The sequence below is a fragment of the Selaginella moellendorffii genome, unplaced genomic scaffold, assembly GCF_000143415.4.
Source record: "Selaginella moellendorffii unplaced genomic scaffold, v1.0 SELMOscaffold_3, whole genome shotgun sequence".
Lineage (NCBI taxonomy): Eukaryota > Viridiplantae > Streptophyta > Lycopodiopsida > Selaginellales > Selaginellaceae > Selaginella > Selaginella moellendorffii.
In genome coordinates this window covers 1,339,093-1,471,681 of record NW_003314264.1, presented here as the reverse complement: position 1 = coordinate 1,471,681, position 132,589 = coordinate 1,339,093, and the positions used below count along the sequence as shown (strand labels likewise).

Sequence of the window (132,589 nt, the reverse complement as noted above, 5' to 3'; positions counted from 1 at the left end):
CTCTAAGTTGGAGAGACTACGCTCCTTAAAGGATGGACAAGGCATGGTGAGCCTTTGATGTCAAACCATAGACAAAGATTGGCTAGGTGCCAAGGATGGAAATGGTAACACGTGTGGGTGTTACTTTATGAAAGGGTTTACCGTTCGATGAGGACATCGAACTTCGTCTATGGGTGGTGGAGTTGTGAGACACAAAATCCCTAGGCCCCAAAGTGGAGCCGGAAGGGTGCCACATGGTAGTGGCCGAAGCGAGAGCCAAACGAGCGTAACACATTTGGACCAAAAGCTCCGACTTGAAAAGTCAAGAGCGGGAGTGGAACTCCCAACGAAGTGCTCGAGGAACGAGCACGAAGCGAGCAAAAGGCGAGGCTCCAAAAAGGGACCCAAAAGGACCAACACATGACACGTGGGAGTGTCCGAGATGGAGTCCAAAGTGGAGTCCGAGGTGGACCCGAGTTGGAGTCCGAGATGGAGTCCGAGATGGAGTCCGAGATGGAGTCCGAGATGGACCCGAGATGGACCCGAAATGGAGTCCGAGATGGAGTCCGAGATGGACCCGAAATGGAGTCCGAGATGGAGTCCGAGATGGACCCGAGATGGAGTCCGAGATGGAGTCCGAGATGGACCCGAGATGGACCCGAGATGGAGTCCGAGATGGAGTCCGAGATGGAGTCCGAAGTCGAGACCGAGACCGGGACCGAGACCGAGACCGAGACCGAGACCGAGATCGGGACCGAGACCGAGACCGAGGCCGAGGCCGAGACCGAGCCCGAGCCCGAGTCCGAGTCCGAATCCGAATCCGAGTCCGAGTCCGAGTCCGAGTCCGAGTCCGGAGCCTGAGAGGGTGAAAGCCCAAAGCGTTCGTCTCCCAGACCCTGGGGGGTTTGGTGAGCTCCAAAAGTATAGTAGGGGGAGGACTGCAGTGGAGCCAGTTTGGCCAGGAAAGGCCAGTTTGGCCCAGGAAGGCCGGACCCAGTGTTGGGTGATGAGATGCCCACTGGGAAGTCCAAGACTAGAGTGAACACGGACCGACAAGCGGGGTAGCTTGGTGAAGTGTTCAAGAGCCGGCTCTAGTTCCCCCGGGAGATCGACTGGCCGATGCTCCCAGTCCAAGTGTGGGTGGCACTACCTACTTGGATACCAGGTGTGGCTCAACGGAACCTCGCTCTAAGCCCATGGCTAGAGCACCTAAAGGCGAAAGGCGGGGAGAGTACCCAGGTGGCTCGCGTAAGGCCACGGTGTTCCGAAATGTTGTCCCAAAAAGCTCTATTTCGTTAAAGTGGGAATTGTTATTATCCCACTTGTAAAATAAGGTTTCCAAACCTTTATATAGTATATAAATATAACAAAATTCAACTGCATTGAGGCACATGCCATTTTATTTTAAACAAGGAAATGTCTACTCAATCACTTCTCCTCCCCCTGCCACTGCTTCACCTCTCTCTTCTCCTTGTCATCGTCGTCCAATTTCTTTCCATCCTTTTAATATTGGCTCAGTTGCTCCGAGTCTAGGTGGAGCCCAAGTCCCCATTCAATCTTTACTTTCCCATTATTAATAAAACAACTTCGTAGACTTCCAATAACATGCTGTAACACTTTTAGTATAATGCAAATCCTCTCAAAGAATTGTCTTTTAATATTAATACAATTGCATGGAACACCATGCCATAATAAGTTACATTTTTAAATAAATACATGCCATCTCAGACTGTTATTTTTTGCCTCCAACGCCTATACAATAATCTTGGAATTTCATCACTCTCCACACTATCAGGATTTAAACCCAATAGTAATGCCATCTCTTCTCTAATACGTCCACGCTCATGTTCAGTGGTCGAAGAACCCATCCGGTTGAGCAGATTATGGAGATGCGGATAGTGCTTGGCTAGACAATATACATGCCATAAATGATGACTGGTGTCTGTCCGATCAAATGGCTTCTGATATACCGTTCCATCTGCCATTTGGTTGATTTCTGCAGCCACCTCCTGGACTGGCCGGTTCTCTATCACCATCGCTCCAAGCCGTTTTGCAAGGTCGCCCAGAACATACGGTTTCTTCTCCCTAGTTTCCATACTGCAAGAGATGGGGTGCACTGCATATGTGTGCGTGTTCGCTGCAGTTTTAATCGGCGAGTCATCGATGATAAGGATTTCACTTGAGCTAGCAGTCCGGTTCATCACTACAGCCTCTGGCTTGACGAAGATGGGCTTGCTACCCCTCACATGGACCATAGTCAAGCAATCCTCCTGCGTTAGGAGAAAGTCAAATGGTAATATTACTCGCGTCTGATCGTGCATCATCTGTAGCAACGTTAATGCATTGTGGCGCATCATGGATGTCCAAACTCCCAATTGCAAATTGAACCCGGCCCTCTGTTTTAAGTGTCGCATGGTCATTATTAGATCCCGCAGTTTCTCCCGTGTGATTAATGTGAATCTGTCTCTTTTGACCAACTTGCGACCGCAAGCTTTGGAGGGTGCAATGACATTCGAGGACGAGCCACGCTCATGGGAGAAAAGGACACCGTTCAGATCAAAAACGATACAGTACCTTCGCCGTGACTCTGAAATGAAATGCGTCAGCATAAAAAATGGTACAAGTCAATTTTACCATCTACAATATTAGCGAATGTTGCTCCCGATGGTCGTTGAGAGGGTTTTGGTCGAGGAAACGTGAAGGGCGGAAATACTCTCCTCTGCAATGTGGGGTCAATCGCATCCGATGGCGTGTGGGCACATGCCATTTCAGCTGTAGACTCTGGTACAACTGGCTCAACAGTGGCATGGGGTGGTTCCGATGGCGTGTGATCACACGCCATTTCAGCTGGTGCCTCCGTTGGCAAAGTGGACATGACCGAACAAGCAGCAGGGGCGGTGTAGGGAGGTTCCAACGGCGCGTAGTCAGACGATTGGGCACACGTTGAGTCCATTGGAAATGAGGATACGACCGGCTCGGCGGCTGGGGCGGCCTCATGTGGGTCCAATGGCGCCTGGTCACCGTCAGTTGGATACGTGGACAAGATTGACTCAGTGGTATGGGCAGCATCAAGTGGAGCGTGGTCAGCTTGCTTGGCGTTGATATGGATAGTAGCCTCCACCAGCTCTGATGACTCTTGCAGCCAAGTAGAGTCCACTGGCGGATCCATATGCATGTCCAAATATCTCCCTTCGATTGAGATGGTATCCTCCCGTGCTACTAAAAACAAAATCATTAGCACATTGAATCGACTATACTGTATTTACCATCAACTGCTATTGAGGAACTAGGACCGATATCACTTGAGCGCACTGCTGATTCTGAAGGATTGGACATACGTTTCGACCCTTGCTTGGCACTATCCTTCCTCGACACTAAAGGCTAGAGTTTGTAAATTCAACTGAATAATCTCTACTTACCATTTGCTCTGCGACCTACATGGACAATGTTAGAAATGGTAAAAGGTTAGGAATGGATGTATTATTATTTACCTGATGGTTTGTCTTGTATGACCTTCCTCCGCCGCTCTTTGGCCACCTCAGGCTGGCCATCGTCGTCATCATCGTCGTCGTCGTTATTGTTATCGTCACCATTGTGAGGACCATCCAAGTCCTCTTCGTCCTCCTCTTCTTTGTCCTCCTCTTCTTTGTCCTCCTCTTCGTCCTTCTGCTCTTCTTGCTCATTATCTTTCTCTGGCTCCTCATCCCCCTCCTGCATTTCTTCCATAGGCTGCTCAGGCTGGATGGCTTGTTCTTCCAGGACCATCTTGGGAAAATCATCTGGCCGAGTCTCCATCTCAAAATACAAGACATCCATAGCTTGTTTTAGTGCGTGACCTAGGACCGTATCCTCACCCGACTGTCTTAACATGGTTTCTGCACGTTCTTGCACCCTTCGAAGACGACGAGATGAGAAAAACGTGGCCCTGCCTTGAAAAGCTTCCCTCATCCATTGTACCTCTCCATTGAGATTGGGGAAGGGGAGTCCGCCATAGGAATCTGAGTCATGAGGTGGTGACTGCCTGCTTTCACTCAGCCCTTGATCTGCAATGAATGGCATGAGCACACACGCCATAACCGCGAGGCATTACCTATCATCTTTTCGTTGCCCTTCTTCCTTTTCGAATCAAACGCCTCTGATCTCGACGACTGTCCAACGTGCTTTCGCTTTTTATGACCACTGTCAGTTTGAGCTTGGCTGGTGCTTGCCTGTTTTGCCTTTGAAGAAGTTTCTCCTGCAAGGAATGGCATGAGACCACACGCCATTGCAAATATAATTTGTACCTCCTTTTTTCCTATTGCTTTTCTGTTTGTCCTTCTTCGATGCGCCACCAGTGCGCTTTTCAGTCCTCGTGTCTAAATATTCACAACGATCTATAATCAAAATGGCGTGAGGCCTCACGTGACCTTACCTTGTGCAGGTTGTGAGCTCGGCCCAACATGGGTATCTTCAAAAGTAGCTGTTAACGCCGTTTCAGCATCTGGGGGTGGCCACGCTCCTGCATACAGAGCTTGTGAGATAACATTTAAACTTAAAGTGTGTACTCACCAGGTTCGCAGAGAAGATACTGTTTTTCTTTGGCAACTGTAATTATATGCTCCATTGAAGTCATCTCTTCAATGGAGTTTGTCACCGCAACACAAGGGACACCCTTGAGTAGTGCGGCTCGAAAGAATAGTCCGCCGCAGTTGTACTCGACAACGCATTTGCCCTTGGAGTCGGAAGCAGATGACCCACCCGCTATTGCGTTGAAGACCCAGCTGAGCATTTCCCATGCTGCACCTGGAGCTTTCTTTGGATTCGAAAGCTCCATAGCCGTCTTCAGTTCCTCAGGCACGGGTAAATTGACCTCCCTCAGATCAATTCGATTGGCCTTGTCGAACGAAGCTGGGAAGTCACTCCAGTCCCACTCTGCTGCAGGACCAATAACAAGGGCGAGTGTGAAGATGCGGACATTCGTCGGTATCTTCTTCTTAGCCATTATCCCATGGATCTCCCGCATCTCCTTGCCTTTCAACCGAGCCTTCACCGCGTTCAAGGCCTTCCAGAACTTGTGATAGGATTCGGAGTCGTAGATCATATAGTGGACTGAAGATTCCACCTCTGCAAGTCCCACCATTAAGTCAATGATGGAGCTGACTTCGTCTGCATGAGTGATCTCCTCGTTTGTGAAGTCCATCACACAAAAGATGTTCTTGACCTGCTCATCTCCGCGGGAAACGATGCTCCTCCACCTTTGATCCTCATCCGAATTCAAGTATACCCAGTAAGGTTCTCAATAGGCCTCTGCTGCGGGGTTGAGCTGTTTCTGAAGCCGGCGGTCGACATCAATCTTAATGAAATTTGGATACTGATCCAACTTCTCAGCTTTACTTTTCGTGGCATCCCGCAGCAGATCGATGAACTTGGGGGCCCCCTTCACGTACTCGTCGATGTCTTCATTTGACAACTCCAGCGCTTCCATCATCTCTTGCGTGGTGTCGATGCTCACCCTCTCCACGGCCACTTGCTCGAAGATCCAATCCTTCAATAGCGCACGAGCTCTCAGAGTCGTGCACAAGTCCTCGTATGTCACAATATGGCCGGGAGTCATTTTGGTCTTGTTGAAGACAACCTCACCACGTAGAAGAGCATTAGCCACTGTCAGAAGGTCGTCGTCGTCTAGAGACCGCGAGAAACGCAAGGCGTTGAGCTTCAAATCATTGGGCTTCCGGCCGTCCTCCACACCCATTGAGTTTGGCAACTCCCCGTCATGGTACCTCCTCAGCACATCTACCCATTTGTCAAAAACAACTTTTGTCGCGAGTAGAATGTTATGGATGCTGAGTGTGTCATTGACCCCCAGTGTTTTCGAGAGAAGACTCGAGAATTCCTGCAATGGAAATGGCGTGAGGCCACATGCTATGCCACATGCAACGAGGCTTACCTGCCAGGCGCTAGTTGCTAGTGCACGTCCTTGTCCTGGTTTTTGTGGCTTCTTCAGTTGAACCCAGAGCTTCCGTGTTCGTGCCAATGTCTCGTGCAGACCCGATTTGTAGCACGTTTCTTGCTTGACATTCTGCGCGTGGGAGATGTATATGATAGATCGGAGGGGCGAGTTGCCTTTTATCAGGCGGACAACTCTTGTCTTGAAGACTTTCTTCACCTCCTCGCCCACCATAATATCCACAACTATCTCTTGCATCGCCAAGCTAGAATGCTGCCCGGAGACGGCATAGAACCGGATGTTCTGATCGTCCAACACCTTCCTATTGATCAAGTCTGGAAACCTCGTCTCGCCCTTCATTGTTCGGTAGTAGGGGATCACGTCTGCGATGTCGGGTGTTACTGGACTTGCCAGCATCTTCTGCTTCAGTTTCTCCACCCACTCATCAGATACTAGCCTGTGGTTGTATTTGCTTTGGATGTCGATACGGCTCACGTCGATTGTATATACATTGTTGGAATAGTAACAAGTACTATTATCTGCGACGATTTTTGCTGCCTCTTCTTGCTCTTTCTGCTCTTTGCGGCTCTTCTTTTTGGTGGGTGTAGTGTTCGAACCCGAGGCAATGGCATCACTGAGTAGCTTCTTTTTTGGAGCAGGAGAGTCGGACGTCGGCTTGAGCTTGACCACCCTTTTCTGCTTTGAGGTAGTTTCCAGATCGACCCCCTTCCCCTTTGCTTCGCGAACTGGAGTCACTCTCAACGGCTCAATGTTGGAATATAGTTTTTGAACATCGCCGTAGGTGAGGTCCGTGGATTCCATGTGATCTTCATAGACCCGCAGCGTCTTTGAAATTGTGGGCCTCCTGGACAACCTCTCCCTAGCTCCCTCTAGGAATTCCTCATAGCCGCTGCCCCCCTCCGGGAAGCCGCTAGGATGTGCAAGGTGGATCTTGAAGGCAGACGCTGTCTCTACCACAAGTGCCAGTCCATATTCTTGCATGGAACTGCATGGAGTGTCTGTCACTTGGATGAGGATCCCCATGCATTCTTTTCTCCCACCATCTGTGTTGTACAGCCTCAGATCCTCGCCTTCTATCCCGAAAGTCCAACTGGTGAGCTCCTCCCCCTTCTCTGCATCCACATTGACAGTGGCTGGAAGAAGAACGCAATTCCTCGCCTGTTCAGAAATGCACAACAATTAGAGCTGACAGATGAAAAGCTAGTAGCTGGAAATAACGTGAGGCCACACGCCATTCACCACTGCATCAGATGTCTTGAGGCTGCATCCTAAGATGGCGTGAGGCTACACGCCATCTGTAACCGGACTGCACTCGAGAGCCCAATCGGTGCATGCCAATGTTGCTACTGAATGGCATGTGGCCTCATGCCATTTTCTACTTGGCCTAAAAGACTTACCATTTGAAGCCGAATGGAGGCGTGACAACCGGACTCGCTGGCGAATGTGCACTGTGTGTGCAGCGGATTGTAGCAGCAAGGCTACTCTGCCACTTACAGTTGGAGAGTGGCGCTGAAATCTCCCGGGACGCCAAGTGGGCTGCGTGTGGGTGGCGGAGTGGTCGGCGGAGTTGGCGGCGAAGTTACAAACTGGGTGTGTCTTGAAGTGGACGCCGATGCACACGAGCGCGATGCGAGCGCGAGTGGACGCCGATGCACACGAGAAACCTGTAGAGAAGTGGGAGCGCGAGTGGGAGCGCGATGCGAGCGCGAGTGGGAGCGCGATGCGAGCGCGAGTGGGAGCGCGATGCGAGCGCGAGTGGGAGCGCGAGTGCGCGCGAGGTATGCGAGCGCGAGTATGAAGCAAAATGCAAAACCTAACCTCACACGCGCGAAATGTCACGACGGTTGGTAATCCCGCCACGTCATCATTTCTCGGACTTGGGCGCCACCATTAATTTCTGGATCGGCGCGCGCATGCGTGAAATCCAAAAGAAATCCGCAACGTCATCATTCCTCGGACTGCATGCACGCGAAATCCAAAAGAAAGATCATGATTGGGATATCATTTAATACCCTCGCTATATTTATACCATGCATGATTGGATATTCCAAAGCATCTTGTATTTCCAAAAATGCCAGATGTTCAGCTAAATAAATTGTCAGAGGATTTGATGTGACGTTCAAGCATGTGGGCTCATGCAATTTTGATCCCAAAAAATGCACCAAAAAATGCTCGGCGTCATCTGGCGTTATCTCTTGAATGGCGTGGGGCCGCATGCCATTTTCAGGAGCACATAGGAGTATATTCCTAGAATATTCTGACACGCGCGAGATTGTTTTGAGTTTCCTGGAGATCCAACCGTTAGATCGCAACTAGATTTTACAGAATGGTATACAATGTCCTTCTTGATGACCCTGCAAAGAAGCATCTCGATCGGACACCACATGAGACCACACGAGCCTTACAATGTTTCAGGGGCATTTGCCATAGATCCGACCGTTATTTTGCTCCAAGATTCTACAGTTTGGTGTGCATTGACCTTTCCATCGACACTACAAAGGGACATCACAATCAGATGCGGGATCACAAGAAACCAACTTCACTAACTCTGGTTTCACCAAGATCTACGTAAGGAGTTATGAAATGAAAGGACCCTCTCTATTGAAATGTGTTTATGGTCCTAAGGGCATTGTGACATATCCAAGGATTTTGCATCAAGTTCTGTATTTGCATGTTTATCAAGCTACTGAATTGCTAAACCCTAAACCCTAAACCCTAAACATGTGGCAAATGCTGCGTGAAGAAAGATGCCCTTTCTGGGCAAATGCTGTAAGAGGCAGATGCCGAGCAGATGTATCTCAGGCTAGTGAAGGGGACAAACGAAAGCTAGCAACCAAAGGAATGTAAGCAACCAAAGGAATGTAAGTAGGGCATGTGTTTGTAAGTTTAAAAATGCCTCAACCACTTAAATTCCCAAGTAAATAAAGCTGTTTCTATTTTTGGTACAGGTAAACTTTATAGCGTGTGGGCTCATGCAATTTTGAACCAAAAAATGCACCAAAAAATGCTCGACTAGCATTATTCTTTGAATGGCGTGTGGCCTTATATTGCCATAAATGACACAGCATAATTATTCCTTTACACGGCGAATAATCTTGGAGCACATAGGAGTATATTTCTAGAATATTCTGACACGCGCGAGATTGTTTTGAGTTTCCTGGAGATCCAACCGTTAGATCGCAACTAGATTTTACAGAATGGTATACAATGTCCTTCTTGATGACCCTGCAAAGAAGCATCTCGATCGGACACCACATGAGACCACACGAGCCTTACAATGTTTCAGGGGCATTTGCCATAGATCCGACCGTTATTTTGCTCCAAGATTCTACAGTTTGGTGTGCATTGACCTTTCCATCGACACTGCAAAGGGACATCACAATCAGATGCGGGATCACAAGAAACCAACTTCACTAACTCTGGTTTCACCAAGATCTACATAAGGAGTTATGAAATGAAAGGACCCTCTCTATTGAAATGTGTTTATGGTCCTAAGGGCATTGTGACATATCCAAGGATTTTTCATCAAGTTCTGTATTTGCATGTTTATCAAGCTACTGAATTGCTAAACCCTAAACCCTAAACCCTAACCCTAAACATGTGGCAAATGCTGCGTGAAGAAAGATGCCCTTTCTGGGCAAATGCTGTAAGAGGCAGATGCCGAGCAGATGTATCTCAGGCTAGCGAAGGGGACAAACGAAAGCTAGCTATAAACATGACGGGATGCAAATAGATTACTAGGCTGGTCCTGCGAAAATCAAAAACCATAATTGAAAACATTGAAAATGCAAAAAGAAAGGTTTATAATATTTTTGAATTTTAAGCAACCAAAGGAATGTAAGTAGGGCATGTGTTTGTAAGTTTAAAAATGCCTCAGCCATATAAATTCCCAAGTAAATAAAGCTGTTTCTATTTTTGGTACAGGTAAACTTTATAGCGTGTGGGCTCATGCAATTTTGAACCCAAAAATGCACCAAAAGATGCTCGACTAGCATTATTCTTTGAATGGCGTGTGGCCTTATATTGCCATAAATGGACGTACACACACAGCATAATTATTCCTTTACACGGCAAATAATCTTGGCGCGGATCGCTGACATGGCATGGCAAAGTTCGAATCACTGACATGGCACAGCTGGATCGAGGCAAGGACATGATGTGACAAAGTTCAACCTCCGACAGCAAAGTCTAGAAGCTACTCAGTTTGAAATTTGTCAGAGGAATCATAAGATCTGGTTTGTCAGAGGATTTGATGTGACGTTCAAGCGTGTGTTATTTTTGAATTCTCGAACTCATTCCTAGGTCTATCATTTTTGTGCGCCGTGTTCTTGGTTCCGCTGAGCGCAGTGAGCGCTGCTTGTGTAAGCGGCGTTGTGAGCTGTGGTTTATGCGTCTACAAGCGGTTGCGGCATTGCGAGCGCCATTGCGAGCGGCAGTTTATGCGAGTGGCAGTTTGTGCGAGCGGCGCTACGAGCAGTTGCGGTGTTGCGAGCGGCGCTACGAGTAGTTGCGGTGTTGCGAGCGGCACTGTCTTTGGTGTGGCTACCGCTTCCTCTTGATATTCGGCACTTGTGCTTCCTGGTATGTTCACCATGGAATGGTTTAGGACCACATTTAGAAATGGCATGAGGCCACATGCCATCTTAGGCCCTTGCAATTTCATGGCTAGCGTATTGTCATGTATGTTTTTACTTGCCTGCAGCTGTGTGTATATCAAGATGGCATGAGGCCTCATGCCAATTTTGTGAATGCGAAATTTCATGTGGGTGTCAATAGCATGTTTGAATAATGGCATGTGGCCTCATGCTATTGAGGTTGTTTGGTATGTTATGATTTAGGCCATTCTCCAATCATTTTTTGTATGGTCTTAACTTCTTTTCTGCACTTTCAGAATGGCCTTCAGGGTTGGGGAAAAGGTTTACATTTTGAATGGTGGGAAGAGAGTTGCAAAAGGGACCCTTGTGTCTATGGATCGGAACTTTGTTATACACTGTCAAAGGCTTGGGGAAGGCAATGCTGCTGTATCAGTAGAGACTGTCTTCGATGGGAATGTGGTCGCTATTGAACGAGGAGAGATGGTCGTCGGGGTAAATGTTGTTGTTGCCTTGAAAAATCTTCAGAAGAAAGCAGATGTTGGGGACAGCGCAAGTGCGACGCATGTTCCCTCCGTGGATCTTAAGAACCGTGCTACATGGATTCAGGCAAAGGTGTTTCTAAACAACCCCGAGGGGGAGGTGGTAGCTGAGGGCTTAGCCACAGTTGTCGATCCAAGAGATGCGGTTGCTAATCAAGAATTGGGCTGGGATGATATTGGAGTTGCAATTTTAGAGGTTGTTGACACAGAAGAAAACAGTCTGACTATTGGAAGCATTGTGCGGTGGAAATTGAGGCATTTAGTGTTTGAGAATGTGAAGGATTCACAATCAAACACCACTACAACTGATGACAGAACATCTCTTCATGGGAAAAGAAAGTACACCTTCCTACAGCGCAGCCAAAGGGATCTGAGCAACGAACCGAAAAGGCAGAAAATGGCGATGGAGGTTCGAATGGTCTCGACAGTTGCTTGTTGCAAGAGGAGGTGCTGTCAACATGCTGATTGGGATGCTATTGAAGAGGAGAGAGCAAGATACAAGACATTGTCCTGGAAGGCAGCTCGCAATTTTGTGTATGAGGCATTACGGTCATCTGTTGATGCTTCAGAACATCAGGTGGGGGGCATGGTCTTCCAGAGGGGTTTGGTCTGCATGAAGGCATGGAGAATCATTTATGGAGTCCCTCGAACCACATTCTACAGAATCAAAACTGAGTTCGAGGAACAAAGGGTTCAACAGGCAGTCCATGGGAACGACGGTACGCACAAAACCAGGGGTCATGTTGTATATGGAGAGGCAATCTTCAAGAGGTTTGTCGAGACATGTAGCGAGCAGCAACCACATAAAACCTGCCTCTTGGAAGATGGAACACGAGACACCCAACGAGTTCTCCCTTCCATGTATACCAAGGGGGCCATATTGGAAGATGTGAATCAGGAACTCCAGAGTAATGGCTACAGGAAGCTGAGCCAATCTAGATTTAGTAGATTGTGGAGCAACAGGTTCAGGGATGTGAGTATAGGAAAGTACTCCAGCTTTTCAAAGTGTGACGAGTGCACTGCTATCAAAATGGCTTTGTCGAAGAATTCTTGCAGCGCTCAAGAGCGAGAGACGTTGGTTAGAAGGCGGCTCGACCACAACATCGAGCAGAGAAGCTGCAGGACTGCATATTATCATAACAGGATTCTCTCCATGGAGAGACCTGACTCTTACCTCTGCATCATCCACGACAAAATGGATCAGAAAAAGACGTGCTTACCTCGACTCAATCCTGCCCCCAAGGCAATCTCTTCATCCATGCAGCTGCCTGTGTCTCTGTTTGGCATAATCGCTCATGGGCATGGTGCCCAGAACTATGGGAACTTCTTTGTGCCTCTATGGGGTGGCGGGGGTGCAAACATGATGATTGCGTCCTTAGCAAAACACTTAAGGTCTCTGCAAAGTGCGCAGACTGAGCTGAACGGCCAACCCTTGCATAAGGCCCTTGTCGATCGAACCCCATACAGGGTTCAGCTGGAGGAGGAGCAAAGGCTTGCAGTATCGCGTGGGGCCCCATGCCATCCTAGTGAATATGTTGGCCGTCAGATTGTAGGGTTATCACGTGAGGCCTCATGCCATTACGACGAGGCTGGTCGCCCGGTGAATGCACAGCCTCATCCAAACGAAGCAGAATCTCAAGGAAGTTCTTGCGGCCGATGTGGCCTTCCACCCCATCTTCTGCTCCAAACAGACAATGCTGGCAGTGAGAACAAAAACATGTACGTCTTCGCGTACTTGGCGATGCTTGTTGCCAAAGGCATATTTGAAACGGTTACACTTGGCTTTCTCATGGTTGGGCACACTCATGAAGACGTCGATGCCATGTTCAGTCACCTGGCAGAGTCCCTCCGGCGATCCAATGTCCTCACCCTCCCACAACTCTACGATGAATTCCAAAATTGCATCAAAGGCACTGTTGAAGCTGCACTTGTGACAGAGGTTCCAGACTTTAAGGGGTTTGTAAGAGGCTACATCAGGGACGGATCCGAAACGCTGATTGGCCACTCCAAGCCTCTTCAGTTTCATTTCAGCATGCGTGACGGTGCTCCAGTGATGAGGTACAAGATGAGAGAATGGGACACAGTGTGGCTGCCAGTGGATGGCATTGAACTCTTCAAGAGAGATCCCATAATTGGGGAACCTATGATTCCTCAGGGTTCCCCACGGCCGATGCACCCGGATGGACTCAAAGACCAGGAAAGTATAGTGGCCGGGATTAGACAGCATATTGCCTTCTGGAAGAGGGGGTTGGTGTTTGGTGGAGAATCCTATTTTAAGAGGTGCAAGCCTTTGCTCGAATACTGGGAGAAGATTATATCTGCTATCCAAAATGGGCCGGTTGTATATGAAGAATTGGAAGAGTCCTTTTGGCCAGAACCCAGAGCACCAGATAGTAGCGGAACAATGTCCTCTGGAAATGCAGTGACAGATAACGATGTTGAGGATCACTATTGTGGGCCGAGGAACAAGAAGCCGGATTCATCATTCAATCCAGTACAGGTCTGCAAAGGAATGGTCGTGCTTGTCAGACCCAGTAATAAAAAACAAATGATATGGGTGGGGCGCTGCATCACTGATGCAGAGGAGGATGCGGAAACTAACTCCTTCAATGTAACTGTGGAGTGGTTCAAGTCAAGTTCCGGATATACGAAGGATTGCCTAGAAAAGAGATGGGTGCTGAATCCAAGGGATCCCAGCATGAGCATATCGGTGGATAATGTTGTGCATGGTTGGATGCGGAAGCAGAGTGCCACCATCACCTTGCCAGACCATGCAAGAGATGCAGCAAGAGCATTCATAACCCGGGTTCAAGGTGAGATTCATTAATATTCCTTTACTAAGTTTCTAATGTATTTTATTTCAAGGTGAACAATCCGAATCTGAATCAGAGGAGGCGTGATGGCATGTGGCCCTTTGCACTAGTATATCTTAATACCGGTCTGAGAAATAGAATGGCATGTGCCCTCAGGCCTTTTACTAAATCACCTTTGAAAGAAATGCAAGCCTCTATGTCGTAAAAAAAAGGTACTAGAGAAATTCCTTAATAATATGAATGTTATTTAGTTTCATGAAAATACACTAAGGGTCAAATGAGTTAAATGACTTTTCCAGACTAGCAATGCCTCTTGCTACACCTTCACAATTAGATTCGTTAGAAAAAGATAACATTGAATAATATCTAAATGTTCTCACCATTAAGTTATATGTCTGGCTAATAGGAATGATGTTCATCTTGGAAAGCTCACCACACGCTCAATGAACAAACAAATAGTGTGTGCGCGCATGCCATCGCTCTTCTTTAGCTTCAGATTCGGCTTGTTCACCTTGACAATGAGATTTTTTATACAACCAGATGGACTCAGTCTGGACACAAAGTCACCGCGCTAGTCACCATGCCCCAGATATGTCTAGCCCCTGGACAAAAAACATATAATTTCACGTCATTTTCAAATACTTGAAAATTTGTACCTAGTCCCATTTTACTGAATAAATCCCACTTTAACGAAATAGAGCTTCAAAGGCCTAGACTGTGGAAAGGAAGAGGAGCATGTAAGCCACAAATTTTTCCTTTCCAATTTGCCAGCTTACCTCGTCTATCCGTCCAACACTGCCTTGGCTTTTGCTAAGTCCCCTCGCCAAGGTTCTCGCCTATGGTACCAGCTCCTACTTGGTTTCAGCTACTCACTGCACGAGCAACGGGGTGTTAGCCATCCTTCCACGGATTCCCAAATCACTCCCAATCCCCCTCCCCGGGTTAGACTGGACTTAAGGTTCGGCTACACTCCCCGCAAGCACAAGCAGCCAAGCACACCAAGCTTCCAGGTTCCTAACATCCCTTGGTACCACAAGACTTGATCATGGGACCCTCTAAATCCCAAGTCTTGAGTGCAACACTTGCTTCGGGATGCCGGGGCGAAACACCGTGGCCTAGCGGCCCGGTATGGGTACCTCTCGCCCCCCACTTCAAGCCCCTAGGAAGGGCGAGGACCAATGAGCCGCATGGTACTCAAGTGGGGCACCACTCCACATGAGCCGGGAGCACCGCAATCGGTTTCCCTTTCGGGAGTGGGAGCTGCTCTTGAGCACTTCCTTGGATGGCCCCTCCGGCACCAGCCAAGTCCATGCTCACTCCCACCCAAGGCCCCTCAGTCCCAGTCTCAACCTCAAGTCGGTTTGGAAGCCCAACTGGAGAGTCCCTTCAAAACTGGTTCCTGGACCTCACTATCCCTACTATACTTTTGGAACCCCCTGCAGCCCCCCCCCCCCCTGGGAGACGCACGCTTTGGGCTTTCACCCCTTGACCCGTATTAGTATTTGGACTTAGTCTCTGGCTCGATCTCGGACCCGATTTCGGATCTGACTTCGGATTCGGGTTCGGACTCGATCACGGACTCGATCTCGGACCCGATCTCGGACCCGACCTCGGACTCGACCTCGGACTCGGTCTCGGACCCGATTTCGGATCCAGACTCCGTCTCGAACTCAGTCTCGAACTCGGACTCGAACTCGGTCCCCGAGTCGGTCTCGGACTCGATTCCGGACTCTATCTCGAACTCGGTCCTAGAGTCGGTCTTGGACTCGATCCTCGACTTGGTCCCATCCGATGAACTCTTTGTCATTTCGGTCAAGCTTTTGGGGATCCTTTAGCCTACGACATCTCGGGGAGTCGGTTCCTTACAACTCCACCACCCATAGAAGAAGTTCGATGCCCACATCGAATGTCTCGTTTTATCCTACGACTTGTTGTCCATGTCTCCGGGGGCATCCCCCCACTTAGTGGTGTGCCTAAGTTAGCCTCCCCGGCCAAGAGCCCATGACAACGGAATATAGGTGTCCCTATACTCCTCACTTCACCACGCCCTAGTATAGGGTCGGGACTTGAACCCAGCCTTGCTTTACTAGGGGGTTGGGACTCGAACCCAACCTCTGTAGAATACGTCTACGGATTCGACATCCCCGCGGGGAGTCGGGCGTAGTGCCCTACGCCTGGTCGACCTATCCAACCCATGGTAATTAGCTTACCTTTGGCGCGCCTTCGGGTCCCAACATATGCCACTTGCTCAACTTTGCAAATTGATATTTTTAATTGAATTTTGCATAAGTACATAGAGTTCTGCCTTGCAGAAATTCCTCCACTAGATCTCGCGCGTTCGCTAGGTTCTCCTCCGGTTCCCATGTTGCTTCGCAGTGTGGAAATCCTTTCCACTTCACATGGAACTCTCTCACCTCGCGTCCTTGTCGCTTGCTCTTGCGCGCATTGAGGATGGCTTCGACTTCGTATTCCTCTTCCCCTTGGATAACCTCAGGTAAAGGTCTCACTTGGTCCTTGCGAAGCGGATCCTCAAAGTACGGCTTGAGTAAGTTCACGTGGAACACTGGGTGTATCTTCCCCATCTCTCGAGGAAGTCGGAGTCGGTAAGCCACTTTACCGATTCGTGCCTCAATCTCGTAAGGCCCCGCGAACCTGCTTAAGGAACTCAAGATCAATTCATTTACAGGAATACATGCATCTTTACCTTTGGGTCAACTTTCGGCTGATCCCACTTGGTAGTCTGAGGTTCTTGGTGTTCAGCCACACCTTCTCCCCAGCTTGGAACTCTACATCCCGACGCTTCTGGTTCGGGTATTTGGTTTGCCTTTGTTGAGCCCGTTCCAAGGAATCCCTCACTAGATTCCAAATGCTGAGTCTTTCTGCCATGAATGCCTCCACTGCGGGTAACTCTCCATGATACTCGGCCACACCGAGTTCCACAGGACCTTCAATAGCCCGCCCATTGATGACTTCCCATGGACTCACCCCGATACTCGAATGTGGTGAGTTGTTATAACACATTTCCGCAAGTCCCAAATGACTTACCCAATCGGTCTGGTCTCCCGAGACATAGCATCGCAAATAATCCTCCAGCTGCCTATTCACCCTTTCCGTTTGTCCGTCTGTCAAGAAGTGTTAGGGCCAACAACTTGACTCAATACCCCATACCTGTCTGTGGGTGATAGGCTGTGTTGAATTTCAACTTGGTGCGATACTGTTCCAGGAGAGTCCTCCAGAACCTACTGGTGAAGATCTTATCTCGATCTGAGATGATCTCTTCCGGTCTTCCCCGCACTCGAACCACTTGTTCGAAGAACAGCTTTGCCACACCTTCCGCATCCACGTCTGTTGTGGTGGGTATGAAGTGTGCCATTTTCGAAAATCGGTCCACCACCACGAATATCGCATCAAACCCCTCACTTGGGGGGAGTCCCGTGATGAAGTCCATTGTAAGACATTTCCACGGGTGATCTGGAATTGGGATGCTTTGCAACAAGCCCCCACTAGCCTTGGTCACGGCTTTTACCTGCTGACATGTTGGACATGTCTTTACATAGTCTTGGACGTCCTTAGCCATATCTGGCCAATGGTACTTCCTTTTGAGTAGGCCCATCGTCTTGGGCACTCCACCGTGTCCCGCAAGAGGTCCGTCATGACACTCTTCTAAGGCCACCTTCCTTAGTTCCCCTTCTGGAACATACACCCTCGTTTGCTTGTAATAAATGAGTCCGTTGCGTTCTGCATAGCCCGTTTTCTCTTCCGTTGGCAACTCACCTCTCTGGTGAGCTTCCCGCGCCTCTAGATTCCTCAGCAACACTTCCTGTGCTAGACCATCGTTCTCATATGCTGTCCGCACATCGTCCCAGAAGGTTGCTGTTGCGCTGGATATTGCCAACTTCAAGCTCGCTTTTCGACTTAGCGCATCCGCCACGATGTTGCTCTTCCCAGGCTTGTACAGAATTTCGCAATCAAACTCGGCCAAGGCATTGGCCCACCGACCTTGTTTCCCTCTTAGGTCGGGCTGTGACAAGAAGTGTTTCGTTGCCACATTGTCCGTGTAAACCTTGAAGTGTCTCCCAAGGTAGTGTCGCCACTCCTTGAGTGCCTTGACCACCGCAAACAATTCCTTCTCGTGGGCAGGCCACTTCCGTTGAGCCTTGTCCAGCTTCTTCGAGAAGAACGCTACCGGATGGTTGTCTTGCTTCAGAACTGCGCCCAACGCAAAGTCCGAAGCATCCGTTTCTACCTCAAAGTCCTTACCAAAGTCTGGCAATGCCAATACGGGAGCCTTCCTCAACTTCCCTTTGAGGTGGACGAATGCCGTCTCGCATTCTGCTGTCCATACCATCTTCCCTTTTCCTGTTTGGTCCGTTAAGGGCAGGGCTACTCTCGAATAGTGTCTGATAAACTTTCGATAGTAGTTGCATAGCCCCAGGAATGCCCTCAACTCATGTACATTCGATGGTCGCTCCCAATCCTGGATCGCTTGGACCTTCTCCGGGTCCACCTTGAGCCCGTCCTGGCCCACCACATGCCCTAGAAACTTTACCTCTTGTTGAGCAAAGTCACATTTGCTCTCTTTAGCATACAGTTTGTGTTCCCTTAGTTTCTCAAACACCTTCGCTAAGTGTTCGGCATGCTCCTCTAGCGTCTCGCTATAGATCAGGATGTCGTCAATATAGACGACCACGAAGTGATCCAGGTAGGGTACAAAGATGTGGTTCATCAACGCCGAAAACGTTGCCGGCGCATTGCACAGCCCAAAGGGCATCACCAGAAACTCAAAGCTCCCATACCTCGTTCGACAGGTTGTCTTCTCGACATCTTCCTCAGCTACCCTGATCTGGTAGTATCCTGACCTTAGGTCAATCCTCGAGAAGTATTTTGCCTTTCCCAACCTATCGAACAGGTCCTCGATCCTTGGCAAAGGGTACTTGTTCTTCTTGGTATACTTGTTGAGCAACCGGTAGTCTATGCACATGCGCATAGATCCATCTTTCTTTTTCACAAATAGCACCGGCACCCCATACGGCGACTTGCTCAACCTAACATACCCTTTGTCCACCAACTCCTCTAGTTGGCTCTTGAGCTCCTTGAGTTCTTTTTTGTTCAATCGATAGGGTGGACGAACCACCGCCTCAGCACCCTCGACTAGCTCAATCTTATGTTCTATCGGTCGTGCAGGGGGCAACCCCGCCGGTAGCTCCTCCGGCATCGTATCCTGGAATTGGTCCAGCACCTGCTGGATCACTAAAGGTACTTCTTCCGTTCTTGTCTTTTTGTCACTCTTCACCGAGAGTAAGCACAAAAAGGCTGCCTTAGTTCCTTTAGTGAGTTGTCCTCTCGTGGACACCAGGTTTAAGCATGACTCTTTGGCCTTGCTTTGCCCTACCTTTAGATCCTGGGCCTCCACCCTAGATCTTCTTCCTTGGGCATTCGCCAATACCACAAGGTTCCTACCTTGTCCATGCAGGGCTACCACGAACCGATTAAACCAATCCATTCCGAAGATCACGTCAAATCCCGCCATGTCCAAGACGGTGAAATCCATGTCCACTTTCCATGTCCCCACTTCGACTCTCGCTTGTCGAAGTACCTCATCGGTGCTTTGGCTACCTTGAACAAACTCTATAGTCCTTGGTTCGCCTAGCCGCTGCACCGTTAGTCCGGCTTGCCGGACTATGTCTGCAACCACAAAATTATCCGAAGCACCCGTGTCAATAAGGATCTTAACAAAGCTACCTCCGAGCTTCCCTCGGAGGGCTAGTAGATGTCGCGAACGACTCTCTACCAAAGTTGCTCGTGTAATGAGTAACTTTGAGTTAGGGACTGGATCACATACCTCATTTTGGACTTCACCCGACTTGATGGCCATATTGGCTCTGGCCTTCTTCGGGTAGGGACATTCCCTCGAAAAGTGTCCCGCTTCACCGCAGTTGTAGCATACGTTGTTTCCCACGCTGCTATATGACTTGACCTTCTTATCCGTGGGTTTGTCTCTTTTCGCTTGACTCCCCCACGTACTTGCTCGCTGGCCACCGGATTTGCCTTTCCGGAATCCCGAGGACTCATTCTTAGAGAAACTCTTCTTGAATTTCCCCCTGCTATATGTTCCCCTCGGTTTGGCCCCTTTGTGAAACGTGGATCCCGACCCCGTCGTGTTCCCCTTTCGCAGGTTATCGTTGAAATGCACCTTGATGGCCGCATCCAACGCTTCCTTGTAGTTGGTCGGGTTCCAGCGCATCACCTCACCGCGAGCCCAGGTTTGCAAACCTGATATAAAGGCATGGAACGCATCCATATCCCCCATGTCCGTGACAAGTATCCTCTTTGCCATGAACCCATTCACATATTCCTGGATGGTTCCAGTCTGCTTCAGCCTACTCAGCTCATCTCTCAGATGCAGAGTGGCATTTGGAGGAACGTATGTCGCGCGGATCCTCGCCTTCATCATGTCCCAGGTGGCCACCGGTCCTTCGTTGGCCTCCGTTGTTCTCCACCAAGACTTGGCATTATCTGCCAAGTATGGTTTTGCACATGGGACCTTCTCCGAGCTCGGTAACCGTAACGCTCGGAAGTAGTCCTCCATATCGTAAAACCAATCCTCCACAACCTTATAGTCGTTCACTCCCTTGAACACCGGTGGGGGCTTTGGTTTGTACTTGGGAACTGCCTGAGGGACTGATTCCACTTCGGTCTGTTCGACCTTGTCTGGTTTTGCCTCAGTCCCTGCCGAAGGGTCCGCACCTTCTGCGCTGCCTTCATCCGCAGTCTTTCGCTTTTTCTTCCGCTTCTCGTCACGCTTTAACTTGCGTACGAGAGTCTCCAGCAGGGCATTGGTCTGTGCCAACTGTCCTTCTAGCACGTCCAATCGAGCCTTGGACGACCGAACCTTGCCACCGGACTCCTGTTTGGAAGTTTCCTCACTAGAGTCCTCCTCATGCAAGGATTCCTCATCCATAGCCTCCTGTTCAACCGGAGGCTCCAGCTCCGGCGGAGGTTCCGTCTCCGTCTGGGTTCGCTTACGCCCTGCCCTTGCCATCTCCCAGCAATCCGCCTCTATCCTTCGCTAGAACTGAGATAAAGGCTCCGATACCAAATTGTAAGCCACAAATTTTTCCTTTCCAATTTGCCAGCTTACCTCGTCTATCCGTCCAACACTGCCTTGGCTTTTGCTAAGTCCCCTCGCCAAGGTTCTCGCCTATGGTACCAGCTCCTACTTGGTTTCAGCTACTCACTGCACGAGCAACGGGGTGTTAGCCATCCTTCCACGGATTCCCAAATCACTCCCAATCCCCCTCCCCGGGTTAGACTGGACTTAAGGTTCGACTACACTCCCCGCAAGCACAAGCAGCCAAGCACACCAAGCTTCCAGGTTCCTAACATCCCTTGGTACCACAAGACTTGATCATGGGACCCTCTAAATCCCAAGTCTTGAGTGCAACACTTGCTTCGGGATGCCGGGGCGAAACACCGTGGCCTAGCGGCCCGGTATGGGTACCTCTCGCCCCCCACTTCCATCCCGAAGGAAGGCCCAAGCCCCTAGGAAGGGCGAGGACCAATGAGCCGCATGGTACTCAAGTGGGGCACCACTCCACATGAGCCGGAAGCACCGCAATCAGTTTCCCTTTCGGGAGTGGGAGCTGCTCTTGAGCACTTCCTTGGATGGCCCCTCCGGCACCAGCCAAGTCCATGCTCACTCCCACCCAAGGCCCCTCGGTCCCAGTCTCAACCTCAAGTCGGTTTGGAAGCCCAACTGGAGAGTCCCTTCAAAACTGGTTCCTGGACCTCACTATCCCTACTATACTTTTGGAACCCCCTGCAGCCCCCCCCCCCCCCCTGGGAGACGCACGCTTTGGGCTTTCACCCCTTGACCCGTATTAGTATTTGGACTTAGTCTCTGGCTCGATCTCGGACCCGATTTCGGATCCGACTTCGGATTCGGGTTCGGACTCGATCACGGACTCGATCTCGGACCCGATCTCGGACCCGACCTCGGACTCGACCTCGGACTCGGTCTCGGACCCAATTTCAGATCCGGACTCCGTCTCGAACTCGGTCTCGAACTCGGACTCGAACTCGGTCCCCGAGTCGGTCTCGGACTCGATTCCGGACTCTATCTCGAACTCGGTCCTAGAGTCGGTCTTGGACTCGATCCTCGACTTGGTCCCATCCGATGAACTCTTTGTCATTTCGGTCAAGCTTTTGGGGATCCTTTAGCCTACGACATCTCGGGGAGTCGGTTCCTTACAGAGCAGTCCTCTGGGGTAGTGACCAAGGACACAGTCGTGTGGTGAGGAAGTCCCAGAGGACCATGGGACTTAGTGGTCGGGCCTGTGGGCCTCGATCCAGTGGCAATGTTGGCAAACACGGCCAGGGGCAAAAAGGGACTTGGTAGGAATTGACAAAGGGACTTTGGGGAAGGCGATTCCCCAGGTCTGTGGGCATCCTAAGGATGCTAAGGAGTGGATCTAGGATGACCACTCGTGGACCGATAGCCCAGTCTTGGAGAGACGGGATGGTGATGCAAGTGGTATTGGACCACTAGTGCAGCAAAGGTGAATGGGCATGGCCTTAGCGTAACGGGCCGAGATGTCAGTGGTACCTTTGGGTGTCGGTCTTGGGACCGGACACGTGGAGCACTTGGACCAGGTGCAAGTGTTGAGTGGCATGGATGCCATTCTTGGGGCTAGCAAGTCCCAAGTCCTGAATTGGACTTAAGGAGGTTGTGAGTGAGACTCCTCCAAGTGGTCGAAGGTGTGGTTAAGTGACTAAAGTAGAATGGAAAAATTAGTCGCTTACATAAACAAGCTGCAAGCCAGAAGAGCTGAGGAAACAATACATGTGATAGTGGAAGGAGCAGTCTCGGCAGGATTTGTAGTGTCAGATTGGGTGTGCGTAGCACTGGCGTATCACGACATGTTGGTCACGGTCTTAGCAGAAGATGTGAAGGACCTGGGGGAAAAATGCTATAATGTGGTCATCAAGGACGAGAGAGCTCGGCACAAGCTGCTGCGAGTGGATGCGTATGCACAGTTAGACTTTCAGCTCTTCTTCAGAGCATACCACAACACCTTCACGCCCCAGAAAAAAAGGATGCTACTCCCACCGTCTGTGATCGTGAACTTTGAGCTACAGGGCATGGACGTGGCACTGGCAAAAGACAAGATTCTGGCGGCAATTCTGAGGCAGTTCGCTACGTTTACAAGGATGGAAGGAATGCTAGTGGGAGACAGAGTCACGGTCAAAGTCAGGATTCCGAAAGAAGTACACATCCCCTTCGAGATAGAACTCAAGCCAGGGAAGGGGCAAGGGCCAAGAAGGATTCGGGTTATGCTGTTACCAAACCCGAGCATATGCATTATTTGCCGGCGCACGGGACATATTGGGAAACACTGTTTGGCCAGAGGAGCAAGCATGGGGGGAATGCAGGAAACAGGAGAGGACCGACAGAAAACAAACAGTGGCTCGGAAGGCAAAAAACGAGGAGCCAGAGGGGAAAGGGAAATAATAGAGAAAGCGGCCTCCAGCGGAGAAAGCAAGAAGCCTCGAACCAAAGGACAGAAGGAGGAGGGACAAGGGGAGCAATCAACAGCAGCCAAGCCGGAAAAAGGACAGTCGGGGGCTTCGCGAGGGAAAGAATGGAGGCTGATAGGAAGACTCTTTGAAGGACAAGCCATGGGGGAGGCAAAGGGACTTGACACAGACGTAGAGATTGTCCAGGATAAAGGAGAACTACCACCACAGTAGGCTACACAAAGGGGGCCAAGGCCAGTAGAACAACAATAGTCGCGCTCAAGATCAGGAAGAACGGAAGGCTTTGCAAGAGGAAACTGTCCTCTAGGATTCACTCCCCCAAGAAGAGCAGTTTGTGAAATAGAGCTCTATGTCAGTGGAACGAACCCTCCCAAGTTTCTGGGGGAATGGATCGACAACAGAATTGGATACGCCCCACCGGTGATTTTGATCTTGCCTGGACAAGACATAGGCCGGACTCTAGAGGATATTCTAGCCTACAACTTCAACTGGAACCCACAGAGGTTTTCGATTCGAGAAGACAATTTCGTGGAGGAAGCGCCGAACTCGTTCAGGTTCCGAGGAACGGTGAAAATCCCGTTTGCATGGCCACTCCGCCCAATGGGACCATACCATTGGGTGGAGAGATAGCATCTTGGCAGCGCCCGAGGATTCAGAAATGGTTAACGTCAACGTGAGAACGTGGAACATGGGAGGCCTGAAGAAGGAGAGATCAGCGCTGAATAACAAAAAGACGAAGTTTAGATAGTACCTTAGCCAAGTAGAAGGTGTGACTCAATGTTTTGATTTCCTGTGTGTGCAAGAGCATAGGCTCTCAAGTATGGACCTGGTTTATAAGTTTACGAAAGGGAAATATTTCTGGAATCCGGTAGTATCATGCAGTGGAGGCACATTAATAGTGGTAAAAGGCCCGTGGGAATCCCTGGTCGAAGATCATGCAATACTGGTACCAGGTAGAGCACAGTGTGTCCAGGTTAAGATAGGAGATATGCTAGTGGGCCTCCTAAATGTGTATGCACCAGCAGGAAGCTCCTCTGAAAGAGCAGATTTCTGGAATAAATTGGTACACTGAATACCTACACAACCCTCAACATGGATGGTCACGGGAGACTTCAACTTTGTGGAAGAGGAGCTAGACAAAGATGGGGGAGAAATGAGAAACAAAAGGACAAGCAGGGAAAGAGCAATGTGGGCACAACTAGTGCTAGCGCTGGGACTAGAAGATACGTACAACATCCCAGGTTTTGTACAACACCAACCAAGATTCACATGGCAAGAGCACCAGCAATGGGGAATTCAACAAAGACTAGACCGTTTTTATGTATCACCCGAACTGGGTGGGAATAGTGGAAAATTAGATATAGCAACAGGATACAGAGACTTCTCGGATCATAACTTGGTGTCATTGACGCTTCCCATCTTAAAGAGGTGGGGAACAAGGAGGCCTGCACCGGTGTCTTGGAAAAACTTCGAGGACAGGAAACTGAATGACTACATAAAAGAAAAGTGGAATCAGCAAGAAGGAGGAGATCTGCACGAGTTCACAACCAAGATAGCCAATGAGATCCGGAAAAAGACACAGAACAAACAAAGAAAAGTCTATACAAAAGTGCAAGCAATAAGAAGAAATATTGAAGCTATTAAGAGATTTATCAGGTTGGACCCGCTGGATACGTCACTCAGAACTCAATTAGCAAGAACCAAAGCTCAACTTTTCACCCTGGAGGCGGAAAAAAATGGAGGCATTTATAAGGTTGGGACACCTCAAGTGGCATATTAGCGAGAATGCGCTGAACAAAGAGTTTTATGAGTCTATAAAAGCAAGAGTCATGTCCCCGCCAATGTTCAGGCTCAAGGATGACCAAGGGGTGATACACACAAGCTTACAGGAAATTCACAAGATGGCTGAGGCATACTACCAAGGACTGTTTAGGGTGGAACCATGGACAGAAGAAAGGAAAACAGCTATGAACGAGGTGTTCCAGGCTGTACCCCGGAAAGTAGATGAATCCTTAGCACGAGCATTGTGTAGAAACTTCACACTGGAAGAACTAGAGGAGGCAGTTAGAGACTTGAACGACGACAAGATGCCCGGGGAAGATGGGATGCCACCAGCGTACTATAAAGTGAACTAGGAATGGATTGGGCCAGTAGTGTTGAACACGTGGAGGGAGGTGATGAGAATGGGACAATGGCCTCCAGGAGCCATAGATGGAATAATTGCACTCATTCCGAAAAAAGGGGGAGATGCATCTCTAATCAAAAATTGGAGACCGGTCTCGATGCTGAACACCCTATACAAGATAGTAGCCAAGGCGCTAGCCAAGAGATTAAGGCCGATACTGCCAGAGACAATACACGACACCCAAAATGGATTTGTGGAAGGCAGACAACTGGTAGACAACATCTTGACAGTGCTGCTCACGCAAGAACAAGTCAAGGACCAAGGACTAGAGATGGCAATAATACTCCTAGATTACGAGAAGGTGTATGACAAAGTGGACTGGGAGTTCCTGCAAATGACAATGAGGAAGATTGGCATTCCAGAAGAGTTCATAGGATGGACGGCCACCTTGTACCAAGGTGCATCAAGCAAAGTCACAATAAATGGGACAGTGGGGAACATGATCAAGCTACAACGGTCAGTAAGACAAGGGTGTCTACTAGCCCCTTTTTTATTCCTGTTCGTGGCCGATGCTTTAGTGCACTATTTAGCAAGGGAGGATGGGCCAGAGGGGCTGGTATTGCCCGGGTGTAGAGACTCGCTACAAGATCTGGCAGGGACAGCTGAACGGCAGTTGAAATCCAGCGCATTCGCGGATGACACGGGAATCATCACATCAGGATCACCGGAAAACATGAGCAAGGTTAAGGAGGATTTAGACTTCTTCAACCTGGCAACTGAGTCAAGAATAAATTGGGGAAAATCGGTGGGGATATGGCTGCCAAGCTCTGACCTGCCAAACTGGGGGAGTGAGTGGGAGTTTAAGTGGCTGAAGCCAGGGGAAACCACAAGATATTTGGGGTTCCAAGTAGGCAAGGCTTACGACCCCCTCCCACAGAACCAAAAAGCGGTCGAAAAGCTTAGAGATCAACTGAAATTTTGGGCATCACGAAAGCTATCCTTCTCGGCGAGGTGTGTAGTGGCAAACAATATTGTGCTAGGGGAAATTTGGTTCTTGGCAGCGTCATGGAACTTAGACAAGAAAACATTAAAAGACATGAACAAGCTCATCAGGACATATGTATGGAAGGGACAGGCAACAGTATCAAGAGGAGGGGCAAAGGTTGGATGGAGCTCAGTCACGAGAGCAAAACACAATGGGGGGATAAATATAATAGATATAGAGGAACAATGCAAGGCGCTGCTTTTCAAGATCTTTCACCGAATGAACATGCCTGGAAACCAACCATGGAAACTCCTACTACGCTACCAATTGCTCAAAGTCATTCCTGATAGACTAGAACACACAAGACAAAATTGGGAAAAAGATGAAAGGTGGCTGTTCAATGAAGGAGCTCTAAAAATGCCAAAACCAAATACGTTCTCTGGAAAATTATTCAGGCTATGGAAAGAACTCAAGAGCAAGATGGAAAAAAGAAAACCGGCAAACAGTTACAAGGTGGACCAACAACCAATATTCCTTAATAAGCTGTTTCAGTATAAAGGGAAAAGTCTGGGGGAAACAGGGAACAGAGAAATAGACAAGGTATGCCGGGATCTCCACAGGGTTGGGATGAGAACATTTGCAGAAGCCAACTCGATAATAAAAGTGGGGGAAACAGAAATGAACAGAGATAGACTAAAAGCTTTCTACGGGCTGGAAATTTCAGCACACCGCTTGAAAAAGTTCGAAACAGCCTTTGAAGGAGCACGAAGGAACTGCAAACAGAGCATTAGGGAAGTCAGAGAAACGACACCAGCATGGTGGATAGCCGAGGAAAAGGTGATATATACGGCAACTCAAGACCAGGCAAAGTGTGTTGTCTTCGAAGTCAGGGTGGCAGGTCGACTATTACCATACAAGGTGCCCGAGGAAAGTCCACGACCAGACATGTCAAGAGCAGAGCCGATACGAGTTATAAAAATGGATAAGAAAACAGCAACAATGGACCCGAAGATATCGGAAGGCCTAGTAGCTAGGATGTACTGGTTTAGGCAACAAAAATTAAGTGAGCTGACCTGGGATCCAATGGAATGGAATTGGCAAGGGTGAAAAAAAGAAGAGTTCTTTGCATACGAAACAAGATTGGGAAGAAGGCTTATTTGCCCGCGCAGTGACTCGCTGCTGATATCAAGGATGAAACGAGCTAACATACAAGACAGGATGCAACAAGAGACTTTAAAAGGACTACGGAATGGACAGTGGGCAGCAAAAACAAGATATTTTATGTGGTTGACAATGCAAGACCGACTACCATCTAAGCGGAATATACATCTCTTGGACCAAACATGTGATAAATGCGGAGCGAGGGAGACACAAAGGCACATACTATGGGAATGTGAAAGCACACAAGACGTGTGGAGAAGCACGTGCTGGTTGCTGCAACAACACTCCCAAAGACAAGTGTGCCTCACGTATGAAGCAGCAGTGTGGGGCGAAGCTGCTACAGGAATGAGAAATGGAACAGACTCTTGGAAATGGTCCTCAAAAGAAGAAGAGGCACCGTGGTTCGATCAGCTCAACACAACGAGAACAGACACAGAGGGAATTCCATCAGAGATAGTAGATCTATTGCGAGGAATTACAATGTGGGAAGTGTGGAAAGCCTGGTGTAACAGGATTTTCAATGACAAGGAAGAAGGACCAAGGGTGGTGGCATCACGGGTGTGGACTAGAATGATAACTGCAGCAGCAGCCCGTGTCCTACAGCTGGAAAAGAGAGGATGGAGAAATGGTCCAGAAAAAGCAAAAAAAGAGGCACAGATCTAGCATTTTTTGTGGAAGCAAGGGGAGGCAGGTACTCGGGAATGGATGTGGACACCGCCGGATGAATGGTTCCAAGTGTCACATCTAGGAAGACCTTCGGGCACCAGCTCGCGAGCAACCCCCCTTTCCGTAGGTACTTCCATTGTAGGCTCCTCTAGGTAAAGGCTCTTTAGCTGGATTTGTACCCAACAAAACCATGCCCAGTCTTTTTGGTTTTTTACTGGAAAATAAAATACCCTATTTAACAAAGTCGGACTAGAGTCAAGCTCAACAGGGTCTTCTTTCCCCGCTGATTCTTCCAAGCCCGTTCCCTTGGATGTGGTTTCGCTAGATAGTAGATAGGGATAGTGGGAATCTCATTAATCCATTCATGCGCATCACTAATTAGATGACGAGGCATTTGGCTACCTTAAGAGAGTCATAGTTACTCCCGCCGTTTACCCGCGCTTGGTTGAATTTCTTCACTTTGACATTCAGAGCACTAGGCAGAAATCACATTGCGTCAACATCCGCAGAGACCATCGCAATGCTTTGTTTTAATTAAACAGTCGGATTCCCCTTGTCTGTTCCAGTTCTAAGTCGGTTGTTCGATGCCTAGGGAATGCCCCCCACGGGGAGGGGCGTTCTGCGTCCCTCACCAGGTCGGCACGCCGGGGCCCGCCCTCGCCGCGCAAGCAGCTCGGGCAGACCACCAGCAGCCTACAGGGTCAAGCCGCAGACCCCTAAGCCCAACCCTCAGAGCCAATCCTTTTCCCGAAGTTATGGATCCATTTTGCCGACTTCCCTTACCTACATTGTTCCATCGACTAGAGGCTGCTCACCTTGGAGACCTGATGCGGTTATGAGTATGACTGGGCAAGCTCAACACTCGCTCCTCCAGATTTTCAAGGACCGCCAGGGGCGCACCAGACACCGCAAGACGTGCGGTGCTCTGCCGGCCGTGAGACCCTATCTCTGGTTGAACTGATTTTAGGGTCGGCAGGCTGTTAAAAAGAAAAGATAACTCTTCCCGGGGCCCCCGCCAGTGTCTCTAGATTCGTCGGCGTTACCGCCCACTGCCTGGGAATATTAACCCGCTTCCCTTTCGATGGGCGGAGCGCATTGCGCCCTTCACACAGGATTTCCCCATCTCTTAGGATTGACTAACCCATGTCCAATTGCTATTCACATGGAACCTTTCTCCACTTCAGTCTTCAAAGTTCTCATTTGAATACTTGCTACTACCACCAAGATCTGCACTAGGGGCCATTTCACTTAGGCTCGTGCCCAGAGCTGTACCACAACCCCCACGCCCTCCTAATCATCGGGGCCTCGCAATCGCCGCGATGGCCGGGCATAGGCCACGCGCTTAAGCGCCATCCATTTTCGGGGCTAGTTGATTCGGCAGGTGAGTTGTTACACACTCCTTAGTGGATTTCGACTTCCATGACCACCGTCCTGCTGTCTTAATCAATCAACACCCTTTGTGGGATCTGGGTTAGCGCGCACTTTGGCACCGTAGCCCGGCTTTCGGTTCATCCTGCATCGCCAGTTCTGCTTCATAGGCACGGATGGCTCGCTTGTGAATCTGTCCGCTCACTTCTTGAGCCTTCAGATCCAGATCATACGGGTTGATGGTACTTTCTTAACCACAAAATATGACAAGCACCGATCACTTTCATTCAAAGTCTCGCTGTACATTCATCGAGATTCAAACCGGCCCGTTGCAAACTCATCCAAAGTAATCCTGGGGCAAGTCTTTGCACTTTTCTATCTGATTAATACCACCGGTGGTATCGTCCTTGAGATTGATAATCTCGTTGAATGCTTCGTGGAAAAAGGATTCCATCGCTATGCATTGAGACGACTCATCCTTAGTGGTCTGGATCGTATCATTCTCACCAGCCCCCTGACACCGGTGCAAGCAGTCTTGGAAATTCTCTTTGACATCTGGAGAGAACCGGCCAATAGGCCACCACAGCTCGACGACTCAGCAAACTCAAGCTGAGCACCAGGAACTCTGTCTTCTAGACAAGACTATCCATCACTTTAGCATCATATCGAAACATAATAGATTTGATATTTATGCCTTTTTGGACTGTGAAAAACAAAAGAATTAGTTCCCCCAAACTTACCATGCAGTCCTTGGTTATGCGTTGAACTAAAATATGTAAGCACACCTTTGACTACAACTGTGTTTTGATTGGTAAATTTTAAAAAAACAACACAAGTTGCTGTTCTCTCATTGTGAGACATATCCCACGCCTTAATCACAGGAAGGTCTTCCTTAAAAATAATTTTTAAGGAAACCTTACTTACAGAAAACTCTGGTTTTCCCCATGAATAAACTAATGGGATACATGAGTAGACGTGGTATGGTAAAAAACAAAACCTTGGATTCCTCACAGAATCTCGCGCAAAGAAACATGCTATACAGATAGGCAAACCTAATTACAAGCTATAGCTATTCGACTTCATGGCTGTGGGTGCTGGATTTTCTCACACCGAAAGGTATGAAGCAACGGGAAAAACCCTAATGTTAGGGTTTCTCGCTTGCATCCGCCGCCGCCGCATTCTCCAGGAGCGCATCCACAAGCAGAGCAAGCTTGGGCCATTGCAAGGCTGTGCGCTAGCACAACCACACACAATTCTCGCCCACTCCAGGATCAACAGCCACTTCGTTGCACACCGCAAGAATGAGCAGTGCCAACGAAGTGTTTGTTTGGGGATAGCTCAAAACGAGCTTACACCCACCACTAAGGTCGCGAGGAATCTCACTACTGCATTCCTGGCCATGCAAAAACGGGTACAAATGATTCGTTTTTCTGCAGTTTTTTACCCTTGGCCTGTAGGAATCTCTCTCGGCCAGAGCGCTGGAACTAAACACCACAACGACACAAGCGGCTCTCACTAACTCTGCCCAGGTAGTGCTTGTACTCTCGACTGTTCCAGCTTCTAATCATCTGCTTAGAAAAAAGACGGGATGACAGCGACTGGTCCAGATGGCGAGATCCATGAGTCAACGGATAGTGATCAGGTTGAGCATGTTCCTTAGTTCTAATCTTTGGAAGTCACTTCTGATGTGCGGCCCAGGCATGTACGTGAGTACATTGGCTCGCGAGCATCAGTCGTGCAAATCTCAGTTCAGTTTTGAAACTTAGCTTCGTACTTTCACAAAATGAGAGATAGAGCTAGTAGAGATTGCATTACTAATCCTCGTCTTCCATGATACAGGTACCCCCCGAACACCCAAACCATAGGAGGTGACATAGGAATTGCTTAGGGAAGTCGTTTTGGTCGTGGTCGGTACCGGGTTATCGGGCAAATGATCCTACACCTCGGACGAATGTACTGAAAACAGCCTAGTCGATTTTCTTAACCAAAAATGGCCCACTTGGAGCTTGCATTCACGGCCGGGGCTCAACAGAGCAACCCCGGCTGCTTTACCTATTTAAAGTTTGAGAATAGGTCGAGGGTGTTTCACCCCCGATGCCTCTAATCATTCGCTTTACCCGATAAAACTCAGCAAGAGCTCTAGCTATCCTGAGGGAAACTTTGGAGGGTACCAGCTACTAGATGGTTTGATTAGTCTTTCGCCCCTATACCCAAGTCTGACGAACGATTTGCACGTCAGTATCGCTACGAGCCTCCACCAGAGTTTCCTCTGGCTTCGCCCTGCTCAGGCATAGTTCACCATCTTTCGGGTCCCAGCAGGTATGCTAACACTCAAACCCTTCTCAAAAGATCAAGATCGGTCCGTGGTGCACCCCAGAAGGGGATCCCATGAATTAGTTTCCTTTCGCTTGTATGGGTTTAACACCCACAGACTCGCATACATGTTAGACTCCTTGGTCCGTGTTTCAAGACAGGTCGGATGGAACGCCCAAGTTCCAGCATCTGGTGGGGCACCAGAGCACTCTGCCATTTTTAGAGGCGGCAGTGGCATTGGCAAGCCAGAGGCTCACAAGCCGTTATCCCGCCGCGTCCTCCCATGCTGGACAGCCCCTTGCATTTCTTGGCAGACCAGCTCTCGCCGTTCCACACACAACCAAGGGGCGCACAAGGCATCCATTCGCTTCCCTCCTAGCAATTTCAAGCACTTTTTAACTCTCTTTTCAAAGTCTTTTTCATCTTTCCCTCGCGGTACTTGTGCACTATCGGTCTCTCACCAGCATTTAGCCTTGGATGGAATTTACCACCCACTTAAGGCTGCATTCCCAAACAGCCCGACTCGCCAAAAGAGATTCGTGATGCAGCAGGGTCCTTTAAACCTCCCGGGAAGTCCAAACTCAGGAGCTTACAATGAACTTGCATCAAGATCATAGAATTCTTGGAGATTTAGCAATGCCTTTCTTCTAGAGATAACTCAATATGTTATAGGGAGAAAATCTAGAAACCTCTATTTAGCAATCCCACTGGAGAATGCTCATAGGCAAGTTGTTTCTCAAGAGATCACACAAGTCGAATGGCCTGATTGTCCTTTTTAAGGTACTCAAGTTTGGTGAGAGCTCCCTCAAGCCATGCTACTATATAGTAACTTCTTGGGCTTTGATTGGCAATAATAACAATAACAGTAACACATTTCCAGAAAAAAGTTTATGCATATTGGCTATAATTAAATTCCTAACATTTCAGAAGCTTAATATTCCTTTGCTATTCTTTCAAAAACATCTAATGGAACTACTTTGCCAACATTCATAAGAAATGTGGCATATGTAGAATAAGAAAGCGACAAAGAAGGAAATATAAAAGAACACAATGTTGAACACATGACTAGTAATGCTAATGCTCATGAAGCAAAGGAAAATGATAATAGTGTTTTTTAGTGTGTAGAGCTAGACATGGAATCACAAATCTAACAAAGTTCTTTGAATTTATTGGTGCCACATTTTCAAATTAGTTTTCCTTTTTGTACTCACCAATTTTGGTTGTAGGTTTGAATGATTGCATGACAAGTAGACAATTGCTTCTAATGAAGACACAAAGGAGGCTGAAAGGCATTGGGGGACAGCAAGAACTTCCAATTGCTTTTGGTAGAGGAGGTTGGCACAATTTAACAAGCAATTGGAGCGATGAAAATAACTACAGCAAAAATGAGAACATGAGACCTATGGTGAATTGGCTAAAAACCACAAGAAAGAAAAACAAAAAAGATGTTTGTCAATAAAACAATAGATGTTAGCATAAAGGATTAGAAGTCATTCAAAGAATCCTATTTGCTAATGCTTACAAATAAAACTCTAGGCTATAGATCTAAATCTAAATTTAGCTTTTTCTAACTTTAGTCTTTTAATCTATACTTAAGATTAATTTAAATAAATTTACCAGAAATTTTAACCATACAACCCAAACCATGTTAAAACATATCATCTAACCATTGACCCTGGTGGAATATACTAGAGAATCTAGTACTGCTTCTATAGACATATAAATGCCTATTTTACAAATAGCATTCAGTAATTTCACATTTCTCTTGTAAGAAAGAGTTTTATTTGTATAACCAGTACCAAAAGAAATTACTTGTCATATTAAACCTTTTTCATTGTAAACTTCAGTTTTTATTTACTCTAAAGCTCAAATCCAGAAGATTATTATTTTCTTTCAAATCACAGCCTCCAAGTTTGAGCCTTTGCGAGGACTATGATGAAGTACATCTATGCGAGTCAACAGCATGTATCAAAGTAGATCAATCCACTGATTTTTCTTGACTCCAGTTTAAGACTCCATGGCTGAAAACACTCAATATGGATCATTTGTAGGTTGTGATCATCAATCACCAAAGAAACATTTAATTATGGCTTTTTCAAATCACACTTTTGTCAAAGCAAACAACTAACAACTCTGTTCAGTACTAAGAATTTTCTGTTTTTATGTGTTCATGGTTTCTCAGTCCCATGTTTCTGTCCATATCTAATCAAGCAAGAAAATGTATTATATTCTCCACGGTTTTTCTTTTTCTATTAAAAATTAACATTCTCATTTCGGTGCTAGTGGTTTCCACAACCTTTGTCCGAAAGAAGCTGAAATGTACGTGTGACAAATGCCACATTTGAGGCCCTTCATTTATGTTTCCTTTTGTCTGAAGAACAAAGTGTGAAATGTAACCATCACAAAAACCACACCATATTAATGAAGACATTGTTATAAACCAGAGGATGTGCATTCTTTTAAGCTTACTAAGTATTCATCCTGAACTTTGCTGCTATGTGATCATGATTTTGGGATAAAAAGAAATACCAGAAAGAGAAACAAAGACCTGACATGTTTTGTGCTGACCTTAATGGGGAGTGGCTTGCTGCTCACAATATTGTGTCGTGGACAACTATGCTGAAAACTTACACAGATGTCTGTAACCTTAACGAGGCAAAGCGACTGTTTGCGATTATGCCAGAGTGATGGAGCGTGATTCTTCAAGCATTTGCGGAGATGGCGAGAGTTTGTTTCAGATCATGCAAGAAATCATACTCAATGATCCCAGCTGCTTCCAACATGATTGTTTTAGACGCGGATCACTCCAAGATCGACAAAGCTTGAGCAATGTTTGATGCTTTGGCGTGCCTGGACATGTTCGCTTGCTACACACCGGACGTCCACCACTGCAAAGATTTCCTTGAGAAAATGCCCGGCCACAACCTGGTGTCTTACAACACTCTCTGACTGGTCAGCTGCAAATTATCCGGGGAAGCAGTGAAAATCTTCGTCGAAATGCCAGAGATAAACGCTGTGACATCCACTGTGATGATGCAAGCTTATGCACAGGAAGGCCAGCTTGTGAGTGCCAGGGACATCTACGAGAAAATGCCGGATCTCAACTCATCACCGTGATCTTGGCGCTCACACAGCGAGTATCGATTCAAAAAGGTCGAGGGCGATTCTCGAAGTGGGCGGCGTCCTTGATGGCGATCCCCACTTTCATGGCGGCTGGAGCGTGGATCGATCGCCCACAGCGGCACAGCCTAGCGGCGCCGCCGCGAGCGAGCACGTATATCCAACATGGTCGTCTCGGGGCACGGTGGCATCCTTCACGGCGATCATCTCTCGCTGCGACGCCAAGAAGGCGCTGGATCCCTTCGTGCCGCATCCGCCTCCGTGACCAGCTGCTAGATCTCTTGTTTTTCAAAAGCTCCGATCGAAGAGCAACGCTAATTTAAGAAGAGGTGACAGTCCGATGTGCAAAGAGGCCGAGCTATGGCGTGGAAGGCGGTGGCCATTGGGTATAGAATTCCACGACTGTCGCTTGCTCCGCCCATTCCAGCGTCTAGAGCCGTGAAGTTTGGAGATGGAAGAAGGCCGGCGTGGGAGAGGCGTGTTACTGGAGCGGCTATTGCTGCCATAGCCGTGGTTCTTGCATCGTCGAGGCTTCCATTCGGGAGAATGTCGGCTCTGGATTGGAAGAGGCATGGAATGGAGCTCTTCTCGCAGGTATATGTTCTTCGTAGCCATCTTTACTCGTTTTATCCTCTGAGCTTCCTTGGTTTCTTTCTTCTGTGGTGGAAAGGGAGATGTGTCTGGATCTTTGGAGCAATTCAACAAGGTGTTGGATGCTTTCCCGGAAGAACTCCCTTGTGAGTGAATCAATTTTTAAAGATCCAAACACACACCAGAAAAACTGAAGTTGTGAACACAGATCTGTGGCAGAGGGGACTTTCACTGTTCTATCTCGACAGGTTAGTAGTGGATTCTTCTCCCTTTTGAGAGCTTGAGCAAAACTTTGCAAAAGATTTGAAGAAGGTGCTGCTCAGTTTCGAGAGGATACAAAACTGGGGAACAACGACTCCGAGGAGGTAATTTTTCTTTCTATAAACGTACATCGGATTTCTCTCCTCTCTCTCAGGCTTTATGGTGCTTCCTTTGTGAGGCCCGATCTTATAGTTTAGAGGAGGCTCGTCAAAGAATCCCAGACGTATGGTTTTTATTTCTTATCAATTTCTCAACTATTAGTTTTCATTTTTTCCAGACAGGTAAAGATAGCAGGGCTTATATGAACCAAATTTACAAGCTTTACAAACAAGGTGGCGATCCTCAACAGGTATCTCTCTACAATATCAACACAAAGTTCTATCTATTTTCTTAGCAGATGCTGGCTAGTTTTCTAAAGGAAGATAGAGGTCAAGCATCCTTCTATGCTTCCTTGTATGCTGGGCTTTACTACGAAGCTTCGGTACGAATTGTTTGTGACGTTTTTCGAAACCTTTTGCTGCGTTTTTTGTTGAGATTAGGGAGAATTTGAACCAGCAAAGTCTGCTATTATGTCTGCGTGTGGAAGTAGCTACGGATCAACGTAAGAAATATAACCAAAAAACAAAAAAGAAACACTCACCAGAGTCGTTCTAACAGGTCCCAAGATTATATGGTGTCCGTAGCTAAAGTACATTGCAAAACACGCAAATGGTGCTAGTTACACCCTCATCTGTGGAGGTAACAGACATCGACTCAGATGCATTAAGAACGTATGTTCACAACCACGAGGCCGAACTAGCACGTGTGCAAAGTTGACGAGTCGACTGGATAAGACTCCCTCTTTTGCGACCTAAGAGCAACTTCTAGCGTTCCTGATAAGAGGAGAGAAACGAGAAAAAGAAAAGAAGACGGCAAGGTCACTCACGTGATTGCATTCTCTTAAAGTCATACTTAATCAAGATTAGTAATCAAGCGTTCACACCAACTCATTCAAGAGCTTATGAAGGTTCTCGATCTTGCTCCAGTCTTGGGTTTGGCTTCTGGAGTTTGTGTCTTCTTCATCGCTGCTAATCACCTCTTCATCGCCAGACAAGTAGCTAATTAGCATTAATCACCTCTCTCTCTCTGGATCAAACTACTGTCAATCCAACTTGCATTGTCTTCATAGTATCTCAGGATTATATTGGTGGTAGCCCATAACTGCTAGAGAACCATGAGCTTAACTAGACATTTCATTTTCTCATTGCCCAGCAACTAAATGAACTTGCATCAAGATCATTAGACCAATGCCTTTTTTCTACAGATAACTTAATATACTATTGGGAGAGAATCCAAAAAGCTTTATTTAGCAATCCCACTAGAGAATGTTCTTATTTGTCAAGAGTCGAATGGCTTGGTTGTCCTCTTTAAGGAACTCAGTTGTCCTTTTTAAGGTACTGAAGTTTGGTGAGAGCTCCCTCAAGCCATGTTACTATATAGCATCAACTTCTTTGGCTTTGATTGGCAATAATAGCAATAACACTAATGTGCAATTCACTGGAACATGTTGGCTAAGAAAAAGAGATTTTAATTGTAATTAGAAGCTTAATATTCCTTTACTATTCTTTCAAAAGCATCTACTAGTAATGGAACTACTTTGCCAACATTTATAAAGAATGTGGCATATGTGGAATAAGAGAGCCATGAAGAAGGAGATATAATGTACCCGCATCTACACACTGGAACACAATGTTGAACCCATCTAATGCTGATGAAGCAAAGGAAAATGACAATAGGGTTTTCCAGTGTGTAGAGCCAGACATGGAATCAATGATCACCAAGTCTAACAAAGTTCTTTGAATTTGGTGATGCCAAATTAGTTTCCCTTTTGGCACTCACCATTTTTGGTTGTAGGTTTGAATGATTGCATAACAAGTAGAGCATTGGGGGACAACAAGAACTTCCAATTGCTTTTGGTAGAGGAGGTTGGCACAATTTAACAAGCAATTAAAGCCATGGAAATAATTACAGCAAAAATGAGAATTGGCTATGGTGAATTGGTACAAGAAAGAAAAAAAAAACAAAAAAGATGTTTGCCAATAAAATGATAGATGTTAGCATAAAGGATTGTGAAAAGATATTAATTCTAATCTTAATTTATACTATTTACCTTTATTTTTACCATAAGCTTCATGGATTATTTATTGTATCATCCATGCTATTCCCTGTTAGCCCCATCCATGCTATTGTTCTTGTAGAAGACATCCCTCATCAAACCTCTCTAGCTTGGAGACCCTTCGTCACAATCGCTAACACCTGCCCGACTTGCAAAGAAGTGTAACGTTTGGAGCACAATCCTCTATCCTTTCTCGGGCCCTGGGTACCAAGCGCTATCCAGTAGGTCACAGTGGGGTTGACCATACCGACTTAGCACTACTGGGTCACCGACAAACAAGGGGGGCCAAGTGGTCAAGGGTCAGCGACCCCATTTACTAAGCAACCCGAGGGATGCAAGCGCCCTTTCAGGCTCTCCCGGATTGACCCTTCTTGCAACTCCATTTCTTTTATACCGCTGTTCCTCTACTGCGCCTTGGCTGGTGGGATAGGTTTTCAGCTTACATGGCACAACACCCGCATCCCCGGGATGACTAGGATTGTCGGTTCTCAACCTGGCATTATCCCGAGTTTGCAAGTACCATTGGATTTTCCAGCCGACATTTCGACAACCTTTTCAATTCGATGGATTTTCTACCCAGAAGAATCATCCACAAGCCCGGATTGCTTGGATTGCTCCAGCTGACTCGCCCTGGGAGAGATCCCAAAGTCTGCGATCATGGACAAAAATCTCGGCAACACTGCTCGAGCTGGCTCGCCGCCGCTGCTAGGATTGTTGTGAAGATGGTCTCGTCTGGCTTGAAAGCCAGAAAGATGCATCTCTCTAAAGAGATCCAGTGCCTCGCTCACGCGTCCGTTCTGGACATAGGCCGCGATGATCGAGCTCCAGGCCTCCTGCTTCTTTTCAAATCGCTCAAAGGCTGTTCTCAAGGATTGGGCTGTGATGAGAGCCACTGAGCTGCGATCCGGCATTGTCTCGTAGATGTCCCTGGCACTGGCAAGCTGGCCTTCCCGCGCATAAGCTTGCATCATCACAGTGGACGTCACGGTGTTTATCTCTGGCATTTCGACGAAGATTTTCACTGCTTCCCCGGATAATCTGCAGCTGACCAGTGAGGACAAGAGAGTGTTGTAAGACACCAGGTTGGGGCCGGGCATTTTCTCAAAGAAATCTTTGCAGTGGTGGACGTCGGGTGCGTAGCAAGTGTTCCAGGAGACCATGTCCAGGCACGCCAAAGCATCAAACACTGCTCGAGCTTTGTCGATCTTGGAGTGATCGGCGCAACTGGGATCGTCGAGTGTGGTTTCTCGCATGATCTGAAAAAAACTCTCGCCATCTTGTACATGCCCAAACCATGCAAATGCTACGCTCCAGGTGATTGAGCTTTGCTCTGGCATAATCGCAAACAGTCGCTTCGGCCCGTTAAGGTTACATGCATCCACGTATGTTTTCAGCATAGTTTCCACGACACAATATTGGGAGCAGGCATTGCGTCAAAGGGATCTTTCGCCATGGAGAAATCCCCAGCCTGGGTAAATGCCGAGATTATAGCGTTCTATTCTTGCGCCGACGCTCTGGAACACAGCCATAGCCTTGCCCGTGTTGCCACTGAGAGCGTAGCGAGGAATCATAGGCGTCCACGTGTACTCGTCGTGTCTTTTTTTTTCTTTTACAGATATCAGTCGATCGACATTGGCTATCCTGCGAGGGAAATCTTCTACTTGCTGCTCGTTGCGCAAGAAGGAAGAGAGGAGGAATGGATCATCCATCCAAACTCGCCAATTCCGCTCCTCTGTTCTATGGTTTGGAGCTGTTCTTCCCCGGGATTGTTCTCCAGCGGTGAGATCAAGGTTCTCAGGCAGGATCCATGCCCAAATGTAAAGAAATGCTTGCGGCTTACAAACACCGCGTCTCGGTGCTGTGCCCGGGCATCGATTTGCGTAGCCCAGAGCGTCCATATCTTTGGATAATCAGCTTTTCTCTCTTGTTATGAGGAACTTGGTTTCTTCCATTTCCACCGAAGAGCTTCTTCTCTGGACGAATTCGTCTTCCACCTTCGAGTCTGCCAGGCCGTAGCGGAGCTCCTGGGATCAAACAGAGTCGATCGATAAGCTTTTCGTTTTCCTTCTTCTAAGATAAGAACTTCGTCTCTGAATTCGTAGGTTCGCTTGTACCAGGATTGTCTCTTCATCAAGCTCCCAGGATTCAATGTCACCAACTGGCACTCTGATCTCAACAAAATCCTTCCTCGCGTTTTGGATTTCACGTCACAAACAGACTCCACGCTCCACTTTCTGTGCGTTTCTCACACGGACTTTGCTCTGCCGTATTGGTAATCGAACCGAGGGATGGACAACTTGGAGCGAAGGGATACTCGATCGAAACTTACAGAGAACTCGCAGCTGGAGACGCGTAAGTAGTTCTTTCCTCTCGACTTCCATGAGTTTGTATTGTTGTGAATCCAGGACTGTCCACCATGGCTGAGCCTTGCACTTTGCGCCCGAGCAACCGGCTAGTAGCTCGTCCTCTCGTCTTGCATGGACAGTGAGCTACTTTGGCGATGGAGCGCGCTTGCTGAGCACAAAACACGCAAGGTCTTTGGTTTTTGTTTGCGGTGAAGATCACGCTCATGCAGGAGGGAAGTCCAGGATGAAGACTTGGTAAGCTTTGGAGGCTGGTTCGAGGACGTAAAAGAAGAACAAGTTGTTCGCCACAAGCTTCTTCCTCTAGTTTACAACAATGGCTTCGTTTGATACGGTATGGTTTCTTCGATAATTGTTTCCCATTCTCCTTGCAGGCCAAAACGAGCGAACAAAACATAGTTTTCAAACTTTGGCTCTTGTCACAGCCTACATTCCAGCTTCCTTGGAGAATACCTCTCAGAGACGAACGACCAGAGGCACAGGGACTCTCAGTAAGTACCGAGAAGAGGTGCCATTTGACAGAAATGTGCCTGAAAACAGTAAACGAAAGTTTTTGTTTCTACCGCTTGATGTTAATTTTATGGCACAAACAATGAAGATGCAGATATTAAGATACAACATGGAACGAAGTAACAGTGAAGAAGATGCAAATGAGAGCATATATGCTTTTCGGGTTTAAGGCGCTGTTTCTTACAGACATCAAAATAGTATGGATCAAGAACGAAAAATAACCTCAGACCAAAATGGCTCCAGGATGATCCTCGTGCAAAATTGACTGCTGGTGCTAGTTGGGGGGCGTGCAGCTCAACGATGGCAAGCAGCTCATTGTGAAGGTTTGTGGAAAATAAAGTTGCCGTTACTGGAGGAAGAGCAGTAAGGTGTGGAAGATCACTTCAAACTTTTACAAAAAGATATTTGGGCCTCCTTTGGGTACCAAGCGCTATCATGGTGGGGTTGACCATACTGACTGGTCACCGGGGGGGCAAGTGATCAAGGGTCAGCGACCCATTTACTAAGCAACCCGAGTAACCATACTTCCTACTCCATTTCTTTTACCTCTCCTGCACCCGCATTTTTGGGATGACACCAACGTAAAATCAAATGGCATGGATTGAGTTCTATGAGTTTGCATTTTTCGTGTATTCCATGGCTGGACCTTGCATTTTGCGGCGGAGCAACGGGCTATTAGCTCGTCCTCTCGTCTTGCATGGACAGTGAGCTACTTTGGCAAAGGAGTGCTGAGTTTCTCTTTTATCTCAAGATCTAGGATGAAAGTTTGGGATGAAGACTTATGGTTTCTGTGAAAGCTTCTTCCCATCCTCTTTTCTCTTTGTAAACTAGCATAGTTCTGTTTGAAAGGCCAATGCACCCCTGACTTGGCTGGCTCCACAGTCTAGGCTAGGTTATGGCAACGCGCGGATGCTGATGGGAGAGGTGCATTTCTCATCCAAGTGTGGCTCTCATTGCAGTGTAATGGTTTCCGGTTTCATAGCTGCAATCTCTCAGGCTATGGAGCTTAATTCCTAGCCGGACCTGGATACAATTGTCTGCCCCTTTGCATTCAGGATGGAAGAATGCAACTCGGCACACGCAGCACTTGTGGACTTCAGCAAAGTCCAGTGCTCGAAAAACCAAAGTTTATTACTTATTTATGAACCTCTAATCATGGGCAATTACTAGTAATCTGTTTTAGGGTTTATTTCATGGACTACGAGGCGCTTCTCAAAGTACTGTGGTCTTCTCGCCCAAAGTTTGCTAGTGGAGGCGAGGTCGATGGAACCAAATTCCCCATGCCCACCTCCTTGCGAGTGGAGGGAGCTGGGGATCTCGCCCTCCCTCTCTCCAGCGATGGCTTCCTCAAGCTCAAGGCTGTGTCGCAGCAAGCACCCTACGGCAAGGGCGACCAAACGCTGTTCGACACCACCATCCGCCGCGCATGGCAAGTCGAAGCGTCCAAGGTGAGCTGCCCCCAGATGCCAGACTTTTTCTCGGCGGTGGTGCTCAACTTGGCCGTTCCCGCGATGGAGGAGCTGGGGATCGACGCCGCCGCGCTTGGCTTGGACGTGAGACTTTATAAGCTGCTGCTGTACGAACGGGGTGGCCACTTCAAGTTTCACAAGGATACCGAGAAGGAAGACGGCATGTTTGGGACGATGATCTTGCAGCTCCCTACGCAGTCCGGGCACGAGGGCGGTGCGCTGGAAATTCGTCACGGGAAGAAGGGTGTAGCTTTTGATTTCTCTGGTGCTGCTTCGAGGACGGGCTACTTCCAGACGGTTTTCTTCAGCGATTGCGATCACAGGCTGGCCGAGGTGACGAGCGGGACGAGGCTCTGCCTTGTGTTTAGCCTGGTGCGCAGCAATGCAAAGTTTCTAGACGTGGATGCAGGAAAAGTTCCACACTACTTGTCAACAGTGAGAAGCGTTCAAAGCCAGCTGAAGGAATGGGCCAGGAGAACGCCATCACTGATGCTCGCGATTCCGCTTGGTCACAAGTACTCAAACAACAGCTTCAGCTTTGCGGGGCTCAGGGGACACGACAGGGTTGTGGCGGCGCTTGTGCTGAGCTGCACAAGCTTTCTCGACGTCCATCTTTGCACGATTGTAAAGCAGAAGACTCGTAACGAAGTGTTTGACAGCTTCAAGACGAACTACAGCGTCAAGAACTGGACAGCGATAGATGGTCGAAAACTGGAGCACTTCCGGGACTGTTGCTTGGATTTAGACACAGAGGTCGTGAGGTGCCAGGATTCCGACAAAGATCCTTTCGGCGGTTCACCAGATGCTAAGGAATACGAACCATACAATGGGAATGCTGGCGGTGACAAAAACTCGTTTTATCACACCGCGGCTCTGTTAGTGTGGCCGAAGGAGCACATAGTGGACGTGCTATGCAACAGACAGCCAGTCAGATGTGTAGTCACCTTGCTCGAGGAGCAGCACGAACGCGAGCCTGGCCGGACGAGCGGCGATTTAGAGAGATACATATCTGCCTTGGAAAGCAGAGGCCCAAGTGAATACAAGAAGTCTTTTGAAACTCTGCTAGAGTTTTGCGTCAGGCACGACTTTCGTGACGCAGCATTCTTGGTGATGAAGAACTGGGGGATTAAGCTCATGGAAACATCACAGGCTATGGTTGCAGCGGTTCACAAGTATGGATGGGACGAATGCTATAGCAGGGTGATTGAGGGGCTCTTGGAAGAGAAAAATAAGTGGCCGGAGGTTCTAAGGTTTGCGGAGCATCTAAGACAGAGTGGCTTGCAGGACGCGGCTGTGATCTTCGCTCAGAAGCTGCTGGCCGATGATCAAGTTTGCAAGGACCACGCGTTCTTGACATGCTTGCTGGGCTTTTTCGTCGAGTGTGGACGTGATGATGAGACATGGAAGATTGTGAGCATCGCACCGGCGGTTTCTTATTTTTCTTGTAGCTGTTTGGTCCAGGTAGTGAAGAAGTGGGGAGAGAGCAGCTTCTCTCGCATCGAAGAATTTTGGGAGAAGAAGCTGGAAATCTACGAGGCTTCGTGGGAAAAACGAGCAGAAGAGCTTGACTATGGATATGGGTATTACAGTTTAAAAAAAAGTGACAGAGAGAAGGAAAAGAAGGAAAAGCTGGCTAAGCTCCAGCAAAAAGGAAGGAGAGAGTTTTTGGGAGAGGTTGCGGACTTTGCGGTGAAACTCGAGTCTGAAGGGTGTCATGATGCTGCAATGGCCTTCGCAAGGAAGAGCTTTATCAAGGATATTAGCCTCGAGGAGATCTTTGGCTGCGTAGACATGAAAATTAGTAGCGAGGAGGCATTTGTGCTGCTCTTGGCTCAGGACGAGAAGTTTCATGAAGCTGTGAAGAAGAGCGATAATCTAGAAGAAACGGTGGTGAGCATGAAGAAAGCGGCAGGGCTGTTTGGCTTGAAGGAAGATGAAAAGGTGACGCAGCTCTTCTTGGAGCTATTGTCATGCGCGTTCGAGAAGTGTGGATGCGAGAGTAAGGAGCTGCTTGAAGCTGCGATATGGCTGGGCGATGAGAAAATGGTGAAATCTCTAGTTAAGCTCATAAGAAGAGGTTCTCTAGCACTTATGGACGACCCGCCTGCGAGACTTCGAAGAACAATTTGGATCGACAGTAGTTTGATCGAGAGAGCCAAGGAATGGGACGATGTTTCTAGGGATGCGTTGAGAGAGGTGATCCATGCTCGAATTAGCTACCTGTCCGGCGATGAAGAGGTGATCAGCAGCGATGAAGAACATAAGAACACAAACAAACGCCAGAAGCCAAACCCAAGGCTGGAGCGTGTCGAGTATGAGCAAATGCTAGAAACCTCGCCTGCCAAGATCGAGAGCCTTCGTAAGCTCTTGAACGAGTTGGTGTGAACGCTTGAGATCTTTTTCTTTATTAATCTTGTTTAAGAGAATGCAATCATGTAGACTGTCATCGGCTATACACATGAATCACTCTCCTAGGTTTTTTGCAAACGACTTTGCTTCCGGAACGCTTCTTGGGTCGCAAAAGTGGAGCTCTTCGTGCTTCTTACAGTTCCACTTCGCACACCCTCGTCTATGGGAGAGAACCTGATCCCTTTCAAGAGGCATTTCAGCTTCGAAGAAAGTAACTCCGCATCGCGCAGCTGCAACCGCAAGGCCGAACTAGCACCATTTGCGTGTTTCACACAGACACCATATAATCTCGGGCCCTGTATGAACGATTACTTTTCGTTATGATTCTTACGTTGATCCGTGTAGCTGCTTTCACACGCAGACACAGTAGCGGACTTTGCTGGTTCCAATTCTCCCTGATTTCAGCAAAAAAAGCAGCGAAAGGTTTCGAAAAACATTACAAACAGTATGTACCAAAGCTTCGTAGTAAAGCCCAGCATATAAGGAAGCATAGAAGAATGCTTCTTCCTTTAGAAAATCCAACCATCTGCTAAGAAAATGACGAGCCTCCTCTAAATCAGCCTCACAAAAGTAGCACCATAAAGCCTGAGAGAGATCCAATGCAAGTATATACAAACCTCCTCAGAGTCGTTGTTTTCCAGCTTTGTATCCTCTCGAAACTGAGCAGCACCTTCTTCAAATCTTTTGCAAAGTTCTGCTCAAGGAGAAGAGTCCACTGGAATAACCTGTCAAGATAAAACAGTGAAAGTCCCCTTTGCCAATCTGTGTTTCACAACTTCAGTTTTCTGGTGTACATTTGGATCTTTCAAAATTGATTCACTCACAAGGAAGTTCTTCGGGTGAAAGCATCCAACACCTTGTTGAATTGCTCCAAAGATCTGCACACATCTCCCTTTTTACCACAAAAGAAGAGATAAAACCGATGGCTACGAAGAAGAACATATAAGAAGAGCTCCATTCCATGCCTCCCGAATGGAAGCCCTGATTTTGACGATGCAAGAACCACATCTAGAAACTAGATTGTCACCTTTTTAGGGTTCTTAAATTAAGGGTTTTTCCCTCCCCTGTTTTTCAAAAGAGCAAAGAGATCTAGCACGCAATCCCAGTGTTCCTTCGTGGGGGCGATCCCATAGTCGGTGGCCATGGAACCGTACTGCCGCCATCCCTCCTCGATCAGTCCCCGGTGGCTACAGACGAAGAGCACGACGACAAAGGTGACGTGATTGGGGACGATCCCTTCGTGCTGCATCCGGCGGAAGAGCGCCAGCGCCTCCTCCGCGTCGCCCTGATAAGCATAGCCGGAGATGATCGCAGTGAAGGACGCCACAGTGGGAGCTTCGATCGCGTCAAACACTCCCCTCGCCTCGCCCAGGCTCCCGCATTTCACGTACATATCCACAAGCGAATTCGCGACGAGCACGTTGGATTCCAGGCCCGCCCCGCGGATCCTCGCGTGGATCGATCGCCCATGGCCCAGCGGCGCCTCCGCGAGCGAGCATGCATCCAGCGCCGCCATGAAAGTCACGGCGTTGGGCCGCGCTAGCGAAGAACTCAAAGAACTCGAAGAGAAAGAAGAAGAATGCTTCTCGAGCATCGATTCGAAGAGGTCGAGGGCTTCGCGGGGCCGGCGATTCTCGACGTGGGCGGCGATGATCGTGTTCCACGCCACGGAATCCTTGACGGTGATCCCCGCGAAGGCGGCGCTAGCGCGATCGAGATCGCCACACTTCGCGTACATGTGGGCGATGGAGGTGCCGACGATGGCATTGGATTGGAATCCCAGCTCCACGGCCGCGGCGTGGATCACAGCGCCACTCCGGGGATCCCGCTGCCCTGCGCAAGCATCCAGCGCCGCCAGGAGCGTGAGATTGTTTGCGCGCGCGCCCTCGAGCGCCATCTCCCGGAAGAGGTGGATCGCGGCCGGGAACTCGCGGTTCCTTGCCAGCGCCGCGATCGCGGTGGTCCAGGCGATCACGTCGCGGTCGCCCCTGCGCATTCGATCCAGCGCCCCCACCGCCTCGTCCACCAACCCACTCTTGCCGTAGAGATTGACGAGGCCAGTCGCGAGGAATGGGTCGGATCCAAACCCACTGCTCTCGATCCGATCTCCCAGAGCCCGGATGGCTCGAGCTCTATCGCCCTGGATCTCTCGATCTCGATCGCGATCGTCGAGATCATCACTCATGGCCGAGAAAGCCTCGATTAGAGCAAAGAATGTGAGCTTGTTTGGCGCCACCACGCCTTCCAAATCCATCGCTCGGAAGAGCTCGATCGCGTCGCGGGGACGATCGTTCTGGACGTAGACTTGCAGCATCGTGTTCCACGAGAAAACGTTTTTACGCTTGATCGCGTCAAACACTGCCCGGGCTTGGAGCGTGTCTCTCCACTTGCCATACATCTCCACCAGCAAGTTTAGCAAGAACTTCTCGTTCTTGCGGTGGGAGCTCGCGAGGTGGCCGTGGACGAACTTGCCATCCATCACGGCTCCGGTGTCTCCACACCAGCGGATGAAATCGGCGTAGCAACCGCTGGATTTGTGCCCCCGGCTATCAAACCTCGCCACCAATCCTGCCAATCTATCGAGGGCTTTGGCGTTGTCATGGTGTTCTTGGTCTCCATGATGCTTGGAGCTCGGAGAAAAGACCATCCTCTTCGCTCGTGAATTCCCGTGATCATGATCCCGGTAGAGCTTTTGCCTGGGCTTTCTTCGAGCAGTGGAGTTCCCGGATCTTTGGAGCTCCACCACAAGCTTGCCAAGCCTGGAGAGAGTGCTTCCTTGGTCCACATTCTTCCAAGGCTTCCGAAAAATCTTGTTAAACTCATGGTGGAGAGAGCTTTTCTTTTTCTCTTGGTTTCCATCGGTCCCTTCTCTTCTTTCATTCGAATCCAAAATATCTCCTCCATCGCTTTCTAAAGTTCTTCCTGCATCGTCTTTCCCTGGAGATGTCTCATCGCTAGCGGAGATCTCCGGACACCATCCAAAGAGCGCCACCGCTGCTCCAAGGCTAAACCCATCGATCGGATCCACTTCGTCGCCCTCCTCGCAACCCAGAACCTTACCTCCGGGCGGCCGAGAAGAAGAACAAGTCGAAGAGTGGCGCTCGTGCAAGACCCTGTCCGCCAGCGGCGCCCACAACGCCAGTCGCCCTTTGCGCCGCCGGGAGATCCAAGCCAAGTAGCTATCGGGCAGCTCCACCATGAGCTCGCCCTTGTGCTTCCCAAAATCCATCCTCGCATTCTCCAGCCCATCGCCGGGATGATGATCTAGTACCGCCGCCGTACCTCCCAGGCTTCGCATCATCCTAAAATCTCTCTCTTCCTCCCATCTCGTCTCTAAATTGCTAAGAACTTGGAGACAAAATTTATTTCAATATTGGAATCTATGGGAACAAATTACATTTTTTGGGCTTGTTTTGTCGACGTTGAGCCCACGGAAGATATCTCTATCGATCTTGGTAGCTCGAGCTGGAGGTTTCTCCAGGAAAGAAGAACCATCCCTTTCTTCTTCTACTACTTCTTCCTCCTCCGCAGGGCCAGTTATGATCCAAGAATTGCTCTGCCAATAACAAGCGAAGTGGCAAGATGCCCGAGGATACGACGAGGAGAGAGTTCTAAGTTTCTAGAAGATAAAGAACAACTAGATAGCGTGAGAGGCGCTGTTTTAAAACTCTAATAAGCCAAGAAACTTATGGAGAACTAAGAACTGGTTCCTTCTTGGTCTCCCTTTGCAGATGAGCGCTTCTCTAAAGAAGAATCACAGCAACTGACGAGGCCACAGGATTGTGCCACAGGACACAACCAAATTCGCCATGCCGGAGGTGGGCATGGAGATCTTGCCCTCCCTCTTTTGGCTTCCCCAGCGCCCTTCGGCAAGGGCGATCAAACCATCCTCGACGCCGGCAAGTCGAAGCGTCCAAGGTGAGCTGCCCCCAAGTCCCAGACTTGTTCTCCAAGGTGGTCCTCGACTTGGTCACATGGAGGAGATGGAGATCGACGCCGCTGCGCTTGGTCTGGACGTGAGACCGTACAAGCTGCTGTTGTACGAACATGGTGGCCACTTCAAGTTCCACAGGGACACCGAGAAGGAAGATTGCATGTTTGGGACGATGATCTTGCAGCCCGATGCAGTTTGGGCACGAGGGTGGCGAGCTGGAGATCCGCGAAGAGTGTGGCTTTTGATTTCTCTGGCGCTGCTTCAAGGACGGGCTACTTCCAGACGGTGTTCTTCTGCGATTGCGAGCACAAGCTGTCCGAGGTGACGCGTGGGACGGTGTGTCAAGCACGACTTTCGTGACGCGGCCTTCTCGGTCATGAGGAATTAGGGGATTGATCTCATGGAAACAGGTGCAAAAGTATGGATGGGACGAATGCTACAGCGGAGCGATTGAGCCGGGCCTCTCGGAGAGCAAAGATAAGAAGCCGGGAATTATAAGCTTTGCGGAGCGCCTGCGAGAGAGTGGCTTGCAGGATGCGGTGGTCTTCGCAGAAAAGCTGCTGGGCGAGGATTAAGTTTGCAAGAGTGGCGAGTTCTTGGCACGCTTGCTGGAATTTTTCGTCGAGTGTGGATATGACAGGGAGGCATTGAAGATTGTGAGCATGGCACCTGCTGTGTCTCTCTTTCTCGCTAGATGCTTGGTCCGGGTAGTGAAGAAGTGGGGAGAGAGCAGCGTTCCTCGGATGGAAGAGTTTTGGGAGAAGAAGCTGGAAGTCTGCAAGGCTTCATGGGAGGAACAAGCAGGAAGATCAACCAAGCAGCACCAGGGCTTTGGATATCGTGGAGGCCTCAAGTTCCGTCTATATGAAGAGGGAAGAGATGGAAGAGATGGAAAGCTACAAAAACTGGATAAGCTCCAGAAAGAAGGAAGGAGAAAGCTTTCGAAAGCAGTGGACCTCGAGTTTCAAGGGTGTCATGACGCTGCCATGGCATTTGCAAGGAGAGGCATTGAGATAAGTAGCGGAGATGTGCTGATGTGGATCACGAGACGTGGCAGTAGTTTCTATATATATGTACCCATCCTCTGCTTTCATGGTATCAGAGCTTTCATCAGAGAAGTTCCATGGAGATGTGAAAACCAGAGTGAGATGGGTGAATCTAAAGAAAACTGTGGTGAGCATGAAGTGGCCGGGCTGTTTGGGGTGAAGAAGAATGAGAAGGTTACATGGCTCTTCTTGGAGCTCTTTTCAGGCACGTTTGAGAAGTGTGGATGCAACATGAGGGAGCTGGTTGAAGTTGCAATTTGGCTGGGTGATGAGGAAACGGTGAGATCTTTAGTGAAGTGCACAAGGAGTGGCTCTAGATGGAGAATGCTGGTAAGACTGGGAAGAGGAGGAGGTGATAGTTTGATTGAGAGAGGTAAGGCATGAGACGATGTGCTTAAGAGGGTGATTGATGTGAGAATTCTGGGAAGACAAAAGTAATGATGAACAAATGCCAGAAGCTGGCACGGAATATGAGGTTGGAGCATATCATATAGCGAAGGCTGGAACTTTGGCTGTCAAGATCAACAGTCTTCATAAGTTCTTGAATGACTTGGCTTGGATGACTTTTACTTAATTTGTTTTCTCATTATGTTTTCCATAGCCGAGCACAAATGATTCTTTGTTCATCCTTCTTGACCTGCATTACACAAGCTAATACAGAAGGATCAGTTTCTGGAGAGATGTAAAGTCCATAAGTGGACAGAGGATCTCCTTATTGAGGAGTGAGCTCTCATTCTTCTCAGCTAAGATACAGGACATAATCAACTTTATTTGCTTGGGTATCATGATGTTGCCATGATGTTCAGAAGGATGAGATTTTGTCAAGACATAGTGGAAGTGTAGTGTGGACAATATATATTGTTATGGCTCATGTCTATATATATATATTTATGTAAGAAATAAATCCCTAAATCCTAAAGTGGAGTTAAATGTTAACAAAGTGGTAGTGACCAAAGTGAAAGTCTAATGAATGTAACACATTTAGACAAAAAGTTCCAACTTAAAAAGTTGAGAATGCGAATAAAACTCCTAAAGAAGTGTTTAAAATATGAGTATGAAGTGATTGATAAATGAATTTCTGGAAAAGGATAAAAGAAAAGTTTGAAATTGGGTTTGAGACTTAGTTAAAGACCAAGTCTAGGTTTAAAACCTTATTCGAGACTGTGTCCAAGTCCAAGCCCAAAGTTTGGATTTGAGTCCAAAATTGAAAGCTTAAAACAATTGTTTCCTAACCTATAAAATGTTTAATAAGTCCATGTAAAATAATAAAGGGAAGACTCTAGTGGAATTAATAGAGTTAAAGAAGCAATATGACTAAGGAAGGTTATACTTATATGGATATAACTACTATAGAGTCTAAGCCTAAAGTGAATATGAATAGACAAATAAAATGACTCAGTGAAGCATTCAAAAGTCAACTCTAACTCCTTTAAAAGATTGAATGATTAATGCTCCTAATCTAAATGTGGGTGGTATTAATTACTTTGATATCTTATATGGTTCATCAGAACTTCACTCTACCCATATGGCTAGGGCACTTTAGTGGCAAAAGATGAGGGGAGTACCCATGAAGCTCATTTTAAACTATAGTGTTTTCAAATGTTATTTCAAAGTTTTGGATTGTGGAAAAGAAAAGGAATGATCCTCTTCCTTAATGACCAAAGGTATAATTATATGGCGAAAAAATCTTAGATGTTAATAAAACTTAGTGGATGGGCTTTTGAACTTTAAACTTGTGGTGGTGTTAATGAACACTATTATAAATAAAGAGGGATTTGATAGGTATTGAAGAAAGGATATTGGGGGATGATATTCCTTATATCTCATAGAGATATTAAGTTATGATCATGTTATGAATGAATGGCTTAGTTTTGGAAAGATAAAACTATGATATAAGTAGTCTTGGACTACTAATGAGATCATAAAAATGAATATAGCCTTAATGTAAGAGGTTAGTTTGTTGATGGTTAGAATTAAACACATAAAACACTTGGGCCATGTGTGAAGTTTGTGTGGTTTTGAAATTATATCTTTGACTAATAAATGCCCCAAGTTGGGATGAGGACTTGTGAATAAAACTTCTTCAAGTGGTTAAAGGTGTGATTAAGTGACTAAAGTAGAATAGAAAATTTAATTATTTATAATTTACTCAAGAGTTATAACTCTTGCCAATATAGATTTATGACATGACAACTTTTGCCACATAAACCTCTTATATCATAGAGAGTGTATATGTCAAAATATATAGTGTGGATAATGTAGCTTTGGTTTATTATCATTACTTATGCTTATATATATATCTGCTTAAGAGTCATGACTATGATTTGTGATATAGTAACTCTTGCTATGTAAACCTCTAATGTCATGGAGAATATACATTTCTAACACTCCTCTTAGTTGATTAGTCATTAAAGCATTATTGAAACTTTAGAAATCTCCTTTTCTAAAGTATGTGAATCACTTTCCCCTTCTATTGTTGTCTTATTTAATCAGAAATATAGAGATCTAAAATTTCTCTCTCTATGCATAGAGGGCTTTTCTTGTGATCCACACCTAAAAAGCAAAACAAGAGAAAAGAGAATATACCTAAATAAACAAGATATCTTGAATAATGTATTAGCCACTTTATTGTTATATGTATACATTCTATACATGTATTAAAGGAACTCTTGCTAATGAGTAAGGTGGATTTAAAGATCTTTCTAACAACTAAAATATTGGAGAGAATGATATCTTGAATCCATATAAAAGTTTATTCTTACAGATAATATCATCACAACTCCTTGTTTCAAGTAGGTTAATTCCACTATATGGCATCAAATTTAAAGCTCATATATATAATAATACAGCCATAATAACAATGTCATTTGCATATGTTTTAACCACTAAAGAGCTTCAATACTAGAGTAGAAATACAACATTGCTTTAACCATTGAAATATAGCATAATAGCTTTTATCTCAACCACAAATAATAGCATGTTTTAATATGTTCTTGAGAAGATAAGTTAAGGGAGCAACTATCTCCAAAAATCTTTTATAAACCATTGAAAAACTTGAACAATATGCATTTTCGAAGGCATAAATTAATAAACATAACTTATATCTTTGCAGAATCAACTCTTATACCATACATTAATATTAAATAAGGAATTTCATGTTCCTTCATTATAGAGCTAAACACTAGAATATAAACAAGATAAATAATTATTAATTTCCCTAAATAAAGCTGTAAAACTTAATTTATCAATCTCTAAAACATTGCAAGAGCATTTATTAAACTAAATTACATCATAAAAAACCTGTAAGAACTCATATTTATCTAGAATGTCATCTTTTGAATGTTCTTTGATTAAACACAAATCTAATGGTACCCTTGCCTTAAATCAATATTCGTAAAATACCGAGCAACATAAAAATTATTAAACAACTTATTGAGATAAGGGTTTAGAAATATATTCTTCAGCATCTTATCATTGAATCCTTTGTAATTTACACAAAGATATCATATACCTATCATATACTTGATCATTAGTATTAAAGTAGATCAAGGAGATTTGCTCATTTACAACCACTTATTTTAAAAATACTCAATATGCTACCTTAATAATCTCCTCATTTTCAGCAAGACTAGTACAAGTCAGTTTATAATTAGGAGTAACCCTAGGAACTAATTAAATTTTATAATGAATCTCATATTATAGAGGTAAACCATCAAGTAACTCATTTAGAAATACATCACAAAATCTCTCCTAAATGCATTTCACTTGATCCCCATATGTTCTAAATCAAACATAAATAAATAAATGAGTATACCATAAAAAAAAAACTATCCCATGCCAATTTTATATCATTACTTAATGGATTTGATGAATGAAGATGGCAATAAGGCTAAAACATTTTGTTTAGACTAATGAAAAAAATTATAAAATGGAAAGCAAATGTCTTTTTGTGAAAAGGTTAAGGAATGTTAAGATGATTGTGGTAGAATCCATCATGGATATACTAATATGGTGGTTGCTATGGTGACATATTGAAAAACAAAGTTTTCAATTTATATCAACTTTGTGGAGCTTACAAACGAATTGCACAAAGAACTGTTAAAGGCTGGAAGGGATATTTAGCTTGAATTCTAAGATAGTCCAGAAATTTTATTTTCTTATGAAAAGATCTATAAAATGGTTATGGTATATGGATATAGCATTACATACAACTTGAATTCTAAGATAGTCAAGACTTTTTTTCTTATGTAGAGATTTATAAAGTGGTTATGGTATATATGTAGCAAGTTTTTTTTAGGGTTGATAAATTAGACTATTCAACATGTGATAGTTTATTTAAGATATAGCACTTGTGTTTAATAATAAATAAGCTCTAAGTGTTTCTTTGAAAATTCAAAAGATTCTTAATCATCTTTTATTTCGGATTATGGATTTTAGTTGCATAAATGTCATTCTTGGAAGGAATTGTTCTATGACAAAAAGCCAAGGATCAATTAAAAGTGCAATGTCAAAATTGGTGGCACTATAAAAGAGATTGTCAAGACTCATAACTCCATTGATCAATGTTTTGTGGTAATAATTATTTATTCCCTAATTATACATTATTAATTTATTGACTGACCAAAGTTGACCTAGTTGACAAGTGGTTTCACAAAAATGTAAGCCTTGGTGATAATATTGTTTAGCAAAATCCTTCTTCATACTGGACATTTATCAAACTCAAATCTTTGATAAAACATTACACACTAAACAATTTATCATAAGTGTTTGTTAGACTAAAGCAAAGATTATAGAACTTGTCAACAAATGCATTTATAGATAGTGTCTTTTGTTTAATTTCTAATTACTTGTCTAAAAGATTAACTTTTTCAAACTTTTTGACTAATGAAGTATGGAAAATCTTTGTCAAATCACCCCAAAAAGTTAACTTTGAATTGGTCTTCCAGTACAAAGAAACATGGTCTATAAGTTTAGTCACAAAAAAGTCAATTTTCACTTTAAAGGGTTGTAAAATTAATAATTTTCTATAACTCTAACCACTTAACAGGCTGCTTAAGAGTAAACCACCCTAATCCCCTAGTCTATAAAATATTCTTAGAATATGATCTTTAGTCCAATACATTGAGAAGTTAGAAGAGGAGGAGGCAAGCATTTCCTGATCAACTGGAGTTTGATTGAGAGAGCCAAGACAATACTGCTAGAGATGTGCTCAAGAGGGTGATCAATGCTAGAATTGGCTACTTATTGGGTGAGGAAGGGATGATCTTCAAAAAAGACAAGAGCAACAGTCAAGAAGGTTTTGAGCCCCATCATCGAATAGAAATGTGCACTAGAAGCTAGCATGGAATCTAAGGCTGGAGTATGTTATATGAGTGACCTCAGCTGCGTGTTGTATACATGATCGAGAAGCTCTTGAATGATTTGGCATGAAATACTACTTTACTCTCTAAACTTAGTCTTATGTTTGGCCTCTTCACAGGGCATGATGCTTATTGCTGCTTTAAATCCAGGCAAGAAAAGATCTCTGGGATCATGGGACATTGTTTGAGTATTATCTATGACATGACCCACTTATCTGTACTTCTGAAGTATAGCAAGGTTTTGCTTCATCTTTACCATAAATTGCCATGCATGATCGGCTATATATGCCTTTGAAACTAAATTACAGTATGGCAAATTTTTTTCTTTAAGTTTATGGCTTTAGTTTGGACCTTTTACAAGGCTTATGGAGGAAACTAGATTCCATGAGACAGGTTCCAATTAATAGTAGATTTCTTACCTTGATTTGTAGCTGCTTGTTCTATTGACTTTTCATTAACTATGTTAATATTTCATTGACTGAGTTTAGACAAATGGTAAGATCGAGTTAACGTTACAAGGAAGCATCAGTAAACGCATAGAAAGAAAAAATATCTCGTTGCGGAACTGAAAGTTTTTCTTTCGCAACTTCAGAACTTTTTGTGACGTGCTTGGATCTTTACAAAATAGTCACAAGGAAATTCTTCCGAGAAAGCATGCCAACACCTCAAAAACCAAAGAAGCCCATACCTGCGAGAAGAGCTCCATTCCATGCCTCTTCCAATGCAGAGCCGACGTTCTCCCAAATGGAAGCCTCGTGGGGACGATTGTTCTGGACGTGGACTTGCAGCATCGTGTTCCACGAGAAAACGTTTTTAAACGTCAAACACTGCCGGGCTTCATCTCCAACAGCAAGTTTAGCAAGAACGTCTCGTTCTTGCGGTGGGCGCTCTGGTCTCCACACCAGCAGATGAAATCGGCGTAGCAATCGCTGGATTTGTGCTCCCGGTTACCAACGAATAATCTCTCGAGGCGTCGGCACCAATCCAGCCACATGATGAGAGAAGCCGAGCTCCAAAGATCCGACCTCGAGAGATTTTTGTCTCTTCGTTTCAATTAATGAGAGCTCCCGCCTCGTCGCCGGTATACTCCTCGCAATCCAGAACCTTACCTCCGGCCTGAGAAGAAAAACAACTCGAAGAATCGAGCTCCGTGGTGCCACTCGTGCAAGACCCTGTCCTCCAGCGGCAGCTCCACCATAAGCTCTCCCTTGTGCTTCCCAAAATCCATCCTCGCATTCCCAGCCATAGCCGGGATGACATCCCAAAACCTCTCTTCCTCTCTAAAAATCTTGGCTTTGCTAAGAACGTACTTCCAAGATACTCATTTCCAAGGTACTTTGCTTACTGGAACAGTACACTTGAATCTACGGAAAGCTTACTAAAAATCACATTTTTTTCGCTTCTTTCTCCCTTCTTGCTCGGATGTCATCGTTGATCTTGATGATCATATTGACCAGTGACAAGCTTCGCTGGGTTCTCGGCTTCCTCTGCTTCTTGACGATGGTCGGGTACTTGGATTCAGCCGTGGGCTTCTGAGATTTTTCCTCGTCGCGATGAGCCTTTGCTGGAGCAGGTTTCTCCACACCCTTTCCTGCTTCTACTACTTCTTCTTCCTCTTCCTCCTCCTCTTCTTCATCATCTTCCTCTTCTTCTACTACCACATCTACAACTTCTTCTACTTTTACGTCTACTACTTCTTCTTCTTCTACTTCTATGATCATGCAATCAGAATCGTAGTCTTCATCTGGCGCAGGGCAAGAGCGAGTTCTCATTCTTCTCAGCGGAGGCGTAGGAGAAGAGCGAGGCCGAGAAGAAGAAGATCGTTTCGCCATAGACCAACCCTACAGGAAGCTAGCAAATAAAGAAAAAGAGGCACCGCTTTGTTCCAAGGAAAATCTAGTTTTTCGAGCCAAGAAACTTATTACGCAACGCATTTTCGAGAAAAAGAAGAACAAAGATCATTCTTTGCAAGCTTTGGAGCAAGCAAACAGTCGTTCTAGCTGGTATTGGTTTCCTGGTGTGTGGTGTCCGCGCGAAGCCGATACGTAATCCTTCCCTTGGAGAGATCGTAGGGGCTCAATTCGATCTTGACGCGGTCCCCTGGAAGCATCCGGATGAAGTTCTTACGAATCTTGCCCGAGACATGCGCCAGCACCTCACACCCATTGTCTAGACTCACCCGGAACATGGCGTTGGGTAGCGACTCGGTCACTGCTCCTTCCATCTCGATCAAATTCTTGGATTTGGATTTGCCACCGCCACCGCCGCCACTGCTGCTGCTGCTGCTACTGCCCGTGTTGCTGCTCGCTCGATTGCTGCTCGCACGACCAACAATGCGAATCGCGAGTGGTCTGCTTCTTCCTGCAAGCTTGGATTGGAGATAGTTTGCTATCTATCTCTCTTTCGGTGAGTACCTTGGATTGGAGCTCTAGTGGAAAAGAATGCTGCCGAAGGTCTCGAGACCCATGACGAGCCAAGTCCTGGAAAGACGTGCGTGGCTTCCATAGCCTTTGCAACCCTACCTAGGAGAGCATAGAACCTCACGTTTCTTAAGTTGGGTTTAAAAAGTTCTTCCAGGATGGAAGTGCAATTCCTTGGTTTCTGGATGATACTCATCACTCGAGTGGAGCTCTTGACGTGATTGCTCGAGTGTGTCTACGAGCATCATTTGTGTTCCCCGGCCTAACGATCATGACCCTTGGTTTGACGCGTTGGAAAGCGGCAGCAAAGATTCATGCCTTTAGTGCCTCTCCCCCATTTAAATCCGCGAGAAGAACTCCTCCATCTCCACGCCAAGCTCCACTTCTTGATCCAATCGAAAGGAATGGCCAGGGAAATGAGCCTCGTCCTCCTCCTCGCGACGCTTCTCGCGGCTCCCAAGCTCGCGCAACCCGGTAAGTCTCCCAAGCCTCTCTAGGTCTCTAGCATTGCTCAAAGCTTTCGTGGTTTCCCCCAAAAGTTGGTGATCCAGACGGCCCTCGCGGACCCGGCGGCGGTGGAAACCAGGACCAAAACCAAGAGCTCCAGATGCTGCTCCAGGTCCAGAGCGCGGTCAACGCCACCCAGGCGCGAATCACCCAGGCCGTGACGAGCTTCTCGAGCCTGAGCAGCCTGGAGACGCAGGTCAACCAGGCGCTGTCGCTCGTCTCCGCGCTGGGCTCGCTCCGGAAGAGCGTTGACCAGGCACTGGACTCGGTGGCGGCGCTCAACGCCACGGTCAACGAGCAGCTGACCGGCGCCATCGGGGTCTTGTCCGGCCTCAGCGACGTGCAGTCGCAGGATGGGAGCGTGGGATTGGCTCTCTCGTCACTCAACACCACTGCCTCCCAGCTCGGCTCCGCCATGGACTTGATCTCCACGCTCGCGTCCTACTTCCAGCTGAACAACAATGGTGGTGGAGGCGGCCCTGGGTTTGGGCCTGGAGGAGGCCCATAGATCCAAGCCAGCACTCCTTCTCATGTCAATCGACTTCTTCTCCCAACATTTATTTGTATGAGAAAAACCATGATAGAATAAATGATCTTGATTCGTGTAATTGCGAAAGATACTGGCATATTCTTGGTATAGCCACGTAAGGTGAATTCACGTCAACCCAAGAAACCCAAGAACCAAAATCTTTACGTTGCAAATGATGAGAGCGAGAGCGCTGGGAGCGCCCATGCATCGCGTGTGTTTAGTGTCATCTCCCTTGGAAGCCGGATGACTCTGGCCTTTAAAGCCGCGAGGTGTCACTCTTCTAAACACAACAGAGATGCGTATCATGGCATCGCCGATCACAGCGAAAGCTCTTCTCCTTCTTCTAGCAGTGGCGCTGCTTCTCATTCCGGGACATGGATCCCTTGGAGGTATAGAGTTTCTCACGGTCTAAAAACATTCGTGGCGTTTTTATGATCTCACAGGAGGGCCTCGCCGATTCCTTCTCTCCAACGTCTCCAGCGAGAGCACCGAGGAGCAGGAGATGGACATGCTCGGGGAGCTCCAGAGCGCGATCAACGCCTCCATGGTGGAGCTCCAGCAAGCCACTTCCTCGATCTCCTTGGACTCGCTCGAGGCCTCCCAAAACCAGCTGGCCAGCGCCATGTCCATAGTGAACACGGTCGACCAGCTCCTCTACAGCACCCTGAAATCTTCAAACTCGTCCACCGTCTCCTCGGCAAAGCCTCCCACGTCCTCGGTCTCTTACGGCCTATCTTCCATCGCGGAAGCTCCAGAGGCGCGAGAGGGGAGCGATAGCGGCAGCGATGGCAGCAGTGGCGGCGGGCTTGGAGGACCTGGTGGCCCGGGTGGCCCGGGCGGTGGACCTGGTGGACCGGGACCCAATGGCCCCGGGGGACCGGGAGGCCGCCCGGGCGGCCAGAGCGGTCAACCCAGCGGTCAGCAGCAATTGACCATCCTGGGAGACGTCCAGAGCGCGCTCAACAGCAGCAGTCAACTAGTGTCGTGCATGCTTGCCGCCAGTCAAGTCCAGCAGCAGCTCGCAGACGCGGTCAACACGCTCGCCACGCTCGAGAGCGAGGTCACCGGCGGTGGAGGACCATAGTCATCGATCGTCAAAGAAAATAAGTCCATAAAGACAACGCTTGTCAAAGTAAATAACTCGATTTTAGTCTCCCAAGCGAAATAAGTCAACGGTCGTACTCGGCATTGTTAGCGATCAAAAACATGGAATAGCTTTGGACATACCATCATCGTCATCATCTTGAAACCAAAAAAGAAGGAAGAAAAGCGAGAGAAAAAAATTTTCACGATGCCTTTGCGGGATCCAGGCACTCGTAGAAGAGGATGTAGCCGTGGTCTGTGTTGTTGGAGTACTCCTGCGTGGAGCCGAAGAACGTCTGCACATAACTCTCGTCGATCATCTCTACGTTCTCGTCGTCGAAGAACAGCCAGTGGTTGTGGCTCTTGACCAGGCTCACGTAGTGGCCGTGGTTGGGGCCGCTCCCTACGTGCACCACCACTGCGAACAGCGAGTACTCCGACTCGGACCCCGGAGCATCCTCGGCCGTGTTGCACAGCTTCAGCTCCAGCGGGAACACCACCCTGTACGAGAGCTTCTTGTATCGGCCCAGCTGTTCCATGTACTTGAAGCGCTTGAGGTGGAGCGCGAGGATGCGAGGCTGCGTCTTGATCTTCATCCGCTTTTGCGCTTCCTGCAAGCTGCGAGGCAGCGGGGTGTTACGGCGAGGGGAAAAGGAAGAGGTAGAAACCTGCAGCATTTGTCGCAAAAGAACTTGTCATCGGCGATGAGCGTCTCGGTGGAGCTGAAGTTGCGGAGGCAGCTTGTGACGGAGCTGTTCTGCTCGATGTCGAGGCTGAGATCGAGGAACTTCTCGTCCTTTGCTGTTATCGTCTCGCAGCGCAGGCACCTCGTCTCGTTGGTGAGACACCCCTGTGGATTCATGGCTGAGTGAGTAAGCTGGAGCCAAAAGCTTGACAAAGTCGCAAACCTGGAAGATTTTGTGGACCCACGTAAGCGGATGCTCTTCTCCAGTTGCTCCATTATCGCTAGACTTTTTCTCTGGGGATGCTGGGGCTGTCGGGTCCGACTTGGCCTCCTTCTCCAGAGTTTCAACTAGTTGATTCAGCAAAAAGTTTAGAAACTCGTGTGCGTCCTGTAAGTATCGCGCGCTTTGTTCGTTTTGAGTGCTTATTTCAGAGAGGATGGAAAAATACCTGGTGCATGTAGCTCCGGAAGAGCTCGTGCTGCTTCTTTACCCTCTGCACGAATCTCTTTGGAGCTATAACACCCGTCTTCTTCTTTTGAGAGTTTATCTGGAAAGGGAGGATTGAAACATCACCTTGGGAACAGATTGAGCGAGATACCTGTGTGAAGAGATCCGCTAAGCAAGTCAGTAAATTCTCTTCGGCTTCTCCGACCGTCTTGATTCGACCGTAGTAATCCAGCAGCTGGTCCCTGAATGGGATGCAAAAGTACAATGCCTACACACACACAAAAAAGAGATTTTTGTAGCAACGCAAGAACAGAGAGGAAGAACTCAAAGGGAAGGAAAAACTCGAAGAGAAGAGCAAGGAAGAGATTTACCTGTAATACGCTATTGCAGTAGCAAGTATTGCCGAAATTCTCCAGGCCGAAATAGCGCTCGCCCTCCGGGAACTGATCGCCCAGCGCCTTCTCGAGCTTGGAGCCCGTGGCTCCCATCCCGATCGAAACAGCGGCGCTCAAAAGCCGCGGCGCTGTGCTCCTCCTCGCGCAATCCCCCTCGCGCCCTAAAAATTGCCGGGTAAAACCACGAATATCCCGCGCACATCCCGCGGTCACCCGATCAACGGCCGCGATCGCGATCGGGGTTCTAGGGTTAGGGCAGCCTCGAGCTCCAAGAAGAGAGCGAGCTAGGCGCGAGGGCGAGGGCGGCGACGCGAGAATGCCAGAGGCGCCGATGATCTCCGGTAAGACAGAGACGTACGTGGACAACAAGCGCAAGGATGACGTGCGGCAGGCCAACATCATGGCCGCCAAGGCCGTGGCGGACGCCGTGCGGACGAGCCTGGGTCCGCGCGGCATGGACAAGATGCTCTCCACCTCCAGCGGCGAGGTGATCATCACCAACGACGGCGCCACCATCCTCCTCAAGATGGAGGTGCTCCAGCCCGCCGCCAAAATGCTGGTGGAGCTCTCCAAGAGCCAGGATATCGTGGCGGGCGATGGAACCACCACCGTGGTGGTGATCGCCGGCGCCTTGCTCAAGCAGTGCATCGCCCTCCTCGGCAAGGGCGTCCACCCGACCATCATCTCGGACGCCTTCCACCGCGCGTCACTCAAGGCGGTGGAGGTGCTCACGTCCATGGCGATACCGGTGGAGCTCTCGGACCGCGAGGCGCTCGTCAAGAACGCGAGCACGTCGCTCAACAGCAAGGTGGTGAGCCAGTACTCGTCGCTGCTGGCGCCGCTGGCCGTGGACGCGGTGCTCAACGTCGTGGATCCGGCGAGGCCCGACTCGGTGGACTTGCGAGATATCAAGGTGATAAAGAAGCTCGGTGGCACCGTGGACGACACCGAGATGATCAAGGGGCTTGTTTTCGACAAGAAGGCGAGCCACACTGCCGGTGGGCCGACTCGTGTCGAGAACGCGAAGATCGGTTTGATCCAGTTCCAGATCTCGCCACCCAAGACGGATATCGAGCAGAACGTCATAGTTTCGGACTACACGCAGATGGACAGGATTCTCAAGGAGGAGAGGAACCACATCCTGGGAATGATAAAGAAGATCAAGGCCACCGGGTGTAACGTTCTTCTCATCCAGAAGAGCATCCTCCGGGACGCGGTGACGGAGCTGTCGCTGCATTATCTCGCCAAGGCCAAGATCTTGGTGGTGAAAGACGTGGAGAGGGACGAGATCGAGTTCATCTCCAAGACGCTCAACTGTCTTCCCATCGCCAACATCGAGCACTTCCGAGCCGAGAAGCTGGGACAGGCCGAGCTCGTGGAAGAGGTCTCGGTGGGCGACGGAAGGATCGTCAAGATATCCGGGATCAAAAACATGGGCCGGACGACTACCATCTTGGTTCGTGGATCGAACCAGCTGGTTCTCGACGAAGCCGAGCGGAGCTTGCACGACGCTCTCTGTGTCGTGCGGTGCCTTGTCAACAAACGTTTCCTCATCGCTGGTAAGTGTTTCTTCTCCAAGAGCGTAGTTTCTTTCGTTCGAGCGATAGATGTCCAGAGAGCTAATGTGTTTCTTGTTTCTTCGATGACAAGGTGGTGGAGCTCCAGAGATCGAAGCGTCAAGACAGCTTGGAGCGTGGGCCAAAACTTTACAGGGGATGGAGAGCTACTGCGTGCGCGCTTTCGCGGAGGCACTGGAGGTGATCCCGTACACTCTAGCCGAGAACGCGGGGCTGAATCCCATCACCATCGTGACGGAGCTCCGCAATCATCACGCGAATGGAGAGGTCAACACTGGGATCAACGTGAGGAAGGGGCAGATCACAAACATCCTGGAAGAGAATGTGGTGCAGCCGCTGCTGGTGAGCACAAGCGCCGTGAGCCTGGCGACCGAGTGCGTCCGCATGATCCTCAAGATAGACGACATTGTAACAGTGAGGTAGTCCAGGAACACAAGAGGTACCTCTTGTTAAGTTTTCCTTTTTTTCGTTCGTAAGTTTTGGTAATGCAATGTTTTTCCAATCCTCTCCTATGCCAAGCTGAGCTTCTCTAGAGATGGAACATCGTCATGGCTTGCTTGAAGCTGTCGTTAAATTGCCTCTCGGAAAACCTGTGGCATCGCCTCCGAGCAGCCTTGGCGATTTCCAGGCGCTCTGAGCTTGCCATGGAGAGCACTTCGACCATTTTGCTCGCGAGCTCCGGGACTGTTGCTGCGAGGAAACCGGTTTTCTGGTCGCCATCTTCGTCCACCACAATATCCATCCTTGGACCGGCGGAGTTGTGTGCTGCAAATTGCCGAGAACTCAAAAACTCCTGCTCAGGAACCGCAAAACGTTTACAACTTACCGATTGGGATCGCTCCTGCTGCCATGTATTCCACAACGCTGATCCCGAAGTGCTCGTCGATCATGAAGTGGATGCCTGCTATGGCCCCTCCAAGCAAGTCTCGCAACGCGCTGGAGAGACAACTGATGAGCGTCGCGAGCAAACTTCTCCAAAAAAGACTTACGTGTAAGATATATTCTCATGGAAGTCCACGTGATCTTGGATTCCAAGCTTGGCGCACAGAGACTTGAGATCCGACAGCCTCTTCGCGTCCTCTTCATTTCGGCAGCTTCCCACAAGCTTGAGCCTGGGACGTTTCTCAGCACTAAGTTTCTCGAGGGCCATAGCGAAAGCTTCCACTTGAAGGTCGTGGTTCTTCGAGAAAACGAAAGCGTCAGGGGATGCACCAGAAGGGATGCACCAGAAGAGAAGGGAGGATTTACCTTCTCTGGACGGAACTGGGCGACCGATATGAAATAAAGCTCACGCTCGCTCCTCTCTAGCGGAAGTTCCTGAAGAAAAGATGGATGCCTCTATCAAGTAGAGGAAAACGTAAGAAGATCTCTTCCATACCTGCAATGACTCGGTGTTACACGGAGGATAAACTCGCACAATCCGTGCTCCCTTCCACAACTTCTCTATGTGGGATAGTGTCCAGGACGAGTTCACCATCGCCAGATTGGCACATCTCCCTGCTAGTCCATACATCAAGGCCATCAATTCGTAGTAAACAATCTTCCCAGTTGATAACAAAAAGCTGGAAAACGCACGAAGTCACTACGAAAAGAAACACGCAAACGTTCGACACGAAACTTGCCTGCGCGCGATAACTCCACTGTTGTTGTAGAGCGACGAGCGATTGGAAACTCGCGACACCATGTCGGAGCTGATGGTCGGGTAGTGAGTGTAGCACGCCACCTTGCAGCCAAACAGTCTTGCGAGGGGATAAGTTAAGGCATAGCCGCTTGTGTCGAAGAACAAAACTGGCCTGAGCCTCACGAGTGCTTCCAATCCAAGAACTATGGAGCCCAAAGACTGGCAGAGAAGTGTGAAGTGTGGATAGTTCGATGGATCAATCAGATTCCTGGTTCGCAGTCTCACAACCTGTAGAAAGAATCACGATCGATCAGAGCTAAAAGTTCCAGGCATGCTTATCGTCACGCAAACTTCGTTCGTGACAAAGTGAATGCTTACTCATCTAGACTCACGAATGGACTAGAAGATCCAGGCATGAGATCGAAGAATATCAAGAAGAAACGAAGAACTAGAAGAACTAGAAGAATTTTACCGAGCTAACAACAACTAAGAAGAACTAGAGAGAATTTTACCTGAGGAGGCGAATGGAGCTTGACACCGAATTTCTCCCATGCTCGAGCTGCCAGTGACGAGGGCGTAGCCTCATCCCCGGTGTAGATCGCGCAAGGGACATCGGGAAACATCTCCTGGACGGCCCGGACGGCGCACCACAGGACGCGCTCACCGCCGCCCCCATCGTTGGTGTAGGGATGGAAGAATGCGATCGCCCGCTTGCACTCCCAGCGCCGCGCCAGGAACAAGACCGCCGCCGCCACGAGCAACAGCGCTCCCACCACCGCCATAGCCGACACAAACCCAAAACCTATATCCTTCGAATATTCATTAAGTCAAACATAGTCAAATTAAGGTTTATGGAGTATATTCTGCTATTCAAACTTGGTCAAAAATAGGGCTACATGGAGTATATTCGCTGGGATTCACGGAGACGTTCTATGTGGATCAATGATCCAGTGATTAGCTTGGCAACCCAAAGGACATGCTCTATGATTGCATCCATTCCCCGGTATAAGAAACTCGCGCCCTCAAACACATTCGCTCAAGCATTTCGCCACGATGATTCTCAAGATTTGGACGTCCAGTCTCCTGCTACTGCTGCTCGCCCACTGGATCCACTCGGGAAACGCTAGTAGCAGCACAAACTCCACCACCCAGAATGGTAAAAACCACCATACATTTCCTTGGTCACATCTATTTCTTGGGTTCTTCGTAGGTGGTTCCTCCAACATGACTGATCCAAGAGGCCCGGGAGGTCCGAATGGTCCTGGCGGCGGCGGCGGTCAACCGGGAGGTGGGGGTGCCGGTGGTGGTGGTGGTGATCAACCATCAGGTGACGAGAACGGGATCCTCAACATGGACATGCTCATCGATCTCCGCGACGCGATCGGGGAGGCCCAGGAGCAGCTCCAGAGCATCCGGCAGTCGCTCTCCTTCCCGACCTTGAATGCCACCCAGCTCCAGGTCGTGGAGGCGCTGTCGCTGGTGGAGGGGCTTGAGGATCTCCAGGCAAGCAGCAAGAACAGCTTGAGCACGCTCAAGGCCATCCAGGAGACTCTCGAGTACTTCAACAATGTCCTCTCCCTGATGCTGGGGCTCAACCAGACGCAGGAAGATCTCGCCCAGGTCATGGCCTCGATCATCGAGCTCCAGAGCGATACACCGCCCGCTAGCTTCCAGGCCCGCGACCCGGATCGAGCCTCCTCGCCAAGAGCGGCGCCGCCCCTAGGAATCTAGAGTAGATTTCTTATACGATTTGACTTAAGTTGACTATAGTTTGACGAGTTTGACTTTAGAAAGAAGTGTGTGCTTTCACGAGAAAGGCACTCAGTACTGGCAAGACAACCCAAAGGACATGTTCCACAAAATTTGGATCGAGAAAGACACGCTTCCTCGATCAGTCTTATATATGGATGAAACTTTCGCCCACTTCTAGTCTCATGCCTGCTACTGCCAATTTCCCAGGATGATCCCGGCTTCGAATTTCCAGCTACTGCTGCTGGTGTTACTGCTGCTCCATTCCATCCACTGGAGAAGTTGTCTTGGCGAAAATACCACCGAAAGTGAGAGCTCGATCTTTACCTTTCCAACTCGATCTGGTGCTTGCTTTTGTTTCCAGGTGGCTCTCGTGGATCTTCTTCTTCCAATGTGACGGACCCGAGAGGTCCAAATGGTCCTGGCGCTGGTGGCGGACCTGGCGGAGGAGGAGGTGGAGGAGGTGGCGGTAGTGGTGGTGGTGGTGACAACGGCGGCGGCGGAAGTGGCAGCAGTGGTGATCAACCTTCGGGGAGTGGTGACAACACTGGCGTCCTCACTAGAGATATGCTCATTGACCTGCGTGAAGCCATCCAGGAGACCCAGCAGCAGCTCCAGAGCATCCGAGAATCCCTGTCCTTCCCCGATCTCAATCAGACTCAGCTCCAAGTGATCGAGGCACTGTCCCTGGTGGAGGGTCTCGAGGCGATCCAGTCCCAGTCCGGCAGCAAGGACAACCTCAGCACGCTCCAGAGCGTCCAGGAGACGCTCCAGTCCTTCAACTCTGTCCTGTCCCATATGCTGGAGCTCAACCACACGCAGGCGGAGCTCGCGCAAGTCATGACGTCGGTGATGCAGCTCCAAAGCGAAGCGCCACCTTATAGCTATCAAACGAGTGATCCCGACTCAGCTGCACCACCAAGAGCTCCGATCAGCGCATAAAACACAAGTGTAGAAAGAAATAAGAAAGACAAACCTTCTAACAAGTCGAGGAAGCTCTCCTCACAACCCTGTTGATACATCTAAACCGCACCATTACTAAATCCCGTCAAAACTGTGTCTTCTTCCATCCTACTCCTGGAACTCTATAAACTGTCCCAGCTTCTGGAGGTGCATCTCGGGTGTCCCAAAGAGAGGCTTGTTCCTACTCAGCCAGTCTCGTTCCGCGAGAGCATACGAGACGGAGCCAGAGCCAGTCACTACCATCTCGTCCCTGAAAACTGCCACGATCCTGTAGATTGCTGTCCGAAGAACATCCGCCATTACGTGTGCTTTCCTGTGCTGGAGAGACTTCTTCTTGAAAAGAGCGCTTTGCTTCCTATCCGCGTCCAGCAGAGCTCCTCGGAACGGCACGGCCCACCGGATCCCGTTCGGGCTGACGAGGCTCAAAGCTCCAAAACCACTACGACGTCCCAGGTAGACGTCCAGGATAAGCAGACAGGATATGAGCGATGCCAGTACCGCCGCATTGGAGCCAGTAAGCTGCGCAACGCCATATCGGTCTTCGGTGCGTGAGAATGCCGTCAGCGAAGACACAATGCCCGCACACCACGAGCAAAGCTGCCAAGCATGGAGCTGATGAGTACTATTCAGTCTGAAAAAACATGCTACTTACTTGCAATTCTTGAAAGTTTTCCTTGGCATGCACACCTTGTTCAGCTCCCGGTATGTGATCTTTGGTACCACCTACTTGCGCACTTTCCAGACCCTTCAGGAGCCTCACTGTAAGCCTGTCAAGTGGTCGCAGACAGAGCGTGATGACCTTCTTGTAAGCTTCACCGCTTTCTTCGAAGAATGCCGCTCGCCGCCAGGCCTCAACATTTATCTCGGAGACTCCTGATAGGATGAACAGGTCCAGGAATCCAAGGTACTGCCTGATCAAGTCCTCGTCGTCTTCCAAAACCGAAAGAAGCGGCTCTGTCGGATTAGTCTCGGCTGCAGCTGATCCCGGGGGTGGCGCAAACACGAACCGTCTCGTGTGAATCACCTGAAGAATCACAAACACACATATCAACAAAACGGATCACAAAAAGACTCGCGTCATGCATACCTGGATAAAGTGGCAGCACAAGTTCCAGATCAGAGCGACAAAGAACGCTCCGACAACATAGATGACTTGGTGCCACAAAGAGAAGGGCCCCCAGTTACCAGCAAGACATCGGTGCAAGGATCTTACGAGGACCTCCGCGACTGGGATGGAGAGCACTGCCATTCTAAGTGCCGAGCGCAATGCCAAAGTCATCCCCAGTTTCATACTGAAGTAAACTTGTCTCTGAGAACACAAAAACAACACGAAAAAGAGTTTGTGAGCGAAAGAAGTATCAAAAACAAGTGTTTTTCCCTCGTACCTGGATGATCGGAAACTTGAGCAAATGGCCCTTCCCCCAAGTGTAGAGACAAATGTAGCACAGCCCCAGCGCGGCACCACGAACACCCATGTCGATGAAGAACGAGCTCTTCGATTTCACTGAGAGCGTGAGTGCGCATAGCGACAGGAATCCAGAGACCATGGTTGCGATAGCGAGAACAAAACTGTTTCTCAAAACCCGGATCCTCTGGACGACGAGATACGTGTAATCTGGGTCTAGCGGCCAGCCCAATACCGCCTTGCCCAGCAATACCATTCCCAGCAGCGTGTCGGCGATGGAGGACGAGTTAGGGTCCTCCGGCTGGACTACCAATCGCTGCCCTAGCAAGAAGACGAGCTGCGCTAGCTGAAAGAGCAAGAACCTGAAGGCGGCGGCGATCAAGGAACCCCAGGACGCTTGCGGCAGAGCGATCTCCCAGAGAATCCACACCGCAAATGTGACAGCCGCCGTGAAGAACCCTACACGCATCCATCGCTTCCCTGTGAGCTCCCAGGTGAGAGACGATGAATCCATGGTCGTCATCGAGAAAACACCGACCTTCTCAAAACCCAGGGTTAGTAACACGTGGCGCGGAGATAAGCGTCTGATTTCGTGCAAAAAGTGACCGTTGGATCCGAGCGGGAAATGCGAATTTTTGTTTTTAGGGTTTGTTCGGGGAGCTAGGGTTTAAGCTATGGCGCCGTTGCGGACGCTCGGCTTTGCGTCTCTCACGCCTCGTGTTTTGGAGTTTCTGGAGCGCAACAAGATCGTCACAGGTATGATCTTAGCGCTGGGTACATTTTTTCCTCTCTTTTCCGTCGTGAATTTGTGAAGTTTTCTTTCTCGTAGTGGAGGATTTTGTTTCACAGGAACTAGATTCTGGCGTGGAAGATCCAGAAATTCAGAAGGTTTTTGTTTGTTGATTTGCCTGATTTTGGCTAAGATGTGCTGTTTATGTCAGCAGTTTAAGTCCGAATTGGCCACGTTTCTGGAAGAATGTCATGGAAAATGGGAAAATGGAGATGAAATGCTCCAGAAAAATCTGCAAGCCGGCTCCCTTTCTACAGGGTTTGAAAGGTTTGTCTCTCAAAGCTCTCGAAGTCCAGGGTGTGGTTTCTGACAATTCACTTGTTGCTGTGTAGCTTGGATTCTCTGCTGAAAGGAGGTTTGAAGGATGGAACAATCACGGAACTTGTGGGGCCTTCCTCTTCCGGAAAAACTCAAGTAACGAAGAGTCTTCTACTAGCTTTGATCTAACCGAGTGTTTCACTTCTTTGTTCTCAGCTGTGTATGCGCTCTGCCGCATGCGTGGCTTACCACCACAAGTTTTCTGTGGCGTATGTCGATGCCTCGAGTTCTTTCTCAGCCGAGCGTGTTTTGCAAATGATGTGTGGCAGAAGATGTAGCTCGATAGCTATCGAGGTAAGGTCCGAACATAGTTATTCATGTCAGCGATTTTTTGCAGGACGATGTGAAAGAGGCGATGCGAAGGATCTTCTGCTTTAAAGTTTACGATGTCCACGGTCTATTGGAAGTGCTTCATAGTCTATACGATCCCGCAAGGTTTGTGCCTATGTTTCTCATTTGCGTTCTCCGATTGCATATCATTTTACAGTTCATTCCCGGGTCCGGTGCATTTACGGCTAGTTATTGTTGACTGTCTGGCATCTGTTCTTTCTCCAATTCTTGGTGGCAACAACGCTCAAGGCGTGAACAACTGCTTTAAGCTTGACGATGCGAAACAAAATCTTATCTTTCCTTTTATTTTCTTCTGTTGCAATGCAGGACACACTTTAATGATGTCCGTTGGTCAGATCCTGAAAACCATTGCAATCAACCGCAACATCTGTGTCCTGGTGAGCAGCTTTGCTCCCAAGTCGACTCTATCTCTTACGTGCTTTTTTATTGCAAGATCACAAACAACACTGTTGCCGCGGAGGACGAGGAGCTGAAGCCAGCGCTCGGCGAGAGCTGGAAGTCGGTCCCTCACGTACGTCTGATGCTCGCCAAGGATCACGACAACAATTCCTGCACTGTTACACTTCTAAAGCACACGTCACTGGTATGACTCCAACCTTTAGTGCTGCACCGCACTCATCTAAACATTTGGCGTCACTGTCAGGCTTGCGATGCGGAGGTAACCTTCTGCTTTGACAGAGGCTAAAAGCAGACATTAGCCGGCCACCTACATGTGACGAAGGAGAAGAAGAATTGGAAAAGAAGGTATGCCACTCTGCAAAGTTGAAAATGATCCTTGTGTGTGTATGTTTTCTTTCTTTTTTGTTTTGCACGCATCCGTTTGCCTTCCTGTTTTCAAGTAACAACTGGTCATGGATCTTCCGTTCGTCCCAGTGATTTTTCAGGTAAGAAAATCTCTTTCCGCGCTTTTTCTCGTTTTCTTTTCTGTTTTTCTTTCTCTTTTCGTCTAGCTAGTGCATGTGAGTCGCTGCTGCTGGGCTTGCATTCACTGAGAGTGGAATGGAATCATCAAACGTTAGCCATATTGCCATGTGCATGAGTTTGTTGGCTCCCACATTGATGACAGTCGTAAAACTCAGTCCAAGGATTATGTTTATTCATCCTCCTCTCTTTTCTGGTTCCTTGCCACTTGCATTGTGGGTAGGAGCACTAGTACATATTTCTTTTTTGCATTTTTCATAGACAGTACCACCAAACTCTTTCTCACAGGACAGCTTCCTCTTTTTCCTTTTTTGCAGGGGCTTGGCAGTGAGCACCATCCTCAGGCCCCAGGGAAGAGGCTGGCTGGCTTCCGTGCATCGCAAGAACAGGGGGATAGATAATGGCTTTGCGAGAAATGCCGGAATCTAGGAGACCTTTCCATTCCCATCGAAGTTAAGTGGCTTCCCGTTTGCTGCTTTCAAATGATTTTTGGGATGCAGGGATTCTTAGCTTGGAAGGCAGCGGCAATTGATTGCCAGCAAGAAAGTGCTGCTACTCTATTGATTTCATCCACAGAGCGCGAAGTTTTCAATGGTTTTTCCTTAGCTCTTACACAACAACGGATTCACGGTACGATGGACAAGTAAGTTGTCTCTCTCAAGTTTTTATACATTATGATTGTCTCATGAATTTTATTTTATTTTTCTCGCTCTCTCTTTGCGATTTAGGTGCCAGTTGTTGAGAAAGCAACGCTGCGAAAAAAATTTGCGATGTGATTTTGATGTTGGAACAAACATGAAAAGCAACGATGTTCATATTCCACTGGCTATGCAAATTAATTAGCGGTCTCGACTAATTAATTCTATAGCCTCCTGAAAAGGATCACTAGGCAAGATAAATTATTTTATACCATTTTGACCTACCTTTGACAGCGTGAGAACGACCTCCACGTTGATAGATGCCGGCGCTACGATCCACCACGTGTCGCGATCCAGCGGACTGGCAGAGCGCATGAAAGTTCGATTCGCATGGGCGCCGAAAGTAAAAGCGAGTGAAAAAATGGGGGGGAATTAAGGTGAAAGTGGGAGATTTTCTACCTTTCCCACTCTCTAAGTATTTCGTTCATCATTTCTCCTGTGCTCTTGGCTTTCTGTGCGAAAGGGAGGAAAGAATCAGGGTTTCTCGCATCCCTTCCTAGCGCGGCGTCACTGGTCTCCAGCGCGGATCAATGCGCCGCCGCGGCCGGATCGGTCGATGTCCGAGCGTGCGCCGAAGCTTTCAGCGAATTTCTGATGCCTAGCGAAGATTTGTGCTGCTGGGAGGAGTCTGTGGCGGCCCAGGGCGGCGGCTCGACGCAGTAAGGCAGAAGCGAGGAAAGGTAAATGCTGGATTTCTTCTCCTTTCCCTTGTTCCTCATCGCAAGAGGACAATGTGCGTAGCCTGGCAATGCGGGTTTAATGCTCGTTCCATGCGAAAGCGCCTGCCAAGAATTTCTTGAGAGCTGCGAGGATTCCGTTTTCTATCACCTGATCACGCACTTTTCCTTGCAGATCGAGAGCTAGGTCTGGATCACACCATGAGCGAGGCAGTAGATATCCCAGTAAGTAGTTCCGGGTTATTTGGTCTTTGTCACAGGCTGAGCGATCTTCTCCTCTAGGAGCTGATCATGTCGCAAAATGGCGACCACATTGCCAAAGAGCCAAATGGTGATGCTACTGGAGATCTAGGAAAGAACACACCGGCTATGGAGAAGGACCAAGGCGATGAAAGCGTCCAGCTCCTAACCAGCAAGCTCACAGTTGCGCTCAAAGAGATTATAAACAAGGACAACTTAGTGAAGCAGCATGCCAAAGTTGCCGAGGATGCGATATCAGGTATGCTCCAATCCTTCATTGAAGCTGATATGAAAGTTTGCGATACTCTTTTGTTCTTCAGGATGGGAGAAGGCAGAAGCCGAGGCCGCCATGTTGAAGCAGCAGCTAGAAAACGCACAGCAACAAAGGCTAGCTCTAGATGAGCGCGTTGCTCACTTGGATGGTGCTCTCAAGGAGTGTGTAAAGCAGCTGCGGACTGGACGAGAAGAGCAGGAGCAGAAGCAAGAAGAGTTGGAGGAGAAGACTAAAGAGTGGGATCGGGTTCGCACGGATCTTGACGCGAGGCTGACGGAAGCGGAAGAGCAGGTGCTCCAAGCAACAGCCGAGAATGCATCCCTGGAGCAGCGTCTAGCCGATGCGAAGGTTCAGGCGGATTTGGACGTGAAGAAGGTGTCAACTAAGGTGGAGAGTCTCGAGAAGGAAAATGCCGCGCTCAAACATGACGTACGTGCGCTGAAGAAGGACCTCGTTGGCCTCAACAATGAATCCAAGAAGGCGTCTGAGGCGGCGAAACAGCAACTCTTGGATTCGTCGCGAAAGGTTTCAAAGCTTGAAGCTGACTGCCAGAGACTAAAGATTCAGCTGCGCAAGAAGACTGCTGGTTCGTCCCCGCACCTACGTGAGGTGGACGTGCTGGATCGGAGAAAGTCACTTGGAAGGCTGGTGAGCTCACCACGAGCTTTCTCTGAAACGGTGGACGACTGCTCTGAAATGAGCAACAAGGATATGGACGACAGGTTTGCGTTGGAAGAAGAAACCAAATCACTGAAGGATGAACTTGCCAAGCGGAACAAAGAGCTCCAGGCGGCAAGAATAATGTGTGCGCGGACTGCAGGCAAGCTGCTCAACGTGGAAGAGCAACTCGCAAGTATCTATGGGGAACAAGACGTCTCCAAGATGGGTCTGAACGGGCACATAGAGGCTTTGAGAAGTTTTGGAGACAACCAGCAGGCATCCCATGGAAGTTGCAATGGAGACGAAGCGGACGCCTGGGCCTCAGCACTGATCACCGAGCTGGCGCAGTTTAAGAAAGAAGATAAGAAACCTGACAAGCTGCTCGACACCACAAGCTTCGAACTCATGGATGACTTTCTGGAGATGGAGAAGCTCACGTCAAATGTGCCACACGAAAATGGTCAGGCACTGGAGAGGAAGGAAAGCGGGAGCCCGAGTCAAAAGGACCTTGATGCCGCCAACGAAGTTATTATCGCTTTAAGAAAGAAAGTGTCCGCTCTGGAAAGTCAGGTTCACAACAACACCGCAGCAAATGGCCATGCACAGGGACAGGTGGATGGGGTACCATCCAGGTATGGAGATGTTGATCAGCTAGCAAACGAGCAAAAGAAGGAACTGGTTCCATTAGCTCGGAAGATTTTCCGGAGTTTAGAGCGTTTAGGACAGGATGGTGGGCTTGAGCACGGGCAGAAGCCACCTTCTGACTCCGAGATCAAAACAGATGAGATAACTCTCGAGGTGCAATGGACAAATGCCGACGTCGATGGTAGTTTTGAAAGGCTGGCTGCTTCTGGCAACGCTCTATTGCAAGGAAATGCCGACTTCTTCAGTTTCATCGCCGAAGTTTGCAACACTTTGGACGTACTCGCTGGCCTGGAACGGGACCGAAGCCCGGAATTGCATATGGAGGCTGCGTTAGCAGCGGCAAACAGCCAGATAGTATTGCTGCGAGAGGAATTGGCTCGTCATCAAGAGAACCTTGCTGCCCTGAAAATTGAGAAGGTGGTGCTAATGGATTCGCTACACGACAGTGCTGGCAAGAATGCTAGTGTTTTGGACGATCTTACCTTGCAAAATCGCGAGATGGAAGAAAAGCTGGCGGCATCAACGGTCTTGGTCGAACAGCTTAAGTCGAGGATATCTGTTCTGGAAAATGATCTGAAGGCTGCAGACGTGAAAGCTCGTGATCAGGTACAAGAACTAAGCAAGAAGTTCGAAGAGAGCCTTGGCAGAGAGATTTGTGCAAAGGAGACAGCTGAGAGGAGCCTCCAGACGATGAACGGGGTCATGGCAGAACTGGAAGCTCAGAGGGAAAAGCTCGACGAGCAGGCGAAGTCTCAGCTTATGAGAATTGAAGTGTTGGAGACTGATTTGAAACGCGGCAGACAGGACAAGCTAGCAACTCAAAAAGACATCGACGCAGTGAACCAGGATATCCAGAAGTTGATGGCGGACTTCGTTCAGCTTCAACACGAGAAACAGGACCTAGAGGAAGCTTTGGCTGAGGCTTCACAGCAGAGGCATGAGGATTCAAACAAAACGAACGTCCATCTTCAGACCATTGACGGACTGGAGGAAGATCTCAGGCGCTTGATGGAGCAAGAACAAGAAAGTAGAAAGTCGCTCGAGGAGACCAAGCTAGCTCTCAACAAGTATCTTTTACGGGAGGAAGCTCTTCACAGGTCTCTCAGTGAGAAGGAAGCACGGTGTATCGAAATGGACCTTTGCCTCGAGAAGCACAAGGATGAGAGGACTTTATTGGAGCAGAAGGCCAGTGAGCAGCTTAAGATGGAGCGGGGCCGAGTGAGTACATTACAGGAAGATATTGGTCGATTAGAGCTTCAGAATGTTAGGCTGGAAGGTAGGCTCTGCCAAAGTAACGAGGAGCTCAAGGCACAGGAAGCGAGTTTTATCAGCTTACAGAGCGAGTTTTACCAGCTGAAGATCGAGAAAGAAGAAATGGAGCAGAGCTTTTCACAGAACGTACAGCAACTGAGAACGAGGATAGCTACGTTAGAGGAGGAGGGCAAGAGATTGAAAGCCGAGCACGCAGATATTCAAGATGGTTTTATGCACGACGTTGAGCGTGTTAAAGGTGACTTCAATCGGTCTGACAAGGAGCTTAGAGAAGTCAGTACCGAGAAAGAACGACTTTGCGTTGAGGTGGAAGGCTTGACAAGGATTGTAGAGGAGTTCAAGGAGAGCTGCTCGAAGCTGGAAACGGAAGTGCTTGCGTTGCAAAGATCAAACGAGGATGTTGAGCAGAAACTGCAAACCGCCACCGACAACCTCAAACGTTTGGAAGCAGAATGTAGCAGACTGGAAAACGAGAAAATGGACCTTGAACACGTTCTGGCCGCAACAAACGAGATCGTTCAGGGTGTCAAGGAAGAATGCAGCAGACTTTCCATAGCGGAGCAAGAACTGAAAGAACTGAAAGCAGAGAAAGAAGAAATCCAGCGACGTGCTAATGAAAGCTTGAAGCAGGTCACTCAGGACTTCCAGACTCTGGAGGCTGACAAGGCGGAACTGGAACACGACTTGGCATTGTCGCAAGTAACGTGGAAGAGTCAGGTGTTTGAAGCTGAAGAATTGGTGGCATCGCTCAGGGCGGAGCTAGCTCTGTCAGCAAAATCGAGGCAGCTCGCAGAAGACCAGCTTGCCGAAAGCTTTTCAGCAAAAGCGGAGCTTCAGTACGAAGTGAAAGCAGCATTGCATGCAGCAAGTCAACTCGAGGAGAGATCAAAAGCTTTAGAGGAGGAGCTTGGGAAGGAACGGTCGAAGAGCCGAGCCGCTGCTGCCGAACTTGATGATCTTCTTCAGCAGCAACTCTCCCGGTAAGAAAATCAGATTAAAACCTTGTTTTTCTGACGCGCAATCTTCTCTTCCAGGACGAAGAACTCGAGCCCTGTCGTGCCTACTCCAGACTCGAGCACCGAAAAGGTAAAACTGTGATCCCTCCCTCTTTAAATCTTATTACGATCTTTTTGCAGAGTGTGGATTTCGCGGCGAAACTGGACGAGTGCCACCGTGCTATCCTCAACCTCGGGGAGCAACTACAGTCTCTCAGCATGTCGAGGAGCTCTCAATCTCCAGCAGCAGCAGCAGAAGAACCTTCAACATCGGAAGAAAGCACCAACAACACCAAACTCAAACCAGACGAAGCGGAAACTTTGGCTGCCAAACCGGCGGAACCGACTCCAGAGCTCGCAACCGAAGGTAGCGAACAAAACGGTGAAAGCAAGGTGTTCGTGCCTAGCATCCCCCTGGAAGGAAGACCACGCTCCAAGTCGACGTCCCCGGCCAAGTCCAAGATACTGAAAGCAGCAGCGGCAGCGGCGTCGGCAAGCAAAGAGCTGGATCTCACCAAGTCTTTGGACATGGGATCGCCCTCGGAGAAGCCCCCCTCGTCGGCATTCAGCCGGTTCTTCCGGGGGAAAGGAAGCAGCAGCAGCAGCCACCATCATCCATGAAATGGAGTTTGATCCGTCATCACAACATCCTCCTTCGCACGCGCCAAGCGCGCGAAACCAGCTTCCGGATCTTTTCGTCGTTGGCTACTCCCAGGAAGAGGTGGTGGTATCACTGCGTTACCAGTCAGATACCCGAGCTCCAAAGACTTCCAGGCTCTTTGCAACCGGGAAAACGAGGCACGGGAGGAAGATCCTCTTCCACTGGAAACTTCCACCAAGATGGACCATGGTAACATCGATCAGGCACCACAATCCGCTCTTGGCCAGCGCCGCCGGGATTAAGTCCCATCCAGTATCTCTCACCTCTCGGCCTCGACATCGTGTACTCTGGTCGGCATTAATGTATGGAGTTGATTGACTATAGTTGACATTTGTCTTTAAACCCTTTTCGTTGACTTTGCTTCACTAGGTTTCTTCGCGACCATGGCTGCTGGATTGATCGCATCGGTAAGCTCTCGGTAGTGCAATGCGATTGAAGTGATCGCCCTCTTGTGCAACAGGGATTGAAGCCTTCGAGCAACCAAGTTGCTGGCCATTCTTTTGAAGGTTTTTTCTTGAGATCCCTTGTTTGTGGCTTTGCTGATTTTGGTTTGCTTTCGCAGAGGGGCATGTCGGCTCGCTCGTCGATGATTCGGGCTGGTTCTACAAGCCGCTGCAAGACGGTGCCAGAGGGGAGCGCGAGATTGAGTTCTACCAACAGTTTTGGTCGGACGAGCGAGTTCCAGACGAGATCAAGGAGTTCTTCCCAAAGTTCCGGGGCTCCGTCCTCGTTGACACTGCAAACTCGCCCACGCCAACAAATATCCTTTGCTAGTTTTGTAGCTTTTCTTTCTTTCTTTCTCCTTGACCTGGCTTGTACGGTATGCCGTGTTAGAGGACGTGACCAAGAGCTTCGACCAGCCTTGCATTATCGATATCAAGGTGCGTGTTTTTCTTCCTTTTTAGTTTTTTGGTGATAGACTTTGGATTTGTGATTGTAGATGGGATTCCAGACGTGGTACCCGGAGGCTGGTGAAGCCTATAGAAAGAAATGCGAGTGAGTTTTAGGACTGGAGCTTCGACTTCTCTGAAAATTTCGATTTTGATGGCTGGAAGCATTCGTGCGCAGGATAAAAGACCGCGAGTCCACAACAGGAACTTTGGGAATTCGCGTCAGTGGGATGCAGGTTTTCAAACGTTTCTTTGTTGAAGCTTCCTTTTTCTCTTTTTATTTCTCCATTTTTGCCAGGTCTATGATCCATCAACTCGCTTTAAATGGAAGGCCGATCGTAACTGGTGCCGGAAGCTCGACAACCACGGCGTAGAGTACGCCATCCGTCGCTTTGTTTCGACAAATCCATTCGATGACGAGAATCCAAACGCACTCTTGGCTTCCAAAGTTTATGAAGCCGCCAAGATGGAGCTCGAGAAGCTCACAAGCTGGTAAAAATCTCTTTTTTTCTTTACGTCTCTCAGAAGCTGAGAATCATCACAGGTTTGAGAAGCAGACGTTCTATCACTTCTTTTCGAGCTCCGTGCTGATAATCTACGAGGACCATGGAGCAGCATCGAAAGTCAGTGTCAAGCTTGTAGACTTCGCCCACGTTACATACGATCACGATACTATCGACGAGAACTACCTCGCAGCCTTGAAGTCCCTGACGAGCGTTTTATCCATGTCACCGTGACGATGACTCCATACTTTTCAGTCGAATCGTTCGCTCAAACTTGGCAGCATAGAGCGCTGGAGAGAAGAACATAAGTCGGGCTACTCCGCGGATCCAGCTCGAGAGTTTTGTGTGCTGCCAGCTCCTCCACGCTCGATCCATGGCCTCTAGAGCAAGCGGCAAGCAATGTGCTCCACGCACCTTCGTCCGGCACAAACGGCATGCTTTCAATCAGCTCTCGGCTTCTTCCCAGCTCGCCAGACCGTCCCAAGGCGTCGATCACGCACAGAAAATGCTCCGGGCTTGGATCCACGCCAAAGTCCGAGACCATCGACGCGAAGCTCTCTCGCGTCTCGTGTTTGAGCCCGAGGTGGCTGGACGCTGCGAGCAAGCTCACGAAACACAGCCCGTGAGGGGAGAAGCCATCCAAAACCATGAGACGAAAGAGCTCCATCGCTAAGTTGGTGTGTGATCCTCCGTCTTGGGCATACGCTGCCACCATCGTGCTCCAAGTTATCGAGTCTTTAATCCAGAGCCCATCAAACAATGCCTTTGCTCGATCGATATGCCCGGTCTGGGCATAGAGACTTAGGATTGCGTTATAAGAGTATACGTCCCATTCGGGCATGCTCGCGAATAGCTCCTCCGCGCGATCCATTTGGCTGTTCTGTGCGTTGGCGGCGACGATGGAGCTCCAGGTGATCAAATCCCGGTGGGGTATTCTTTCGAACGCTCGGTTGGCTTCCACGGCTCGCTCGCTCGATCCAAACGCGAGGATCAGTGTGTTCCACGAGAAGACATTGCGCTCCAGCATGGAATCGAATAGAAACTTGGCAGCATCGCAAGAACCTTTGCTCTGCGCGTGGATGGCCGCGACTGAGTTGCAAGAGATCACGTCCCATCTGGGCATTTTGTGCATGAATCGCTCCATCTTAGCAATATCGCCGGACAAGGATCCCAGCATTGCGTTCCAGGAGACGATAGTCTTCCCGTCACCCATGGCGTCGAAGAGCTCTTTGGCTCTTCCATTGTCGCCATGAAGCGCATAGCCGGCGATCATGGCTGTCCATGCAACACTATCGCGCTCGTCCATGGCATCGAAGAGGGCTCTTGCATCTGCCACACGTCCTCTCTGCGAGTGCGCTGTGATCATGGCCGTCCACGCCGCCATCGTCTTTGCGGGCATTTCATCAAACAATTCCCGTGCCATGTCCAAATCCCCGTTCGCGGTATGTGCTTGAATCATAAGCGTCCACGCGACTGGATCCCATTTCGGCATAGACATGAAAACTTCATGGGTGGTGCTTAAGGTTTCTTTTGAAAACATCTGAAGTGCAATATTCCAAGATACAAGGCTCCTTATTGGCATTCCAAGGAACAACGCTTTTCCACTTTCATAATTTCCATTCACGGCAAATGCAGACAGAAGAGTGTTCCAGCTGACGACGTCTTTTTCTGGGATTTCCTCAAAATACTTATGCACTTTCAAAACATCACCTTTCTGTTTGTATGCATCCAAGACTGAGTTCCAAGTCACAATGTTCGTGGCTGGAATTTTCGCATAAATGCTTTCAACTGTTTCAAAGTGCCCTGTCTGGGCATTTCTAACAATCAGCATATTCCAGGAAACTATGTTTCTTTCTGGCATCAAATCAAAATTACGTTCAGCCTCATCTATGTTTCCTGTTTGATAAAGTGCTTCTAAAACTACAGTAAATGATAGAACACTCCATTGCGGCATTCGATCAAAGCACTCTCGGCACTTATCAAAATGCCCATAATCGGCGATCGCAGAAAGCACCGTATTCCACGAGATCAAGCTCCTCACAGGCATTCGATCGAAGAAGCCTTTAACGCATTCGACAGAGCCCTGCTTGGCATAGACGCCGAGCATCGAATTCCACGACACCACGTCGGGATCGGGCATTCTATCGAAGATTTTCTTTGCCTCGTTGATCTCGCCGCAGTGGATGTAGCCCGAGAGGAGTATACTCCACGAGAAGGCATTGGGCGCGTGGATTCGATCGAAAGCCCTCCTCGCGTCCTCTGTGCTCCCGCACTTCCCATACATCTGGACAACGAGATTGGCGAGAAAAGTATTGGAACACAGATCGCCGGACTCGAGAATGGATGCGTGGATTTGCCTCCCCTTCCACAGATCCCTGGCGGAGTTGTAAGATCTTAGCAAACGCACCAAATGATCAACGGCTGGCATTCATAGGGGCAGAAATCAACGGCTTAGGATTCATGGGATCAGGATGACAAATTTGGTCATATTGCACTTGTTTTCGTGAAAGTTTTCTCTTTGAGAGTACAAAAGAAATCATCCAGGCAGCAGTGCATTGCTATGAGTAATGTTCACTTGCAAGAAAGAGTGAGCTTAAACTCTGGTTCATTCATCATTTGGAGCTCTACAGGGGTTAGACCATGGTAAGAGTTCCCATATTTTCGCTCCTTGTAGTTCTTTTACCTCTAATCTGTATTTAGATTGCTACATAGATTTATGATCACTCCCTGTAAATTGTTTTTGTTTTTTTTTTCTAAATAATAATAGTTGTGAGTGTTTGGAATATGGAAAGGGAATACAGAAATGTGCATATCAATTAGCCCAAAAACTCTAGTTTATATACAGGAGCGAGTGGTCCGGATTGAAATTAATCCGACGGCTACCAAAATCCCATTACGCTAATATTAGTATACGGCATCGTAATTGTACACTTGGCCCTTACATAGTAATAAAAAATGTACTTCATTTCTTCAAGATAAATTTTGTTGTCTTTTTTTTAATAAGCATTTTTCATTCTCCTTTTTCAGTATTTTAGGAATTCTAAATTCTTTCAAGGCCACCTTTTCACACCATGCAAACTTTGTTTTTTTTTATGCAATTCGAGAAAACAAATGTGTTTTTAAATACTAGAGCTGTCTGATTCCAGTATATTCACTTGAGTTTTTTGAACGATTGATTTATGGTTGTGCCAGTGATTTTTAGGAAGCAAAAATATGTGAGGATGAGGAAAAGTGGTTTTGGAGGAAAAAGAAAGAGCAGCTTTCTTCCATCGCTGACAAATTCTGTTTTTGCAGCGCCTCCTGCTCCTGCCACTGATTCTGGTAAGATTTACTTATGTTGTGTGTGGACTTCCTTGTGGATTTGGTGTACTGACAAATCGTTACTTGTATGCTCATTCTCCTTGCCTTTCTATGTGTTTGTTCAAAGCTTAATTGTTTGATCTTTATCAAGCAGATGTGCAAGCTATCTTGGACCAAATATGGAACCAAATACATAGAGCAGGTCAAGAACTTGCTAAGCCAAGTGATTTTAAGGCCAGCTATCCAGACGTTTGCAAAGGGACGGTTTTCCAAGCTCCTTGACACTCGCAAACCTTGCCTTCTCTGGCATTGCCTCGAGGAGCCTTTTCCGGCCTCCAAATACATTCTGGATCAATTGGATATAGCACGTCCTTGCCTGATTCAGGTGGTCGCAATGTTACAAGCTCGGTGTTTCCGGCTCTGGAAAGACTCGAACACTATATGAGATTGCGTTTGGCTCTATATTTTGTTGGTGTTCCTATGGGACGGATTGGATCGGAGGGCTCTGCAGCAGACTTAGATGCGCTGGTTAGCCGGCTAATGGTTCTGTATCCAGGAAACCAGTCAATTCCGATGCGCGTGACGCGGTGCTGCTTCAAAGATGTTCGCCTCAGCAAATTCTTCATCCTAGACAAGTTGAAGGAGGTAGTAGGAAGCATGCCAGGGCCAAGTCAGGTTTGATTTGCGTTCCAGAATGACCTTTCGTTCTAAGTGTTAAACTACTCGAGTTAGTATCCAGTGACTGCGGGATCGAAGAGGTATTTGATCGTTTGATCAAGACGCATAAGAGGGGGCCGATTATACTCGATGAATGCCAGGGGGTGCAGGACACCTTGGTTAATAGGTTTGAGTTACCTACAGCAAGAACAAGATCTCTTTTGGATGTGTCTGTGCCAGCATTGTTAGGGTTTCGCACCAGAATACAGGAGGAGGTATGGTTTTTGTTGCACGCAATGTTTCTGCTACACTCAAACAGAGACTTTCAGTTGCAGTGTTCTCACTTTGGGGGATTGTATGAGGAGGCCGACCTGAAGGATTATGCTAGTCGGATCCTTAAAGATTCCAGCGCTAGTGGTATAGGTTTTTTGTTTCACAATTAGAATCGTTTATTCTGAAAAGGTACCGCAACTGCTTACTTTGTTGAATACGCCAACGAGGTTTCTACTAGATTGTACAGGCCAATGGCAGTTAACACTTTACGGAGTTCGCCACTTCTTGACAGAACAGTCTACAAAAGTGTGAAGGACTTTTTTAGCAAGCTCTTGAAAAACTGAGTCTTATACTCAATTCTATGGATTGAATGCTGCGTATGTTGCCGTCAAGAACCCCAGCTTGAGTTTAATTCAACACGGACTTGCGAGGTTGGATCCCCGTTGGACGCTTGAAATGCAAGATTTGGATTCCTTGAAGGACAAATCAGACACAGGGAATGTTCTACTTGTTGAGGAGCCTCTTGTTCTCCATTCCTTAGGGTACTATTTGACAGTTGGCAAGCCAGCAGGTTTATCGAGAATTGGCCAAGGATATGAAATGATTGGTGGAGATGATTGCAAAAGTAATGGACAGGATGCAACTTGCAAATTTGATCTTGTTCGGGCATGGAATAGTATTCCTTGGAGATATAGCACTAGTTGTCTATTCTCTCTCTTGTCTTATCTTGCCTCAATACACAATCATATGAGTTGAGATTCCACTAGAAGAGTGAAGCTTGTGAAACCAATGAGATACAAGCATAGTAAAGGCTCATATGTGTATGCTGTAAATGCATCATGATATAAGTACATTAAAGGGATGTCCTATGGATAGGTGAATCTAGAGTTGCATCAGATTCTTTGTTTTTCTAGGATATGTCACACGGGAGAGTCAAGGACAAGTCTTAGGGACCAATATTGCTTACTCCACCTCATACCAGCAACATGATGACCCCTATTCCTGCAAGTTAAGACAAGTAAAATGCTTTACCAGGTAAGGAATATGTCATCTGTTGATGTTTTCAATAATGCTTTTATTACCTTGGATCTGAACAAGCTTTTGAAGTTTTTCTTAATGGGTGTCAAACTTTATCAATCTGGAGAAGGTTTATTTTAGGGAGGAAACTTCTATTAAAATAAGTGATTATTACTTGATGTAACACATTTAATCTCTCTACCCTTAACCTAACTGAAAAAGGGGCAATTGCTTAATGTAGTAGTTATTTTATCCCCATTTATCCCTTAAGGTTCTAAAGTAATAATATATCCAAATCTCATTCTATAATTACTTAAGGCAATTAGCTTAATGGTTATTTTATCCATTTATCCCTAAAGGTTCTAAAGATCTAAAGATCTATAGTGACAGTATATCTAAATCTTATCCCATAATCACATGTACTACACCTAAGAAATTAAGGATGATATAAAAAAAGAGTGTTTTTGAGTTTTAATTATAATTTGAATAACATTTTTTAGGAAGGGGAGAATTAAGTTCTTTAATTGTATTGCTAAATGATTTGACTCATTATACTATTCTTATTCTATTATTTTCATGATTGTATCATTAAATGATTGTATTGTTAAGTGAGAAATTTATATATTACTTTACTTCTTTTGTGATTGTTTATTGTAATGTTAATATTGTTATTTGCACATCTTTTATCCATGGTCATATTGAATTATACTCCTTTTAAGTGAAACTTGTTAAGATTTTAAAGCTGTTGTTTATAATTAGTACATGATGGAGGGATAATATAACATATATGATTATGGAATAAAATTTAAATATACCATCAATCTATATAATTATGGGATGAAATTTAAATATATCATCACTATGGATAAATAGGGATAAAATAAACACTAAAGGATTGTCCCTTTTTTAATTAGCTTAAGGGGAGAGAGATAAAGTGCGCTATAAATAATAAAATGAAAACTAAAAAAAATTCAAAAATAAAAGCTAGCCTAAATTTTTATTTCATGAGAAGAACATTAAGGTTATTGATAAAGGTAACATCTTTGCTTTGTTGATTCATGGCTATTTTGTTCATAAATATGCCATTTGAATAATGATTAAAAGTTAAATATAAACTGCATTATATATTTCAGTTTTGGTATCAAGAAAAAATATTCTAAGTTTATGTGGTGTGAAAGAGTGCTTCATGGCCATGGGAGCCATATATATCTTTTCTTTCACTCATTTTTTATGGTATCTTTATCACCATTCTAGGACTGCCAGCTGTACCAATCCATGCCAAGCATGGAAATCGAGGTAAGTTTGTCCTTACAATGACAGCTTATGAGATTCATTTTTTTTCTTTTTGGTTCTTGGTGACAAGGAGTCTCCAACAAGTAAATCAGACTGAAAATCATTTCGCCAGATGTTTGAAATATCATGGATCTTCTGGTGTTCCAGTTGGTTTGTGGCGCATTGTAAATTTCATGGTGATCAGCCATTAGACATAGAAAATCGCATCAAAACAATGATCTTGTTGTATATCACACAAGCGTGTGACATGTATCATTGTTGCTGTCTTATTTGTCCACAAACACTGATCTCTCAAATTCAGAGTTGCTTCAAATGGCCGAACTTGATGTTGTGCTTCACTTTGTTTTGTTTTTTTTTAGTACTGCTCCTTGATAACTTGTAGGAAGAACAATTAGAGTTGTGACCAAAGAGATAGTCACATTGCTGAAAGAGCTTACAAGATTGTGCTGCCCAAAGTCAGCTTTTTTAGTAAGGGATTAGCAGAGAAACAGGCCGTTGGTTCTAAAAGGACAAGGAGGATAGGTGGCAAGGAGATGCGCAAGATGTCTGGGGGATTTGATGAGTGTCTACATGGGCATAATTATTATTATTATTTGGAAAGGCACAGAGATGTTGCCTTAATTATTAATTAAAGTTTTTATATTTGGTTTTGTTGTCTTGCAACCATTGCATCTTCAGCCATTCTTGTTAGCTCTGCTGCTATAGTTTCTCCACACTGTGCTACCATATTTGCAAAGACACCTGGCTTAGAATCTGTTGAAACTTCTGATCAAGGGAAAGTGAAAAACCAGAAATAAAAACACAATGAAAATGTACCTTCTGCCTTGAGAAGATTATAGGGTGAATCATACTCCACAACATGACCCCCTGTATCCAAAACAAGCACCATGCCGCAGTCAATTATGGTGTTGATCCTGTGAGCCACTGTTAAACAAGTGCAGCTCTCGAAAACTTCGCGCATTGTAGACTGGATAAGTCTGTCCGTCTTGTTGTCAATAGCTGCGGTGGCCTCGTCGAGTATGACAATGCGAGACCTTTGATCACAATCCAATCATATACTCAGGAAAGGAAAACTATCAAGAAAAGAGCAAAATGGTTTCTATATACTTACTTTCGTAGTAGAGTTCTGGCCAAGCATATGAGCTGCCTTTCTCCAAGGCTGAAGTTGTTTCCATTCTCTGTAACCTCGCTATCCAATCCATTTCCAATGCTCTTCACCTTTTCCGCGACGTGAACCCTGGCCAGGGCCTCGTACATGTCCTTGTCGCTGTGCTCGGAGAAAGGATCCAAGTTGAACCTAAGGCTGCCGCGGAACAAGACAGGATCTTGCGGGATGATCGATAGTCTCCGCCTCAAGTCGTCCAGCTTAACTTTCTGGATATCAAGATCGTCGATTATTATGGAGCCACTGCACGCGTCGTTCTGGACCATCCGGAAGATGGCAGCGACAAGGCTCGATTTGCCACTGCCAGTTCTTCCCAGAATCCCAAGCTTCTCTCCTCCTTCCACCTGAATGGTTACGTTAATAACATGAGATATCTCATGATCTTATACCGTGAAGGAGATGTTGTTGAGGGCCGGTGATAGATCCTCTCTGTACGCCATGGTGTAATTCCTAAACTCAATGGTTCCTTGGTGGGGCCACTCGTTGGGGACAGATAATTTGCTCGAGTCTTTGCAATCCGGCTCCACAGGCAAATGTGTGTACTCTTGTATACGCTCCACGCTCGTAAACTGGTTCTCGGCTTCTGCACTGCTTCGGACTGTAAACTGGAAAAGTCCCGACAATTTCAGGCTCTGAACCAGTATTATTCCTGCTCAAGGTAAATCTCGGATATAACTTCAGATGATATCAAGAGTTGAATTTCTCTTACCTGCAATTCCAGGAGATATGGAGTTTCGTAGTGCAATCACAAATGCAGCCACCACTGCCAAGTTGAAAATCACCGTCATCTCCATCCTCGTAGCGAACCATCTCGACGCATGCGCGTACATCATGCCTGCTTGGTTGTTTTTGTCTACCAGATTAACAAAACGATCCATGAATCTTTTCTCGGCTCCATAAGCTCTGATAGAAACAACTCCCTGCAGAATTTTTTTAAAACATGAAAACTAGTTTTGGATCCATGTTCTTGAATTAGACTTACTTCAATAGACTCAACCAAATGTGCATAAACGGCAGATCTAGACACTCCATCAAGTCTTTTCACATCGCAGCAAATAGCCACATATCTTTGCCTCATGTATATAAAAACCATAAGGTAAATTGGAGTGACGAGCATAAACCACGGCAAGAGAATGGCAATCAAAGCAAGTGCCCCCAAGCAAGAGCCAACGAATGCGATAACTTGCTGCCAAGAACACAAAATTAGTTAGAAAGAAACTCTGGCATCAGATCACGACTTACTTGCAAAGTAAAAGGTAGTATTTCATCCACTGCTGACTGATCCTTTGTAAACCTGTTGATAATCCTCCCTGTGGGGTTCTGCTCGTTCGTTAGTTGAACTCATGCTCATGAATATACAGTGTGAAGCTTCAAAAGATGAAAACTCACGTGATCAAAAAAGGTGACGGGCGAGCGTAAGATATTCTCAGCCATTTTCGAGTGTAACTTCCTCGCAGCATTGTTTGTGGCTTCAGTAAATAGAGAGACTCGAAGTGAAGCAAAAATGAGGAACCCAACTGCAAGAGCAGCATAAATTGCAACATATAGACCTGCTTGCAAGTTGTATTTTTTATCCGTCCACACACTTAGCCAGTAATCCCCAGCCGTTAAAGCACACTGCGTGATAACAAAGGTTATTCCCACAAGGATGACCAGTGCCCTGAAGAAAAAAAACAAACAGATAGTGAGGAAGTTCATATCGATTCAAGTACTTACCATCCCATTGTATTAAAGTACTCCTTCAAGTCTTTTGCAGCGATTCCTCTACTTGCCAGACTGATCTCTTTCTTGACCAGCGATCCACTAGATCCTTGGAGTTGAGCATTGGTGGTGTTTAGAACCACGGGAGAGGTATGTTCAATCGATTGCTGGGAGCTCTCAAGGGATGATCTAGTGTTGTAACTGACCAGGCCTCGGTTGATCTCCTTCTCGGCCTCGCTGAGATGTAGGGTGGAATACTCGAGGCGGTAAACTTTGTTACACATTGTCAAGCACATCTCGTTGTTGGTGACGATGATCACCGTTCGGCCCTTGAGAACGCCACCCAAGACGTGCTGGATCAAATGCTGTGTTGTTGGAACATCCACCGCCGCAAATGGATCGTCCACAAGAACAATTGGTGAGGCATTGTAGCATGCCCGGGCTAAACTTATGCGAGCTTTCTGTCCGCCACTTAAGTTTATTCCTCTTTCACCCTGGTGACGTATAAAAAGTTAAGAAAAACTAATGGAGGAGGAATCAAGTCTTACGATTTCAGATTCGCTCCCATTTGGGAAGCAAGATGCATCCTGATCCAAAGCACACGCAGAGAGAACACTTTGATATCGCTCCAAATCAAAATCACTGCCGAAAAGAATGTTATTACGAACAGTGTCATTTATTATCCATGGCTGTTGCGGTACATAAACAGCATCTTGTTGTAAACTGTAAGAGCCTCTGAGTACCTGAAATTATTACCAAAAGAAATGAATTTCAAATTTAAATTATTGCATTTCATCAAACCTTTAGTTCGCCTAGCAGTCCCAGAAGCAAAGAACTCTTTCCACTCCCAGTGGATCCCACAATGGCAACTAGCTCACCTTTTCTAGCCTCAAGGTTGATGTTTCTTAGAACTGGTTGACCAAGTTGCCTGCTGGATCCTTTAGTGCCCGAGGGTTCCCAGGTGAAAGAGCAGCTTACTGCCTTGACCGTTGCATTTGCGTGCAATGCAGATTTCTGCAATTATACATTATATTGTAATTGGCGCATTGAAAAAAGTTGTCTGAATTACTTTGGTGTTCTCAACATGGATATTAAGAAATCTCTGTACACGATCCATGCCTATCATTGCTTCTCCAAATATTAAGAACCCTAGCATCAACTTTGTTATGTGAAGTTGAAACGATATTTACATACCTGGTCTTGCTGAGCCGGCTGATTTATACAAGACTCCCAAGAAGGGCAAAACTGTAAATGTACTTTTTGCGTTTAGATTCCCCCCGTGGAGCAAAACATAGACGCCAAAGGTGGCCAAACAAGCTAATGGTACGTAAGCATCCTATAAAGAAAAAATAGTTTGAATCTTGAAAAATAGTATAATAATATATCTCACCCCGACAGCCGTGGCCACTCCCCGCATAAAAGATGCTTTTGCTATCCAGCTTAGCTCCCGGGCCCGAGTGATGGCTATTTGCTTCAAGAATGGCACAACCCAACCATTGTATTTGATCACTCTAATTCCCGTCACCACGTCCCCGACCATTCGGACTCTGGCATCGATGAACACCAGTGCTCTCCTCCTGAGGCTCTTGATCCTCCTCCCAAGTCCAATCTAAAAGACAAAAGCTTTTTAGCTTAGAGAATCTCAGAGGAACTTAACTTGAAAGAATTGTGCCAGGAGAATTATCAGTATCCCAGGAATTGCTGAGATCCCAATCTCATACGCCGCAACACCAGTGATAACCAGCACATCGATGATCAGCACAGCAACTACACAGACACTAGAGATTAGTACAAGAGTTTCTATGACATTTATGATTACCGAAGGGAAAGGCATTCAAAAAGTCCATGAGCTTTTGCATGTCATTCCCGATAATGTTGAGAAGCTGGCCATTGCTTGTGTGGCTGAGCGACACCGCATTCATGACAAGGATCTGCACCATTCAGTCAACTTGAGTCAAAGGACCAGTCAACACTTTCAGTCAAATTTCAACCTTGTTAAACACGGCCATGCACACCGCTGCTCGAATTTGCACGCCAAGCCTTATAAACGCGACCGAGAGATAGCTTTGACACAGCATTTGCAAGAGTGGAAACACGACCGCCGCGAGCAGCAGTACAAACCCTTTCCACCATCTCATGGAAGACGGGTGTTCAACGGTCAGTACCAAAGCTTTGACCGCGTAGACCTGTGACACAGATAAAACAAGATTGTAGAAGAAATTTAACATGGCATTTACCTGTAAGATTCCACAAGCAAGCCACAGAATCCTGGTGGTCATAGCATAACACAAAAGTTTTCTTCCTTGAAACCAGAGCATCACTCTCCATACAGACCCTTTCTTGTTCTTCTCCCTGGCTTTGTTCCAGCGCTTGTCGCTGAAAACAGTGGTCTCCTCTTTGCAAAGATCATATAAATCATCCATCTGGTCACAGCAATGTTAGCTTGAGTTAATGTGATTCAGACAAACTTACCTCTAGAGGCCTTTTGTTCGCAAGGTTAATCAATGGTTGCATCCAATGCCATAGCGCAAGGCTGACAAATGAGGCTCCCTCCTGTGGGTTTGGAGCCATTAAAACTAATACACAACCCCACGAAAACACACTCGAAACGCACAGAATTTTTTCTCCCCGCTCATCGTTCCATCTTTTATACCCTCTCGCCGTATATTCGCACAGATGGCGACCGTCCTGGCCTTGAACCGGCAATCCTCCATTGGTGCTAGTGGCACTGCTAGCGATACTCTAAGAAATTCCAAAGGAAATCGTAAAGTTGCTGTCCTCTTATCATTTGCTAGAGAGCGCTGAGCTTAAGATTCATGTGCTTGACGATAAATGGCGCTAGTGGCATCGATTCAGCACTCCACTAACGCGGCATCAAAAGATTTGCATCCCCTCTAGTGCTCCCTCCAACAAGTCACGTCAGAGAATCTCCCAGTCACAGTCCCAGTCAACTTTAGTCCACGGTCACAGTCCCTTCCAGTCAACTCAAGTAAAACCGACCAAGATTCCATTTTTAAATCTCGTACATCATTCCAATCTCAATTACATTCTGGGGGGCGATCTTGAGCGCCGCCACGGGCATCTGGCAGTTATTCCTTAGGAATCTGTAGATGCCGTCTAGAACCAGCCGCTCGAACCAGCCGCTCCTCTCCTCGCTCATCCGGAAATCAGCCTTTGCCATGACGTGAACAGCGCCGGCGGCCTTTGCTCGCCACAGATCACTTACAAGAGCAGCGCCATCGCCATCGCTATCGAGTTCTTCGTGATCTTCCCGAGAAGCCACGAAGATCGCCAGAGCCTCGATCACGTCGCTCACAAACTCCTCCCCTTCCAGCACGTCCATGTAGCCATACTGGGCCACGCAGCGGTACACCCCCGCGTAGCCGCATCGCTCCAGGATGAATCTTTCGTCCGGGAGAACCGTCCTGACGGGAACGTAGCGGATGGTGGTGAAGATGATCACCTGGTGGAGCGAGCGAACGTTATTTACATAGTGTCTCATGATCGGGGGGACGCCATGGACGAGGTCCGTGTAGAAGAGGCACAGCCCCGGAACTCGCTGCTTGGCCGCTCGAGAGAAGAGCTCGTCGACGCTGTCCACGGTCACCTTGTTGATCATCTCGTAGTCGGAGATTTTCTCGCGGCCGTGGTGCCAACTAAACATCGCCAAGGCCAGGATGACGGCAATGCCGAAAGGAAACCAGCCACCCTCGCGGAGCTTCGTGAGCACTGACGAGAGATACACTCCTTCCAAGGTCCCGTAGACTGTGATGTAGACGAGCGCTAGGATCACTGGAGTTCTCCAGATGATAAGCATCACCAGCGTTATGAGTGAGGATGTGATTAGCATCACCCAAATGACTGCCACACCTGGAAGAGAATCTTGTGTTGGATGAAAGAAAAACCAGAAGGTTTGCGTACCAAAAGCATTGCCAATCTCTGGACCACCTTGGAATCCAAAAAGCACGGCCAGGCAGAGAACCATGAGACAATAGTTAACTTGGGGAGAGTAAACCTGGCCTTCCTTGTCTTGAGAGGTGTGAACCATGGTCACCGGAGGGAAATAGTCGAGAGCTATGGATTGCTTGATGATGGAGAACGCTGCCGAGATGAGTCCCTGGCTGGCGACTATAGCCGCCAGCGTCGACACCACGAACATCGGCCAGTATATGGAACGAGGAAGAAACTTGTAGAATGCCTCTCGGTGGTCGCCTGGATGTCTCACCAGGTATGCCGATTGTCCGGCGTAAGTTAGCAGCACCGAGGGATAGATCATAAACGCGAAAGCAACCTTGGGAGACAAAATCAATCGTTATCATCGATACGATGATATAAAACTTTCGCAAAGCTTACTTGGATGGAGGACTTTGTGAAGTGTCCAAGGTCTGCAAACATTGCCTCGGCGCCTACAAGACGAAGAAAACTTGGAGCGTTGGAAGAAGATACTGAAAGACGAACCTGTTATACAAAGCACGGTTCCACCAAGAGCGAGCCAGCCATCCTTCCCATTTCTCTGAAAGAAGGTGACGATGTAGTGAGGGGAGAGAGCTTTGTAGATCTGGGGGTAATGGATGGCAATGTTGTAGAGCCCGATCAAAGGGGTGGTGACGAGCCAAATGGCCATGATAGGAGAGAAGACAAAACTGACGCACTTTGTTCCAAATCTCTGGAACAAGAACAAGGCGACGAGAACAGCAGCTGAGAGCCAAACCACAGTAGCTGTAGACAAAAAAAAAAGGTATCAAATCAGAAAGCGAGAGAGCAGAATCCAAAACAAGCAATGCAAAGACAAAGCAACGACTGGACTCACATTGGTTTATTTTCGGTGTGGCTGTAGCGATTCCAGCCATGGCTGACAACACTGTAGAACATAAACTTGAGAGTTTGAAAAAGCTAAACATAAGAACCATACCCGAGACGGCAGGAGTAAGAATTCCATCGCCAATGAGCATGCAAGTCCCGAGCATGGCAACGAAGAGCAAGAGCCTCTGAGCGGACTTTCGCCTCTCAATGAAGCGTGCAAAGGCGGTCGGGCTCTCGGCCTCGTTGGTCTTGCTAAAGTGCGAGAGCTTGGAATCCGACAGCATTCGTCCATACTTGTGGCCCTTGATCGTCGTCTTCAAATGCTGGCAAAGGAGCGAGTAGAGCGCAAACGTTCCCCCTATACGGTTCCAAGAGAAACGATCAAACTTTAAAGAGCTTTCCAAGAACAAGGAAAGAAAGTTGCGAAAAAAAAAACCTTCGCCGTGATCGTCCGCATGGAGAACAATGAAGACGTACTTTGCGAGGCCGATGAGCGTGAGCGTCCAGAAGATGATGCTGAAAGTTCCCAGAAAATCCTCGCCCTGCGGCGACTTGAAATTCATGGTGGGGTAGACGTATAGAGGCGAAGTTCCCAGATCGCCATACACAACTCCCAGCGTCTGGTACGCCAGCGTAATCGTTTTCCACTGCCAAAATTCAAGTAGGTACAAAGAATGAATATGCATAGAACAAGAGATCTTCTCTCTCTCTCTCTCTCTCTCTCTCTCTTCACTCACCGATTTTACCCATCGCGTTGTGCTCGATTTTGGGTGGCTTTGATCCGATCCAGCGAGACCACCCGTCTCCAAATCCGTCGACATCGCTCCAGAAAAAATGAATGAATGAATGGAAGAATAGAGGCAATGAATCCGGAGGCATGCAAGCGCTGGAGGAATGATTCTAGAGCCCAAGAATCAAATAACTTTCTGCTAGTTCGAGTGAATCACGACATGGAAGTGCTTGTCGCCGACTACCCATTTTTTCTTGATCCCCTGAGCCAGAAAAAAGGGAACAAAAAAAACGTTCCTTTTTCCTTTCCCGCGAGTGACGGCCACCAGGATTCCACGTTTTCTAAACGCAGCAAAACCACAGCAAACTTCTCGGGCCCGGGTCCTCGATCGAGAAAACGAAAGAGAGAGAGCGACATCCAAGCTTGACAAAACTCTAAAGAGCACGAGGTGGGAGGGAAAGAATGACGGGTCAAAAGCCTTCACTCCAGGAGCACTACACATGAAATACGTCTCGCACTTGATTTGATTTGCTCGCTTGCGTTTCTGGAGAAAGACTGAACTTTTCAGCTGCATCTGTGGAAAAAGGCACGACGAGCATGGATCATGAAAGCCGGCAGAGCTTTCCTTTGTGAATTATTTTGTGTTGGTTTTATCAAAAATGTCTCTGCTTGGAGATTCCAGCTAGAACTTCTTGGTTCTCTTCTTCTTCTCCTTCTTTCGCTTTCTCTGGGACGGCGTCTCCAGTTTTCTCGTCTCTCGATCCCAAGTTTCTTCGCGGCGTTTTATGGCTCGTACAGCCACTTCTCGGAATCAAGGCCGTAGTCGACCAGTTCCTCCGGTTTAAACCACAAGTTTATCTCGTTCTTTGCGGTTTCCGGCCCGTCGCTTCCGTGAATGATGTTCCTGATGGTAATAGTTTGAGTGAAGAAGTCAACTCTAGAAGAGAAAAAAATTAATAAAAGAGCTCACTACCTTCCAACAGAGATCGCCAGATCACCGCGAATTGTTCCAGGCTCCGAGTTGTGTGGACTTGTAGCTCCAATGAGTTTCCTTCCGTATTTTACCACTCCTTGACCTTCCCATACCTGGAAGAATAGTTGCGGTCAATAAAAATAAAAGCCGAAAAGCTCACCATGGCAACTACTGGACCCGAGCTCAGGAAATCGCAGAGTCCATTGAAAAATGGACGCTCCTTAAGATCGTCGTAGTGGAGCATAGCGAACTCCTTGGTAGGAGTCAGGATTTTGATTGCCACCAGCTTGTAGCCCTTCCTCTCGAAACGAGAAATTATCTCGGAAATCTGGTGAAAACAAAAGAAAAAAGAAGTGAAAAACGACGATAAAGTTGATCAAACTGAAAAGCAGCTTTTTCAAAGTTCTTCAAAGAAAAAAAATAAATTACCAGACCCCTTTGTACTCCGTCCGGCTTGATAGCAATAAAAGTTCGCTCAATCTGTCAATGAAAAACAAAGAAAAAATCGAAAGCAAACATTGTAAGCTCCTTTCCCGAACTAGTGAAAAAAACACAAATACCTCTGCGGCGTGCACAGTTGAAACCGCGGATCCCAGCACTGCTTACAAAAAGGAAGAAGTGAGAACTATAGATTGTCTCAAAGAAAACAATTCTTGCCAGGATAAAGTTCCTCTAGATCTTACCAGCAGCTGGAAGAGCAGCCGCAGCTAAAATCCATTTCGCGCTTGCCGTGCTCTCGTGAGTAGCACGAGCAGCAAAACTTAGCACGGACTGAGGAACTCCTTTGCAAATCGCGGCACTTCCAAAAGCTCTCCCATCTTTAAAGGCAAGTAAAAAAACGATCGTAAGTTCTTTACACGAAGATAAACAATAATTCCGTGTGAGACGCTACTGTGAAGCAAATCGAGCTAACCTAGCCAGAAATCTGGCCAAAAAGCTCAGGCACAGCTCTCCAGATCCCGCATTCCACTCGCAGCACGAAAGCATTACCCCTCCCAGATCTATCAGATCTAAAAACCTCCATTCCAGATCTAGATCGATTGTACCTTTGAGAGGAAGAGGCCGCGTCGATCTAGCCGATCCAAATGCCCTCCTCGCGACACCGGCAAAGAATTTGCTCCTCATTGCTGCTGGAAAAATGCCTAGAAAGCTTGGACTCCTGTCCGAAAAGAAGACCAAATCCTCCTCCAAATGGACGGCCACGTTTCCTTTGACCAAATTTGACCAATACCCGTTTACTAACCTTGACCACCATATCGAGAATCGAACCCCAGCTCTGCTCTTTAGCGTTGATCTGCGACGACCGCGCAAGGACACCGCGAAATACGGAATCCGTAGCCCAGGAGCGTATCTACCCAGGCAAAAGAACATATCGAATACAACATTAGCGTGGATACAAAAGCGTACAATCTGGTCGTGTTGTGTACATGCAATACGATAGAAAAATTAATACAAAATATTTCTACTCTTTCCAACCATGTCCTGGCACTGACAGTGGCCTCTGTAAAGAAGCTCATATGACGCTCCACCGACCCCTCACATTCATAATATACACTCCTTTTGTCAGGTAGGCAGCACAGAGCCCACTAACGGAGATAGCTTAGAATTAGGGCTAGGGCTCTGTTTCGCGCGTAAATTTGGGGCAGTTGGCTTTGGATTTGCGAGAGAAATGGCGAGAGCGGCAGTGGTGCTGGGTGTGGCGATCGCGCTGTTGTTTTGCTCGATCCATGGCGCTCGCGCCTGGTCCGCGAGCTGCTCGGATCCCTTCTTCAAGGCCTGCTATGGCGTCGTCCACAAATGCCCCGCGGGATGCCCCAAGGCGTGCCAGGTCGATTGCAAGTTTTGCAAGCCGATTTGCGGTGGGTCTTCTAACCCTCACGAGTCCCTCTCTCTGCTGCTGTCGCGAATCTGATCTCGTTTCTCTCGTCTGTGTGGCCCATTCGATTCGATTGAGATGATCCAGCGTGTGACAAGCCGGGAGCGGTGTGCCAGGACCCACGATTCATCGGCGGCGACGGGATAATGTTCTACTTCCACGGCAAGAAGGACAAGGATTTCTGCCTGGTCTCGGACAGAGATCTCCACATCAATGCGCACTTCATCGGCAAGAACAGGGCCGGATCCACGCGCGATTTCACCTGGGTCCAGGCGCTCGGGATCATGTTTGGCAGCCACAAGCTCTACGTGGGCGCCAAGAGGGCCTCGATCTGGGACGATTCCGTGGATCACATCTCCATAGCGCTGGACGAGAGCCCCGTCCTCGTCCCGGCGGGGCAGGGCTCGGCGGTGGAGTTCCCCTCTGCTGGGGACCTCAAGATCTCGCGCATTGCGCTCGCCAATGCCATCGCGGTGGAGAGGCCCGGGAGCTTCCGCGCGGTGGTGAGGGTGGTGCCCATCACCGCGGAGGAATCGCGCGTCCACCGCTACGACATCACGGCCGACGATTGCTTCGCGCACCTCGAGGTGAATTTCAAGTTTGGGGATCTGTCGCGCGACGTGCACGGGGTGCTCGGCCAGACGTACGCGGCGGGGTTCCGGAGCCGGGTGAAGATCGGCGTCGCCATGCCCGTCATGGGCGGGGAGAAGCGATTCGCGGTGTCATCGCTCTTCAACTCCGATTGCGAGGTGTCGCGGTTCCAGGAATCCGCAGCACAGCTCGGTGCCGGCGAGGATGTGATTGAGATGAAGAGCAAGGCAGGGATGGCTTTGCCGTCAATGGAGTGTCACAGCGGGGACGGAAGCAGGGGAATGGTGTGCCGGCGCTAGAGTTAGTAAACGGCATAAAAGTATATTCTGTGCTATGTTTCATTTCGGTTTGCTTACTCAATAACATTAAGTTTAGATTAGTTTTGAGTTTACTTTTTATTTCTTAAGCTCAAGTAAAGCTCAGTTTGAGTTGTTATTAACTAAAACTTTCTAATGTTGCGTTCGTGTTTTACTAAAGAAAAGAGATTTTTAGGGGTGACTATTACGTTTCTAGAATATTATATGCTTACAATCAATATTTGAAGTGGCTTACATTAAAACACGTTCCAAATGGTATTGCTACTTATATTCTTATTAATTTTAATAATAAAAAGGGTTACTTTAAACTCTGATTCTGAAATATTCGATCGAAAGGCAAATAGAGGCAAATATGTGAGGTTGAGGAGCAGCAGTATTGGCAGAAAAAAGAGGACCAGCTGAGGAAGAAGGAGGGCCGGCTGAGGGAAGAAAAGCTTATCCTACTCAAAGGTTTGGTCTTGGCTTGTTCTGACAAATTTTGTTTTTGCAACGCCTACTGCCCTTGCCCTTTACTTACGTGTGCTTCCTTGTGGATCTGGTTACTTGTGTGTTCATTGGTCTCCTTGCCTTCTATGTGCTCGTTCAAAGCTTAATTGTTTGATCTTGTTGACGCTGCTGCTGGATCGCTACAATGCCGTCCATCGAGATGTGCAAGCTCTCTTGGACAAGTATGGAACCAAATACATAGAGCAGATCAAGTACTTGCTAAGCCGAGTGATTTTAAAGCCAGCTATCCAGACGTTTGCAAAAGGGACGGTTTTCCAAGCTCCTGACAGTCCTAAACCTTGCCTTCTCTGGCATTGCCTGCCTCCACATACATTCTGGATCAAGTGGACATAACACACCCTGGCCTGGTGGTACTTTTCGATGTTTCTGGCCCTGGAAAGACTCAGATTGCAGTGGACCGTTCGGCTCTGTATCTTGTTCCTATGGGACGGATTGGAATGGAGGGCTCCGCAGGCTTAGATGCCGCTAATGGTTCTGTATCCAGGAAACCAGTCAATTCCGATGCACGTGACATGGTGCTGCTTCAAAGCTGTTCTCCTCAGCAGATTCTTCATCCTAGACAAGTTGAAGGAGGTAGCACAGGAGGGTAGAAAGCACAATTCAGTGAGGAGTGGGCGTGGCAAAAGGGTAGTTACGTAAAAGAGGGGGGTGATATGCATTTGTCCCTAACAAGAAGCATGCCACTTCAGGTTTGGGCCAAATACTGGTTGTTTAAGTAGGTTGGATTTCACTTCCTGGCAGAACTAAGTGAGCTATTGTATCCCCGAGCTGACCGTGTGGGGAGAGATGGCGTTCTAAATGTTAAACTACTTGAGTTAATATCCAGTGACTGTGGGATCGAGGAGGTATTTGATCGTTTGATTAAGACGGACGACGAATGCCAGGTGGTGCAGGACAACTTGGTTAATAGGTTTGATTCACCTGTCAATAACAAGATCTCTTTTGGATGGGTTTTTAGCGTTGTTTGATGGCTGGGTTTCGCACACTCTGTTTGAGCGTCGCATAAACACTGCAATTAAAATCGTTTATTTCTGAAAAGTTACCGCAGCAAAGCAACTGCTTACTTTGTTGAATACGAGAGTACAGGCCAATGGCAGTTAACACTTTGGGACGGAGTTCGCCATTTCCTACAAAAGTGTGTAGGACTTTTTTAGGAAGCATGTCAAGAGGGTTTGATTCAATACGGACTTGCAAGGTTGCATGCCTATGGGACGCTTGAAGTGCAAGATTTGGATTCTTTGACGGAAGGGTCAGACACAGCAAAAGTGCTACTGCGTATTGAGGAGCCTCTTGTTCTCCATTTTTTGTGGCACTATTTAGAAGTTGGCGAACCATCAGGACTGCTTACGGTTATAACGCCCAGTCAAGAAGCAGCGGAATTGGGGACGGATACGAAATGATTGCAGTGGAGATGATTGCAAAAGCAATGGATGGGATGCAACCTGCAAATTTGATCTCTAGGTTTCTTCAAGATGATGTGTACACGGTCACTTCACATGAGTTAGAGATTCCAGCCAAGATTGTGAAACCAAGGATCCACAGTGAACAGATGGCGCAGATGAGACACAAGGCTCGAATGTGCATGCTGTCAACACCGGATTTGGGTCAGACGCCTGTTTTTCTTAGATATGTCAGGTGAGAGTTCCTAGGGAGATTGTGGTTAAGTCTCAGAGACTGACACTGCTTCGCAGCAGCAACACCCGATGACCCTTATTCCCGTTCTTGTGCAAGTTAAGACAAGTAAGACACTTTACCAGGTAATGTAATTTGAAGTTTTCCTTTTATTGTAGGGTAGTGCTTTTTACTTGGATCTGAACAAGTTTTCCCAACACAAGAGTACATTCAAGTAGCTGGTGCTAACGAGAGTTATCTCGTAATGGGTGTATTAAACTCTGGGTTTCTACAGACTTTGTCATTCTGGTGTAACCTCTATTTGAGGGAGGAAGCATACAGCAGTCAAGTTTCTATTAGAAGAGGTGAAAAGAAGATGAAAGTGGATCCCGGCATAATAATGGCTTTGTTGATTCATGGCTGGATGTTTGTTCATAAAGATGCCATTTGAGTAATGATTAAAAGTTAAACATAAACTCCATTTTTCTTTTCCCCTCTGGGAAGACTGTTATCTATTCTAAGTTGCGGCAACAAGGTGGTGTGCACGTGAAAGAATGCTTTTCAAGAAAGAAGTTTCCAACAAGTAAATGAGACTGAAAATCTTTTTGCTGAATGTTTTGAATATCACGCTAGTGGATCTTCTGGGATTGACAAGTGTTATAGTTGGTTTCTGGTGCATTGCAGCCTGTAAAAATTTCATGATGATCAACTATTAGACATAGAAAATAGCATCAAAACAATTATCTTATTATATATCATGCAAGCATGTGATATTCATTATTTTGTCTTATTTGTCAAGGATTTTTTCGACAAAAGAAGAGTTGACATCTTGCCACTACATCAATTTTATAATTTTTTTAATCAATTTTGTGGAAGGAAAATCACCACCTTTTAGTCCCATCAATATGGTGGAGGGAAATCACCACACCTTTTAGTCTCATTTACAATCTTTCATTTATATCATAAACTTTAGTGTTTAATTGACTAGCTTAGGTATTTTCTTAGTGATTGTACTTGAAAGTGTGCTTCTCACCTTTTGAGTTGCAAATTTCCATCAAGGATATTCATTTAAGTTTAATCCTACACCACATAAGAGGATGATGTTATGTATTTCTCTCATAGGATTTAAATTCAAGACTTATAAAGACTCTAAAATAGTTTGATGACTTTATACTTAAGAGTGTTCAAACTTTTTCTTCTTTATTTTTGTATTTTATTAATAATATCATCATCTCAATATAATTTGATTTTATGAGGTTAGACTAGGGCAAACTTATGAGTTAAAGTGTTTATCTTGTTCTCAAGTAAATTTATGAGTATAGGTTTTTTTTGGAACAGATTGTTTAAGTTAGTAATTTGGATTGCTTATTCAGAGTTTTGGGTTTTTTTTCCAAGAGGCTGCCATTTATTAATGAGGAATTTGCCTTTTTAGTTCATAATTATAAAGGGGTTTAGCTTTACTAAATGATCAATCAATGTGTTTGCAAGTGGAGATTATAAAAGCTGAACATCTAGATATGAGGCCTTTTAAAAACTTGTCATTTATCTCTTTGATTGTGATGTTTATAATCAAAAATATTTTTCTTAGTAATTCTATAAAACATTTACCATTATATAGTTTATGACATTCTCTATATATTCCTTTGGTGAAAATTAAAGAATCACGAAAATAAACTTATAATTCTAGAAATAACAATCTATCTCTTATTGTGGTGATTATTATTATGTCTTCAACACCACTACCACTATATTGAGGAAATAAGAAACTGCAGAAACACAAAACAATAGAAAATATTTATTGCATTTTACAAGATCTAAGTTGTAAGCAACTAAAGAGAGGTTGTCTACTAAAGCTATAAATTTTTTAATTGGTTAAAGATCATTAGATATATAAAATAAAGTATCTTTAAATTTGAGTAGTACTAGGTTATATGACCTCCTAAAAAGTCTAAATTCAAAAATTTACACAATCTTTATGTAAGAAGTGACTCTAGCCTTAATATTATTTATCTATCACTATATTTAGATTTATTATTTTCATTTGTGTTGCAAATATAACTTCGAGTATCAAAAGATACTTATTAGCCAATCTTTATAAATACTCTCTCCTTACTGCTATAATAGCAAGAGGTTGATATTGTTGGTTCCTCTTATAATCTCTTCCCAAGCTAATTGAGAAACTAAAACCAAAAGGGCACTAAAGAATGATAAGTTGTCATTAAATCAAGTATACTTAGCATAGTGATGAGAATTTTATATTGTTAACTTGCACTTGTTAGTGTTGAGAACCCACTTGATATTAAAACTAATTCCTCAAATATCGCAAGGGGTTTTAATGTATAGTAGAAATAGTGGTTAGGTTGTATAGCTAACCACTCGAGATATTAATTTTCTACTAGGTTATATCACTTTTTGTTCTATGTCTAGCTTGGGTTTAAGCCCAAGCTCTATGTTGTTTAGTCGGTGGGGTATTTTCCTTCTCGCTTTAAGCCATATGTATGCCGAAATTGTGTTAATTACTATCTGACACTATTTTGTATATAAGAGCTAGATATGGGGAGCTAGTGTTCATAAAGGATATTAAGTGCATACTTGAATCTTTATTTCATAGTGCAATGGGCTTAAAATTTGGCTTTAAATTTAAGTGTGTTACATTTGGTATCAAAGGAATTGTCTCAATGATTCCTATTCATTTTTTGTTGGAGTTTTTAACTATAGTTGCATACATAGAAACTTTTCTAGTAGATCCAAAGCAACTCATGTGGGATTAGTTATATTGCATAGCCGACCACTTGAGACATTAATTTGGCTTCTGCTAGGCTATATTGCTTTTTGTTTTGCATTTGATTTGGGTCTAAACCCAAGGTCTATGCTACTCTAGTCAATAGGGTACCTCCTCCTCATATTATACCATTAGTATGCTGAAATTATGCTAGACATTATATAACATTATTTTATATGTAAGAGTTGAATATAGGGAGTTAGTGCTTATAAAGGATATTGAGTATGTACTAGACCCTTATTTAATAATGCAAAAAACTTGGAGTTTAACTCTAAATTTAGGTGCACTACAATTTGGCAATGTTATTTATATAGCTATATCATATGTTGATCAAGCCTTTAATGTTTCTCCAATCCTTGGATGTGTAATAGATAGAAACAATATACTATTTAACAAATCTCCTTAAAGTTGGATATATACTAGAGTAAGTTTTTCATTATTTTATTAAATATATTTCTAACAGTTATGCATATTAGTTTGAAAACATATAAGATAATTGGTCATAAGTGTGTTACTAATTAATACATTTGGGAGGTTCCAAATGTATAATAGGGATAATGATTGGATTGCATGGCTAACCACTTGAGACATTAATTTTTTGTTAGGTTATGTCGCTCAATAGGGTATTTTCCTCCTTGTGTTAGATTATTGGTATTGCAAAATTGTGCCAAACACCGTCTGACACCATTTTGCATGTAGAACCTAGATACAAAGAGTTAATATTTATAAGGGATATTAAATGCATACCCAAACCCTCATTTCATAGTGTAATGGGTTTAGAGTTTGGCTCCAAATTTAAATGTGCTACACTTGGTATCAAAAGAATTGTTTCAGTGATTTTTATTCATTTTTTGTTGGAGTTTTTGACTCTAATTGTATACATAAAGACTTTTCTAGTAAATCTAAAACAACTTGTGTAGGATTGGTTAGATTGCATAGTTGACCACTTGAAATATTAATTTTGTTTTTACAAAATTATGTTACTCCTTGTTTTATGTCCAACTTAGGTTTAAGCCCAAGGTCTATGCTGCTTTAGTTGGGGTACCTTCCTCTTCATATTATGCCACCAGTATGCTGAAATTATACTAAATACCATCTGACACCATTTTATATACATGAGCTGGATATAGGGAACTGGTGCTCATAAGGGATATTAACTATGCATCAGACCCCATTTAATAGTATAACAGACTTGGAGTTTAGCTCTAAATTTAGATGTGCTACAATTTAGCAATGTTATTTATGTAACTATATCAAATGTTGATCAAGCCTTTAATGCTTCTTCAATCCTTGGATGTATGATAGATAGGAGTAATACACAACCTCTTGCATATTTAACAAATCTTCTTGAAGTTGGATATATACTAGAGTTAGTTTTATTAAATATATTTCTACCGTTTCCACATCTGCAAACTAGAGAGAGGCCTCCTTCCTTTTCCTTCTAACTTTTCTCATATGTCTCTCTAGCAGCTTATTAAACATACCACACACTCTATTGCTAATATAGAATCTCAATGTTGGCATTTTTCCTATGCCCCACCCATATCCTTGGAAATCCATCACCACCTTGTCTCCCTAGAAAATTTGTCTGCCACCTCTAAGAAGTCCATTGCTGTGACTTGATCCTTGAAGCCACCAATGCTTCAACCTTTGTCACCTAGTGATTTTATGTGTCCAAAACCCAAGATGAAAAGGAGGTATTCATAAACCAGTGTTGTGTGAAAAAAGGTCATTCAATGAGGTATTGCATCCTCCACATGAGCATATATTATTAGGCCACTAACTATGTATATGCAATTGGTTAAATTAGGACATTGAAAATTTATAATTATGAGCATGTTTAAACACAAGATGCTAATGGTAAAAGATCCTAGAATATCCAAGTATATTTTCAATATATCCACTAACTATTAAACCAATACTTGAATTAAAGAAATATAAAGATTTTTGGGGCAAATGAATGTTTTTCTCTCTCTATTTACTAGAGTCTGCCTAATATTTGCAATCCAACTAGACTTGAATCTTAAACATTTATTTACAGGATTTAAACACCTTTTATATATTCATATGTATAAACATGAGTGTGACTAGATTATTTTCCAAGTATCTTATAAAAATAGCTTGGAGCACAGCAAAATATTCCACTCCTAAAAACTTTCTACTAAGAGTATTCACCAATTTTTTTTTTATAAATAAAATATATTGTATCGAATGATGTATATCCTGTTACAAAATATATTTTACTCATATGACTATATATATAGTACTTATAGATCTTTTCACGGGGCAAGAAAACTAACTGGTCTGGCTCTCTCCATTAAGTCTATTTGGCAAGTGCTCCCGTGGCCAGGTATTTGGAATGCTTTCAATTCTTTTTGCTGCAGATGGTCGAGTAAGCAGTGGCTGTATGCTGCCTCCAATACATTGAAGTAGAACTCTATGTATATTTCTCATGTATAAAGTGCTATATACATTCCCTACTTTCTTCATATGATTAATATCCAAATAACCACCTGTGAAGCATGTGGAATGTAACATGCAAGCCCAGACTTGAACGCAAGCAGAAATTCACTCCCTGTATTGTTTCGTGCCTCCAAGACCATGTTAAAGTTGGATGTTTGGACAGAATATTCCTATCATTGCACTCAAACATGCTGCATGGATGTGTACTCGTGCCCGCCCACACGTAGTACCACGAGGACTCCGGCTAGCTTCGGACAAAAGACGCTCTCCCCAATGTTGTACATTAGCAGAGCAGCCATTCCCTGTCCACTGGCCACACGGGCATAAACAAGGTGCTCTATGGGCCTCCTTGCAAGAACTTCTTAGTCTCATCAAACCACTGTGCATGAGGTCCATTTGATCGTGATGTATGCAGCAACAGGTGTCGAATTCCCGCAATGGCTTCACATAGCGTGGTATCAGCCAGCAAAAAGTACTGATGCTGACCTTGATACTGTCATTGTCTAGGCAGAAATCAGCATAGGATAAAATTAGGCCTCCATGGAAACATGAGAACTGACCTGGCTCATTCGAGGTAATGCCGAGGATGTTGGAAGCTTAAGAACCTCTCTTCTCCTCGTAGAAACTCGGGTACTCTCCCTGTAACTTTGAATTGTGTGAGCAGTAGAACCATCCACCGCATCACAACGTAAGTCTGCGGTGCCAATCGATCCACTTCTTCTGTCCCACAAGTATGGCCTGGTGTTGCGATGCCTCATGCCTCAGCCTTTGGTTGCGAACACTGATCACTGATGACAGACCCCAGGGCACTTTCTCGCAAACAAGCATCTGGATTACCGCATGCTTAGCCGCCCTGGTCAATGCTGCGATTGAAGCCCTGGCTACAATGTTTGAGATTGAGCAGAGCCTCATCTGCCTGGTTGCTGGGGAGGGCCGCCCTCAAGCTTTCATCCATGTCTCGATGTCGTCCTCATGATGTCTTGCGTTACCTCCACAAGATAGTTCTTGCATTGCTTGCAAAGTAGCTCCACCAGGGAGGTCGACCTTGCTATGATCTCCCATACCCACCAGTGGTGCCACACTCTCTTGAACAGCATCTGCCATTGCTAAGCGTTGGGCGGTGGAGATAATAAATATTCCTCTAATTACAACCAATGGGTTTGATCCTGCAAAAATTCAATCTGCAAGCGCTTAAAGCACTAGCTAGGCTATGTCTCCATGAATCCAGCAATGTCCTTGCAAGTGGACCGAAAGAAGGGGTAAAGTTTCGTACCCCACAATGAGAGAAAGTTTAGATTCCAGCCTCCATCCATCCATGGATCAATCTGGCCGACGAACGTTCACACCCTAGCAACTTTTCAATACCCAAGATGCGTTTCGATCAATGTCAATCTCTCCTGAAACATGTTTTCATACGCAAGCTTTCTCAGCACTGCACGAATTGATTCGTGAATTGTACAGAGCAAGCTCGATTCGTAGCCATTGTCTTGTATAGGAAAATTCGTTTCGGCCAAGCGAGAAAAAAGTCTTTCCAAAGGGAAAAGTTCATTATAATTTGCGAATCATATTGGACCGACCATTTTCCAGCCAGTTGCTGGATCGCGGGTTCCACACCAAAGATTTCTGTGATTTCAACCGAGCCAGAGCCACGGGAATAATCACCAAATCTCGTGTCAATGTCTTTCTATTCTACTTGTGCTCTTTCGAGGTCACAAAACTGGAATTTTTCAAATTTGTATAACGATTTACATGGTGTAGGTTTTTTGATAGAACTTTCTTGGCTGACAATCAGCTGGAGCGGATCAAAGTGTAGAATCCAGCTCCCAGTTGAGTTCCCAAAATCGGCCCAAAGAAGTACACCCACAATCCTCTGTATTCTCCAGCAGCAAGAGCCGGACCAAATGTCCGAATGGGATTCATGGAAGCTCCAGAGATTGCACTAAACAATACCACCAAACTTGTCAACTAGCAAAGAAAAGGGTGAATCTCTCTTCCTAGAATGCTGGATAAAAGAACTACCAACTTTGCTAATCAAGCAAGAAGAGGAAGATCGAAGAGAACTAGAAACCTGGCAAGGAGATTGTTGAGATAGACTGTAGCGGCCACTGCCACCGCTGCCGAGTCTCCAATTGCATGTGGATCCGTCGCCACTGCTGTAACAACAAACATCAAGATGGCAGATATGACGAGCTCCACCGCGAAGGATTGCCACTCGGTGTTGGAGGGGACGGTCACCCCGGCATGGATGTTTGGATCTCCCTGGAATAACGCGTTGAGCAGGAAAGAGGCACACACAGATCCCAGGAACTGCGCTCCAGAGTAGAGTGGAACCTTTCAAATAGAACAAGAGAAGAAACAGAGTTTAGCGATTAGATAGAAACGGGACAGGAGCTTCGAACCTGTATCCATGGGAATCGGCCGAGCGAGGCAAAGGCGAGAGAGACGGCTGGATTGACATGGGCACCGGAGATGTGTCCAGTGGAGAAGATGACGATCATGACCGTCAATGCGGCCCCGGCCGAGATTCCATGTATCCCAAAGCCGTTGGATGGCTTGCTCGCCAGGATCGCGGTGCCCGCGCAGCCGAGGAGGAGCACGAGAGAGCCCAAGAACTCCGCCAAGACCTTCACGAACGAATCCAAGGAACACATCGTTAATTGCCCCAGTTTATAAAGTTTTTGCGATGATGATCATCACCAAACCTTTTTCAAGAGTTCCAAGCTTCTTGGGCGGCTTTGGATTTTGTCGCCGCCGACCGCAATGATGGCGTTGTCACCTTGCTCCAGGTCTAGAGAATTTGGGAAAGTGTCCTGGAGAGGCATTTCTAGCTAATCCTTTTTGCGAGATTTTTTCGTTGCTTTCAGGTGATTGACGATGATGATGACGATCAAAAGGATAGAGTGGGCAAGAATTCTACGATAAAGACGAAGAGGAGGAAGGGGGAGATTGCTAGATCGAGGAAAGCGCTGCGATAGGTCCGGGATCAAGCCACGGTGCCACATTTATACACGCAAACAACTCGCCAGTTTTTTAACACCTGTAAACACATAAAGTTTTTTCACTGATATTCCATTTCCAAAGGATCAAAAAACATTTGGGACGGACTTTGCCCGGATCGATTTTCTTGACTGGATCAAATGCCACGTAAACCACATAACGCGCATGCAGTGCTATGATGCTGGAAAGGGTGGTGGGAGATTTATCACCAGAGAATTGAAGATTAGGAAAAAGAACACGCACTCTTGGATCGCTCCTCGGATTTTTGGACATGTAGCACCGCCCTGATCCAGGTGATTGAAAGTGAAAGGATCGAGGAAGATATAATCGAGGGAGAATCGCATTGATAAATAAATATAATGTTGATTTGCTTGACACGCCATTCATATGATTGAGCCGTCAAGGAAACATTGAGAAGAACGCGTGACACTATTTGGGTTATTGCGAGAATATGCTAAAACTTATGCTCCAAAGCATATTCCGTTTTTTTTATTGACTTTGTAAAACGGAGAAATAGAGGCTAGGGTTTGGTGTTTTGTGGTTTCTCTCTCTCGGGGGTGGATCGGCGCGCCGGACGGGGATTGGATCGATCGCCTCAGCTGCAATGTAGGCGGGCGATCGCTTGGATGGAGTCCAAATTCGTGTCCAAGGCCAAAACAGGTGATCATTCCATTTTCTTTGCTTTTCTTTGGATCGATCGATCGTTTGCCCAGCTTTCCAGAATGCTGCGGCCAAGGCGGAGCGCGTGCTGACTGAAATCAAGGCGGATTTTGTATCGGAGTTTTCTTCTCACGCACAAGGTTGTGTGACTTTGTTTGTTTTTCATTCGAAGGTTTGGAGAGAGTTTATTTTTTATGTTTTAGATGAGCCGGGAGAGCTTCCTTGGGTCGGGAAAACGGAGCTGGAAAAGGGTCTCGAAGAGGAATGCCGCAGAAGAATCCTGGAAGTTTCCAAGGTACGTGGAGGTTCTTTCATCTCTGGTGCAGGTGTCTTAGCTGTTCTCGCAGAGCTCGGATTTTCTTTACTGCGAACCGGATGGGGGAATGCAAGTTGACATGGAAGCTGCGATGCGTATCTTGGAGGTACTGGAACTGTTCTTTTCATCTTACCGAGGAATTAAAATCTTTTCAACTGTCAGCTAGACAAAGACCTTCAGGGTCTGCGTTTTCACTTTGTTCCCAAAGCGATGAAGGAGAAGGAATTTTGGAGGCGGTACTTTGCAGCTGTCAGGCGAGTTAAACGGGGTTTATATTCGAACGAGACCGTACATCCCGTTGCTAGCATTGCCAGAGAGGTTCTCGACATGGGAGATGCTGCTTACGAGAGCTTACATGAGATGTTTGCTTTTCCGCAGAGTCCCACAAAGGATCCGGCTGAGGAGGAGGCATATAAGAAGGCCGTCACTGTGGCTGCTATACCTCCATCTATTCTTGTGAGACGTCTCGCTTCTGCAACCGAGTACGTGCTTTTTTCTTTTTCTTTCCCGAAGGAATTTGATCTCTGTCCGAATTTTAGAGTTGGAAGGTGTTTCGAAACTTGCAAGGACTTGGCTTTGTCCGAGATCACGGATAAAGACCCTAGTGACTGGTCATCTCTTGTCTCGGGACTAAAGAAGATCTCTTTACGGGAAAAGGATAAAAGGACCAAAACGCAAATTCGGAGTTCTGGAAGGTACCATTCTTTATTGTGGTCGCTTTTTGACGCAGGTAGTGCCGTTGTTTAAACTTTTGCTCGATATAATTCTTTGAGACATTGCAGAAACTCAACATCAAGGCAGTTTCAAGAAGTTCTCTAGCCAGCACAAGCTTCCCGAGGAGCTACACGGTGCTCCTCCTGAAAGCTTTGTTTCACAGCTAGCAGAAGTTATTGCTGGTCTGAAAGTCGAGCACAAGATGGCAGAGTTTTGGCTAGAGGTCATGAAAGAGGTACTTATGCTTTTAACTTTTTATGTCGAGGATCCTTGAAATTTTTGGAACAGTGCAGGCGACGCTGGGAGGAGGGACAACCAATTCCTCGCATGCCAAAGGATTCTAGCCCCGATCTAAATTACTGCCTTCTCTTTCAACAATTACAAGTATTGAATTGCTGCATTGCAAGGAGGCATCGGCGATGTGCTGCCTTGGATTCTTTGAACGCTCCACAGGAGCGCTTTCCTACAGACTCTGGAAGTGATAACCCGGATATGCACTTCGCCAGACTCAAAGATGGCCAGGTGGTTCCGAGGTATTGTGTGGATCGACGAGCGGAAAATCTGATAATGTTGGAAACTGGCGAGCCAATATTTTCTCCCGTCACACAGGTATTAGATGCGTTCTTTCTGTCCTTGCGAATTTCTCATTGTTGTGATCTGTAGGAAGGGCCTGTTCTGACTGAAGAATTGATCAAAGAAACCGAGGAGCTGGTGCTGCGGACTGGAAGGTAACGTATAACACTTTTGTTTCCTTGTTTCTATTTCTCTGCGTGGTAAATGGAATTACTGCAGTTTTGGCGCTGGGTGCTCGCAGCTGTTTTCCGACATGCAAGCGTTCAAGGTGAGCTTCTTTGATAAATTCGAAGGACGTTTTATATAGCATTGGATGTTGTTGCAGGCTGCTAATCCCGGATGTATCCTGGAAGACTTTGTCCGATGGTATTCGCCGCTCGACTGGACAGAAGAAAATCCGGTAGGAAAGGGCGATGAGCCATCGCTTCGGGGCTCCCTCAGCACAAGGATGAGAAGTGAAGGTATTCAATCACGAGAGGCTCTCAAAATTTGCAAATTCTTAACATACATCTCTAACAACAGGTAACTTGTGGCAAGAGCTTTGGTTGTCAGCGCGTCCAGTTCCAGCCGTGATGCAAGCGCCTCTGTTCGACGAAGAACTAGCAGGGTATTACTGTTGCCATCGTTGTTGTGGTTAGCTTAACTGTTTTCTTCCAGTGAGAGCACCCTGGAGGCGCTAGAAAAGATTAGTCCTGGTGATTTTTTCGAGCAATTATTTACAACAGCTGTGAGTCTGCTATTTCTTTTTTCCTTGTTGTAAGCAGTAGAAACTCTTAACAGGTAAGCGCTGGATTCGCCATAGCTGAAGCAAACCCATCAGCTGCGAAGGATCCTCTGCAACGATGTCTTAAGGAATGCCGGGACTATATACTCTCCACATGTCACAGGCATATGGATTCCGGAACTCTAGAAGATCTGTGCGAGGTAGATGTATTTCCTTCATTTCACAAGCCTTAGTACTCTTCCTTATTCTTTGCGAAGGTGTATGAACTTATGGAGAGGGCGATCCGAGCACCATCAGAGGAGCTCGCTGGAAAGGCCGAGTCCAAGACCATCTTGGCCGATATCCGGAAGTTACTGCAAAAGAAGCAGACCTCGTACGAGGACCAGCACCAGCAGCATCCTCCCAGCAGCAATCACCACAATGCAGTGAGCAGCGTCGTCAAGTTCTTCGAGTCCAAGTTTGATAGAAAGAACAAACAGGCTCCAAGTCCAATTGAAGGCGAAGAGAAGAAGCTGTGCTCCACCGAGAGTGGCGACTGGACAATAGTTTGATGGTACTCTCAGCCATCCTGTACATAAAAGAAAGAAAAACCAAAGTGATACGTCTCAAATACACACGCCCCTGCTGTAAAAACTCGGTCGAGCTCCACTGTCAATAGCAAGCATTGGATTACTTCAAGGCTTCACCTTCGGACCCGTGTACACGCCATTTTGGACAACAAAATCGTCCGGGGGTTTATATTCGACCAAGTAGACATAATTTTCGTCGTCGTAATCGTTGTTATCGTCGTGCATCTCAGCTGCGAAGGTCGAAAAAGCTGAGAAAAACAATGAAAGAGGTCAATTTGCGAAGACTTACCGGCCAAACTAGAGTACGGGAACGCTCGATAATATGTGCAGTGCCTACCGGTGGAAGGGCAGTATGGCGGTGCTAAAACGTCGAGGATGGCGCACGAGTTTATCGCAGTGAAGGCGTGAATGTTGCCTCCAGAATTGGGATACAAGACAACCGAGTCGCAGGGACCGGTCATGACTTGATCCAGAACTAGCTTCGCTAGTCTAGCTGCAAAAGGAAGGGAAGAAACGACCTTAGAACACTTGGAAGAGAAGAAGAGAGAAGAGAGAGAGAAGAGAGAACTTACGTTTTGATGGATCGGAGCACGGTTGCTTATCGACCCAGTCGTAAGATCTTACATGTAGTGTCCCATAGAGGAGTCTGCTAAACACAGTCATTCCCGGATGATCGTGGAGAGGAATTGCGGATGAGGTTGGCAGACAAAAAATCCCCATCTGTACTGCAAAGGAAAGAATCCCAGTTGATTCTCTTCGCGAGAGCAAAAAACGATTTTCTTTTGCGACTAAGGAAAAGGAGACGAGGAACTCACCGAGAAATTGCTGGACTCGTGGAGATGGAGATAAGAGATTGGCGGTGCCCAGCGAGCGGCCATGCTCGAGTGCCGCCCCCTCTGGCCGCCAAAGAATCCCAGGCCGCGATTGAGCTGATTCACCGATTCCTCGCTCAGTCCCACATCGGGGCAAGTGATGCCGTCTGCTCGGACCGATGCGGCATGCAAGGAAAGCCGTGAATTTGGAGAGTGCCCGGAGAGATTTCGAGGGAAAACGAGGATTTCCTTACCAAGAATGTGGCAGATCTTCCTCACGACCAGCGGCGATGGCGCGGCGGTGGCGGTGGCGGCGGAGGTGAGCGAAATCTTGCACGCCTCGTAGAGCTTCTGAACAGCGGCCATTTGGATTCTCCTCTCTCATTTAGCGCTTAAAGGAGAGCTCGCTCTAAACCCTAGTGCTGTCCAGAGAATATGCTCCTGCTTACGTGGCAACCGCCGTTAGAACCCTAAAGTTTATCGCCTTTGATCATTGGGATGGAGCCAACGGCGGCTTTGGTGTAAGCCTCATTCGTTTTGATTCGATCTATTCGTTTGGTTCGTTTGATTTTTTTCTAGCCATGGGAGCTTCCTCGGCTATGGAGCAGCCGATCCCTCGTGTTCTTCCAAGGCTTTTGTTCGTCGAGTCTATCATCCAAATTCGAGGTTCTCGCTGGGAATTCCAATCCAGTATAAAACGAGGAGAACTTCGCCTCTAAAGGTTCTTTTTCTCTGATCAGATTGTTGTCATGTTTGAGACGACTATGGATAATTTTCCAGATCTTCTGTAGTACCGTGGATGAGCAAATAACTCTTCAAGCAAGGTAATCACTCTAAATCAAGCCTCTTGGTTCTTATCCGTGATATTTTTAGTACCATGCACGAAACATATGATCTACTCGCTCACAGGCTGTTTGGAGCTTCTTCCGCGAAACCCGGCAGCAAGTAAGTTTTGGAGGGAACAAAGTTTCTGGGAGATCATTAAAATGGTTTCTGGGTGACAATGCCAATGTTTTTCTAGATACTTGGTTGGAATTGCTGGGCCTCCTGGAGCTGGAAAATCCACACTGGCGAACGAAGTCTCTGGCAGAGTGAATAAGTTGCATCAGGAGAGGAATCCGGGACTAGTATCCGAGATTGCAATCGCAGTTCCCATGGATGGATTTCATCTCTACAAGCACCAGCTTGATGCCATGGAGGTATGAAATTGCTTTAAATTAATGGGCCAACTCTTTTGTTTTCGTCGCCAGGATCCAGAGGAAGCCCATGCTCGAAGAGGCGGTGAGTTGAAAAAATAATAATATTTTTGAAAGTTCTTGTGTAATCCTCAATGTTTTTTGTTTCAGCTCCCTGGACATTCAATCCCTCGGGTCTGGTTGATTGTTTGAAAGCTTTGAGGAGTCAGGTAAAAAGTTTCTGAGATTTTTTTTTTCTTTTTTTCTTTTTCTTCTTTTTTACAATGTGAGGATGTTCCAGCAATGGGCATATTTCCCATCTTTTGATCATGGCGTTGGCGATCCTGTGGAGCAAGACATTTTGGTATCACCAAAGTAAGTATTTCTATTCTGTATGAGTTCACTCGAGCACGCCTTTAACCTTGTAGTTTTTCTTTTAATTATCAAGACATAAGGTTGTGCTTGTGGAAGGGAATTATCTTTTGCTTGAAGATGGCGAGTGGAAAGAACTAAAGAACTTGTTTGATGAACGATGGTAAGATTCGCCTTTCCATTTATCGTAGAGTTTAAAGCTTCGAAATTTCCAGGTTTATTTCGCTTGACCTTGACACGGCCATGAAAAGAGTGGAGCTTCGCCACATATCAACAGGCATGCGTTCGATCTATTCCAAAACTAATCGTGGTCATTTTTATTTTTATTTCTCTCTCTCTTACAGGGAAAACCAAAGAACATGCGAAGAACAGAGTAAGATCTCTGTAATTTTGTGGTTGAAGTGCTGATAGATTTTATTTTTTCTTGCAGGTGGAATACAATGATCGCCCAAACGCTGAATTGATTCTCACCACTAGAAAACATTCCAACCTTGTCATAAATTCATTGGATCATTCCCAGAAGAAAACTGGATAAAAGGTTCAACATTTGGAGTTTAAAGATTTAGGGTTCCAACGGCTCGTCACAGTCTAGGGTTCTTCGCAATCGCGATTCGCGGCTCCAGGTAGGGACACAATGTCGCAGGGATCCACTCCCTCCAGCTCCACTCCTGGGTCGCCATGCTCGGGATCGCCTCCACATCCCACCGCGCTTCCAGCATTTCTTGGCCAGTCCGTGATCCCGATCATGAACAAGCTCCAGGATATCTTCGCGCAGCTGGGCAGTCCCTCCACAGTGGATCTGCCGCAGGTAGCGGTGGTGGGGAGCCAGAGCAGCGGTAAATCCAGCGTCATGGAAGCGCTCGTCGGGCGAGATTTTCTTCCTCGGGGTCCCGACATTTGCACGCGGCGGCCACTTGTTTTGCAGCTTGTTCACGTCCAAAGAAAAATGGACGACCGCGAGTTCTCGGAGTGGGGGGAGTTTTTGCACCTCCCTGGACGGAGATTCACGGATTTCTCACACATTCGCAAGGAAATCCAGGTAAGCTTATCGTTGCGATGCGAGCTCATGAGATTTGTTTTCTTTTTTCTGTTTTGTTAGGCCGAGACAGAACGAGAACTTGGTGACAAGAAAGGAGTGTCCGACAAGCAAATCAGACTGAAAATCTTTTCGCCCAATGTTTTGAATATCACGCTGGTGGATCTCCCGGGGTTGACGAGAGTTCCAGTCGGTGATCAGCCTTCGGACATAGAAAGTCGCATCAGAGCAATGATCCTGTCGTATATCAAGCATGCGACGTGTATCATTCTTGCTGTCTCGCCCGCAAACACTGATCTTTCAAACTCAGACTCGCTCCAAATGGCCAAACTTGTCGATCCGGATGGTATGCTTTCAATCTTGTGTTTCATGGCTTGAGTAATGCTCCTTGATGACTTGTTAGGATCTAGAACGATTGGAGTCGTCACCAAGGTAGGTACTCATTTAACTTTTCGGATTCACCTCTGTTTGCAGCTAGATATAATGGATCGAGGGACTGATGCGCGGAGTATTCTTCTTGGAACGGTGATTCCACTTCGTCTAGGCTATGTTGGCGTGGTCAATCGAAGTCAAGAGGTCTTTCGCTCGCCATTCTTTTGTTTGAAAATTCTCATGAAGCATGGTTGCAGGATATTTATGCCAACAAACCGATCAAGGATGCTCTTGTTGCGGAAGAGCATTTTTTCCGAAGTTGAGCGGTGAGATTCATATTCATTGTTATCAATAACTCTTTACTTTTCAGGTGTACCAAAGCATTCTGGATAGATGTGGCATCCCTCAACTCGCGAAAAAGCTTAATCAAGTACGAACTTGAACCAGTTAAGGTTAACTTGAAGGCTCACGTCTTTCGTAGATTTTAGTGCAACATATCAAGACTGTTCTTCCCGAATTAAAGACAAGAATCAACACGCAAATGGTCGCATTGTTGAAAGAGCTTACAAGCTATGGTGAAGCAACAGACTCTAAAGTAAGTAAGCCGGCTTTAAATTTTTTTGTCACTACCTAATCGATTTTCGTTTCCAGTCCGGACAGGGGGCTATGCTGCTAAATGCTCTTACAAAATATTTTCATGGTATTTTCTGTAATGTTGAAATATCATTTTTAACTGCGTTTCTACAGTTTTTTCGTCGGTTATTGATGGTAAAAATCAGGAAATGTCGACCTCTGAACTCTCCGGTGGTGCTCGCATACACTACATTTTTCAATCCATTTTCGTTAAAAGTCTAGAGGTAAGATTAATGCACAAGGCTGGTCACTAATACCATTCTGCACTAGGAAGTTGATCCTTGTGATGATCTCACCGACGAAGACATTCGCACTGCTATTCAAAATGCCACGGGTCCAAAAATGATTCTCTTTGTCCCAGAAGTGAGTGAAGCTTCCGCTTTATTATTTGTGATGCTAGACCCATTATCCAGGTTCCTTTCGAAGTTCTTGTAAGAAGGCAGATTGAGCGATTGTTAGATCCTTGTCTGCAGTGTGCTCGTTTTATATATGACGAACTTGTGAAGGTAAGGCTCAGTGCTACTGTACCGGTACTGATGATCAATACTTCCAGATGTCACACAGATGTGAGACAAATGAATTGCAAAGGTTTCCTGTGTTGCGACGGCGAATAGAAGAGGCTGTATCTACATGTTTGCGTGAGGGGCTTACTCCAACTGAGACAATGATATCTCACCTTGTTGACATGGAGGTATTTTCTTCTTTGTTTGTACAAAATTGGTGATTTATTGTGGTTTCGTTCTCAGATGGATTATATTAACACCTCACATCCACGTTTTATCGGTGGTAGCAAGGCAGTAGAGACTGCCCTACAACAGCAACGTGGTTCTAAGGTACATGTATTCTGATAAATAGCATTAAATAGCATTGCTCTAGCGTCTATCCTGACAGGATGCGTTGGAGTGGAAGGAGTCTGGTGCAGATCGGCTTCCTAAGGTATTTTTGCTGCTGTGACTGTTTGCTTTGAGCTAAACTAGTAACTCAGAGTGCGCGTCCGACCACGGCTCAACATGACAAGCCTGCGGTTCCTTCAGGTAAGGTGGTAGGCAATCTGCTTGTCTTCTTACTTTGAAAATCCTCAGTCTCATCCAAAGGTACGGAAAGCTCGTCTACGTGGGGTATATCTTCTATATTCGGACATCATGAGAAAGCACAGAGCAAAGACCCAGTAATCGTGAAAGCGTTTCCCGAGCCATTACAAGACCTTGAAACAAAATATTCCACCATCATTCTCAAAGAGGTGTGCTCACTGTTTTCGATATTTCATGCATGAATGTTTACTCTGTCCAATGTAGCCGCCAGGTATTTTGAGAGCCACTGACGCTCAAACAGAGCAGGAAAGAGTCGAGGTTGCAGTGACGCGATTGTTGCTCAAGTCCTACTACGAAATTGTGAGGAAAAATATCCAAGATGCGGTACCCAAGGCAATCATGCATTTCCTGGTGAGCTTTTTTTTGTACCTTGCTGTTCTTCGCCTCATGCACGTTTGTAGGTTGGCCATGTCAAGCGTGAACTCCTCAATCTTCTGATTAAGAAACTGTACAGGTAATCAGAACTTCTTCCAAAGATGCAATTCAACTTTTTATGCGACAGGGAGGTTTTGTTCGAAGAAATGCTCCAAGAAAGAGACGACATTGCAAGCCGGCGGAAGCATTGCAGGGAAGTGTTGCGGGTGCTGCAGCAAGCGGTGGTGGTAAGTGTTTTGTCATGTTTCCTTTTCAGCTTGTTTGAGTTTTATTTCCTCGACCACAGACACTAGAAGACCTTCCAGTCGACGCGGACGCGCATTCCAGGCCCGGGCAGGCTCTGTTTCAAGACTCCACCGGCCTTCCAAAGCCTCAGGGAGTGTCGACATATCTAGTTCACGAAGGTGGCAGCGCAGCATTGCCAAGTTACTCACATCAGTCGCCGAGGCATGTCAAGGCTAAACAACGATCCCCTCTCTACTCGGACCAGCACCTCCAGCAGCAGCAGGTTTCGTATAGCAATGGGAGCTCCATGGCTGGATACTACGCTCCAACCGTCAAGAGCGTCTCCAGCTAATGTGCGTTTCTTTTGTTTGGAAATTTAACGATAATGGCGTGTCTCTCTTGAAAAACTTAAACAATGACGTGCTAATTTTGTGACAATCAAGTAGCAGTCTTTTAAACATATACCCACTCAGATCATTGTTTTCATCTCTGCGTATGCAACGAGATTAATTGCCTACCAGAATTAACAACAAGTGCATTTTGACGAATAATGTTTTCAGCCTATACACAACATGCATCTCATTTGTATGAGTTCGATCAAGGGAGGATAGTTTTCCATCAATCCAAGTAGTGATCATGGCTTCCATATCCCTGCTTCACATCTAGAATGTCACACCTGCGTCGCCAACTCCACAGCCCTGCTGGAAATCCCTCTCCAACATGATCTCCTGTCTTACGTGTACTACTACTTGCCATCACCAAAAGATCCAGAGCCCATTTCCAAGCTCAAGCTCTCCCCCACTCACGCCCTCTCGGACTACTATGTCTTTGCTTGTCTTGGGTGTTGAGCTGCTGCTCAATGGAGCAATCGTCCAAGCTCTGCCAGGCATCAAACCTGGCCTACCTACAGGCAAAAACCTTTTGTCCGCTACGACTATAAGATGATTCGTTTTGGCTGTGGTGGCATTACTCTTTGCCACCACAGCCACAAAGCCACTTCCTCGCATCGCACGAAAAAACGGGAATGGATCCAGCCAATCACACTTTGCCTTGTGTGTGAGACTGTAGCAGACAGCTACTCTGTGTCTCTTCCATGCTTGGTCGCCGATCCACCGGGGAATCGCTGTTTCCAGGCCGAGCTGTTCCAAGCCACCAATACAGGACACCGAGAAGTACCAGATCGTTGACGCAGCTTCCAGTTATCGCAAGAAGACCATCACCGTCAGCTCATCGGGAATTGGGTAGGTCCGTTTGGCTTCGGCCCGGCCAGCAGCTTCCTCTCGGCTCTCATCTGGAAGTCCGTCACCAGGCCCGGGAGCTGCCCGACGATGCCACTACGCGGTACATGTACCTGGTGTCTTGCAGGGGCCGTGCAGAGGCAACGAGCGATGCAAGGACCCCTAACCTTGCTGGGCATGCAAAACGCTACCTTTCTTGCCCGCTCTACTCAGACATGGCGGAACTTCCCTTGCAGGAAGGACGTGGATAGCGTTTCCGAAGTAGCTCATTGGGACTGGAGGAGAGGAACACGTTAGATTTACCGCAGCAGCAGTAGTGCAAGCCCAAGCCAGATCAGGTTTGGGAGCATTCACTTGACTATGTGAAACCATTGTGCTTTTGTTCAGTGATGGTGAAACTTCAACCGAAGGCATGCAAGCGCGCACCACCAACAAATTCATTGATAATGTAATGTTGGTCCATACTCTCAGATGAAATATAACATTTAATTGGTAGACATGTTGTACTTTGTACACAGTCGGCTGGAGCCCTGCAACGGCCTCCAGTTTGCATTTAACATGGACTACTATAGTGGCAGGGATGTGAATTGCACCACTATGCATGCACAAAAATCCCACTGATGTACTTTTTCAGAATTTAATTATATGAAACATTAATAAGATTTTTAATAGGAGAAAGTTATATAGGACATAGTCTAGTTTGGAATAGATATGTTTTTGAGTACTACAGTTGAAAAATAGAAGAGAAATCTGAAAAGGATCGAGATATTATAGAATAACCACCACAAGGTATACTTCATCTTCCACTCTAACCTCAGGTTTTTCCATTTAATCCATTCAATCAATAACACGATTGGTAAAAAAGAAATAACACATTGAGCTAATAAAACAATAAAATAACAAATAAAGAATTTCAATTATCAACCCTAATCACTAAATTTGTGATTTGACAGATATTAAAATTTCTGGTGTGAAAGATTATTTTAATGCTTCCCAGAATGTAAGAGTGTGAAATTTACTCTTTAAGAAGTCTGATTCTGGAATATTCACATGAGATCTGAACTGTTGATTTGCATCATAGCTAGGGTTAGCAGTGGATCTGAGCCCATGCCGGTGGATGGGCCGATTTTCAGCCTTGAAAGGCAAATAGAGGGAGTCGAGAAGCAAATATGTGAGGCTGAGGAGCAGCTCAAGGCAACAAATGATGCTGAGGAGGAGATGTACTGGCGGAAAAGGGAGAACCAGCTGAGGCAAAAGGAGAACCAGCTGAGGCTAAAGGAGAGCCAGCTGAGGGAAGAAAAGCTTATCTTACTCAAGGGTAGGCATTGGATTTTGGTCTTGACTTGTTCTTCCATCGCTGACAAATATTTTTTTTTGCAGCGCCTTCAGCTCCTACCACTGATTGTGGTAAGATTTACGATGTTCTCTGGTGAACTGACGAAGCGTTACTTGTGTGTTCATTGTGTTTGATCTTGATCAAGCAGATGTGCAAGGTATCTTGGACCATGTATGGAACGAGATACATGGAGAACTTCTTGAGCCAAGCGATTTGAAGGCCAGCTATCCAGACGTTTGCAAAGGGACGGTTCCCCAAGCTCCTGACAGTCGTAAACCTTGCCTTCTCTGGCATTGCCTCGAGGAGCCTTTTCGGGCCTCCAAATACATTCTGGATCAAGTGGATATAGCACGCCCTGGCCTGGTGGTCCTTTTCGATGTTTCCGGCTCTGGAAAAACTCGAACACTGTATGAGATTGCAGTGGACCGTTTGGCTCTGTATTTTGTTGGTGTTCCTATGGGACGGATTGGATCGGAGGGGTCTGCAGACTTGGATGCGCTGGTTAGTCGGCTAATGGTTCTGTATCCAGGAGACCAGTCAATTCCGATGCGCGTGACGCGGTGCTGCTTCAAAGCTGTTCTTCTCAGCAGATTCTTCATCCTAGACAAGTTGAAGGAGGTAGCAGGAAGCATGCCACCTCAGGTTTGGGCCAAGTACTGGTTGTTTAAGCAGGTTGGATTTGCGTTACTACCCTTCCATAATGACCCTTTCTACGTTCTAAGTGATAGACTACTCGAGTTAGTATCCAGTGACTGTGGGATCGAAGGGGTATTTGATCGTTTGATCGAGACACACAAGAGGGACTGGAGTGGGCCGATTATACTCGACGAATGCCAGGTGGTGCAGGACACCTTGGTGAATAGGTTTGATTCACCTACAGCTGGGTCAAGAACAAGATCTCTTTTGGATGTGTTTGTGCCGGCGTTGTTCGATGCTGGGTTTCGCACAAGCACGATCTACTATTCTGGTACAGGAGGAAGTATGGTTTCTGTTGCACGCAATATTTCTGCTACACTCAAACAGAGATTTTCAGTGGCAGTGTTCTGTCACTTTGGGGGATTTTATGAGGAGGCCGACCTGAAGGATTATGCTAGTCGGATCCTTAAAGATACATCACAGGTGGATTTTCACATGGTCTTCCAGTTATACAAGGGGCGGTATAGGTTTTTCGTTTCAGCATTAGAATCGTTTATTTCTGAAAAGCTACCGCTCAGCAAAGCAACTGCTTACTTTGTCGAATACGCCAACGAGGTTTCTACTAGAGAGTACAGGCCAATGGCAGTTAACACTTTGGGACGGAGTTCGCCTTTTCTTGACAGAACAGTCTACAGAAGTGTAAAAGACTTTTTTCGGAAGCATCCCCTGGCTCTCGAAAAACTGAGTCTTATACTCTTCCATCAGTTCTATGGATTGGATGCTGCCGTCAAGAACCCCAGCTTGAGTTTAATTCACTACGGACTAGCAAGGTTGGATGGCCGTCGGACGCTTGAAATGCAAGATTTGGAATCTTCGAAGGGAGGATTAGACACAGGGAACGTTCTACTGCGTATTGAGGAGCCTCTTGTTCTCCATTCTTTGTGGCACTATTTAACAGTTGGCGAACCAGCAGGCTTATCGAGTATAGCTGATACTGATTATAGCGGAATTGGGCACGGATACGAAATGATTGCAGTGGAGATGATTGCAAAAGCAATGGACGGGATGCAACCTGCAAATTTGATCTCTAGGTTTCTTCAAGATGGTGTGTACACGGTCACTTCACATAAGCTAGAGATTCCGGAAATCTACACCAGAAGAGCGAAGCTTGTGAAACCAAGGATCCACAGTGAACAAGTGGCGCAGATGAGACACGAGCATAGTAAAGGCTCGGATGTGCATGATGTCAACGCATCAAGATATACTTTGCAGGAGTACATCAATGCTGTCAAGGAGAGGGACGTCTTCCCATCCGTTCTATGGACAGGAGAATCCGGATTTGGGCCAGACGCCTTGTTTTTCCTAGACATGTCGGAGGGAGATGGAGATGATCAAGGACAAGTTTCAGAGACTGACCCTGCTTGCTCCACCTTGCAGCAGCAACACCCGATGACCCTTATTCCCGTTCTTGTGCAAGTTGAGACAAATAAGTCGCTTTACCAGGTAAGCAACATGTCATCTTTTTGATGTAATTTGACTTTTTTCTTTTATTGTAGGGTACTGTCAATAATGCTTTTTATAACTTGGATCTGAACAAGCTTTTCCAACACAAGAGTTCACTGACCCCAATTGAAGTTGCTGGTGCTAACTCCCTTCGAGAGTTAGCTCGTAATGGGTGTATTAAACTGGTGGTTTCTACAGACTTTGTCAATCTGAAGAAGCAGCTATGTAACCTCTATTTGAGGGACGAAGCATGCAGTAGTCAAATTTCTATTAGAAGAAGTGAAAAGAAGAATTTGGGCACAAAAGCCTTGTTTGGTGTTATCGGTAAAGATAACATCTTGGCTTTTGTTGATTCATGGCTGTTTGAGGCAATGTTTGTTCCTAAAGATGCAATTTGAGAAATTATTAAAAAACTGTAATTTGTACTTTCTGTTCTGGACAGACTTCTTGGGCCCCACCCTTAGTAGGGAGCCACATTGCCATTGCCATTGTGAAGGTCTTTTTTATCACTCATTTTTCACTGTATCTTTCCATGGTAATGGTTGATGTTGATTTCTATAACCATTCTGGGAATACTTGCTATAGCAATGGCCTTCCAGATTTCTGCTGCAATCAGAGATCAAGTTTGCTACTTTCTCTTATTTGGTCTTGAGGCTCACACCTGAAGCCACACAAGTGGCTTTTCAGGTTTTACAGCCACTATATATTGGAATTACAACATTTATGGCTAGACAATTTGCGTGCTTTAGATATTCTTTCCTTACTACTATGACAGTAGGAGGTTGATATTGCTAGTTTCCTTTTAATGGCCATGGGGGGTTGTGGGGGGTTTCAAATGTATAGTAGGGATAATAGGTAAGTTGGTTCTATGGCCGACTATTTAAGACATTAGTTTAGCTTTTGCTAAGTTGTATCGTTACTTATTCTACATTTGGCTTGGGTCTAAACCCAAAATCCATGCTACTTTAGTTGGTGGGGTACCCTTCTCCTTGTGTTATGGCACTATGCTGAAATTGTGCTAAACATCATCTAACACCATTTTGCATGGAAGTGCTGGATATGAGGAGTTGATGCTCGTGGGATTGAGAGAAACATTATAATACTGCAGTATTAGGCTTTTCCTCTTTTGACTCAACCTCAACCTCTTCTGTAGCATCTCTAGTAGGAGTTTCCTCCTCTTGATTCGCCGGTCTAAAGGTTTCAAAATCATTAGCACAATTTCTTTTCACCATATTACTAGTTGTATGTATGCCTTTATCAATAACTAAACATGCATATAATGTTTTTATCGAATGGTGCAATCTAACTAATCCTACATAGTTCACTTTGGAATTAGAAAATTCCTTGTGTATGTAACTTGAGTTAAAAATTATGACAAAAGTTGGATAGGAATCGTTGAGACAATTCTTTTAATACCAAATATAGTGCACTTAAATTTTAAGCCCAACTCCAAGTCTGTTGCACTACAAAATGAAGGTCTAGTACACTCTCAATCCCATGAGCATCAACTCCCCATATCTAGCACTTCCATGCAAAATGGTGTTAAACGATGTTTAGCACAATTTGTTGAGATGTTGAGATCGAGAATTTGTGAAACAAATTTGGCAAACTGGACTTACTAGATGTCAATCTCAACATTTAATATGATTCTCTTAGCAAACCAATAGTCTAAAACCCCTTTAATACCATATGTAAATTCATAAATTTGGACTTCTTGAGATCAATACTATTTATGCTCAACCCCAGGTAGCTCAACACCTTTAACTAATTGTAAAAAGAGGTGCATTGTTGTTTATGGGCCCTTTCCTTCTATATTTAAACCCTTATAATTCATATCTTGAATCATTTTCTTTGGTTTTTTGGTTAGTTCTTTTGAGGGATTAAGGACTCTATTGAGGGATTGTATGAAGAACACCTTACAGGAGTCATATGCATAGGTAGTAACACAAGTAATTGAGTTCAAACTTTGAGAATGCTTCTATGAGATAGAGATTCCTAAGGTGAACAAGGTAGTGAAATCTACGGACCAGTCGAAGAATGTGGAAGATACTGCTGCAGAAAATTTATATAAGGAGGTCAAGAGCTTGACCACGACCCTCACACAAGAAATAAAAAGCCCAACTCAAAATAGACCACTAAATGGTGGCCTTTAGTGAAAAAGTGGCAAATCAAGGCTAAAGCAATAGGCAAGGTAAATGTTTCAAGAGTGAAGGGGATCATTGGGCTAAGGATTGCCCCCTTAACCAAAGGAATTCAACTATTAATATGGTCATGACCGAGGAGCTTAATGAGGCTAGCAATATAGAGTTGGAAGAGACAGATGAGCTAGATTCTGAGCACAACAATGAAGAGGAGGATCTGCAATTGTATGTGATTCACACTCAAGAACTACAATGGAGACTAGAAAAACATAATAAGAGGATTGTAGTTGAGAAGGCTAAGGCCATGGAAGAAGGGATAAGACCACCTCCGAAGGAGCCGAAGACTGAAACCTAAGAGATAACAAAGTATATAAAAGAATCTCTTGTACAATTTTAGCTCCAACAAATCCTCACTACTAATGATTGCTAGAGGGCCATGAGATTACTTGCAAAATAAGTGGATGAAGATTGGTGTAAAGCTAAGATTGATTGGAAGAAGAATCAAAGTGAAAAAATTGGTGCTTTTGGCATGTTCAAGAACAATCATCCAGGACAACCTCATGCAAATATGAAAATAGTGATTTGTGGCCAAAAGATTGAGGTGTTGCTAGATTCTGGTGCTAATCAATCGGTCCTTAACTATGAGGTTGTAAAGCACCTCAAGCTAGAGCATCTAGTGGAGCTCAAATCAGCGCAATGGTTATTGGGGTGAGTATGCAACCCTGGGGTTCATTTGGGATTTGCCAATTCAGATTGGGACCAAAGAGATCTATGGTTATCAACCACCAAGATTGTTACTTCATGCTATTTGGGTTGGACTCCTAAATGGGTACTTGAAGTGAGTGTGGGCAATGTTACTGAAAGTGATTGGTGATGTATTTGTGAGTATAGATTATATGGAATGTGTGGAGTAAAGTAATAATAAGGTAAAGGCCAAAGAACTTGGAACATAGTCTGAGCCAAGTGAGGAATTGCCGTACAAATAGCAATGCAGCCTAAGCTTGAAATCCAAGGCAAGAGCCATGGTTCAATGGAGAAACACCCTCAATAGAAACTATAAAAGTAAAGTGAAAGAAAAGAAGCAAATGAAAAAAAGGAAAAGAGGGATACCTCACTAGATGAAATGTTTAAAGTGAGAGTGGTTGTGAGTGTGTGGGAGCTCACGTTTGTTAGCATTTGCTAGCATATATGCTCCACCTCCAATGTGTTGCTGGACAAAGTAAAGGCCAATCCAACAAGGAGAGACAACAAGCAATATATATTTTGCTTTATATAAACTTTGTTGTAGATGGTTGATATGCCTATTGGAGAGGTATTGCCTCAACCCATTTTGTGAAGTAGTTCATTGCACAGCGATATATTGCTGTTTTTTTGAGCTCCCCATACAAATGGAACATTATGTTATAGTAGAGCTATCAGAGGCCATGAATGTGCAACATATTTATGGAGGAAATGGCAAACCATTTGCCCAAGAAAGCCATGAATCTGCTTCAAGTTTGTTAGCAAGGGCTGATCTAAAATTTGGCTGTTTGGGGCTTCATCCCATCTTATGAGACATCAAAGTTTAGCAACCAACCTTCAATCACCCCAAAACACTTTGCCAAGTTCAAAGAAAACTTGTGTTGCGGGCAGCAAGTAAAAACCTGCTCCCAGTGCAAAAGGTGGCCATCAAAAGAGTTGGAGGCTATGCATAAATCATCCATGTACGCCCTCAAGGCCTCTACAATCAAGTTGTGAAAGGTGTGGACTAGAGTTTAGTGTCACATAAGCCAAATGATAGGACATTGTAAGCAAAGACAACCCAAGGTGTCTAGAAGACTATAAGATCTCGATAATTAGGATGGATGAAGATTTGGTTGTACCCTGAAAAACCATCTATGAAAGAGTAGTAACATTGTCTGGCCATCTCATCCACAAATTAGAAGTCACTCAATCTCTAACTTCACCTCCAAGTGAGCTATTAGGCTAAAACACCACATTTGTTGATAGATTAGTTTTGTTGACTCAAAAAGCACTATGCTGTCCATCATTGTGTCCATAGGGACTCCTAGAAGCTAGCTATAGTCCCAAGGAAACATGTCTTTGAAACAGTGAAGAAGATCCAAGAGCTTTGCTCATTTGTTATAATGTGGTGATGAAGACTAGGTCCTTGTCATTGCTAAAGAAAATGGCATGACACTTGGAGTCCAGAGGAACCTTGGGCTTAGTGCTTTTTTATAAAATTTTCTTAGATTGAATTAAAGGTAATGTGGATGTAAGCCTAAGGAATGACTCTCAGCCAAAATGCAAATTTCAAGACAACCAATTTCCTCTTACTTACAAATTCATATAAATTTATCTCAATATAAATTTTTATAACCCAATAATATGCTTAAGCATTAAATATTATACTCATATATCCAATGTGAAGCCAAAAAATTAACAAAAAAAGTGATATAAAAGATCAAACCTTAAAGAAAATTCCTCATCACTTAATATAACAATATGACTTTCACTAACACAAGTGGTAGCAATGTCAATACCCCAACTACGCACTTCCATCATCTAACAATCTACTCCAAGTGTTAATAGATCCACTAACAAGCTATAGCAAATGAATGCTATAATTTTTTTTCAAACTTTCAATAGGTAACTCTCAAGGAAATAAATACTAATATTAACTTGAATCACTTTCAAGAACCCAGTCAAAGTTACTATAATGCTACTTTTGCAAGTAGACTAACTTCACTATCAACCACTTTAGGGTTGATTATTGTTTCATTAAGCAACTTTGTAAACACATTGTTCATAATCACATAGATCTATATTAACTATGTATTATAATTATAATTATATTAAAAATTATTATCACATAATATAATGACTTGATCATCAATCAAGTTTTGAAACCACCCAATTTCAGAGGTATGTGGGACTATCAGGTTTTGGAAGATTGAGTCTACGATATGGAAAACTATTTTAGGGGCAAATATAGATGATCGTATGAAAGTTGTGTATATGCAGTCCTTTCTCATCAATCATGCTAAAACTTGGTGGCGCTAGGTGTGTGCTGAAAAAGGGCAGATTAAAAGTTGGACTAAGATGTGGTCTCATATTCGTAAAGAATACTTACCGGACAATCTTAGTCTAAAACTTCATGCGGAGTTGTGGCAATTAAAGCAGCAAGAGGACCTTATGCATTATGTTAATGCGTTTGCTTACTATTTCTGATCACCTTATTTGTTCCTAGAGTTCTTATTCTTGTCTAAGGTACTAAACCCTTTATTCCTTCTTTATAGCAACTTGTAAAACCTGCTCCTAGTAGAATAGGTAGTGTGGGTTATTGCTTCCATTGTGGAAAGATAGGGCATAGGTCCTTGGAATTTCTTAACAAATATAAGACAAAGACTTGTATTAATGTCATAAGGGAAGATGGTGGTGGTGAAGCTGAAGGGATTGATGAGTTGGTCAATATAGATTATGAGGAAAAGGAGGTGAGTTACTTCCGTTACTTTCCTCAAGATTTTCTCATAGTCAATGCAAACATTGATTCGTTGATGCATCTGGTAACCTTTGTCTACGGACACTAAATCTGAGTGATAATTGACATAAGAGCTATGCACAGCATAATATCCGAAAACTTAATAAAGTTGTTAGGATTGAATACACTTCCGGTTTGCGGAAGGTGGGCAAGTAGCTAGAAGATTTGTGAGTGATGTTCTAATAAAAATATCCAAGTGGAAAGAAAAATTAAACTTGGTAATGTTGAAGATACCAGATTTTTAGATGGTGTTTGGTATGGATTTCTTCATAAATATATAAAAGGGATTTATGGTGCTGAACAAAGTTGCATCACGTTGAGGTCAAAAGAATGTCCTAATGTGTCCTTCCATTTGTAAAAGCACTTTTCAAAGGCTAAGTTCATGACTGCAAGAGCCACTCAAAAAGCAACTAAGGGACGTCAAACCTTTTGGGTTCAAGTGTATGCTATTGCCCAGCCTGCACACATCGTTAAGGATAAGATGCTTATAATGATTGAGTTGGCACTTAGCAAGCTTAAGGAGTAGTACTGGAAGCTAAGGGTGATGGTGACTCAATTCAATCGGTGATGAGGTTGATCCTATACCAAAGGAAATATTGAAGTTGTTGGAGGAGAATGAGGATAGAATGAAAATTTGCCACCAGAACTACCTCCTAGCTATGAGGTTAGTCATTAGATTGAGATTGTTTTAAGTTCTTAACCACCTATGAAGACTCTATATTGTTTGAACATTCTAAACTCAAGAAGAAACTCACGGAAAGGTCATATCTGACTAGCCTTTAAGTTGGTCAAACAAGTCATCAATGAGAGGTAAAGGATAATTGTTTTTTATTGTGATTTTGTTGAGTGCTTGATAATCAATACACATCCTTTTGGTACTATCCTTTTTCATAACAAAAAGGACCGATGCTCCATAAGATGACTTGCTTAAGTATTTTATATGATTTGATTTATGGTCTGGGTATCATCAGATACGAGTGGCAGATTAGAATGTGGAGAAGACAACCTTTAAGACTTAATACAGATCCTATAAGTTCCTTCTCATGCCATTTGGGTTATATAATGCTCTAACAACATTTAACAAGATGATGGATAGAATATTCAAAGATTATTTGGACACATTTGTTATTCTATATATTGACGATATTCTAGTTTTCAGTGAAACATTGGAGGATCATTTGAAACACTTGGAGTTGGTGTTTCAAAAGTTGCGTGAACACAAACTGTATACTAAAGAAAGTAAATATGCTTTTAGACAATTGTGTGTGAATTTTCTTGGGCATATAGTCGGTGGTGGTGTAATTGAGGTAGATCCAAAGAAGGTGGAAGTGATGAAGTTTTAGGAAGTCCCAACCATTGTATTAGATGTTCATTCCTTTGTTGGTTTGGTGGGAAATTGTCACAAGTTTATTCGCAATTTTGCAAGTATTGCTCTTCTGTTGATTGAGTTAACAAAGAGTAGTATACTGTTTCATTAGACACCAGTTTATTAGTGTGTTTTTGTATGGTTAAAGGAGATCTTGATTATGGTTCCTGTTCTTAGGATCTTAGATTTTGATAAACCCTTTGAAGTGCATTATGATGCATCTGGCTATGTTATACGTGCAGTATTGTAGCAAGATTGCAATAATATGGTTAGTGTTATGCTAAGCAACACAATTATCCCATTGTATTTTATTCCAAGAAATTGGATGAAACCCAATGAAGATGGCCAACGCATGAGAAAGAAATATTTGCTATAGTGTTAGCATTGGAACACTAGAGACACTATTTGGGTGGACATACCAAGGTTTATATAGATAACAACACACTAAACTACTTTGCTACATAGCTAAAGCTTACACCGAAGTAAGCTTGTTGGCAAGAGAAGTTTACTAGATTTGATATTAAAATCATCTATAAACTTAGTAAAGACAATATTGTTTTGGATGCGTTAAGTCATTATGCTTAATTTCGGGCAATATCTACAATCAGTTCAAACTGGTTGGACGTTCAGGCTTCATATGGAAGTGATTCGTTGGCAATGGCAATCTTGCATTGTGAAGAGTTGTTGAAGTAGAACTCTAGTAGCAAAGTGGCAAAAGTTACTAGTCGTGCCAATGTAAAGCTTCACTTCTCAGTTTATGACCGGCTTATTTTCTATAAGTAAGAAAGATTGTATCTTTCATCTAAGGATTTGTGATAGTTGTTTCTGTGGGAACATCATGATGTTTTGGCAGCGGGACATGGTGATTCAAGACTTTTTCTTCATTGAAAAAGGGATTTTTCTAGTCTGGTATGGAAAGTGATGTAGCAAATTATATCCATTATTGCCCTATATGCCAACAGTGTAAGTAAATAATTGAGAAGCAGGCTAGAAAGTTGTAATGCAATCCAGCACCAGTATAGCCATTTTAGAGTATGACACTTGATTTTATCACTTGCTTGTCGAAGTCTAAGGGTTATGATACTTTGATGGTGGTTTTGGATTGATTGTCAAAAATTGCACACTTCATTCCAACTATGAAAATAGTGAATGCGAAGCAAGCAATAAAGCTCTTTTTCCATGAAGTAGTACAGATTTGTGGTCTTCTCAAAGAGATAATCTTGGATAAAGATTCGAGATATACAAAAAAGTTTTGGGGCATATTGTTACAATTGTTCGATATGAAGTTGAAGTTTAGTATAACTTATCATCCTCAAACTGATGGGTAGACTGAATGTGTAAATGCTCAAGTTGAGGATTATCTATGGTACTATGTTGTGGTGGACCAATGCGACTGGGTTGAGCATTTAGACACAACAAAAATCTATTATGACAACATATTTCATAGCGTTATTGGCTGTTCTCTATAGGAGATGCTGCAAGGGAATGCTCATGGGGTTCTCAACAGATTCCAAAGCATGTGTCTCCTAGGGGGAGGTTGCAAGGGGTTCCAAAACTATAGTAGGGATAGTGAGGTCTAAGAACTAGTCTTGAAGGAAATCTTCAGTGGTGCTTCCAAACTGACTTGAGGTTGAGGCTAGGGCTTAGGGGCTTTAAGTGGGACTCAAGTAGTGCCAGGGGGGCCACCCAAGGAAGTGCTAAAGAGCAACTCCCACTCTTGGAAGGGAAATTGACTGTGGTGCTCCCGACTCATGTGGAGTGGTGCCCCACTTGAGTCCCTTGCGATTTATTGGTCCTCACCCTTCCTAGGGGATTGGGCCTTTCCTTTGGGATGTAAATGGGGGAGTAGGGGTACTATACTAGGCTGTTAAGCCATAGTGTTTCCCCCCGATGTCCAGAAGCAAGTGTTGCACCCAAGCTTTGGGATTTAGAGGGTCCTATTATTAAGTCTTGTTGTACCAAGGGATGTTAAGAACCTAAAGGCTTGGTGTGCTTGGCTGCTTGTGTCTGTGGGGAGTGTAGCAAAACCTTAAGTCCAGTCTAACTTGAGAAGGGTGATTGGAAGAGAATTTAGGAATCCGTGGATGGATGGCTAACGCTCCATTGCCCATGCAGTGAGTTGCTGAAACCAAGTAGGAGCAAGTAAGAGCTGGTACAATAGATGGGAACCTTGGTAAGGGAACTTAACTAAGGCCAAGGCCATAGTGATCAAATAGACAAGGTAAGCTAGCAAATTGGCAAGGAAAAATTTGATGGAAAGTAGATATGGATTTCACTGTATTGGACATGGCGGGATTTGACGTGATCTTTGGGATGGATTAGCTCAATCGGTTTGTGGTAGCCCTACATGGACAAAGTAGAAACCTTGTGGTATTGGTGAATGCCTAGGAAGAATGACCCAAGGTGGATGCCTAGGATTTAAAGGTAGGGCAATGTAAAGCCAAAGACTCCTGCTTGAATCTGGTGTCCTCAAGAGAACAACTCACTAAAAAAACTAAGGCAGCATTTTTGTGCTTACTCTCAATGAGGAGTGACAAAAAGACCAGAACAGAAGAAGTACCTTTAGTGATCCAGCGGGTGTTAGACCAATTTCAAAATACCATGCAGAAAGAGTTATTGGCAGGGTTACCACCCGAATAACTGATAGAACATAAAATTGAGCTAGTCGAGGGTGCTAAGGTAGTGGTTCATCCCCCCTATCATTTGGACAAAAAAGAACTCGAAGAGCTCAAGTACCAACTAAAAGAGTTGATGGATAAAGGGTATGTTAGGTTGAGCAAGTCATCATATGGGGCACTAGTGTTATTTGTGAAAAAAAAAGATGGATTTATGCACATGTGTATAGACTACTGATTGCTCAACAAGTATACAAAGAAGAATAAATACCTTTTACCAAGTATTGAAGACTTATTCGATAAGTTGGGAAAGGCAAAATACTTCTTGAGGATTGATGTAAAGTAAGAATACTACCAGATCTACTAGAGGAAGATGTCAAGAAGACAATCTATCAAATAAGATATAGAAGCTTTGAGTTTTTAGTGATGCCCTTTGGGCTGTGCAATGCACTAGTGACATTCTCAGTGCTAATGAACCACATTTTTGTACCCTATCTAGATCATTTCGTGGTCATCTACATTGACGACATCTTGATCTATAGCGAAACGCTAGAGGAGCATGCTGAACACTTGGTGAAGGTGTTTGAAAAACTAAAAGAACACTAATTATATGCTAAAGAGAGCAAATGTGACTTTGCTCAACAAAAGGTATGTGGTGGGCAAGGACGAGCTCAAGGTGGACCCTGAGAAGGTCCAAACAATCCAAGAATGGGAATGGCCATCAAATATACACGAGGTAAGGGCATTTTTGGGGCTATATAATTACTACCAAAAGTTTATCAAACATTATTCGAGAGTAGCCCTACTTCAATGGACCAAATGGGAAAAGAGAAAATGGTATGAACAGCGGAATACAAGGTGGCATTTGTCCACCTCAAAAGGAAGTTGAAAAAGGCTCCCGTATTGATGTTATTAGACTTTGGTAAGGATTTCGAGGTAGAAATAGATGCTTCAAACTTTGTATTGGGCGCAATATTGAAGCAAAACAACCATCCAGTAGTGTTCTTT

The 132,589-nt window shown here is 46.0% G+C and overlaps 23 protein-coding genes and 2 pseudogenes across 29 annotated transcripts; 12 read left to right on the top strand and 13 right to left on the bottom strand.

Moving 5' to 3' along the window:
- Positions 1 to 28,638: 28,638 nt before the first annotated feature.
- Positions 28,639 to 32,705, bottom strand: LOC112344239 (annotated as a pseudogene).
- A 2,784-nt stretch (positions 32,706 to 35,489) lies between these two features.
- On the top strand, positions 35,490 to 36,979 carry LOC9655142. Of its 2 annotated transcripts, XM_024668326.1 has the most exons (9): positions 35,490 to 35,742; positions 35,819 to 35,885; positions 35,948 to 35,987; positions 36,041 to 36,104; positions 36,155 to 36,223; positions 36,278 to 36,349; positions 36,398 to 36,481; positions 36,540 to 36,601; positions 36,658 to 36,979. In XM_024668326.1, the coding sequence occupies exons 1-9, from the start codon at positions 35,509 to 35,511 to the stop codon at positions 36,716 to 36,718; spliced, it is 753 nt and encodes a 250-aa protein (XP_024524094.1). In that variant the 5' UTR covers positions 35,490 to 35,508; the 3' UTR covers positions 36,719 to 36,979. The 2 variants fall into 2 exon arrangements, with proteins under 2 accessions (XP_024524094.1, XP_024524095.1); XM_024668327.1 differs by lacking the exon at positions 36,155 to 36,223.
- Positions 36,980 to 38,455: 1,476 nt separating this feature from the next.
- On the bottom strand, positions 38,456 to 39,552 carry LOC112343900 (pentatricopeptide repeat-containing protein At1g09410, mitochondrial-like). Its single transcript, XM_024667992.1, has 2 exons — positions 38,732 to 39,552; positions 38,456 to 38,648 (listed from the first exon to the last, which is right to left on the bottom strand). The coding sequence occupies exons 1-2, from the start codon at positions 39,550 to 39,552 to the stop codon at positions 38,456 to 38,458; spliced, it is 1,014 nt and encodes a 337-aa protein (XP_024523760.1).
- A 6,399-nt stretch (positions 39,553 to 45,951) lies between these two features.
- Positions 45,952 to 48,204, bottom strand: LOC112343894 (putative pentatricopeptide repeat-containing protein At3g01580). Its single transcript, XM_024667986.1, has one exon. The coding sequence runs from the start codon at positions 48,202 to 48,204 to the stop codon at positions 45,952 to 45,954; it is 2,253 nt and encodes a 750-aa protein (XP_024523754.1).
- An 8,942-nt stretch (positions 48,205 to 57,146) lies between these two features.
- LOC9655140 (translation initiation factor IF-1, chloroplastic) lies at positions 57,147 to 57,877 on the bottom strand. Its single transcript, XM_002963182.2, has 2 exons — positions 57,661 to 57,877; positions 57,147 to 57,607 (listed from the first exon to the last, which is right to left on the bottom strand). The coding sequence occupies exons 1-2, from the start codon at positions 57,860 to 57,862 to the stop codon at positions 57,243 to 57,245; spliced, it is 567 nt and encodes a 188-aa protein (XP_002963228.2). The 5' UTR covers positions 57,863 to 57,877; the 3' UTR covers positions 57,147 to 57,242.
- A 1,129-nt stretch (positions 57,878 to 59,006) lies between these two features.
- On the top strand, positions 59,007 to 59,786 carry LOC9643438 (putative lysozyme-like protein). Its single transcript, XM_002963563.1, has 2 exons — positions 59,007 to 59,091; positions 59,146 to 59,786. The coding sequence occupies exons 1-2, from the start codon at positions 59,007 to 59,009 to the stop codon at positions 59,784 to 59,786; spliced, it is 726 nt and encodes a 241-aa protein (XP_002963609.1).
- A 61-nt stretch (positions 59,787 to 59,847) lies between these two features.
- LOC9655138 (ubiquitin carboxyl-terminal hydrolase 3) lies at positions 59,848 to 61,463 on the bottom strand. 2 transcript variants are annotated; one of them, XM_002963181.2, is made up of 6 exons: positions 61,290 to 61,463; positions 61,070 to 61,186; positions 60,920 to 61,018; positions 60,694 to 60,858; positions 60,454 to 60,635; positions 59,848 to 60,403 (listed from the first exon to the last, which is right to left on the bottom strand). In XM_002963181.2, exons 1-6 carry the CDS (start codon positions 61,404 to 61,406, stop codon positions 59,989 to 59,991), a joined length of 1,095 nt encoding a protein of 364 aa, XP_002963227.1. In that variant the 5' UTR covers positions 61,407 to 61,463; the 3' UTR covers positions 59,848 to 59,988. The 2 variants fall into 2 exon arrangements, with proteins under 2 accessions (XP_002963227.1, XP_024524012.1); XM_024668244.1 differs by having other exon boundaries at positions 60,920 to 61,186.
- An 88-nt stretch (positions 61,464 to 61,551) lies between these two features.
- LOC9643437 (T-complex protein 1 subunit delta) lies at positions 61,552 to 63,395 on the top strand. Its single transcript, XM_002963562.2, has 2 exons — positions 61,552 to 62,872; positions 62,964 to 63,395. Exons 1-2 carry the CDS (start codon positions 61,630 to 61,632, stop codon positions 63,311 to 63,313), a joined length of 1,593 nt encoding a protein of 530 aa, XP_002963608.2. The 5' UTR covers positions 61,552 to 61,629; the 3' UTR covers positions 63,314 to 63,395.
- On the bottom strand, positions 63,311 to 65,294 carry LOC9655137 (GDP-Man:Man(3)GlcNAc(2)-PP-Dol alpha-1,2-mannosyltransferase). The gene is made up of 7 exons (XM_024668243.1): positions 65,024 to 65,294; positions 64,513 to 64,799; positions 64,269 to 64,452; positions 64,139 to 64,207; positions 63,880 to 64,070; positions 63,717 to 63,826; positions 63,311 to 63,655 (listed from the first exon to the last, which is right to left on the bottom strand). Exons 1-7 carry the CDS (start codon positions 65,291 to 65,293, stop codon positions 63,420 to 63,422), a joined length of 1,347 nt encoding a protein of 448 aa, XP_024524011.1. The 5' UTR covers position 65,294; the 3' UTR covers positions 63,311 to 63,419.
- A 964-nt stretch (positions 65,295 to 66,258) lies between these two features.
- Positions 66,259 to 67,202, top strand: LOC112343870. The gene has a single exon (XM_024667939.1). It carries the CDS (start codon positions 66,828 to 66,830, stop codon positions 67,200 to 67,202), a length of 375 nt encoding a protein of 124 aa, XP_024523707.1. The 5' UTR covers positions 66,259 to 66,827.
- Positions 67,203 to 67,303: 101 nt separating this feature from the next.
- LOC9655136 lies at positions 67,304 to 69,171 on the bottom strand. The gene is made up of 4 exons (XM_024665304.1): positions 68,609 to 69,171; positions 68,311 to 68,532; positions 67,876 to 68,247; positions 67,304 to 67,820 (listed from the first exon to the last, which is right to left on the bottom strand). Exons 1-4 carry the CDS (start codon positions 69,149 to 69,151, stop codon positions 67,332 to 67,334), a joined length of 1,626 nt encoding a protein of 541 aa, XP_024521072.1. The 5' UTR covers positions 69,152 to 69,171; the 3' UTR covers positions 67,304 to 67,331.
- Positions 69,172 to 69,273: 102 nt separating this feature from the next.
- On the top strand, positions 69,274 to 71,864 carry LOC9655135 (DNA repair protein RAD51 homolog 4). 3 transcript variants are annotated; one of them, XM_024665328.1, is made up of 12 exons: positions 69,274 to 69,384; positions 69,458 to 69,516; positions 69,573 to 69,685; positions 69,751 to 69,832; positions 69,893 to 70,030; positions 70,074 to 70,171; positions 70,394 to 70,464; positions 70,521 to 70,670; positions 70,731 to 70,971; positions 71,326 to 71,460; positions 71,509 to 71,651; positions 71,737 to 71,864. In XM_024665328.1, exons 1-9 carry the CDS (start codon positions 69,303 to 69,305, stop codon positions 70,760 to 70,762), a joined length of 825 nt encoding a protein of 274 aa, XP_024521096.1. In that variant the 5' UTR covers positions 69,274 to 69,302; the 3' UTR covers positions 70,763 to 70,971; positions 71,326 to 71,460; positions 71,509 to 71,651; positions 71,737 to 71,864. The 3 variants fall into 3 exon arrangements, with proteins under 3 accessions (XP_024521096.1, XP_024521093.1, XP_024521091.1); XM_024665325.1 differs by having other exon boundaries at positions 70,731 to 70,831; positions 71,326 to 71,651; XM_024665323.1 differs by having other exon boundaries at positions 71,326 to 71,651.
- A 229-nt stretch (positions 71,865 to 72,093) lies between these two features.
- Positions 72,094 to 77,476, top strand: LOC112342825 (filament-like plant protein 5). Its single transcript, XM_024665296.1, has 6 exons — positions 72,094 to 72,386; positions 72,559 to 72,608; positions 72,666 to 72,882; positions 72,944 to 76,454; positions 76,509 to 76,560; positions 76,611 to 77,476. The coding sequence occupies exons 2-6, from the start codon at positions 72,585 to 72,587 to the stop codon at positions 77,088 to 77,090; spliced, it is 4,284 nt and encodes a 1,427-aa protein (XP_024521064.1). The 5' UTR covers positions 72,094 to 72,386; positions 72,559 to 72,584; the 3' UTR covers positions 77,091 to 77,476.
- LOC9643435 (inositol polyphosphate multikinase beta) lies at positions 77,332 to 79,208 on the top strand. The gene is made up of 9 exons (XM_024665311.1): positions 77,332 to 77,432; positions 77,500 to 77,537; positions 77,591 to 77,636; positions 77,693 to 77,890; positions 77,950 to 78,011; positions 78,071 to 78,126; positions 78,199 to 78,256; positions 78,319 to 78,512; positions 78,565 to 79,208. The coding sequence occupies exons 2-9, from the start codon at positions 77,514 to 77,516 to the stop codon at positions 78,755 to 78,757; spliced, it is 831 nt and encodes a 276-aa protein (XP_024521079.1). The 5' UTR covers positions 77,332 to 77,432; positions 77,500 to 77,513; the 3' UTR covers positions 78,758 to 79,208.
- Positions 78,792 to 80,951, bottom strand: LOC9655134 (pentatricopeptide repeat-containing protein At4g02750). The gene has a single exon (XM_002963178.2). It carries the CDS (start codon positions 80,949 to 80,951, stop codon positions 78,792 to 78,794), a length of 2,160 nt encoding a protein of 719 aa, XP_002963224.2.
- A 4,685-nt stretch (positions 80,952 to 85,636) lies between these two features.
- LOC9643433 (multidrug resistance-associated protein 4) lies at positions 85,637 to 90,521 on the bottom strand. 3 transcript variants are annotated; one of them, XM_024668611.1, is made up of 19 exons: positions 90,402 to 90,521; positions 90,167 to 90,352; positions 89,921 to 90,115; positions 89,749 to 89,860; positions 89,587 to 89,696; positions 89,320 to 89,538; positions 89,124 to 89,265; positions 88,999 to 89,078; positions 88,731 to 88,943; positions 88,478 to 88,672; positions 87,945 to 88,423; positions 87,618 to 87,888; positions 87,471 to 87,548; positions 87,211 to 87,414; positions 86,938 to 87,148; positions 86,618 to 86,877; positions 86,175 to 86,572; positions 85,880 to 86,097; positions 85,637 to 85,828 (listed from the first exon to the last, which is right to left on the bottom strand). In XM_024668611.1, the coding sequence occupies exons 1-19, from the start codon at positions 90,498 to 90,500 to the stop codon at positions 85,701 to 85,703; spliced, it is 3,798 nt and encodes a 1,265-aa protein (XP_024524379.1). In that variant the 5' UTR covers positions 90,501 to 90,521; the 3' UTR covers positions 85,637 to 85,700. The 3 variants fall into 3 exon arrangements, with proteins under 3 accessions (XP_024524379.1, XP_024524380.1, XP_024524381.1); XM_024668612.1 differs by having other exon boundaries at positions 85,637 to 85,825; XM_024668613.1 differs by having other exon boundaries at positions 85,637 to 85,816.
- Positions 90,506 to 93,778, bottom strand: LOC9643432 (probable potassium transporter 17). The gene is made up of 9 exons (XM_002963176.2): positions 93,470 to 93,778; positions 93,169 to 93,379; positions 92,842 to 93,090; positions 92,740 to 92,790; positions 92,388 to 92,648; positions 92,283 to 92,335; positions 91,851 to 92,220; positions 90,956 to 91,799; positions 90,506 to 90,671 (listed from the first exon to the last, which is right to left on the bottom strand). Exons 1-9 carry the CDS (start codon positions 93,551 to 93,553, stop codon positions 90,506 to 90,508), a joined length of 2,289 nt encoding a protein of 762 aa, XP_002963222.2. The 5' UTR covers positions 93,554 to 93,778.
- A 282-nt stretch (positions 93,779 to 94,060) lies between these two features.
- On the bottom strand, positions 94,061 to 95,632 carry LOC9655133 (nucleoside diphosphate kinase 3). The gene is made up of 7 exons (XM_002963175.2): positions 95,482 to 95,632; positions 95,119 to 95,253; positions 94,996 to 95,033; positions 94,865 to 94,915; positions 94,596 to 94,763; positions 94,436 to 94,548; positions 94,061 to 94,366 (listed from the first exon to the last, which is right to left on the bottom strand). Exons 1-7 carry the CDS (start codon positions 95,558 to 95,560, stop codon positions 94,246 to 94,248), a joined length of 705 nt encoding a protein of 234 aa, XP_002963221.1. The 5' UTR covers positions 95,561 to 95,632; the 3' UTR covers positions 94,061 to 94,245.
- A 389-nt stretch (positions 95,633 to 96,021) lies between these two features.
- On the top strand, positions 96,022 to 97,293 carry LOC112344224. The gene is made up of 2 exons (XM_024668616.1): positions 96,022 to 96,294; positions 96,399 to 97,293. The coding sequence occupies exons 1-2, from the start codon at positions 96,105 to 96,107 to the stop codon at positions 97,199 to 97,201; spliced, it is 993 nt and encodes a 330-aa protein (XP_024524384.1). The 5' UTR covers positions 96,022 to 96,104; the 3' UTR covers positions 97,202 to 97,293.
- Positions 97,294 to 106,305: 9,012 nt separating this feature from the next.
- Positions 106,306 to 107,505, bottom strand: LOC9655132 (aquaporin NIP6-1). The gene is made up of 4 exons (XM_002963174.2): positions 107,285 to 107,505; positions 106,982 to 107,206; positions 106,651 to 106,913; positions 106,306 to 106,521 (listed from the first exon to the last, which is right to left on the bottom strand). Exons 1-4 carry the CDS (start codon positions 107,402 to 107,404, stop codon positions 106,371 to 106,373), a joined length of 759 nt encoding a protein of 252 aa, XP_002963220.2. The 5' UTR covers positions 107,405 to 107,505; the 3' UTR covers positions 106,306 to 106,370.
- A 604-nt stretch (positions 107,506 to 108,109) lies between these two features.
- LOC9643430 (rab3 GTPase-activating protein catalytic subunit) lies at positions 108,110 to 111,186 on the top strand. Its single transcript, XM_024667227.1, has 16 exons — positions 108,110 to 108,239; positions 108,293 to 108,379; positions 108,443 to 108,534; positions 108,587 to 108,661; positions 108,718 to 108,873; positions 108,934 to 109,037; positions 109,095 to 109,285; positions 109,338 to 109,504; positions 109,558 to 109,878; positions 109,933 to 109,997; positions 110,062 to 110,110; positions 110,168 to 110,303; positions 110,365 to 110,449; positions 110,500 to 110,569; positions 110,623 to 110,766; positions 110,824 to 111,186. Exons 1-16 carry the CDS (start codon positions 108,206 to 108,208, stop codon positions 111,115 to 111,117), a joined length of 2,070 nt encoding a protein of 689 aa, XP_024522995.1. The 5' UTR covers positions 108,110 to 108,205; the 3' UTR covers positions 111,118 to 111,186.
- Positions 111,187 to 111,210: 24 nt separating this feature from the next.
- LOC9655131 (plant cysteine oxidase 3) lies at positions 111,211 to 112,387 on the bottom strand. Its single transcript, XM_002963173.2, has 5 exons — positions 112,202 to 112,387; positions 111,951 to 112,114; positions 111,708 to 111,855; positions 111,425 to 111,628; positions 111,211 to 111,365 (listed from the first exon to the last, which is right to left on the bottom strand). Exons 1-5 carry the CDS (start codon positions 112,311 to 112,313, stop codon positions 111,241 to 111,243), a joined length of 753 nt encoding a protein of 250 aa, XP_002963219.2. The 5' UTR covers positions 112,314 to 112,387; the 3' UTR covers positions 111,211 to 111,240.
- On the top strand, positions 112,346 to 114,050 carry LOC112343563 (putative uridine kinase C227.14). Its single transcript, XM_024667232.1, has 12 exons — positions 112,346 to 112,468; positions 112,527 to 112,668; positions 112,728 to 112,771; positions 112,821 to 112,892; positions 112,969 to 113,146; positions 113,198 to 113,228; positions 113,294 to 113,352; positions 113,424 to 113,497; positions 113,571 to 113,657; positions 113,710 to 113,771; positions 113,839 to 113,867; positions 113,925 to 114,050. Exons 1-12 carry the CDS (start codon positions 112,446 to 112,448, stop codon positions 114,027 to 114,029), a joined length of 906 nt encoding a protein of 301 aa, XP_024523000.1. The 5' UTR covers positions 112,346 to 112,445; the 3' UTR covers positions 114,030 to 114,050.
- A 20-nt stretch (positions 114,051 to 114,070) lies between these two features.
- On the top strand, positions 114,071 to 117,664 carry LOC9655130 (annotated as a pseudogene).
- Positions 117,665 to 119,431: 1,767 nt separating this feature from the next.
- On the top strand, positions 119,432 to 122,358 carry LOC9643429. Its single transcript, XM_002963554.2, has 4 exons — positions 119,432 to 119,782; positions 119,845 to 119,871; positions 119,949 to 121,939; positions 121,993 to 122,358. Exons 1-4 carry the CDS (start codon positions 119,515 to 119,517, stop codon positions 122,335 to 122,337), a joined length of 2,631 nt encoding a protein of 876 aa, XP_002963600.2. The 5' UTR covers positions 119,432 to 119,514; the 3' UTR covers positions 122,338 to 122,358.
- Positions 122,359 to 132,589: the final 10,231 nt, after the last annotated feature.

Bases quoted from the DNA above. Each gene is read 5' to 3' on its own strand.
- LOC9655142 (XM_024668326.1), top strand. From the start codon at position 35,509: ATGGCGTGGAAGGCGGTGGCCATTGGGTATAGAATTCCACGACTGTCG. The intron at 35,743-35,818 runs GTATATGTTCTT...TGTGGTGGAAAG, and splicing joins GAATGGAGCTCTTCTCGCAG to GGAGATGTGTCTGGATCTTT. The intron at 36,105-36,154 runs GTAATTTTTCTT...CCTCTCTCTCAG, and splicing joins GGAACAACGACTCCGAGGAG to GCTTTATGGTGCTTCCTTTG.
- LOC112343900 (XM_024667992.1), bottom strand. From the start codon at position 39,552: ATGCTGAAAACATACGTGGATGCATGTAACCTTAACGGGCCGAAGCGA. The intron at 38,649-38,731 runs GTAGAAAATCCA...GGATAATGCCAG, and splicing joins CTTGTGGATGATTCTTCTGG to GTTGAGAACCGACAATCCTA.
- LOC112343894 (XM_024667986.1), bottom strand. From the start codon at position 48,204: ATGCGAAGCCTGGGAGGTACGGCGGCGGTACTAGATCATCATCCCGGC.
- LOC9655140 (XM_002963182.2), bottom strand. From the start codon at position 57,862: ATGAGTATCATCCAGAAACCAAGGAATTGCACTTCCATCCTGGAAGAA. The intron at 57,608-57,660 runs GTACTCACCGAA...CCAAGCTTGCAG, and splicing joins CACTAGAGCTCCAATCCAAG to GAAGAAGCAGACCACTCGCG.
- LOC9643438 (XM_002963563.1), top strand. From the start codon at position 59,007: ATGGCATCGCCGATCACAGCGAAAGCTCTTCTCCTTCTTCTAGCAGTG. The intron at 59,092-59,145 runs GTATAGAGTTTC...ATGATCTCACAG, and splicing joins GGGACATGGATCCCTTGGAG to GAGGGCCTCGCCGATTCCTT.
- LOC9655138 (XM_024668244.1), bottom strand. From the start codon at position 61,406: ATGGGAGCCACGGGCTCCAAGCTCGAGAAGGCGCTGGGCGATCAGTTC. The intron at 61,187-61,289 runs GTAAATCTCTTC...GTGTGTGTGTAG, and splicing joins ACTGCAATAGCGTATTACAG to GCATTGTACTTTTGCATCCC. The intron at 60,404-60,453 runs GTTTCTACCTCT...GCTGCCTCGCAG, and splicing joins TTTTGCGACAAATGCTGCAG to CTTGCAGGAAGCGCAAAAGC.
- LOC9643437 (XM_002963562.2), top strand. From the start codon at position 61,630: ATGCCAGAGGCGCCGATGATCTCCGGTAAGACAGAGACGTACGTGGAC. The intron at 62,873-62,963 runs GTAAGTGTTTCT...TTCGATGACAAG, and splicing joins CAAACGTTTCCTCATCGCTG to GTGGTGGAGCTCCAGAGATC.
- LOC9655137 (XM_024668243.1), bottom strand. From the start codon at position 65,293: ATGGCGGTGGTGGGAGCGCTGTTGCTCGTGGCGGCGGCGGTCTTGTTC. The intron at 64,071-64,138 runs GTAAATCCTCCC...GTTTTCTCGAAG, and splicing joins CCCAGTTCCGTCCAGAGAAG to AACCACGACCTTCAAGTGGA. The intron at 63,827-63,879 runs GTAAGTCTTTTT...TTGTCTCTCCAG, and splicing joins CATGAGAATATATCTTACAC to CGCGTTGCGAGACTTGCTTG.
- LOC112343870 (XM_024667939.1), top strand. From the start codon at position 66,828: ATGCTCATTGACCTGCGTGAAGCCATCCAGGAGACCCAGCAGCAGCTC.
- LOC9655136 (XM_024665304.1), bottom strand. From the start codon at position 69,151: ATGACGACCATGGATTCATCGTCTCTCACCTGGGAGCTCACAGGGAAG. The intron at 68,533-68,608 runs GTACGAGGGAAA...TTGTGTTCTCAG, and splicing joins TCAAGTTTCCGATCATCCAG to AGACAAGTTTACTTCAGTAT. The intron at 68,248-68,310 runs GTATGCATGACG...GTGATTCTTCAG, and splicing joins TGTGCTGCCACTTTATCCAG to GTGATTCACACGAGACGGTT.
- LOC9655135 (XM_024665325.1), top strand. From the start codon at position 69,303: ATGGCGCCGTTGCGGACGCTCGGCTTTGCGTCTCTCACGCCTCGTGTT. The intron at 69,385-69,457 runs GTATGATCTTAG...TCTTTCTCGTAG, and splicing joins GCGCAACAAGATCGTCACAG to TGGAGGATTTTGTTTCACAG. The intron at 69,686-69,750 runs GTTTGTCTCTCA...GTTGCTGTGTAG, and splicing joins CTTTCTACAGGGTTTGAAAG to CTTGGATTCTCTGCTGAAAG.
- LOC112342825 (XM_024665296.1), top strand. From the start codon at position 72,585: ATGAGCGAGGCAGTAGATATCCCA. The intron at 76,455-76,508 runs GTAAGAAAATCA...CTTCTCTTCCAG, and splicing joins CTTCAGCAGCAACTCTCCCG to GACGAAGAACTCGAGCCCTG. The intron at 76,561-76,610 runs GTAAAACTGTGA...ATCTTTTTGCAG, and splicing joins CAGACTCGAGCACCGAAAAG to AGTGTGGATTTCGCGGCGAA.
- LOC9643435 (XM_024665311.1), top strand. From the start codon at position 77,514: ATGGCTGCTGGATTGATCGCATCG. The intron at 77,891-77,949 runs ATATCCTTTGCT...CCTGGCTTGTAC, and splicing joins AAACTCGCCCACGCCAACAA to GGTATGCCGTGTTAGAGGAC. The intron at 78,127-78,198 runs GTGAGTTTTAGG...ATTCGTGCGCAG, and splicing joins GCCTATAGAAAGAAATGCGA to GATAAAAGACCGCGAGTCCA.
- LOC9655134 (XM_002963178.2), bottom strand. From the start codon at position 80,951: ATGCCAGCCGTTGATCATTTGGTGCGTTTGCTAAGATCTTACAACTCC.
- LOC9643433 (XM_024668611.1), bottom strand. From the start codon at position 90,500: ATGGCTCCAAACCCACAGGAGGGAGCCTCATTTGTCAGCCTTGCGCTA. The intron at 88,944-88,998 runs GTAATTCAGACA...GTATAATTGCAG, and splicing joins TCCATGTTGAGAACACCAAA to AAATCTGCATTGCACGCAAA. The intron at 86,878-86,937 runs GTAAGAGAAATT...TACCTTGAGCAG, and splicing joins CATATCTCCTGGAATTGCAG to GAATAATACTGGTTCAGAGC.
- LOC9643432 (XM_002963176.2), bottom strand. From the start codon at position 93,553: ATGTCGACGGATTTGGAGACGGGTGGTCTCGCTGGATCGGATCAAAGC. The intron at 93,380-93,469 runs GTGAGTGAAGAG...GAATTTTGGCAG, and splicing joins CAACGCGATGGGTAAAATCG to TGGAAAACGATTACGCTGGC. The intron at 92,649-92,739 runs GTGAGTCCAGTC...TTTTGTCTACAG, and splicing joins CACACCGAAAATAAACCAAT to CTACTGTGGTTTGGCTCTCA.
- LOC9655133 (XM_002963175.2), bottom strand. From the start codon at position 95,560: ATGAGGAGCAAATTCTTTGCCGGTGTCGCGAGGAGGGCATTTGGATCG. The intron at 95,254-95,481 runs GTACAATCGATC...TTGCCTTTAAAG, and splicing joins GCGGCCTCTTCCTCTCAAAG to ATGGGAGAGCTTTTGGAAGT. The intron at 94,764-94,864 runs GTAATTTATTTT...TGTTTTCACCAG, and splicing joins ACGGAGTACAAAGGGGTCTG to ATTTCCGAGATAATTTCTCG.
- LOC112344224 (XM_024668616.1), top strand. From the start codon at position 96,105: ATGGCGAGAGCGGCAGTGGTGCTGGGTGTGGCGATCGCGCTGTTGTTT. The intron at 96,295-96,398 runs GTGGGTCTTCTA...GAGATGATCCAG, and splicing joins GTTTTGCAAGCCGATTTGCG to CGTGTGACAAGCCGGGAGCG.
- LOC9655132 (XM_002963174.2), bottom strand. From the start codon at position 107,404: ATGCCTCTCCAGGACACTTTCCCAAATTCTCTAGACCTGGAGCAAGGT. The intron at 107,207-107,284 runs GTTTGGTGATGA...TCGTTCGTGAAG, and splicing joins GCTTGGAACTCTTGAAAAAG to GTCTTGGCGGAGTTCTTGGG. The intron at 106,522-106,650 runs GTTTCTAGTTCT...GGTATTGTTTAG, and splicing joins CTCAACAATCTCCTTGCCAG to TGCAATCTCTGGAGCTTCCA.
- LOC9643430 (XM_024667227.1), top strand. From the start codon at position 108,206: ATGGAGTCCAAATTCGTGTCCAAGGCCAAAACAG. The intron at 108,535-108,586 runs GTACGTGGAGGT...CTGTTCTCGCAG, and splicing joins GAATCCTGGAAGTTTCCAAG to AGCTCGGATTTTCTTTACTG. The intron at 109,286-109,337 runs GTAGTGCCGTTG...GAGACATTGCAG, and splicing joins GTGGTCGCTTTTTGACGCAG to AAACTCAACATCAAGGCAGT.
- LOC9655131 (XM_002963173.2), bottom strand. From the start codon at position 112,313: ATGGCCGCTGTTCAGAAGCTCTACGAGGCGTGCAAGATTTCGCTCACC. The intron at 112,115-112,201 runs GTAAGGAAATCC...CGGTCCGAGCAG, and splicing joins GAAGATCTGCCACATTCTTG to ACGGCATCACTTGCCCCGAT. The intron at 111,629-111,707 runs GTAAGTTCTCTC...TTCCTTTTGCAG, and splicing joins GTGCTCCGATCCATCAAAAC to CTAGACTAGCGAAGCTAGTT.
- LOC112343563 (XM_024667232.1), top strand. From the start codon at position 112,446: ATGGAGCCAACGGCGGCTTTGGT. The intron at 113,229-113,293 runs GTGAGTTGAAAA...TTTTTGTTTCAG, and splicing joins AGCCCATGCTCGAAGAGGCG to CTCCCTGGACATTCAATCCC. The intron at 113,498-113,570 runs GTAAGTATTTCT...TTAATTATCAAG, and splicing joins GACATTTTGGTATCACCAAA to ACATAAGGTTGTGCTTGTGG.
- LOC9643429 (XM_002963554.2), top strand. From the start codon at position 119,515: ATGAGATCTGAACTGTTGATTTGCATCATAGCTAGGGTTAGCAGTGGA. The intron at 119,783-119,844 runs GTAGGCATTGGA...TTTTTTTTGCAG, and splicing joins AAAGCTTATCTTACTCAAGG to CGCCTTCAGCTCCTACCACT. The intron at 121,940-121,992 runs GTAAGCAACATG...CTTTTATTGTAG, and splicing joins CAAATAAGTCGCTTTACCAG to GGTACTGTCAATAATGCTTT.